The sequence below is a fragment of the Nilaparvata lugens genome, chromosome 6 (genome assembly GCF_014356525.2).
Source record: "Nilaparvata lugens isolate BPH chromosome 6, ASM1435652v1, whole genome shotgun sequence".
Classification (NCBI taxonomy): domain Eukaryota; kingdom Metazoa; phylum Arthropoda; class Insecta; order Hemiptera; family Delphacidae; genus Nilaparvata; species Nilaparvata lugens.
Genome location: NC_052509.1, coordinates 61738827 through 61883005, shown reverse-complemented (window position 1 = coordinate 61883005; position 144179 = coordinate 61738827). Strand labels below are relative to the sequence as shown.

Below are 144179 nucleotides of genomic sequence, written 5' to 3'. Positions count from 1 at the left end.
TATTGAACTGTATATGATATGAAAAAGCAGTTTGTAATATAATAACTATAGATAATAATCATATTGTTATGCATCTACATAAATTGGCGGAGCTTTGGACATATCAATGTCCATTCTTCGGAAAGAATATTAAAAATATCCTCCCCACTACTCTACCAAAACGTTAATTTCGCTATTTAAACTAAGGATTTATTTATTAATGGAAATATTGTAAAAGTTTTAATCATATGAATATTAAAGAGAAAAAAAACAGAAAATTGATAGAGTAAAATAATTATATAGGTAGATAAGATCAAATAATTGATTAATAAAATGAGTAGGCTGAAAGTAGATCAGGGTTATAAACTTTCAGTAATATACAGCATTATGCAGTGGATAATTGAAATAACATGAGTTTATATAATATATATATATATATAATATATATATATACAATTCGTTCTATAACATGTTTAAAGGTTTGTATTTTGGGATGGGTGGGGGATGGATGTCATGTGATCGTTCTAGGGCTGGACAGTTTCAGTCATTTGTTCCAAAAGATGTTTTTTTAAAGTTAGGATGAAGCTCGCTCGGCTCTCGATGGCCTGATAGAAACAGGAAGTGCATTCCATGCACGACAGGCACTGACTAAGAAGGATTTTGTGAAAATAGTAGTTCGATGATTGGGTATCCTTAAAGTACTTTCTCCGGTTCTAGTATGTGAAGCATCTATCCTCCTACCTTCAGAGACAAATTTGAAATCATCTTTAAAATAGTTCGGATTACCGTATATCAAGATATCTCTAACAAGCTTGACTATTCGAAAAAGCCTCTGATCGGGAAGCTTTAATGTTGAACTAGCAATGTGGGCTGGGGTGTATGATCATGGCGTTGGAGAGAGTAGACGAAACGTAGACAATAATTTGGCAACGCTGTAGTTTATCATTCAGAGTGACTTGCATATCGTAAGAACAGAATTACAATACATTAAATGTGGGAAGATGAGAGATTGAACCAATAATAATTTAATGTTTCTAGGGAGGATATCGTGCATTTTCTTCAATGCATGCATGGCTGAGAATACCTTTTTACAAGTTTTGTTCACTTGTTCTGACCAGTCAAGAGTATTATTCATAATAATGCCTAAATTTTTAACTGAGCTACAGTAAGGAATGTCATTACCGTCTACACTAATTTTGTGAATCGATTCAAGGTCAATATTGTTTATAAGACGAGAATATCCAATTATAATGGGTTGTGTTTTGATGGGATTAAGCTTAAGGCCATTTTTCTTTGTCCATTCCACTATCGAATTGATATCCTGATTCATTATTCCAACTGTTTCATTAATTTTTGTTATGGGACAGCTTAAATAGATTTGAAGGTCGTCTGCATAAGTATGGAAACTGGAGAATTTGATAATGGAAGAAAGGTCATTAGCATACAAAGTGAAGAGGAGAGGGCCTAAAATTGAACCTTGTGGTACTCCATGCATAACGTTTTTCCAAGTTGACTTTTTGTCACCGACAGATACACATTGTTTCCTACCTAATAGATAGGATTTAAACCAAACTAACGAGTTGTGACTGAAACCAAGAATAGCCAACTTATTCAGAAGGACTGTATGATCAACAGTATCGAATGCTTTAGAAAAATCAAATAGGGTGAGGATGGTGCATTTTCTTTGGTCCATAGCTAACCTTATATCATCAGTGACACGAAGCAGAGCTGTCTCAGTTGAATGGAATTTTCTAAAGCCTGATTGAAAGTTATGAAGCTTACTATTGTTGTCTAGAAATTTTACAACTTGAGCATGAATGAGTCTTTCTAGCACTTTGGACAATGCAGGTACTGATTGGTCTAAAATCCTCAACTTTATTGGGTGATGGAACTTTATTTAGAGGGCGAACCAGAGCAAACTTCCAGTTTTCAGGGAAAATGCCTTCTTCAAGTGACTTGTTGAAAATGTATGTAATGGTTGGTAAAACAGCAAATAACATCTTCTTGATAAATTTAATAGGAATTTTGTCTACACCCATAGCATTACTATGAATAAGTTGAATTGCTCTGAAAGTGTCTTCTTCTGAGATTGGATGGAAATGAAATTGATCAGTGATTGGTAAATCTAAGTTTGTAACCTGCTCTTCAAGATCATCATGTGATTAGCAATGACAACTTCGTCGCGTTGGTTAGAGTGTGAAACGAAATGGTCATTTATATTATTCAATGGTAAGTCAATTTGTGGATTCGATTTCTCTTTGCCAAGCCCGAATTCTTTTATTCCCTGCCAAAGTGATTTAGAGTCTTGTCTATTGTTTGTCATAAACGAATTCAAGTACCTAATCTTTGAGTTCCGTAATTCCTGTTTAACCCTATTTCTAAGGCTCCTATACTCTATCAAACTGTCCAAGTCAAATGTCTTTTTAAATTTTCTATGTGCTTTGTCTCTACGTCCCATCATCTTAAGTATGTCTTCAGTCATCCACGGTACTCGTCGTTTTCTATTAATCCTCCTTGTCACATAAGGTGCATGTTTGTCATACAAAGTCAAAGTCCAATTCTCGAAAGTCTTGACCATGTCATCAACTGAGGGTAATGCTTCAATTTGATGCCATGGAGTCTGAGCCACATCAGTCAGGAAGGCGGCTTCATCAAAGTTTTTGAAGTCTCTATAAGTGATAATTTTCTGTTCTGGCTTGGGTATCTTATGGGAAAGTACACAGTAGATCAAATCATGTCTAGAAATAGCTGGGACTGAGATTTGGCCTGCTTGAACAACCTCATTGGGATCACTAACAATGAGAAGGTCAATGAGTGTGTCTGATTCATTAGTATGATGAGTTGGATCGAGAGGTAAAATAGTCATGTTTAGGCATTGGAAAATTGTAGTCAGTTGAAAGTAGTCAAAGTTACGATTTGTCATGTTCAAGTCGGTGTTCATATCCCCCATAACTAGTATACGGTTATAACAAGGCATAAGAGAAAGCAAGGCACTTTCGAAATCTGTGAAATGACCTATTTTTGGTGGGCGATAACAGATACCAACGAGTAATTATCAGTACTAGATAAGGATAATTCAAGTAGCATAAACTCTGGTCTGGAACAATACTCTTGTTTAGATGTGATTAAAACTTTTGTTTTGATACCTTCTTTCACATAAATTGCTACACCCCCACAAGCTTTATTTAATCTATCATTCCGGAAAAGATTATATCCAGGCAATGCAACAAAATTGATGAGATACTAGGCTTCAAAAATGATTCGAAATTCCGATTATATTGAAGTCCTGAAAACGGAAGATTGCTCTGAGTTCATCAATGTGGCAACTGAGGGATTGTACGTAAGGTGAGCAGCCTTGAAAAGTTTTTTGAAAGAGTGGAGCTTATTTGCTAGAAACATACCTGCGTCATTATTACTATTATTGAAATAATCATACCTACTTGAGGGCGAGCGAGCTGACGTGTCAGTGAGAGGCATCATGGAAGCAGCAGACCAATCGTGAACCGACCTCAGAACGACACATGACGGGGGAAATGGGGATGAAACTGAAAAAGAGAAGAAAAAGCCAACAGAAAAACGAAAAATCTTGAAGAAAGTTATCAATTGAGAAAAGATACATAATACAACTGATAATGAATAATATCCCTTAAAATTGAAGAGGAATAGTATGATTCAATGTGGGAAAGAATCGAATATTATATGGATAAATATAAGGATATTATAATATAATATGGATACTAGTAGAAGGTAATCAGATAGAAAGAGAAAAGGTAGGAAGGTAAATAGATATAGAAAGAGAAATAAACATTTGAACATGCTGGATAGCTAGTGAAAAAATCACAGGGAAAATAATGATAACAATGGGGAAGAAAAGAAGAGAAAGAAGGAATGTGCACAAATTGAGAAGAACTTATGAAACTGAACTATAGAATAAGAAATAGAACATCGTATTGTGATCTTGAATTAATCAAGGAGAGAAGAAGAAGAAGAAAAGAAGAAGGAAAGAAAAAGAAAGAGAAGAAGAAGAAGAAGACGAAGAAGAAGAAGAATAGAAAAGAATAATAATCATCATCGCAAACAACAATATTCAAGTAATCATTATAAATATAAGATCAAGAAGAGAAATTAGAAAGAAAAATAAGAAGTAGAGGAGACGATGGAGAAAGTGCTAGATTATTTTAGATGAGTTTTAAATAGGATTGAACGGTGATGTGTGAAAAATATTATATAGTATTAGAAGTATAATTAACTATTGGGAGTTGCAATAACAATGAAAGTAGTAAATTGAGAACTGTAATATTTTAGTGATGAATGTCTAAGATAACATTAAATGAAACACAGCCCCTATATAAGCATATGAACAGACTACCCACCCCTCCGTTCTATCAATAATTCTTCACACATTTGCTTCTATTGCTCGAGCTGTGGCAACAGTAGGAGATATCATTATGTACACCTAATATAGAAGAGATTACTATCTTTACCTATAGATTACATCCATATCTATAACGTATGTTAATCATCCAATTTATTTGAAATTCAGCATTTCGAAAATTATTAATTGTGGAAATAATTTTGGTAAGAGATGTAATAATTATTAGTAAGAATAGAGATAATGATTCTCTAAGTACCCTCTGGAGTATAGTAGTTGATGCATTGAACGTAGTTTTGGGAATTAATATCAAGATAAATTATTAATCAGTATTAAAAAAATGTGGATCTCCTTAGTTTAAAATAATTGCCTCATACATAATCATAAATAGCAGTGGAAAGATTCATTTATAGAACAGAAAGCCAGCTCATGAAAAATGCCAAGGTATATCTATTGTGAAATGTTTTAATACGAATTTCCTATTTTTGTAGTGAAGGGCACCTTAGTAATCGAATCCTGAAATGATTTAATTTACCTTTATTTTTTGAAGGTCGGTCATCCTCTCGACTGTGTGGACCCTCTTGAGAGATAGAGAGGGATGAAGAATGTGTGTGTGAGAGGAGGAGTAAGAGTGAATGAGGGAGGAAAAGGGAGAATAACATAGAGCTACCGAAAGAGAAAGATTGAACATAGAGAGAAAGAGAATAGAATGGACATGAGGGGAGGAGCATTTGGTAAGGGGTAGTGATGTCAAGGGTGGACTTGCATACACATTCACAAATTGGCGTAACAATAACTCTTGTTTTTATTGTGTTTTTCATCGAGATCCCGTCTTCATAACGAATGTTTGTTAGCGATATGTTTTAATTGACAGGTTATGTACTGATTCGTATAACATGAACTCTTTAAAGAGGGGAGGGTTGTCTTGTACTCGAACTTGTGGGGTTTATCTGAGCTTATTTTCAAAAAGTGGATATTATATTTGCTTCAATAATATTATCATATGCAAACATAGATACACATACAACACACTAACAAGTATTCAAGAATTCCCAGCATCAGAACTAAAAAAAAAATCTGGTGTGGCGCACTCACACAACTTTCCTTGCCGTTATGAAAATTGATCACTGACGCTAGTGTACCCGCGCATCTCAAGTCTACTATTCAAATTTTTGAGCCAGCTTGTGACAGGGCAATAACACTGGAGACACACATGAGGTCTGCTATCTCTTCATAGTGAATGATTTATTAGAATCAACAATAATTTGCAATTGAATAATCACATTTTCTCGAATTTAAAGCTTATTTTCAATTTTAGGTGAAAATGTTACTGAACATTAATTGTAGAGATTTTCATGCTCAATCTACTCCACTTGATTTTTTCTGTTTCAATTGTATCTGAAGCCTGATAATTGGGAATCTATCTGCATTGATGGGGCGGAGCTCCTGAAATTTTTACAAATATGGGACTTGTGGCAGTTGATAGAGCTTATCGATGATTATTTTAGGTATGAATTTGATCAAAATCGTTGGAGCCGTTTCCGAGAAAATCACGAAAAACCCTGTTTTTGACATCATTTTCGTCATTTTAGCCGCCATCTTGAATTGCATTTGATCGAAATTGTTCGTGTCGGATCCTTATAGTGAAAGGACCTTACGTTCCAAATTTCAAGTCATTCCTTTAACTGGGAGATGAGATATCGTGTACACAGACGCACATACACTCATACAAACACACACACACACATACATACAGACCAATACCCAAAAACCACTTTTTTGGATTCAGGGGACCTTGAAACGTATAGAAATTTAGAAATTGGGGTACCTTAATTTTTTTCGGAAAGCAATACTTTATGATAATTGGGCAAGGAAAGTAAAAAAAGCTTTCGCTATAGGTTTGGAACCAATCTTAAGCTGTGACTTATCTCATTCATCATAATCATCATTTTCATCATCATCATCATCATCTCATCATCATCATCATCATCATCATCATCATCATCATCATCATCATCATCATCATTTTCATCATCATCATCATCATCATCATCATCATCATCATCATCATCATCATCATCATTATTATTTCGAATGTAGGATCTTGAAGCTTATGTGTTGTTCATCACCGTTAGCAAATATGCGTATTGTAATCATATCAAGACACTTTTGTCCATTAAGGAGTTTGAGAAATGCTGATAAGCAGTTGAGCCCTTATTGAACTCGAATTTGATAACTTCTTCAACTGACATTTATTTATTTCGTTTTTGAACTATTTTCGAGTTCAAAAATGGATTATTAACTTGCAGTTCGTCATGGATTGTGAAATAGATGAGTTCATTTATTTATTTCATTGACTTCCGTGGAATAGTTATTTGTGCAACTAGTGCGCAAAGTGACCGTTTGCTGCACCGAAAGAAAAGGAATGGCTTCTTGAGTGCAGCAGAGCAACTGTAAATTTTTCCTACAGTTACCATTGAATATGGAAAGTGGGTAATTATGGGTAAAATGATGGCTGAAATCCATCAAATGTTTGTGTGTGTGTGATGCTGTTATTAATAACAACCTTAATTCATTTAAAAATTAATAATCCAATTGAAGTTGAAAATTCTCAGCCAAAGTTCTCATTTTTATTCATTCAAGAATCAAAAAAAATACAGATAGAACAAAAAATTCACATTCAAAATACACGCCAACAGCTGATTGGAATAGCTGCCAGATGGCTGAACCAACAAGCGCGCGACCTAGCGGGAAGAATCGTACCTAAGTTTGTTTCATCCAGCTAAAAACTACAGAAACAGGATTCAGAAATTTAGACTTTTGCTCAAATTACCGGGAAAAATGCTCAAAGTAAACTGAAAAATATTTATAAAAATAACATAGACAACAGAGAATATTTATTGTAGTATTCTTATGTTTTTTTTTTATCTATATGAATATCGAACGGTAATCATTTAACCTCAAAATTCGAATTTTATAATGTATATTTGCCACTTTTCTCATTGCTTGCAGTTGAAATAATAATCATCAATAGAAAAGAACTATTATTTATTATTAAATGATAAGAATTCTTAAACGATGATTATTTAATTATTATTTAGATGAACATATTCTTGTTTTGGGTTTCTAGATTGGGATTTTATCATGAATGTAGGGTACGGTAGCCATTGAAATGATTCTTATCTAAATCTAACCACAGTAATTTTTACCAACTTAATTTTTGTTTTCGTGCACTAATCCTCCATATAACCCACCAACTATTTTGTGTTGCCATGTTGCAAATCTGGAGTGCAGGAAAAATTTTTCCCGCACTAGAGCGGAAAAGTGATTCTTTGCGTTCTGTAATCAGTGCAGGAATGGTCACTTTTCAAGGTAACTGTAGGAAAAAGTTTTTTATCTACGGTATTGTATCTAAATCGTTTTATCTAATTATAAATCAGTTAACTGTTACAGTAGTTGGAAGTTTAATAGCATATAAAACAAGTATCATTATTGAGAGAGATGTCTGTTTCATTGATGTTTTCAACAAAACTAATTCTTCATCATCTCAAAGTCAACATACCAATTTCAGTCACAAAACATTTCAAATCACTTTTTTCGCTTGAAACGCAAACTATAATTATCTCGAGGAAAGCGAGCGAATTCCCTTGGATGTGAGGCAGCGTCTTAGCTCCCTGAATACGTCAAGTAATTACACAACGGCGTCTCCTGATTAGATTGTGACGTCATTGAGCCAATTTGTGAACATAATGTACAAGTGTGCCTGTCTTCACCTCCCCACCCCTACACCCTGCATCAATTTATAATGATATGCAATATCGAACCCCTTGCTAGGGTATTCCATACGGGGAGGGAACCGATCAAAAGACGCTGGCAAGATTTTTGCAGCAACCCATTATGCCTGCAAACAGCACCCAATGATAGTATACAGTATACAGTATATACAGCTATATACTATCCTTGCAAAGTACCGGCAATTGTTGAAAATTTCACGAGAAGGGTCTGATCTGCATGTACACAAAACGACTGCTCCCCATTTGAGCATGTATTGTGTACGACTTTTATTAGCATATGTGCGCAAATGGAAAGTCGGAGTATTGTGTTACAATGGGACTATATCTATTCGACTTCCAAGTGATGAAATCTGAGACGTTCTGAATAGTTAGTTTTTGAAAAAGGATTCACATTTGATTGGCACTTCGGTTCATTGAAAGCTTCCTATTCTGATACTAGTCAATGTAAAAAGATTGTTCTATCATTCAATTTTTCTCTTAAGAGCAATATCTCATATACAGTTCATGCAATCAAATAATGTTGGTTGTTTAATTGGTAACGGATTGTTGGAATCCCAGCTTCATGAATCCATTCGAATAATATTCTAAATTTGAGAATTTTAATTTCCTCACACAATAATCATGTTCGAAGCTAATAATTGAATGAGCGAAGCGAATTCTATGTTTCAAGTCAATCGGCGTTTGTCTGTTTGTTTGTTTGTACCGCAGTTACAGTCGCAGTTATGGTCCGATTTGAATGAATTTGGTATACAAGTACTTTAAAACAAGGCGCAGAAACGTATGCATTCAAAATTTCTTAATCCATCCCCGTTTTAAGATGGTGGCACTTTATTCGGAAATTTTACCCTAAAAATCAACCTAACTTTTCAATACTCTATCAGATCAGGTTCAAATTGGGCTCATTCTTCTCAGCTCTTCGAAGCGGTATTATTTCATGTATCACATGTTGAAAATTTTCTAATTTTTGGCATTCGATTTTTTTACAAGTTCCAAACCAAGTTTCAGATTTTTTATCTTTTCAACCGTGCTTCCAAGCTCAAAATTGTAGAGGACCTTTATTCTTCAGCGCTCCAAGGTGGTCTTATTTCATGTATCACATGTACAACATTTCAAAAAATTATAATTCGTTAATTCCCCCCCCCCATCAAAAAGTCCCAAATTTCAAGTTTCAGATTTCTTATCTCTTATTTCTTTTCATGCATCCTAGCTCAAAAGTGTGAAGAACTTCTATTTCTCAGCGTCCTCCACCGATAGATCCTATTGAATTTATATCATTATACTCTAAATCCAATTTGTATGTGTGTTTGTGTGTGTGAATAGGCGGGCGTGTGTCAATAGTGATTTTAGTGAGTGTAGCGAATTCTACTGTTCTCTGAACCTTAGACCAGTTATAGAATAGACACGGCTCATTGTATATTCATACTGAAAGTCGATGAAGCCAACATCTACAGCCAAATCCGCCCATCTTGACGTCACAGCAATTGCGTCACGCATCGTAAAGAAATTATAGAAAACTTTTTTGAGTTTTTGTGTAAGTGAACACCACAAACACTTACACAAAAACTCAAAAAAGTTTTTTATAATTTCTTTACGATGCGTGACGCAATTGCTGTGACGTCAAGATGGGCGGATTTGGCTGTAGATGATGGCTTCATCGACTTTCAGTATGAATATACAATGAGCCGTGTCTATTCTATAACTGGTCTAAGATTCAGAGAACAGTAGAATTCGCTACACTCACTAAAATCACTATTGACACACGCCCGCCTATTCACACACAAACACACATACAAATTGGATTTAGAGTATGATGATATAAATGCAATAGGATCGGTGGAGGACGCTGAGAAATAGAAGTTCTTCCCACTTTTGAGCTAGGATGCATGAAAAGAAATAAAGATAAGAAAATCTGAAACTTGAAATTTGGGACTTTTTAATGGGGGGGGGGGGAATTAACGAATTATAATTTTTGAAATGTTGTACATGTGATATATGAAATAAGACCATCTCGGAGCGCTGAAGAATAAAGGTCCTCTACAATTTTGAGCTTGGAAGCACGGTTGAAAAGATAAAAAATCTGAAACTTGGATTGGAACTTGTGAAAAAAATCGAATTCCAAAAATTAGAAAATTTTCAACATGTGATACATGAAATAATACCGCTTCGAAGAGCTGAGAAGAATGAGCCCAATTTGAACCTGATCTGATAGAGTATTGAAAAGTTAGGTTGATTTTTAGGGTAAAATTTCCGAATAAAGTGTCACCATCTTAAAACGGGGATGGATTAAGAAATTTTGAATGCATACGTTTCTGCGCCTTGTTTCAAAGTACTTGTATACCAAATTTCATTCAAATCGGACCATAACTGCGACTGTAACTGCGGTACAAACAAACAAACAGACAAACGCCGATTGACTTGAAACATAGAATTCGCTTCGCTCATTCAATTATTAGCTTCGAACATGATTATTGTGTGAGGAAATTAAAATTCTCAAATTTAGATTATTATTTGAATGAATTCATGAAGCTGGGATTCCAACAATCCGTTACCAATTATACAACCAACATTATTTGATTGCATGAACTGTATATGAGATATTGCTCTTAAGAGAAAAATTTGAATGATAGAACAATCTTTTTACATTGACTAGTATCAGAATAGGAAGCTTTCAATGAACCGAAGTGCCAATCAAATGTGAATCCTTTCTCAAAACTAACTATTCAGAACGTCTCAGATTTCATCACTTGGAAGTCGAATAGACACAGAAGCATTGTAACACGATATTCCGACTTTCGATTCGCGCACATATGCTAATAAAAGTCGTACACAATACATGCCCAAATGGGGAGCAGTCGTTTTGTGTACATGCAGATCAGACCCTTCTCGTGAAATTTTCAACAATTGCCGGTGCTGTATGCAGGCATAATGGGTTGCTGCAAAAATCTTGCCAGCGTCTTTTGATCGGTTCCCTCCCCGTATGGAATACCCTAGCAAGGGGTTCGATATTGCATATCATTATAAATTGATGCAGGGTGTAGGGGTGGGGAGGTGAAGACAGGCACACTTGTACATTATGTTCACAAATTGGCTCAATGACGTCACAATCTAATCAGGAGACGCCGTTGTGTAATTACTTGACGTATTCAGGGAGCTAAGATGCTGCCTCACATCCAAGGGAATTCGCTCGCTTTCCCCGAGATAATTGTAGTTTATCTCGAGGAAAGCGAGCGAATTCCCTTGGATGTGAGGCAGCATCTTAGCTCCCTGAATACGTCAAGTAATTACACAACGGCGTCTCCTGATTAGATTGTGACGTCATTGAGCCAATTTGTGAACATAATGTACAAGTGTGCCTGTCTTCACCTCCCCACCCCTACACCCTGCATCAATTTATAATGATATGCAATATCGAACCCCTTGCTAGGGTATTCCATACGGGGAGGGAACCGATCAAAAGACGCTGGCAAGATTTTGCAGCAACCCATTATGCCTGCATACAGCACCGGCAATTGTTGAAAATTTCACGAGAAGGGTCTGATGTGCATGTACACAAAACGACTGCTCCCCATTGTAGGTATGTTCAGTTGGCCCTTTAGAGGCGCACTAAGAAATCTTTTGGCAGTATTTTAACTCTAAGGGTTGTTTTAAGGGTTTAAAGTTCGTCTTCTTGCATGTATATTCTTCTTCTCCCAATCTCTTAATTATAATTGAAATTTCCATATCATATGTTACTATAGAACTATAATCTAGATAGAGTACCTCTTCGAAACAGTTGTTAACTGGCAACTAAATTAATAATTTTGTCAGGTTGGCATTAAGTTGAGTTGACTGTTAGGTTGGCACCAAGTTGAAGATTTAAATGCATTTATCGCGGAAAAATTGATTGGGCACTGCTACTTCAATCCTGGGAATATTATATTACTAGCCGTCAGGCTCGCTTCGCTCGCCATATCCGTTTAGCCAGACGTTTAGTCTGGACCCCCGACTAGATTGTCCTAACATATGATAAAAATACTCAAATGAAAAATGCAGGCGAGCGAAGCGAGCTGATCTCATTCTTGGACGATCCAGTCGGGGGTCCAGGGGGCGGAGCCCCCTGGCTAGACGGATATGGCGAGCGAAGCGAGCCTGACGGCTAGTTATTACTAATTATAAAATTGAAATAGAGGTTATTAGATTATACTGATGCTTATGATGATAGCGATGTTATAGAGTTTGATTATCTCAATGTTATTAGTTTATACATTTTTCTTTATTATGAACTGAATGTGAGGCGGAACAGGCAATAGCCTAGTCCCTGTTTGGAGATTGATTGATTGATTGATTGATTGATTGATTGAGTACTTTATTTATGTAGATTACAATATACTGGCTTATACACTTGTATACAATAGCTTACAATACAGCAAAGTTATAGATGAATTTACATAATATAGACTAAGAAAATAACTATTGAACTGTATATATATGAAAAAGCAATTTGTAATATAATAACTATAATAATAATCATATTGTTATGCATCTACATAAATTGGCGGAGCTTTGGACATATCAATGTCCATTCTTTGGGAAGAATATTAAAAATATCCTCCCACTAACTCTCTACCAAATCTAACTCTCTACCAAGGAGAAGTGGAACATACTATAATACTATTCTGAGTACGGCCAACTTCAAAATTAGGACCTACAATTAGAGAAATTACAATGGAAGATTCAATCAAAAGCAGCTTTAATCATATACTCATGAGAATCTCTAAATGCAAATTATAAAAAATCTGGTGTGGCGCACTCACACAACTATCCTTGCCGTTATGAAAATTGATCACCTGACGCTAGTGTTCCCGCGCATCTCAAGTCTACTTATAAACACAGTTCTGAGCCAGCTGGTGACAGGACAATAACGCTGGATACACACGAGATCTGCTATCTCTTCATAGTGAATGATTCAATAGAATCAATAGTTGCCAACAGTCTGCAATTGAAAAATAACATTTTCTCAAATTTCAAGCTAATTATCAATTTAGGTGAAAGTGTTACTGGACATCAATTGAAGAGATTTTCATGCTCAATCTTTTCCACTCGAAATTTTTCGTTTAAATTATATCTGAGACCTGATAATTGGAAATCCAAAATCAAACTTTGCATAGATGGGGCGGAGCTCTCGAAATTTTTACAGATATGGGACTTGTGGAGGTTGATAGAACTTATCAATGACTATTCTAGGTATGAATTTGATCGAAATCGTTGGAGCCGTTTCCGAGAAAATCACGAAAACCCCTGTTTTTGACAACATTTTCGCCATTTTAGCCGCCATCTTGAATTGCATTTGATCGAAATTGTTCGTGTCGGATCCTTATAGTGAAAGGACCTTAAGTTCCAAATTTCAAGTCATTCCGTTGATTGGGAGATGAGATATCGTGTACACAGACGCACATACACTCATACACACACACACACACACACACACACACACACAACACACACACACACACACACGCACACACACACATACAGACCAATACCCAAAAACCACTTTTTCGGACTCAGGGACCTTGAAACGTATAGAAATTTAGAAATTGGGGTACCTTAATTTTTTTCGGAAAGCAATACTTTCCTTACCTATGGTAATAGGGCAAGGAAAGTAAAATTGAAATAGAGGTTATTAGATTATAGTGATGCTTATGATGATAGCGATGTTATAAAGTTTGATTATATCAATGTTATTAGTTTATACATTGTTTTTATTATAAACTGAATGTGAGGCGGAACAGGCAATAGCCTAGTCCCTGTTTGGAGGAGGAGAACTCTACTTATAATACTATTCTGAGAACGGCCAACTTCAAAATTAGGACCTACAATTAGAGAGATCACAATGGAAGATTCAATTAAAAGAAGCTTGAATCATATACTCATGAGAATCTCTAAATGCAAATTATAAATACCCACTTCAGAATGACGTCAATGTAAACAGTGTACCAGGATAGACATTTAAACGAGATGAATACTCGTGTCTTTTTACAACGATTTTATTCATCCGATTGAAATGGGAACGATTAGTACTGACACCGATTGGTGATTATATTGACGATGGTTCTAAAGATGATAATTGAATAGGATACGAGGTGCCACTTGATACAAGACCCACTGCACACACTCACACATACACACGGTCACTGCAAACTCACACTCATAATATAGGGCCATTGCACACTCACACATACACACACAGGGCCACCAACAATGAGAACATGTCAAGCATGTGTGAGCCACACTCACGCTACATGTGATGCCTGTACAACAACTGAGACACTTGATAGAGACACGTGTCTTGACCAAACACACGTGATACACACGTGAACAGGCCGGAAGTTATTTGTCTGCGTGATTAGGAACCGTGCAAAGAGAGAGAACTGGTAAAAAAGGGGACGGAAGACAAAGACAGCGGAAAAGAAAAGGGGTCAATTTTCTTAGTGGCCAGTAGCTGCCCCTCCCTCTACCACGGTAAACCCCTATTGATAACTGGTTTGACGGACAGGAAACCACTCCAGGGCAAAAACTCAATGAAATAACCCTTTCACATCACGTGAACAGAATAAAAAACCAATTGTTCAATATTCTACCCTCAATCTTTATCATTTTTCGAAATAAATCAGGTTTTTTAGTGGGTCGCCCTTGTTGAAATATTATCTTTCGGGTGTGATTGCTCGTTATTTTTATTGATGATAATTGTTTGTTGAAATGGGTCGTAATCGATTTTTGTAAAATAATCATCTGACCTCCTAGTGCGGGGTACATTTCTCAGTGACTGATACTGAGTTTTTCAGTGTTACTGGTATTTTTATAGATGAAATCGATTGATCATCTTTTGAAATAAATCAAATTTTTTAGTGGGTCACCCTTGTTGAAATATTATCTCTCAGGGGTGATTGCTCGTTATTTTTATTGATGATAATTGTTTGTTGAAATGGGTCGTAATCGATTTTTGTAAAAGAATCATCTAAATTTCTAGTGCAGAGTACATTTCTCAGTGGCTGTACTGAGTTTCTCAGTGTTACTGGTATTTTTTTGATAGATGAAATCGATTGACAATTCCTGTAATATCATTCCAATAATTCAAAAGTGATGGATCATTTCAACTTGAATGAATATTCAACCATGTTCAAGAATTTTTATCTAGAAAACAGATTTGTTCATTAAAATAGTCTATGTTAGTTCATTTCATTTAAAACCACAGATTTGTCTATTAATATTCAAAAGTGATGGATCATTTCAACTTGAATGAATATTCAACCATGTTCAAGAATTTTTATCTAGAAAACAGATTTGTTCATTAAAATAGTTTTTGTTAGTTCATTTCATTTAAAACCACAGTTTTGTTTATCAATATTCAAAAGTGATGGACTATTTTTCAACTTGAATGAATATCCAACTATGTTAAAAATTGTTATCTAGACCACAAATTTGTTCATTTTATAGTATATGTTCATAGTCTATGTTAGAACCTGAAGGCTCCTCACGAAAAAGTCCTAACAGTTCATTGAAAAATCTCCTTTTGTGCAGCGGTTCCCAACCTGTGTTTTCTGTGGATCTCAGTGTAGTCCATATTAAATTAGAATGATCTCTTTAAAATTTCCAATTTCAACTTAGTTCACATTAATAATTATTAGTTTTGCATTATTTCATATTATTAGCAGACTTCGGAACTGAGACTCACTTAATTTCTTACCAAACTGGAGACAGTATAAATGGATGTAATAAATATGCTTGAGAAGTTGTAGGCCTACATGACCCAGTAGCTTCTGCGATCTAACGGCTGACTCCACAACTAGATCTCGGAGAAAAAGTTCTGACCAATCAGGAAGAAAGTAGGCGGGGCTTGATGTCTTGCGATCTGGTATAGCCACCTCTAATACAAGGCCCCGGCCTACGATATTGCAACGTCGCAGTGTAGGCCTAGAATCTAATACATGATTGGGGAAAAAGATCAGCTGATATTTTTTTAAATCTTTTCCACCAATCATGTATTAGATTCAAGGCCTACACTGCGACGTTGCAATATCGTAGGCCGGGGCCTTGTATTAGAGGTGGCTATGGATCTGAGCAATAGTCCATCAACTAGTAGGTGCTACCTTCTAGTGGCAGAATTTGGAACTACGTCTCGATTAATAATCCCATTTACCTATTATTCTTGGAAGATAAAAAACTATGAAAAATGAATCTTGTTCATGTACATAAGCCGATCACTTATTACAGATTGTATTAAGGGTATGAGTTCACATTTTCATAGATCTAAGTAGATTCGACCACTTAGAAATAAAAGTTATTCATACTCTTGTAAAGCAAGGACTCATAACAGTATTTTATCTATTATTCTATATCAACGCTTCTTAGTTCTAAAGCGCACATAAATGATCATATTATTTTCATTTCAACTTATTTCACTTCATTTCATACATTTATAGTTTTCTTCTACTCAATTCATGATTCATACTTCCAAAGTATACACCTACAATTATAATGATACTTTCCCAATCTCATTCACAATCAATCTTATAACGTTCTTTCCTTTATCCACGCTCCATACTTTTAAACAACACCCGTCGCCCAATATGTCATCTTTGGCAAGGCCTGATGACACTTTTTCCTTTATTTCAATTCATCCACGCTTCATACATCCAAATTACACACCACAACGTCTCTATTCTATTCCTTCTCGGTCACACTTCAATAATCCATTTCTCCACCTCACGACATTTATTTTCATTCTTCCTAGTAATTTATACATTTTTTATACTACTACAACCCAACTCTCAATACCTTATGACACGTTTTCCCTCTCTCACTTTATCCACGCTTCTTACATCCAAATTACATGCCACAACCTGGAATTCTTTCTATTCTTTTGCTCTTCCACACTCCAATTCATTCACTACTCCACCCCCGTTATCTTTCATTTTCTTTCTTTCTAGTTATTCATCCACTTTCTATACTTCCAATCGGACACCACCTTTTACGACACTTTTCCTTTCTCTTACCTTATCCACGCTTCCTACATGCAAATTACGCACCACAACCTGGTATTCTTTTTATTATACTTTTCTTCCACACTCCAATTCATTCACTCTCAACCTGCGTTCTCACCCATTTTCTCCCCTTTCAATTCATTTACTTTTCTCTCTTCATACTTCCACCTGAAACAACACATTATAGCACGTTTCCTCTCTCTCACTTTATCCACGCTTCTTACATGCAAATTACACACAACCTGATATTCTTTTTATTCTCCTTCACACTCCAATTCATTCACTCCTACACCTTATGACACTCTGCCTTTGTCTAACTCCATCCATCTAACTCTACCATTTTTTGGTAGAGAGTTAGTGGGGAGGATATTTTAAATATTCTTTCCGAAGAATGGACATTGATATGTCCAAAGCTCCGCCAATTTATGTAGATGCATAACAATATAATTATCTATAGTTATTATATTACAAATTACTTTTCATATCATATACAGTTCAATAATTATTTTCTTAGTCTATATTATGTAAATTCATCTGTAATTTTGCTGTATTGTAAGCTATTGTATATAAGTGTATGAGCCAGTATATATTGTAATCTACATAAATAAAGTACTCAATCAATCAATCAATCCACGCGGCCATCTTCTAAGGCCAATAATTTGCTCAGCCATCTATGTGTGGAATGAGTCAACCTGGCCAGCCCATTGCAAGACGACCAACCAGTCGGTGCACGGAAACCAAAGAATAGCTAATGAAATTAGGATAGAATAGATAATGAAATTAGGGTTGTAACTTATCGTTCCGTCACGCCCCCGGTTGAAAATGATATTCTTGCTTTGGTAAGACTCAATTTATACTGTCAGCATGGGAAGCAATAACGTTAGATATAAGGAAGAACAGTTTGAAGGAAATCTATAGCGTTTTCACATGGCATCGTGGAGTGGTTTAACGCTTTTTAAACGTTCTGTCTTTGTGGCCGGTTGGCTTCCGCCTCGCTTTAATAATTGAATAACTTTATTTACGTCGCATGGCACGTATTGCGTTGACAATTATTACAGGTTTGGAGAGAAAGGTTTCGAAGTGAGCGGTTCTCGTATAGGGCACAGTGAGATTCACTTATTAACTGTCAGCATTGATTGAATGTAGGTATTGATGTTATTATTGAGAAATTTTGACAGTTCGAAATGAAATTCACTAAAGAAGGGATTGTCAAGTACGAATACTTAGTTCTCAGTGAACTGGGCATCTGTCTATTTTCGTAATGGTGGTCTAGCCTAGTTTACAAATAGTAAGCTATAACCGAGGAAACGTATACATTGTTCAATGTAAACAAACTTACACATTGTAAAGCTGCGTTTAAACCGGAGTTAATAACACAAGTTTTTAAAATTTTTGTTATCAACTGATGTTAATTATTACAAAAGTTAATAACATTATGTTGAGTTGCGTTTACACCGGAGTTGATGAAATGAGTTATTAATAAAAAGTTGTCAACTTGACTAAATCGACAAAAAATTCGCTTGAAAAAAGTTGATAACTCGTGTTTTCAACATAAAATTCCTTGTTATTAACAAGATTCATGTTATCCATCGAGAGTCGGTAACTTATGTTAATAACAGGTTACTATCTTCCCCGCAACCCCCTCGCCCAGCATCGCTACCCTATAAATACAGCCCCTAATAACTACAGCTGCAGATAAAGCTATCAACTCTTGTTGATAACAAAACTAGCAGCGAAAAGAAAATGTTATTAACTTATGTTGGAAACTTTTGTTTTAAACTCTGGTGTAAACGCATTATAGTTTATCTACATTAGACAGATGAAGATCATTATTTTAATGATCACACACATGTTTCAATTCAAATTTAAAGACTATTTTTTGCTTTTTAATCCGGCTGTTATATCATATGAATAGTCTCGTTAAATGAAATTATATGGAAGTCAATTATATTGATAACAAGATGTTGTTAATAAGAAGGAATTTTCTGTTAGAAACATGAGTTATTAACTTTTGTCAAGAAAAATTTTTGACGATTCAGTCAAGTTAATAACTTTTTGTTAATAACTCGTGTTATTAACTCCGGTGTCAAGACAGCTTAAGATTGTTAATTCTATGGCTAGAGTGAGATTTATTTTAATCAGTCAGTATTCATTATACACATGCATTTAATATGAATTAAAGGGAGGACAACAATTGTCCTTCTATTCTCGATTATATGTCATTATCGTAATTCTGAAATCAAGGGCGTAATTCTGAAATTTCAATTTTATATAATAAGAGAGAGTTTGTTCGCATCAAAACATGTCAACTTGTGGATTCCATACCGGAAAAACGGGATTGATTTAGATCTTCAAATTTTGCACATAGACTCTAAAAATATCAATCTCGTGCACCTAGAAGCCCAAATTCCAATTTTCCTTCTAGATTTTTTTTAGAATCAATGTTCAAATTTGATTCATGACATGAGACATGACTACCTACCATTATGTTTATATAGAATTATAATCTAGAGAGACTACCTAACTCTTCGAAACAGATGGTTGAAATTGACAATTAAATTAATAACCAGTCCAATTTTGTCAGGTTGGCATTAAGTTGAGGAAGGTTTCTAAACAAGATTTGGGTTCTGTCACCTTATAATGTTAGTACCAAGTTGAAGAACTTATCTATACTATAATGAAACTACATTTGGACTGTTGTATAAATTATAATTGGAACCGTTTTGGGCTTATAAGCCTGTGCTACTTTTCTGTAAGTTGTGTAATTCTGAATAATTGAATGAAGGAAAGAACTGGCTTATTCACGTACGGGATAGGGAAAGTTTGACGCATCATCACGTCTAAGCTACGGAACTGATTAACTTGAAATTTTGCAACTAGAATCTTAATTAACCGAGGATGGTTCTAGACCTAATTAAAACTCTCCAAGATTCCACTCGGTCAATATTTCAGTTTATCAAGATTTAAAAGAGACCCTTGCGGAGCACGGGTTACCTTCTAGTGTTCAATAATTTCCATTGAGCCTTCAATTTTTTTATATTTGTAACATTTTATTGTGTTTCATTTGTTTCGTAATTCTTTGTAATTTTGTTTTGTCTTGTTTTGTGTGTTTTTAATAAATTGAAAAAAAATTTATTCAAAAATGCTCATCCGAATATGAACTACCTAACGCACGCTCTTTCCGATCACTTTGCCGAAATAAATATCAATTGAAGAAAGGACATCATTATCAAAACGATGTCTGTATTTTTCAATATCAACTCCATTGAGCCTTCAATTTTCTCCAATAATGTTCTTCCGAATATGTACTACCTTAAGCACGTTTCTCTCCGATCACTCTAGCGACATTACCGAAATAAATATCAATTAAAGAAGGACAACAATGGTCGGCATAAGAGAGTAAATCAAATGTTCAATTAAATTTTCATAGGGAGGGGCTGCCCGCCAACTGGCAAGGGGTAACTGGCAGGGTTAGCTGGAGGGGGTAGCCCGGAATGGCGGCGAATCTGGGGGTGTACCCACGCATGCGCAGAAGCCGACAATTCGCGGGGGTTGTAGTTTGAGAAGCACCCCATGTCACAGTGTTCACTCTGTGCTCCCGACCGTATGTCCAACTCCGGAATGTCCTAGTTTAGCATGGATCTAATGATGTATACCTCCGAGAAAATGATCTCGTCGTACGCGTCGGAGAAGGTGAAGTCACCTCTGCCCATCTCGGCCCCGGGTCCCTGCTTTCCGGGTCGCTACTCGCCCACCTACCGGGCCCCCGACCCCATGCGACGCTGTATGCCCAACGCTTCCGTAAGTACCCTTACCGTAACTCAACTCATTTACCATCGCCAATTATTCCCGTCTTTAAGTGGTTGTTGTTATTCTTGTAACCCTTACTTAATCACTTGACCCCCTGATTACCAAGAAAATAAGACAGCCTAGGTGCTAAGGGAAAACATAGTTGATTTGTCAACAATTCAATAGAAGATCTCAATATCATAATTACCGTAAAGAGACTGGCAATTTATGAGTGATCGTTTTTTCGTTCCCTTGAAACCCTTACTTAATCACTTGAACCCCAGTTTCCGAAGAAAATAAGACAGCCTAAGGGAAAACTTAGTTCGTAGATTTGTCAACAATTTGATACAAGATATTGATATCAGAGAAGAGATGTCAATTTATTATCATCTATGTATAGGTGCTTGTTGTTATTCTGTTGTTACTGTTAACCCTTACTAAATCACTTGAACCCCTGTTTCCGAAGAAAACGAGACAACCCAGGTGGTGAGGAAAAACATGGTTGATTTGTCAAAATTTGATACAATACCTTGGTATTAGTAACGAAAAGTCAATTTATTATTATTTGTAATTCCTATATTTTTTGTCTCTACTATCTATGAGTTGTTATACTCGAAACACTTACCAAATCACTTGATCCCCTTATTACGGAGAAAATCAGACAGCCTGGGTGCTAAAGGAAAACATGGTTAATCTATCAACAATTACAAGATCTTGATATTAGTATTAAACTATCAATTGATCATTGTCTATTCATGAGTGCCTGTTTGTTGTTATTATTGAAATCCTTTCTTAATCACTCGAACCCCTGATTGCATAGAAAATAAGACAGGTTAGGTGAGAAAGGAAATCGATATGTCAACAATTTAAAACAAGATCAAAATTTCTCTAGTATCGAACTGTTAATTTATCATTGTCTATCTATGACTGATTGTATATATTCTCGAAACCCCTACTTAATCACTTGATCCCCTGATTACGGAGAAAATAAGACAGCCTGGATTCTAAGGAAAAACATGGTTGATTTGTCAACAAATTAATAGAAGATCTCAATATTATATGTACCGTTGAGAGACTGTTCATTTGATATTGTCTATCTATGAGTGCTTGTTTCTATTCTCGAAACTCTCACTGCACACCTGATCAACTATAAAAATGTTAATCAGACTAGTTGCTTGGATAAAAACATAGTCAACAATCTGTGAAATTTGAATAACAACTAAATAAATGATTAAGATTCAATACAACATCTTGATATTAGTAAAGATCTGTCAATTTATTATTGCCCATCTATGACTGCTCGTTTTTATTCTCAAAATCCTCACTTAACAAATTGAGTCCTCAATTACGAAGAAAATAAGAAAGCCTAGGTCTACTCGCTAAGGAGAAAACATAATTGATTCGTCAACAATCTAATAAAAGATATCAATATTATAAAAAGACTGATAATTTATCAATGTCTATATCTATGAGTGTTTGTTGATATTTTTGAACCCTTCATTTTATCCCCGACTCATCACAAATATGTAATTAAGACTAGATGCTTAGAGAAAAAAGACAGTTGATTTGTCAACAATGTGATACAAGATCTCAGAATTATTAGAGATGACTGTCAATCTTTTATTGTCTATGAATCCTTGTTAATTTAAAAACTCTTATCTCATCCCCTGATCCATTTCGAAAACCTTATTTTGCTTTGTTGGTGGAAGAGAATAATAGTTTATTCATCAGCAATATAATACAAGATTTAATTATTATTAGTAATGAATTATTCTTATACATTACTGGCATATTACTATCAATTTATGAAAGTCTGTTGTTATTTCCAGTTTGTCCCTAAGCTGTAGAAAGGGAAAATGATTTAACATATAATACCATAACTCGATATTACTGATGCACCGCACATTCATGATTGTTAATCCAAAGTCTAAGTGATTTTATTTCAATTAATTTGAAACCATTTAAATAAGACTCAACCCCCACACTGTGATATGAGCAATCTCCTTAGAGAAAACATATTTAGTTGTTTTTCATAATATAATAGAAAACTGAATATAATAAATTGCTTATTAAAAATATGATTTATCTATAAGAGTGATAACCGACTATCTTTTAACAGAGGTTTATTTTGAAACCGTAATTTTAGATAGACATCTTCAATTTAATCTTGATCAATGTAACAGTGGACAGGAAGTGATGAGGCATTATTGTAACATATACAATTAGCAGGTGCTGAGAAGAAGCAAAAACTTTTATTTTCTAACAAAATTTATTTATTTATTTATCATTTACAATCAACTCAAGGACAAAGAAACAGACTACAGTCCAAAACTTCTTTTCATCCCAATTTCATAAAATAAATTGTCCGAATAAAGGTTATGTGCGAATTTCCAATTCTTCACTAATTTCCACATTAAAACAAAACACAAACACTTGTAACAATTAATTTTGAATTTAGAAAGATTGAGATGTGATTATATTCGATGTGATAGCTCATTTATTGGAACGTTAACTATTTGGAAATGCTTTGCCTTCTTCGATCATTCATGTCTAGCCGATAATAATTATGATATTTAAATTTGTTAAGGAAATTCAGCATGCATTTATCGATGCAACGTGATTGGAAAAAATACTTCGAAAATTTATTGATATTTCTATTTCACTGTCAGTATTGTTGAAAAACAAGTATCTCAACTGGATACATCCTCCATCCAAATGGTTAGAAAAGGTTTTCTGAAATACTAAAAGATTTTGAGTGTTTAAGTAATAACAAGCTAGGATGATTCCTAATCCGGTATTTGCTTGTACTGTAGACTATAGATACAGAAAATACGGAATAGAAAATATAGATACGGAATAGAAAACATTCTTAGAAATATTGTAGAATGATTGGAATTCTTATAACTCAGTAGATTGGAGATCTGAGTACATTTACGTTGAAGCTCACTACCATAGATGAAATGGAAATCAATCTGTGACACTACCAATAACGAGATATAATACGAAATACAATACTGTAGGATGTCTCATTCTGTAATATTATAATCCCGTTTATTTAGCATTGCAAGCCTCATATTCCTGAAGAAATTAGCAGGATGCTGAATCATGATTGATGTTTATCAATGCACAGATGGAAATAAATTGGAAATATTGCATGTGTTCAAATGCTAGTTAAAGAATAATTATCATTGAACGAAAATCCCAATTAAATCACCCCAAAGACTTCTGCTATTGCAAAAAACGCATTAAATTGGAGTTTTCGTTTAATAATGAACTTTATTCTTTCTAAAATGAAACGTTGTTATTCAATTCAATATAAAATGAATTTTATAAGATTGAATGTAGTTCTTTCATGATTGTATTGGAATATTTTTTGGAAAACATAAATAAATCTAATGAGAACACTATTTCGACCTTGAACGTTATCGGCAATAGAAGTGATGGAGTCGTAATTGTGTAGGTCTACGCTATTCATGAATAAGAAATGAACTATTAAGATCTATTATTTTATTGTGGACGAGTAGCTTTCTACTACGAGTAGATTACTACGAGTAGCCCACAATTGAATAGAAAGCATCCCTACAGATTTGATTAAACATTTATTGACCGTTTAGGTAAATAGCATGTAACTAGATTATAATTATTTTGTATTACATTTCATGTTACTTTACAACTGATTTGAGTAGGCTCACTAGGAATAAAATCTGAGTCATTCCCAAAATAATTGACTAGTCAACCATGAATATAATTTAATTTGTATAGATCTATTCAGATTCAATTAATTGACGATGAGAGATGAATCTAGATTTCAAGAAGTGTTCGAGATTCTTCTCAAACTTCTCAAAATTGAAGTTTTGGGATTGAGAATTCAAGCTGTGCATTTTTTAATTATTCTAAATTTCAGTGAAAAATTGACAAATCCTTAAACCCCTTTCACATGAGGTCACAGGATAAAACTAGACTAAAAAAAATTATAATATGTTAATAGTTATTGCGTATTCAGTTATCATTGTTACAAAAACTTTTATAAATTGTGATCGTAGAAAAATCAATATATATTATCATAGTTTCAGTATAGTGGGCTATTCCATTCACATAAGTCTCCAGCAACCATCTCTATTCATAAGTCCGTGAAATTTCTTGGATAAAAAATAGCTCGATAATATGGATGAGTAACAAAGTTGATAGTTGAATAATTGAATTCGGTAGTGAACAATGTAACAGTTGCAATAATAAGGACGAAAAATAAGTGGTAAAATGAACCGATTCAATGAGAAAATTATTGCTGGGATTACATTCAAACCACAATATGAATAAAATAAGTTGCATTTTTGACTTATCCATTTCAATTTTCGTTTTCGATATAATCTATAATGTTATAGACTCTTTGTATCTGCGGTTAATCAGATACAAACAATTATATCCTAGTACCTACGATTGTCAAGCTTCCAGAGCTTTTCAAACAGCAAGTCTCAAAATTATCGAATAATATAAATTTCAAATAAGTTTTGTTCATTCTTGTTCTCTTTGAATAAAGATGAAGATAATCCGAAAATCCGATTACCGAGAAAAGCAATTTATTTATATTTGTAGTAAATTTCATATATTGTATTTCTCAATATTATGTACATTTTATTGATAAGATTGTTTCTTTGTATATTAATGAAGATAAAATTTATTACTATTATTATAATCAGGAAATATTTTTTGTTCTGTTTACAGGGCGAAGGATGGCCGCACAATATGAAGATAGAGGTGAGTAACTAAAATAATTTAATTTAAGAGAATTTAACTTATGCCGTATAATGATAATAATGCACGAGAGAGATTATCTATACAGTTCATACATATCAAAATTATGTTCCTATCGAGATCTGAACTTAACTTGATCTATGTTTACACGTTGAAACTTGAATCAAATAAATGAGATATTTGTATTTACTCTACTAAAGTCAAACGGTCTTACAATGCATGATAACTATTGAATCATCGAGTTCCAAGGACTATGCAGGTTTCTTGGAGAAATTTTCGGAAACATTATTTTCGATTAACTTTGTTTTCGTATTTGAGGTACATGTTTAGTCCCAAATATTGATAGAATAATGAATCAATTTTATATATCATATTAAAGTCCCAAATATTGATAGAATAATGAATCAATTTTATAAATCACGTATGTTATCTGACTTCCCTCATTATTCAAAGAAATCAAAGAATATTGATTCACCATAATACAGAGTGTCCCTCGAAGAGTTTTACACGTTTAATTTTATATTACGTACCCATTCATGCACCGAACTTTTTCAAATATTACACAGTCTACAAAGTAGTTTCTTGAAACATTCTGGGGAAATTTCAGCTCCCTAACCTTCGTAGAAACAAAATGGCGGCCTATTGAAAATTTTACCAATTCATTAAAATTTTCGATATGCGGCCATTTTGTTTCTACGAAGGTTAGGAAGTTGATATTTTCACAGAATATGTTTGAAACCTACTTGTCAACTGTGTAAAATTTAAGAAGTTCGGTGCATGAGTGGGCACGTAATATAAAATTAAACGTGTAAACCTTTTCGTGGGAAAATGTGTCAAAATGTGTGACACGGTATAAAATACTTGTTGAAAATCATAATCAGTGGCTTCTCTGAAACTTAGAAGTAACGAAGTAACAAAATAAAACCATAGAGAAACAATAGCATAAGTAGATATCCCATGGTATAGGGCGTTTATGTCGCAACTTTTACTGTTATCTCAAGCTGATAGTCCACGTAACTCTTCCCCGTGAAGCTTTATGACGATGGTTGTCTCTCATATTGTGCCGTTCATACACTCTTACCCGATCAAAACAGTAAAAATCGACAGTAATTGAAAGTAATCGGCTTGAGATAACAGTAAAAGTTGCGACATAAACGCCCTATACCATGGGATATCTACTTACGCTATTGTTTCTCTATGATAAAACCAACCCAATGAGACCGTAAAATGATTGCATGCTGCTTTAACAAAAGTTCATTTGATAATAATATTATCTATTTGAAAATTTCATGATGTAATTTATTTTACACAAAATAAATCGCTAATACTAGACGATAAACAATGAGAAAATATAGGTGCTTTTGAGCAGCGGAAATTTCTGAAACCTCTGATATCAGTCCACTATTTTGAATTGATGTTTGGGTTGAGCCATCAGCGAGCTAGACACGTCATAATGTGCTAAATATAATACTGAAAGCATGGAGAACGATTAGGCTGGAATGTCAGACGCGGATTAACAATTCAGGAGCCAAATTCGGGGCTCAAAGCATTGGCAAACTATACATGGCAGCGACGCCATTGCTTTTATTGAGAAGAGAGATCTTTCTCGACCCCTTTCTGTCATTGTCTCTCTCCCATCCCTCGTCTCTGTCGTCGGTGAACACGGTTTTTCCATCAACGTGTCTGACGACAAATTATCGTCGTTCAAATATCGCTTGCGACAATATTTGAGCGACAGGTTGAGTCAAGACCATAGTGGAGTTATGGCTAGGATCCATGCAGGAAACGAACTTGATTGTTAGAAAGTTGTACGAGAATGAGTTATGATTCTACTGAATTTCTTAGAGTTACAATTTTCTCTTGTTACAAGTTCGGTATTGAAACGAGAACTTTATTTGTTATAGTAACATATTTGATGAATTAAAGAAGGAATGTATTATTCTAAAGACAAATTCAATCAATGAAGCTAACTCAACTAGATAATCAAGATAGGCTCAAAATATTAACCTTCTATATGCAAAAATTCTGATCTTAAAAATTGATTATTACTAGACCTATTCAATCAAAGATATACTATACATTTACATAGGAAATATGGTGTTGCTCACTCACACAACTTTCCTTGCCGTTATGAAAATTGATCACCTGACGCTAGTGTTCCCGCGAATCTCAAGTCTTCTATTCAAAGATTTGAGCCAGCTGGTGACAGGAAAATAACGCTGGAGACACACGAAGTCTGCTATCTCTTCATAGTGAATCATTTAATAGAATCAACAGTTGCCAACAGTTTGCAGTTGGATAATCACATTTTCTCGAATTTCGAGCTTATTTTTAATTTTAGGTGAAAATGTTACTGAAAATTAATTGTAGAGATTCTCATGTTCAATCTTTTCCACTATAATTTTTTTGTTTAAATTGTATCTGAAGCCTGACAATTGAGAATCTAAAATCAAACTTTGCATAGATGGGGCGGAGTTCCTGAGATTTTTACATATATGGGACTTGTGGCAGTTGATAGAGCTTATCGATGACCATTGTAGGTGTAACTTTAATCAAAATCATTGAAGCCGTTTTCGAGAAAATCGCGAAAACCCTGTTTTTGACAACATTTTCGCCATTCTAGTCGCCATCTTGAATCGCATTTGATCGAAATTGTTCGTGTCGTATCCTCATATTGTAAGGACCCTAAGTTCCAAATTTCAAGTCATTCCGTTAATTGGGAGATGAGATATCGTGTACACAGACGCACATACACTCATACAGACCATACCCAAAAACCAGTTTTTTGGACTCAGGGGACCTTGAAACGTATAGAAATTTAGAAATTGGGGTACCTTATTTTTTTCGGAAAGCAATACTTTCCTTACCTATGGTAATAGGGCATGGAAAGTAAAAGACAAATACCACATGAAAGCTTTCATTGACGGATTTGGATGATGTGTTGGGCAGTAGGCTATATAATAATATTATTGGATAATTCACTAACACTGAAAATAACTATTTTAATCAACAAAACAAAAAGAATGTCTAAGAATTGAGATAATTTAGTGCTCCAGTGATACTTTGAGATTAATTTTGCTTTATACGTATTTCAATGATCTAAAGCCTATCTGCATACCTGCTATGATCTTATGGTAATCACACTGAAATATAGGCTTATTAAGTTATAGTTGATTATACAGAAATCTTGGACTTTTATTCAAAAATGGCTGAAATCATTCTGTTCTTCAATTTCCTTGAAACGTTATTCAGTTCTTTGCAATCTCATTTCAAACTATTCTTCTACGAATTCAAAATTGTTTCAATGAGCTTTAATGAATAATGAATAAAATGTTTATTCCCAAAAAAAACTAAAACTACAACATCAATTACACAAAATATTAGATAAATTACAATATTACATACAATAGTTAGTTACAAAAATTCTTATAATGTGTCCTCTACTTGTTTAGATTTTTCTGTGTGGAAATTAACCTACTCCACTATGGCGTACCATGTTCTAGAGTAGGTTTTGTTAGTTTTTTTCGTGCGTATTATTAACTAGTTAGTGTTTAGTAAGTCATTAGGTGGTTAGTTGTTGTTTGAAATAATGTTTTCTATGTTCTGTCTTCCTTTATATTGTACTTAAAAGTAGCAGCAGATAATGTAATCGAGAAAACAGCAATATTGAGGTGATTGTCGACATTTGGAGCATTCAAATCCAGGAACCAATGAGAGGCGGTTCGAGATGGAGCAAGGCTACAATTGGCTGAAATTCATGACTGAACGGGGAGGAGCTTCAGTAGGCGTGCCCAGTGCCTAGTCATACATTTCAGCCAATCACAGTAGCTCTATAGAATTCAGACTTTAGAAATCAACATTGGATATCAGACTTGAATGAAATACTAATTTCACTAGAAGGTATCCCATTAAGTGCCATTTGCATAGTTTAGTTTCAAACGAAATTTCATTTCCAACTTCATTAAAAGTTGAAATCAAGTCTCGTTCGTTATTAAGTGTTAATTTTGAGTTTAAGCCACCAATTGATTAAATTTAGTTTAAGCTTTGTCTGTTTTATTTATTCATATGGCTTTTATCGGCAGAGAGATCCTTTCGGATGTTCTGCCTCGCCGCATTACCCAATGTCATTTCCTATCAACACTCAAGTTTGAAGGTTATGTTCTGGGTTCTTCATGTTTTCTCACTGAAAATTTGCAGTCTCACTTCCTGAGTTTCTATTTTATAAAGTTCAAAATTAAGAAAACTCATTTCTAAACACAAATTCACATTTAGAAAGCAAACAAATATAAAAATTTGATGTAAATATTGAAGCTGATAATTCCACATTACAAATTTTTCTATGGCAACATTAGTACCTACATTAGCTTTGTCCGTGAAAACGGCATTTACTGTGATAGTAACAATTACCATATCAATTGAATAATGGTATATTATTGTGGATCATTTCAAAATGTTGGAGAAATAATAATAATAATAATAATTTATTCGACCAAAAACAAACATTCTACAAACAAATTGAAATAAAATAACATAACTGGTGTAGCAAACACCCACGCATGCACAATACATGTTTATCATCATAGTCTAAATGAAGCCCCAAAGGTAATCCTGTGTGGGGCCTTTTCTTCGTATATTTAATCACAATGGGAGGTGATCAAACAAAAAATAGAAAAAAAGAAAGAAGGAATATATAGAGTCTTACATTAATAGTATACACAATATTAAGAAACTACAAAATTTCAAAAAAGAATGAAGAGAAAAAAAATTGAAACTAAAATAATAAATCATATTGCAATTTAAACAGTTCTCTGTGCGGGCAGCACATTCCAAATGATAATTATCTATTCTTCAGTCAACAGATGAAGCCATGCAAAATATAAGTGCTATGACACAATATAATTACATAAATAATTCAAATTCCCAACCATACAAAAACTAAATGAAACATGAAAAACAAAATATGAACTTTCGAGCATGAAAACCTTCATAAAAACAACTGCGTATCATCAATCGCAACAATGAATTTTTTTAATCTGGCCTTTACTATTTGGCTATATTGACTCTCCTGTAAGTCAGGTTGCAAGGCATTGTAAAGCTTACCACCTACATATCTAAAAAATCTTCTGTTATGCTCAAGCCTAGGTCTATGTAATTGAACTCTATTTCTATAGCGTACATTATAATTAGCGATATGGGTTTGTGTTGTCAATTGACTTTTATTTTTGAAAGTATCCAAAACTGCTTTAAACAAAAAGGAATATGTGACTGGTTATACAAATTAATATAGGAAATATATACTGAGGACACTTTCTTAAGAGTATATCCAATAAATTATAATAACTAGAAGCTTATAAAGCTTCCATCGTTTATCGTCCATTGCTGGACTATAAATTTCCCCAGCTCAAGTAAACTTCTAGTCGAATATTCAACACGATAGACTAATTATATTCCCTAGAATTCATAATAATAAAACACAATTATTATACTAGACATATTCAATTTTGACTGAGTCCGTCTCAAAACATGAGATAGCGGCTAAATGTTGGCAGCAAGCTACGAGCCTCGTAGTTCCGAGGGCTTAGTGTTCTGAGGAAGTGCACTCTGTTTATCGATCACTAGTTTACATTGGCACGTCGAGGAGGCTCCTTGAATTTGGGGGTGGGGGAAGGGGTCACAAGGGGGGTTGGGGGGTTGGTTTGGTCAAGCACTTCACTATAAATACACAATTACCCCACAAGCGACTCAGCTTCCTTGTCTAGTAAATCAGTCATTCAACTATATTGTGGTGTGTGGCCTCTATACATGCTCTATACACACTGGTGTCCATTCAAACATGTGCTGACCGGACAATGCAGCACACCTGGACACGGAATCTGACAATTTGTACAACAACATGTAGAGTGGATTCTGTTGAATTATCGTGAATATCGTGAATTACATGTGAATAATGAAAGTAATAATAATTACATTATGATAGTAATCAACACAGCTGTTCTTCTAGTGGAGAAGATTGTTTTAATTTTCGGAACAAAATATTTCAAATAAATATTAATTTTACAGTTTTGAGTAGAAGGAATTTTGTTATCAATTCGGATCTTAATCTTTCTAAATTCAAAAAAATCTGGTGTGGCGCACTCACACAACTTTCCTTGTCGTTATGAGAATTGATCACCTGACGCTAGTGTTCCCGCGCATCTCAAATCAACTATTCAAAGATTTAAGCCAGCTGGTGACAGGGCAATAACGCTGGAGACACACATGAGGTCTGCTATCTCTTCATAGTGAATGATTTAATAGAATCAACAATAATTTGCAATTGAATAATCACATTTTCTCGAATTTATAGCTTATTTTCAATTTTAGGTGAAAATGTTACTGAACATTAATTGTAGATTAATTGTATTCTTATAATGTTTTTCTTATTGTGAATTTTATCATAATTGCAATACTTGTTATAGTGATCAAGGTTTCAGGATCAACTTCTGGAAAGCATATATTGTTTGAGAAAGAGAGATTGGAAGTGAGAAAGGTGAAGATAATATAGATTATGTGATTAAAACGTTGTAATCTATTGAGTATAATTTATGTATAGGGTATACTTACACATTCAATGTAGGTGTGGAAAGAGCAAAGGATCAAAGGAAAGGAGATTCTTTGCGGATTTGTATTTCATGTAAAAAATATTGCCGATAAAAAAATCCAGTAGGGTCTTCACAAATGGAAAGGCGCATGGCAAAGATAATAAGAAAATAAAACAATAGATAATAGAGAAAGACGCATGTAAAAAGGTGATATATCATTGTTGAAGTTTTATAGAAGAATAGATTTGCATTTCCAGTACATTTTTGGTAAATGATTCTTCGATCATTTGTTTTCTTGGATATTATTAATCATAATACAAAGTTGGAGAACATGATTATAGTTCCCATTTTTTCATGTTACATTTCAACACCTACGTTAAGAAGTATAACATGAAAAAGTATTAGTCAATTCCGCTTCATAGAATTTATAATGAGGATATAAAATCGGGTACTGTACTAGTAATTGAATAGAATTTGAATTCGATTGTGATTGAAATGTGAATTCATTTATTCATCCATAAGTGAAACATCACGTTCCATCATAATTATATTGAGAGTGGAAATCAGGTGAACCTTCAATATTAATCTTCCATACTCAGATTATACTATTTGAGTCTCTTTTACCTACTCACTCCACATCACAATTGTCTGTCCAAAAATATTTCAAAAAAACGGAAATATAGCTAAGAAACGGTTCATAGAAGGAGTTCAGAAAGGATGAGACCAAGTCAACAAATCAGTGGATAGAGAAGATTTGAAAGCAAAACTTCGGAAAAAGGAGCATAGAAGAGAAAAAGGAATGGGAAAAGAAAACAGTAGAAGTGGAATTGGAATGGCGCAGTGCATGAATTTGAGTCGGTCCCTTCACTGTGGTGATGTGGTTACTTTTCAGGGGCAAGTGGGGGCAGAACAACCCCTTTTTGAGTCGGGAGGGGGGTAGAAGAGGATACAGTCGGCCCTCACCCCCCAGGGGACCCATGGGGTTATATTTGGCGCAGAAAAATAAAATTGCCATTCACGCACACTGACTCTAAACAACCCACTAAGGTCGGGGGGGAGGGCAGTCCCCCCTAGCACATTTCACACGTCCGAAAAACATTTCGGGGAGACCCAATGCAATCTAGCTGGAATAACGCTCAAGTGCCTGACTCTCATGTGGTGGACCAAGTCAAGTTTTCAACCGAAAGTCCTGACAGACTGCAGTGCGAAATTTGTCTGAAGAAAATTAAATGGGGAAATTTTTGAGGTGGGTTGTCTGGTTGCAACCTTGACCTTTAGTTGACTATTGAAGTTGTGTGATAATGAAGGTCAAATTTGAAAATGTCAGGTTTTTCTCGAATTATGATCATGGGAGATTCCGTTTTATTATTGTAGGCGGTGCAACGGTTGTATTCTTAGTCTATTTCTTCCATTAATTATCTTTTCCATGTATTGTCGTTATTTCATGAGGAGAGCTTGTGATTTGACTCACAGCATGATCAGGATTCAATCATAAAGGATCAAGAAATTAATCGAAGATGAATTGATAAATTCAATTTATTATTCGTTTTATTATTGTAGGCGGTGCAACGGTTGTATTCTTAGTCTATTTCTTCCATTAATTATCTTTTCCATGTATTGTCGTTATTTCATGAAGAGAGCTTGTGATTTGACTCACAGCTTAATCAGGATTCAATCATCAAGGATCAAGAAATTAATCGAAGATAAATTGATAAATTCGCATAGCCTACTAATTTGTTCGTAGAGATAAACGAATTTCTGTCCAGGAGATTCGTAGATTATAATATCGTGTTGATATTATCGTAGAATATGATATCATGTGTGTATATAGCTAAGATGAACGTGATATTTTTGAGCTCAAAATTTCACTGGTTTTATTCTTTATTTTGTGAATTTAAAGTTTGTTTCGAATGCTTTTACAAAAGTTTTACTATCAATCTATCCAAGTTCAAAATTGTTTGTTTTATTCTAATCTATATTCTCAAATTGTGATTTGGTGTAGAAAATTGGATTGGACATATCCTATGTATAATAGGACAATTTGAAACTAAATTAGGAAATTGAAAAAGTTTTTGGCAATAGCCTGTTTTTTTCCGATCATTGTATTGTTTGTTCTAACCTAATAAATAAATATCTCATACCCTGGTTTGTCCTCTGAAAGAAGTCTTCAAAAATTGTTAAGAAAATATAAAATTATCAGTCAACGGAAATTTTCAAGGCTATCCAGGAAAAAATTGAAGTTTACATTGTTTACACCAATCGAAAATATTCTACGATCCAAAATACTGTTCTCATAGACTGTGACATTCAAGAATAAAATAATCTGAGAGGCACGAGAAATGTATTACTAAAATATGAAAATGACAGATCTCAATAGAACAAGAGTTTGTGAACATGATAAACTCTGAAATATTCCTAGTTGAAACGGGAATCAAATGGCTCGATAATATTCTATACCAAAATCAATAATTTTCTGTACTGTCTGATCGATTCCAGATAACTCTCTTAGATACTTCATTTTTTTCATCATTTTCCTCACCTTTGATAATTCCTCAGAATTATTAATTTGATTATTATCGAAGGAGAAATATCTACTGTTTCTGCTCTTCCACAAATGCTGGTATATCTCTCTCCACAAACAAATCAAGAAGTTTTTGTTTAAGGAAGAACCAAATTGATAACAGCTCTCCAAGTACTCTACAAAGCAACACCATAGTCTATATTAAAATCTGCATTTGATTTGATACGATTAAATTTTTGAAGCGATTTTATCAACAAAATCACTTGAAAATTTCCATACAACGATTATTACTCATCGATAATGTTTCAAGAACGTTTCACAATGGGCCCGTTCTGTGTACATGGAATGTGGTAAATCGTCCGATTAACAATTTACCAAGTAAAAAGTTCCACGTTCCATGGGAGGAATTTTGACAGATTCTGTTCCAGAATCCTGTTCCAGCTCCAACTTTCTGCCCTACAATCGAAGTGTGGTAAATTGTCCGACCTGGTACATTTCCAACAGGTTCCAACTATCTGAGCTCTCATTGGTCGATTATTGTAGTCTGCTTGCTTTTCTGCGCACGCGCTGATAGTTTGTTTACCATAGCATAGCATAGAATACATAACCAACAATATGATGTTTGATAACCATTCATTAAATGAATTTTTCTCGATAGAAAATTTGAGAGTAATAGAATAGAAGAAATTTACACTTTTCTAGACGGTAGGTTTGTAAAACAGCCTTTCTTCATTCACGCAGCTAGTAAACGACATATTTTAGTGTAAATCAACTTTATAAATCAACTTTGGTGCGCGCCAAAAGCTTGAACCAAAGATTTTGAAATGGCGTTCCATGGTAACATTTTGCACTAGTCACTTGATGGAACAGTGTATGATTGGAAGTGGAACAATTTACTGTACACTGAACGTACTCAATGACAAGCGAGCTTACTGGAGACGATAGTTGAAACGATGTTAACAATAGAATCGCTCGAAATTCTCCATATACGGTTATTCCCAATTGATAATGTTCTCGAAAACGTTTTACAATGACAAGCAAGCTTACTGCAGACGCTAGTTGAAACGATGTTATCAATAGAATCACTCGAAATTCTCCATTATAAGGTTATTCCCAATTGATAATGTTCTCGAAAACATTTTAGTGAAATTTTTTGGTGAAATTTGACAATATCTTTGTTTTCTTATAGGTGATCTAAAACGTTTTACAATGACAAGCTAGCTTACTGGAGACGCTAGTTGAAACGATGTTATCAATAGAATCGCTCGAAATTCTCCATTTACGGTTATTCCACATCGATAATGTTTTAAGAACGTTTCACAATGACAAGCAAGCTTATTGGAGACGCTAGTTGAAACGATGTTATCAATAGAATCGCTCGAAATTCTCCATATACGGTTATTCCCAATTGATAATGTTCTCGAAAACGTTTTACAATGACAAGCGATCTTACTGGAGACGCTATTTGAAACCATGTTATCAATAGAATCGCTCGAAATTCTCCATATACGGTTATTCCCAATTGATAATGTTCTCGAAAACGTTTTACAATGACAAACGAGCTTACTGGAGACGCTATTTGAAACGATGTTATCAATAGAATCGCTCGAAATTCTCCATATACGGTTACTCCCAATTGATAATGTTCACGAAAACGTTTCACAATGACAAGCAAGCTTACTGGAGACGCTAGTTGAAACGATGCTATCAATAGAATCGCTCGAAATTCTCCATATACGGTTATTCCCAATTGATAATGTTCTCGAAAACGTTTCACAATGACAAGCAAGCTTACTGGAGATGCTAGTTGAAACGATGTTATCAATAGAATCGCTCGAAATTCTCCATATACGGTTATTCCCAATTGATAATGTTCTCGAAAACGTTTTACAATGACAAACGAGCTTACTGGAGACGCTAGTTGAAACGATGTTATCAATAGAATCACTCGAAATTCTCCATATACGGTTATTCCCAATTGATAATGTTCTCGAAAACGTTTCACAATGACAAGCGATCTTACTGGGACGCTATTTTAAATGATGTTTTCAATAGAATCGCTCGAAATTCTCCGTATACGGTTATTCCCAATTGATAATGTTCTCGAAAACGTTTTACAATGACAAACGAGCGTACTGGAGAAGTAAATCTCATAAAGAATAAGAAGAATGAAGACGCCAAGGAGTACTTAGGAGTCTGAGGGGCGACGGCGGTTACCTTAAGTCGTAAAAACGTTTCCTAATGCATTCCGACCTAAGACAAATCCCCCTTATTAAGGGAGACTTAATGCTATTCAATCTCCTTCATCCGGAGAATTTTAGGTAACGCTCAGGCCGAGAAGTAAGTAGCAAACTGCTTCTCGGAAGAGAGAAGTCGTTGGAGTAGGAGAGAAGAAGAAAAAATATCTGCTGCTTCTGCTCTTCCGCACAAACGCTGGTATGTCTCTCTAAATGCATTCTTCTTTTTCTTCTTCTTCTTCTTCTTCTTCTTCTTCTTCTTCTTCTTCTTCTTCTTCCTCTTCCTCTTCCTCTTCCTCTTCCTCTTCTTCTTCATCAACTACTAATTCTTCTTCTTCTACTACAACTTCTTCTTCTTCTTCTTCATCTCCGTCTTCTCTCTAAATGCATTAGTCTCTGTATTTCGCTCATGTCTGCTCCATATAAACATAAGGAGTATTACAGATTTAGTAGATGGCTCTTACAGGAAGACTGCTCCAAATACATAAATGATTCTATATTTTTTGAATCTAAGAAGTCACGGGTATTAAGTAAGTAGTTGGAAAAAATCAGACCATCACTCTTTGTGGTTGTGTGTCGTTTCAGTACGCTGAAAAAAATAAGTTTCATCCATGAGTGAAAATAAGTTTTGAAACAAGTTCTCTGTATCAAAAAATTGTTCGATTGAGGTGTTCCGAGCAATGGAATATTAGTTCGCTATTTGACATACAGTCAAATTTGATCAGGAGCTAGATAATCTGGTTGTTTAAAGTCGGATTGTAACGCTTGTAAGCCTGGTTTTCACTAGTAAAACTTCTCTTAAAATTACCAAAATTATACCAATTTACAAGAAGGGCAAGCATGATGATATTGCCAACTATAGACCTATTGCTTTGGTCCCTATACTGTCACTAAGTCTACTAATGAAAACCAGGCTTTACGCATTATAATAAAAGCTATCACATCTTCATGTAAACCTAGATGGTGGATATGGGTCTTAATTGACCGAGCGAAGTGAGGTCTAAGATTCAAGTGGACGGTTTGGCATTTCTCTTAATGTTTAAATGTTTGAATGTTTATATGTTTTTATGTTGAGCATTTCCGGCGAAACGCGGTAATAGATTTTCACTTTCTGTGTAGTTAAGAAGTTGATATTGAGGTAATTATTCATATTGAATGAAAAAAACTAAGAAGTTGTCAAAAAAGTGATAAACTGGTTTATCAGAGATTGACAATGGTGTAATAACCGAAACCGGTCTTTCTAATTATCAATAAATCAGTGGTTTTTTGACAACTTCTTAGTCTTTTTCATTCAACAGTAATAGATTTTCATGAAATTTGACAGGTATGTTCCTTTTTCAATTGCGCGTCGACGTATATACAAGGTTTTTGGAAATTTTGCATTTCAAGGATAATATAAAAGGAAAAAGGAGCCTCCTTCATACGCCAATATTGGAGTGAAAATCAGACTATAGAATTATTCATCATAAATCAGCTGACAAGTGATTACACAGATGTGTGGAGAAGCCAGTCTATTGCTGTATTTCCATAAGGTCTATAGTTTCAATCAGGTACTTGTGGATGAGAATACTGCGTGAGGTCTACTGTTCACAGAACTACTAGTACATTTCCAATATCTTAGTTATTTCAGTATAATCGTAGTTCCCTCTAAAACTCGGTGTAAGAGCTACCACACCAACCAATCAACATCCAGCTCTCAAAACCACTTGAAAGTTTGATGACTAGCACCGCTCACAAATCGGGAGCTCGCTCATCCCTTATCAGATATGCCATCTTGATCGCATTACCACTACAGCTAACCCATCCCAACTATCTAGCAAGCTTTTCCGATTGATGGCTGCGAAACGAACGAACGATCGCTTTTCGTGCGGTTGTCGTTAATATGATTCGTTCGGTTTATTATCGAAATACTACTAAAAGCGAGCGCTTTTTCGGTGAGCGACTATAAAAAGCGAGCCTATAAATTTTTCGAGTTGCGCGTGCGTGAGGTGGGTTGTTGGATGTGGTGGTTGGATGATAGTCGGGCAGTTAGCGGCATCCATAATTACGTTACTCGGTCCGCAACTGTGTTACGCCTGAAACTTCATTTAGACCGCGTGTTATTGCAGCTTCCCCCGTCCCCCACTAGAGTACACCACCTCTGTGCTTGACCATGTACCTTCTGAGCGCCCCCACCCCTGAATACCCCCCTGACGTCATCATCAAGGGACCAAACCAACCTGAATCCCCATCACAACGTCGTTTTCTATATATATATAGCTACACACCCCAAACCTCTATATAGCTTACATGCAAACCTTCCACCAATATAGATATAGCTTATCGGTCCAAACCTCCATCGATACAGATATAGCTTACATGCAAACCTTACACCACTATAGATACCACTATAGATATAGCTCATCAATTTAGCTTCACTAAAACAGATATAGCTAACATGCAAAGCTTACAACACCATAGATATAGCTTACATGCAAAGCTTTCACCAGTATAGATATAGCTTATCAAACCAAACCTCCATCGATACAGATATAGCTTACATGCAAAGCTTACACCACTATAGATATAGCTTATCAATTCAAAGCTCCATCGATACAGATATAGCTTACATGCAAACTTTACACTACTATAGATATAGCTTATCAAACCAAACCTCCATCGATACAGATATAGCTTACATGCAAAGCTTACCACTATAGATATAGATTATAAATTTAAAGCTCCATCGATACAGATATAGCTGACATGCAAAGGTTACACCACTATAGATATAGCTTATCAATTCAAACCTCCATCGATACAGATATAGCTTGAATGCAAATAAGCTTCCACCCTTATAGATGTAGCTCACTAGCAAACCTTCCAACTATATCTTCTTCTCCTTCTTCACGTGCCTGCTCCGTTTCGGATGTTGGCGATCATAATGGCTATCCTGATTTTGTCGACGGCGCTACGGAACAGCTCTGCAGATGACTGGTGAAACCATAGCCCCAGATTTGCCAGCCATGAAATTCTCCTTCTGCCAGGTCCCCTTTTTCCGTTGATTTTTCCTTGAAGGATCTCTTGCAGAAGTCTGTATCTTGAGCTATTCCTCATAATGTGGCCGAGGTATTGGAGTTTTCTACTTTTAATGGTATTCAGGAGCTCCGGTTCTTTATTCTCCTGAGAACCTCTTGATTAGTAACTTTTCCAACTATATGGGGCCTAAATATTACTTTAAAATGCTACATAGATATTTCTTGTAGTGAATAAAGAATCCCTATATATTTTTATAGCATATATCTATAGAAGAACTCCTATACATATATTACGTAGCTATACTGCATCTCCATAAGTTCACATATTTCACATGAAGATAAAGATATGAGTGAAATGTATAAACAAAATCATTTCTATATAAAGAAAAATAAAAATCTCAGTACCTTTTTGAAATATTTTATCAGAACATGTTTCGGACATTGATGCCATTTTGGGTAAATGGGTACTGACATTTTTCTTTTTTTTATATTTATATTACAAGTAGCCCTAAACAGAAAAGAGATCTGTTCTGTAGTATATATTCTATGAAACAACCTCCTATACATATACCACATTTATATATAGATATGAACCTATATTTACGTTAACCTATTATTTTACTTAAATATACAAATATGAATGCAATGCATAAGCAAATTTTCCTATAAGTATAGTACGTATATTGCTGTGCAGATGAAGCTCACTCACAGACGTTGTATCCAGTATAAATTATTATAACATAAATCTGAGTACCCGAAACTTGTCGTGACAATAGCTATTTATGTATTTAGAGCGTAATGCGCGATTTTATCGCCCGCGCAAAACAGTTATCACGCGACGCGAAGCGGAGCGTGATAATTTTGCAAGAGCGATAAAGAAGCATTACGCGCGAATTACATAAAAAATTTTTTCTACAACTGCCCAAACCTGTTAAATTACTTATATCGGCGGAGTTACAATTACCGACTTTTTAGGTTGAGATCTGACCTTTTGGCGAGCTGCTTACCATCAGCTGATTGGCGAGCGTAAAGAAACTCTTCTGCGCAAGCGCGAATGATTTGCGAGCGTAAAGAAAATTTACTGCGCATGCGCGGATGGTTGGCGAGCGAAAAAGTAGATTCTCCTCAGAAATAAGCTGTTTTACGAGGAGAATTGAGTATGTAAATTCTTTTTTTACGCGCAGTTGTAGAAAAAATAATTATTTAAAAAGGGGAATCAGATTTATATTTTTATTTATATTAAAACCTAGTCCTAAAGTTGTAACCAGTGTATAGTATACCTCACATACGAACTTATCAGTATATCTCACTCATATGAAGGTATAGCTCATATATGTATAGTATATAGGTATATCTCACTCATGGTTCTTCTCTCTACGTTACTCTCAAGCGATATAGATATAACTCATATTCTCGACAGTAGTTAGCCGGCTGCCACATCTCATGGACCAGTGAGCATATCCTCATCTACCCCGTAAACATGTCTCTATGTACACACACACATACATACTCGGGTAACACACACTCGCACACACATGAGCTACAAATTTGAGTGGCTGCAAAGAAGTGAAGCCGTCCACTCTCAGTAGCCTATCAGAGTTTGCAAAATTTTGCGTTGTTTATGTTTGCATGAGTGCATGTATGCACACACACACACATACACACACGAACGCAAACTGGCGACGAAATTTGCTATCATCGTTTTCATTCACTTTGAGTGTCAGCGTCGGTTCAATGGGAAGCAATGATGTGGTTTAAGAGCAATACTGACATTTTCTGGTGAATTCATAATATTATATAGAGCGGTTGGTGTACGCTGTGTGTGGACAGTTTTCAAACAAGTGGTGTTTGTTTGCGTGGTGCTGGTTTAGTATAATAAATATATGGTTTGATGGTATTTATTACAATTTCAAATTGGGGGCAGTTTGTGGGTATTTGTTGTTTGTAAGCTGTGGGAGGGTGGGAAAGAAGGAGGAGGAGTTGTTTTTATGGGATCAATGTCCATGTGAAAAGCATGTTTTGGTATATTTGTTATGTATTTAAGGTATATACTCGGACTGTAATTTTTTGGGATCATTATGATAAGTATCAACAGAACCTCATTAAGACTATTTTTATCAAAATAAGGGAGAGAAACTGTTTTGGGTTTATCCTGATGATTCTATTCCAATCATTAATTTGATGCTGTCATTGTGGAATGAAGTAAATGAATAATTAGGTGAATAAAGGTGTTTAGGCCTATATAGGGGAACCTCTCTATAACCAGGGGTGCCCTCCCAAGCCAATGGACGAGCGTAGCACTCCAGTCCATACCATAAATATTGAAAAATAGTGATTCTGCTGTCGATTCCACTTTGTCAACGAACTGCAGTTTCGTGCGTTGTAACCAACAAATATAGATCTGCTCAGGTGGATCTTCTAGATTAAATCTAGAATATGAACTCAATTTCAAATCTATATGGATTCACCAGTACAGATGAATATGTGTTGGTTTTAAAACAGAAAATATTTGTATTATTTTCTAAAATGGTAAATAAATTGAATTAAAACTGCAGCCCTGCAAGATGATTGATAAATTGGAATTTCACAGCAAAATCGTTGTTTTTCAAGAGCGTTTTAATTTTGTTAGTAAGTTTGAACTCATTTTAAACGACCAAACTAAAAAATGAATGAATTGATAGAACGTTTAATTAATGGATTAATCTATTCAGGAACAACATAACCAAGTGGCAATGAACATGTACAATGGACAATGAACAATTTACAAGTACAGCAAATCATTACGAGAAGAGGAAATGCAGGAGTCGAAGAGTCAAATAAAAACTCTGAAAAGTAGAATGCTACTTCAATCAAATTAAGTGAAGAAGATTGGCCAAAAAAGTAGGAAGCATTAAAAACAATGGAACGAAGTTTTCAACAAAAAACACTTAATATGGCAATATTTCAGAGTTATGAGATACGATTCTCATTCTGACGAGCACTTGCTGACTACCGTCAATCAAACAAGGCATTAGCAGAGGTGATTCATATTGTCGTAGTTAATTTGAAGTTGGACTAGATTTATTAATTAGGGTTGTTGTTGCTGTGCAGTTATGAATTAATTAATAGATGGAAGACGTTGGGGAAGATGATGTAGAGGGGAGGAGGTGGGGTAGCGAACAACATTAATCTTCTTGTGCCTCTCTCACTCACAACATCTCTCTTACTCTCTCCCTCTCCTTCTCGTACCCCAACTTGGCAGCCCCCTCTGAGACTGGAATCCGGGTGCTTTGAGTTTCCTCTTCATAACTCGGAACTTGCAGCTGAAGTATTATTCCGCCATCGCGAACGAGGAAGGAAGAACAGTGAAACTCTGTTTTTGCTTCCTAATTTTCATTCCTGGAGGGATTAATATAATTGTTTGTAACATTCAATTCATTTCACAAAGACGAATTCTCCGACGCTGTAAACTTTTCTTGGATAAGGATCTTTAAAGTGGAACTATTTTCATTTTAAGAATTGGGAATTGATGACTTACGTCTTATGACAATGAGAAAACTGATGAACGTGAAATGTATTTACTAAAACTGGTATATTTACAAGTGAACTGATATTATAGGCTATAGGCTATTTGTCTTCGGAAAATCAGTTTAGTCTTTATTCATCCATTCATCAATTCATTTATACAATAATTACATTATCAAAATGATAGGGAGAGGAAAAATAAGGTAACCTTGTGCTATTCCTCTCCCAAATTTAGATAACACATTGTCCGAAATGAGTCTTGTAGTTCTTCAATTCACAAAATATTTAGTCCTCAAATTTTTTCACAAAGTATTTTTTATTTAGTAGTCTTTACAATCTCGAGCAGTGATAACCATAATCATTATTAAAAAGTGAAAAGCGAACTCACGTTTTTTTTATTTATTTAAGATTGTATTATTATAACTTTTGAAATGACTCAACAAGCTTGTGCCAAGAACTGTTCTCATTTGAATTCATAAAACAACCCAAATCTAGGTTGTGTACTATGGCACATTCTCAAAGATTTATAATACGAAAAAAACAAGAGACAAATTTCCAATTTAAAAATGATATTGTAATAATTATTGCATTATCGATAGCTTTTAATTCTTATTATAAGGGATTAAGTAACAAACTGTTACTTGTAATACTACAAACTCTATAGGCAACCCTGCCTTATTCACAAATGAATAAGCTACAAATACCAAATAAGACTAATAATTAACAAGTAATCTCACATCATTGAATTATTCAGAGATTTATTCCGTCTAGTAGGATTATCATAAGTTGAGCAAATTAGACTATTTTTTGCAATATTATTCCACAATATATAACTTATTCCTGTTATAAAGTTCTCTTAAAATTATTAATTCGAGAGATAAATCAATTCTTACCTTTACCTTAATCGATTCTTACCGTTGTGTACTTTTATTTAATGAGTTTTAATGGCTTCTCCACCACCGACTATATTTTCTGTCATCATCAATCTTGTGATGTTGAAAACCTCCGTTTAATACTGTAGTTCGTGGTGGGAGAAGAATTCAAGACATCAATATCATAGGATGGATATAGAACTCTGATCACTAGCATTTTTTTCCTGTAGCAAAACTTGCTAAAGTAATCGCATGTAGAACTTATATTGTTCATAATTATTGATTAATTGGTTGAATACCACAGTTAGTAAACTACCAAGAATTTCAAGACTTCAACACCAGTCTGTAGTTCACGAAATAAAATCGATATTGAACCTCAGATCTCCCCACTAACAGTATTCCCTGTCATCAACTCCCCTTCCAGAAACGCTCCGATACGCGATAGACTTGAAACCATAAATTTTATGGGCCGTCCTTTTATTTCTCTGCCACAAAAGTAGTCGTTTCCCAAATTTATGACATCTGATGTTATTTGACATCATCGTATTTCCTGTGAATATTCACAATGTTGAGAAATTGACGAGTCAAGTTTTACCGGAGGTTACCATAGAGATAAAAGATCTGGTGTGGCGCACTCACACAACTTTCCTTGCAGTTATGAAAATTGATCACCTGACGCTAGTGTTCCCGCGCATCTCAAGTCTACTATTCAAAGATTTGAGCCAGCTGGTGACAGGGCAATAACGCTGGAGACACACATGAGGTCTGGCTATCTCTTCATAGTGAATGATTCAATAGAATCAACAATAATTTGCAATTGAATAATCACATTTTCTCGAATTTAAAGCTTATTTTCAATTTTAGATAAAAATGTTACTGAACATTAATTGTAGAGATTGTCATGCTCAATCTACTCCACTTGAATTTTTTTGTTCCAATTGTATCTGAAGCCTGATAATTGGAAATCTATCTGCATTGATGGGGCGGAGCTCCTGAAGTTTTTACAGATATGGGACTTGTGGCAGTTGATAGAGCTTATCGATGACTATTTTAGATATGAATTTAATCAAAATCGTTGGAGCCGTTTCCGAGAAAATCACGAAAAACCCTGTTTTTGACAACATTTTCACCATTTTAGCCGCCATCTTGAATTGCATTTGATCGAAATTGTTCGTGTCGGATCCTTATAGTGAAAGGACCTTGAAACGTATAGAAATTTAGAAATTGGGGTACCTTAATTTTTTTTCGGATAGCAATACTTTCCTTACCTATGGTAATAGGGCAAGGAAAGTAAAAAGGAAATATGTTGGAAAGAGAACAGAGTTGACAGAGGTGGAAATATGGATAATACACAGTATATAGATACTTGAAAATGGCATTAGTAGCTGAAATATGTCATGACGAAATAATTTAAAAAGGATACTCAGATTTATATTTTTACTAGCCGTCAGGCTCGCTTCGCTCGCCATATCCGTCTAGCCAGGGGGCTCCGCCCCCTGGACCCCCGACTGGATCGTCCAAGAATGAGATCAGCAGGCTCGCTTCGCTCGCCTGCATTTTTTCATTTTTATCATATTATTATATTAGGACAATCCAGTCAGGGGTCCAGACTAAACGTCTGGCTAAACAGATATGGCGAGCGAAGCGAGCCTGACGGCTAGTAATATAATATTCCCAGGATTGAAGTAGCAGTGCCCAGTCAATTTTTCCGCGATAAATGCATTTAAATCTTCAACTTGGTGCCAACCTAACAAAATCAATCCAACTTAATGCCAACCTGACAAAATTATTAATTTAGTTGCCAGTTAACAACTGTTTCGAAGAGGTACTCTATCTAGATTATAGTTCTATAGTAACATATGATATGGAAATTTCAATTCTAATTAAGAGATTGGGAGAAGAAGAATATACATGCTAAAAGACGAACTTTAAACCCTTGAAAACAACCCTTAGAGTTGAAATATTGCCAAAAGATTTCTTAGTGCGCCTCTAAAGGGCCAACTGAACATACCTACCAAATAAGAACATTTTTTGGTCCGGTAGATTTTTAGTTATGCGAGTGAGTGAGTGAGTGAGTGAGTGAGTGAGTGCCATTTCGCTTTTATATATATATAGATTTATAGACTACACAGTTCATGAAGCAGTAAATCTCTGCGAAGGGTTGCCTAGGAGTTTATTTTATCGATTGCACATTATAATATATTTCTCTTCTTCTTAGTTAGATGTGAATCTTAGAAGACCACGTTCGCTTTGAAAAATTTCAATAGCATACTATTTTCTTCAAATTAATAAAATAATGGTAACAGTTTCAAATTTGACCAAATTTAAATGAAACAACGATAATGAAGTGTTAATAATGGGTCACAATGGTTCAAAGTGAACGCAAGCTTTCTATTGGCGGAGCTCCTCGCAGCATAGAGTCATTCTATTGGTTGCCTGTGATTGGTTGAGGTGGAGCTATGACAATGACGTCAGGTGATTGGCTGACTGCGATAATAAGAGCTGTATGGCAAGAGAGTTAGGGAGTCACTGAGTTTTGTCTATGATGCAATAGAAAGGATAGTATAATTCATAGAATCGTATAGAACAAATCATTCCTATTCATTGGTCCTAGTAGAACAAATCTGCATACATTCAGTTATTTGGTTTTCAGATATCAACAGTAATGGTTTTACTGCAATCTCATCTTATTGAGTTCCAGTATCTCAGATAAATTTTAACTTTCATGGGTAGCTGATTTTAGAACTTATCCTTTACCATTACGAGCTACCAATTTGAAAACTGTCGGACTAGAGCCAGTAGCACAAAAGCCGGTTAAATTTTAACCGTGATTTATTCCACTAGAAACAATCGGAGAAGGCATTTTTGAAAAGACGGCTACTCTGATTGGTTCTTGTGGAATTAACCAGGGTTGAAATTTAATCGGCGTTTGTGCAACCGGCACAAAGTAGTGAAGCGTTTTCATGTGACAACTGGAGATTGAACTTCGTTGTATCCAGTGATACTTATTAGATATTATAGTAGCTCATGCACTAGAACCCTTTACTTACAATAACTGAGAGTTAAAATATGTTAGGGAGATTCAACCAGTGATTATAGAATATCTCAAAGTCGATCCTCTACCTACAGTGACTCATTAGATCCAGTAACTGACTATAGTGAGGTCCACGTTATAATGGCAGTGTTTGATTAGCAGTGGTATTGTTATCCTTGTCTACCATTCAACAAAGCGAATAGTTCCATCTCTTTCTCGCATTGTTCTGTTGCCAGATCGTCTTTTAACAATGTAGAATTAATAATTAATTAACAAAATATTTCATCTAAGTTGTATAATTTCATTATTAAATTATTTAAAAATATAATTTACTGCTTAATAAGATATAATTGATTATTTTAAACGAGAATGGACCGTTAATATTACATCAATAAACCGGTATCAGTTAGCCTCCATGGAAGGCATTGACAAGACAGAGGATCGGCAACGTTGTTCTCCTATCTTTTAGGAGTGTTGTGTGGCAGTGAGGACCTGGTGTCCTCACTTCGCCCTTAATAAAGGCAATTAATCAATCAATGTTTCTCCACTGCCATTTCAACGTGAACCTCACTATAGATTCCTGTACTTAGTAATCGAGAATTGGAACTTATTATCTAATTAACAACTAATTTTATAATTTCTGGAGGTATATTCTCTACTTTCAGTGACTCATTAGATCTAGTAACTGACTACCAACAATCCTCCACTGATCATCGCTCGCCGAAAATTGCAGACTCAGCAGTTTGAGGTTATGTCGACGCGTTCCCGCCAGCAAAACAGGGCGCCAACATTATTTCGGGGCCGACAATTAATATGAGTAACGACCACGGCCATTGTTATTACGTTGTTAACGACCGTGATAAATCTAGGAGGCGGTGAATTAGGGGTTAGTTATGGGTTGCGCGGGTTCAACCCGGGTTGTGAAGGGTTGGGATGCGCCCGGTTCACAGCGGTGCCGTAAATACGGTAACGAGACCATCAGTCACTTGGAGTCATGAATTACGTCTCAAGTCGGCTCGGGACCTTTTGACTTCCACTGCTCACCGCAGTTTGCTCATATTCTACCTGTGTTATATTCTATGTTCTGTTGAGTACATCCAGTAAACTCTATACCATGGTGAGGTGACAGTGGAGAAAAATAGGAGAACAACGTAGCCGATCCTCTGTCTTATCAATGCCTTCCATAGATGGTTGCTGATACAGGTTTATCCTATTATATTAAGCGAGCAATTTCTGTAATCATATATCTGGTTATTTATGTTTAACGGATCTGTGGCGAATCATATGATTGCTACCTGTGATGTTTTCAACTGGTATAGTTTGTTTATCACTTATAACAGTTTTATTTGATTTATTTTTTTTGAATGATGAATTAATTTTAATGTTGGAATGACAAAATTGAACTCTGGATAAATATTGAAATAAAAATGTTACAAGTGATAAACAAACCATACCAGTTGAAAACATCACAGGTGGCAATCATATGATTCGCCACAGATCTAACGATTTTCACGAAATTTGGAACATGGTAAGTTTATATTATGGTAGGTTTATGATATGAAGATTCGATTGCACTGGGTCACATCCTTGGGAAAACTTGCTGAACGACATTAAAAGGATAAATCATCCTTGGCTGAAACAGCTGTAGATAGTAAAAAAGAGAGTGAGCGAGTGAGTATGTGAGAAATCAAAATATCGCATCCCCGGAATTCATAATATGACGTATAGCCAGCTGTGAAATATAAACATGATCATTTTAGAGAATTGTGTTCTGTTTATCAATAAATAAGAATAACGAGCGGAGCTGATGTAGGCCTAATATCAACTGTTCATTCTCGTTTAGAATAATCAATTATATTCTATCAAGCAAGAAATTATATTTCTCAATTATTTCATAATGGATTTTCATGATCAAGATGAAATATTTTGTTAATTAATTATCAATTCTAATCTGCCGAAAAACCTTCGGGTTTGGCAGGACCCTCAATTATTCGAATTGCGAATAAAAGTTTTGATTTTGATTTGATTTAATTCTACATTGTTAAAAGACGATCTGGCAACAGAGCAAAGCGAGAAAGAGATAGCGCTATCTGCTTTGTTGAATGATAGAAAAGGATAGCAATACAATTGCTAATCAAACACTGCCATTATAAAGTGCACCTCACTATAGGTATCTTTATGCTATAGTGAGGTCCACGTTATAATGACAGTATTTGATAAACTTTGATGTTGCTATCCTTGTCTATCATTCGACAAAGCAGCTAGTACTATCCTTTTCTAGCTCCGCAACGATGCCAAGTCTGCTTTTGTTTTTTCATTAGATTAAGTGGACGATAATGTAATGAGCTATAGGAAGTCTTAGCCATTAATAATCGTTGACGAATCCATCAATCTAAGCGGGATTAGAACGATTGCAGGCACCAACTTATCATCTTGCAACTAGCAGACTCCACAGAAGGACACAAACCAAGAGAATATTGATGCCCAACTGGAAAGTGAGTGAACCGTGTTACATCTCAATGTGTCAGCGGTGGAGGTGTGACACACTGTCAGCATCCGTTCAATGGGGTGCTTTGATAGGTATGATATGAGGAATTCTGACAGTTCGAATTGAATCTCACCAGAGCGTGAAATTGGAACGGGTGTAATGCAGGGATCCATTCTGGGCCCAAGCCTGTTCGGTCTGTCCAGTCAAACGCTTTATCAAAGTAGATGCGGTGTGTCGGGCAGCGACAGTTGCTATGATGTGGTAGAGGTCTTAGCAAGGTGATAATATAGAATTCTATTCCAACCGATAGAAGAGACAAGGATCATGAGGCGCAGACAATGCCGGACGGTGACAAATGGGTCGGTCACTCATTCCTTTGTCCTTAGCATCCTTCCATGTCCACCTTTATCCTTCTAATAATGATGATTATTGTGCCATCTTGTGCTGGATTGGAGGGACATCTCCCCTGGGAACACGGTCATGTGTCAGTTATTTACAGCCCTCTCAATGCATTGCATAGTCGAGTCCCATGATTTGTCTTCTATCGCCCGGAGTAGGCCTACATTATCGAAAATGAACACGAGTGAGAGGTTGGGGGTGTGACGGACGCAACTAACATAATGAGTAAAAGCGATTGTTGTATGGACGTGTCCAGTTCGTAGTGGACATGTTTTGATGAATTATCTCGTAGATGTCCGCCAGCCACTATGTTCATTCAATCCATAACTTGGTGTCCCCGCGTTTCATTTGTAAATGGTCTCCTCCGCTACTGTATTCAATCTATAACTGTATCTGTATACGGCTCCAGTTTATAGTCATTTATCACTGTAACGATAGAATAAGCATATAGGGAGTGCTATAACTGCTTCTATAGATTCGTATCACTATAATGATAGAATGAGCATATAGGGAATTCTATGATCGTTTCTATGGATTCCTTGAATTTGTGACATTATACTGTTTCTTCAGAGTCACTGTGACTTCTAATCTATATATAGTGTGTTGTAAATCGTTTTGACATTTTTCAAACAATAATCATACTCAATTATCATGGAAAATTACTAGTACTCTTTTTTTAAATTATCATGGAAAACTACTAGTCCTCTATTTTCAACACTTGAAAGTGAGAACTAGTAATTTCCCATGATAATTGAACATTCAAGTAGCCTTATTATAATATCTCATTGGAAAAAATCCATTCTATTTGAAATTCATATATACTTTGATAATACTATTATTAATCACATATCATATTCATGTAAAAGTATCTTCATTGCATTCTGTCTCAATTCTCTTTGCTCTGGTATTTTACGACGGAAAACTATTTAAATATAATACTTGTAATTGGTGGAACTTGTGTCTATTGGAATTCAATTCGATTTCAATTTATTAAAATCACACAAAACAAGACAAAACAAAATGACAAAGATTTACGAAACAAATAAAACACAATAAAATGTTACAAATATAAAAAATATATTGGAACAGCATGAGAATAAAATCAACAAACTTTTCCAGTTGCTTCAATACTCAGCTTTCATTCATTCTTATACATAAATATACTGTATATTCATAGCTTATTCGTATCATTTTTCTAGTCAATATTCACTGTTTCTGGAACAAACGAGCTTTCAATGGTGCTTGAAAACTTGTTTATATAGATTTGAACTTCTTACCTTTTTTATGTAAATTTATTGCTTCTTGTCATTATGTTATCGTACGTTTTTACAGTTTAAACTAATTCAATTAGTTAAGTCAACTGAAATTGTTAAGCTTTTTGAGTTTAGTGGATTTGTTGAATGTATAAAACTTATTGGTTTTGCTGAACTTGTTGAATGTATTTAAGTTACTCAGTTATTTGAATGTGTGGAATCTATTTAATTTATTGATTAGGAATTACCTTGTACCTTCTAATGTGAGCTTGTTGAATGTTAGAGATTCATAGTAATAATGTTTATTTATTGTAACGTGGGTACTTACATTGTTCGCGGTTGAATGCAAATTTATAATTGGATCTTGTTATTAGTTTGATCTATTGCCAAACACTTTGTTCATGTGGTTTAATTTAGTCATTGTTAGAATTTGTTATACTCAATTCATTTGTATGGTTATACCGTGTACAAATAAAATTATTTATTATATTATTATTATTATTCGTATCATTTTCTGTATCTAGAGAGCCACTGTACTTTCAACTATCTTATTATCAAGAAATAAGATGTAATAAGAGTGAACTGTATCCATGGAGCCTCTGTTATCTCATCTGTATCGTTGAAGGTTCGAATAATATAGTTGTGTTTTCATTCAATCTATATACAGTGAGATTCATTTTAAACTTTCAGAACTCCTTATAAATAATATCAAAGTTTCCTATTCTACCTGAGCTCACAGCTGAAATTGAATCTTACTATGGAAAGCATGTATATTCTTATTCTTTTCAAAATTTAATAAATTATTCCTCATAAATAGCATCAACTCTTTCAATTCAACCAATGCTTGTCACGTTATTCTTTATATAAAATAACGATTAGCCTCCTGCTTGGCATCAGTCGGTAAAGCATGAGATTTAATATAATTAGGGCGTGGTTTTCTAATAGTATTCAGTCTTAAAAAAATCTTGATAGGCCTAGATATGGGCTTCTCCAATAACTCTTGTAATTCAATAATAATAAATATATATATATAAATGATACTTATACTATAGAGATGAGGAATATAAAATAAATTGCACACCATGAAAATTTTACACATATATTGTACAAATAATGCAAAGATCAGTCGAGGCAAAAAATATATATAGAGCGATAAAAAATATAATATAAAAATAGAACAATATTTGAAATCAATAAAAATATCACAGGCTAACTTTATATTCTAGATTTATGGCACGAATCATTACCATGTGCCTTTATCTTGAAATCATATGCATTCTTTGGCATGTAGCTGTGACATGTACTTGCTAATACTTGTCGGCTTGGATAATTCAATCATAAATATGTGCTCTAAGATCAGCTTGATAAATTAGCCACTAATAATCCAAATATATCTATATATTAAAATCTCTAGTATTTAGTAGATTTATTTGTATCGAATATATATTTTTATCTCAGGGTGCAAGATTCGGCACCTGACGGAATAGGTAGAGCCATTCATCTAGTGAATTAGAACTATGATAAATTATCGCAAATTGTATTGCAAAAAATTAAATATTGTATGCATACGTTTGATAGCCTAGATTTCGTACTTCTTTGATTAAATAGAAATTTCTAAAATATTGATCTATATATTTTTCTTTCAATTAAATACCTTTAATACTAATTTTTACTTGCGCAAGTATTACTCTTATTAATTTCTTAATTTATAATAACCCTTTCGGCGAGCTAGCTTTGATCATCAGATTATTTCGAAGCACTAGGGCGCCCATCACTAAATTCAAATTTAAATCACTCACGTGTCGAAAATCTTCTTGTAAGCCGCCGATGTCGATCCAACTCCATGTGGTCCGGGAATATGGTAGCCGGAATCGTCTCCTCCAGGGGTTATAAATTTAATAAAAATGAAAAATGACTTCTGCTTCACAATAGCATCACGAAGTCTTTTAAGAAATTTAATAATTTACTTTAACTTTAATTTTTACAAAATTATTAATAAGGTACTTCGCTCTAAAATATTTGGGGTCCTCTTATGGTGGCATCTGGCTGGCGAGTGCTGGTTCTTCCTTCTCAAGTTTTACAGATCCTCTTTCCGACTTTCAAATTAGCATAAAATTTAAATATCTCAATCCTCCGCCATTAAATTCAAATAGATCTTACAAAAAATGCCAAGATATTGCTTAGATTATATGATTAATAATTTCTTTGCATTCGAGCCATATTGATAACATAGATTACACAAATTTTTACACGAAATCTACTACAATTATATAAATATATATAAATATTTTTGAATCGGCCTACAGTTGCCGCCTATTAACTGCCGTTTTACTATTGGTGCATGCAAATTTTATTAGGTATTCATGCGCCTGGTAACTCTTATTTCCTGAATACATTAAATTATTTTTATTTGGTTTTTTATTTATGCTCTTTGCATGCTAGTTAATATTATATATATTAATATTAATTCCATGCTAACTAATAATTAGCCACGTGGACGGGTGTTTTTTCACATTGCACACCGTCTGATTGCAATAAAGCTCTGCCAAGGGGTTTTGGTCAGATTCTACGTTCTTCGGTTTGATCGATCTCTAGGTCACCGATCTGTGAATACATCTATCTAACCTCAATCTTCAAATATTTTATAAATAATATATTTATGAGTAGTAAACTTTCTTCAAATCCTTTTTAAGTTCTTGTACCATTTAGCCAGAACAAGCTGATGCTATCTTATCTTGATTATTATCTGCTTGGCGATATTAGCCAATTACTTTATTTTTAGACCTATTACTATTTCTGTTAGGGCTTTTCATCTACCCAGATTTAAGATGTTACACACGCCCCTGGGTTTGAATTCAAAATATTTGAGAATCACAATGTTTTTAATGAAAACCCACCCTTCAAATACACTGATATACACTATACTTTATTTATAAATTATACTCTCCTACTTCTATCACATTTCGCAGTCATATTTGCTGCATCTCCTTTATACCTTTATCAAAAACAATAACAAATTCTCCTCCTCAACACACATAAAAATATCATAAATATAAACTTCTAAACGCACTCCTCCTGACACCATTTACAACACAGTAATTTTTGAATTCGCCGCTTGCAGGGCTGCCAACTTAACTACACACATTTCATAATTCTCATAAATGATTCCTTTTAGACAATAATTTCGATTCATAAACTTCTGGGCTTATATCTTATAGTATTTCTTAGGTCTTAATATAAATAATTTTCTATACATCAGGTACAATACTTTCTTTTGCTAATGGCTCTTTGGTTTTGGTAATTGGTATTCACTTTAAATCTTTTCAGGTAACAAACGTGGCATAATTAAAAGTAATAAATATAAAAACATATAAATAAATATCGACATTAATAAATATAATAAATAACAATAATAAATAACTCTTTGGGTACAGTAATTCTTTTTATAAACATATGTTCAACAGATATTACATTCATTTGATTTGGGTGGCTTTGGTCAGCTGTTCGCTGTTCTACAATTCATAGTGTTTCATGTTACATCAGAATTTGCTATCGACTTTCATAACTAACCTAACTGCTCGATTTTTTCTCTTAAAAAGGTATTTTATAAATAATATATTTATGAGTAGTAAACTTTCTTCAAATCCTTTTTAAGTTCTTGTACCATTTAGCCAGAACAAGCTGATGCTATCTTATCTTGATTATTATCTGCTTGGCGATATTAGCCAATTACTTTATTTTTAGACCTATTATTATTTCTGTTAGGGCTTTTTATCTACCCAAATTTGATACCTTTACACACGCCCCTGGGTTTGAATTCAAAATATTTGAGAATCACAATGTTTTTAATGAAAACCCACCCTTCAAATACACTGATATACACTATACTTTATTTATAAATTATACTCTCCTACTTCTATCACATTTCGCAGTCATATTTGCTGCATCTCCTTTATACCTTTATCAAAAACAATAACAAATTCTCCTCCTCAACACACATAAAAATATCATAAATATAAACTTCTAAACGCACTCCTCCTGACACCATTTACAACACAGTAATTTTTGAATTCGCCGCTTGCAGGGCTGCCAACTTAACTACACACATTTCATAATTCTCATAAATGATTCCTTTTAGACAATAATTTCGATTCATAAACTTCTGGGCTTATATCTTATAGTATTTCTTAGGTCTTAATATAAATAATTTTCTATACATCAGGTACAATACTTTCTTTTGCTAATGGCTCTTTGGTTTTGGTAATTGGTATTCACTTTAAATCTTTTCAGGTAACAAACGTGGCATAATTAAAAGTAATAAATATAAAAACATATAAATAAATATCGACATTAATAAATATAATAAATAACAATAATAAATAACTCTTTGGGTACAGTAATTCTTTTTATAAACATATGTTCAACAGATATTACATTCATTTGATTTGGGTGGCTTTGGTCAGCTGTTCGCTGTTCTACAATTCATAGTGTTTCATGTTACATCAGAATTTGCTATCGACTTTCATAACTAACCTAACTGCTCGATTTTTTCTCTTAAAAAGGTAATTAACAAATTTTAATTTTATTATCCCCGCTTGTGTCCTTTTTTATCTGATGTATATAATTTAATTACATATTTAAAAATTGTTCTTTTCCTTATTGCAGGCTTCTAACGGCTGGAAGGAATTAAAACATTGGATTGTTGCCACGAGGTCCTATACCAATTTTAAATTTATTAAGGAAGGTTAGTAATTGGCTTGATAGTGTTGTTTTCCTTTGACTTCTTATCATATTTATTTGAAATTCGATGATATTTCATGTAGAATTGTTGTGGTTTGCCCGTATCTTTAGGCTTTCTCCGGGCCTTACGATGCATGCTCCTCTCCCGAATGCCGTCCTCCTCGTCCTGATGTCGGCCGGGTGTCCTCGGGCGCCTCCGTCTCCGGGCCTTACGGTGGTCGCTCCTCTTGTCCTGGATGCCGTCCTGCCTGGTGTCATCCTCTTGTTCCTCCATCCTGGGTTCCTTGGGATGCCTTGGTGGTGTCGAATGATGCGCGGGTGCGGTGGCGGTCTCTTGATGTGCGGGCTGCTCTACCTGCGGTGATGGATCGTCGGCGGGTTGCTCTTCAGTGGAGAACAAGAAACTTAATAGAGGTTGATGCCTGCGGCTGGTTTTAATTGCATTTTTGGCGGCGGTTTTTTGTGGTTGGATATTGGGGTTATCATATAGTCCTGATTTATTAGCTGTAGTTTTCTGTATATCTGGTGGCGGGTCGTTGGGTGTTGGGTTCCGGGTTTTTTGTTGATTCAAACCTATTGCATGTGCTAGTGTATAGTTTGTACTTACTTGTTGAGGTGGTGGTTTATAATTTCTGTTGTAACTGTTTTGTGTATTATTATTATGTGAGTTTAATCGATCACGGCCATCATAGTGATTCCTACGATTGCTCTGCTGGGCATAGTGGTTGGTTGTACGATTTTGAAATTTTTCATTATTCCAATTACCATTTTGCCTGTGCTCATAGCGGCGTTCAAATTGGGGAGCAGATCGGTAGCGATCATATGATACCGGTTCATAATTTTGGCTGTTATGCGGATTAAATTTTGAATTATGCTGATTTGATGCGTATCTCTGGTCTGAGCGGTGGGTTGATATTGCCATTGCAGACTGTATGCCATATAAATGATTAATCAGCTGCTTACAATCAGTAATGGGTTGTGTGGCGAGTGCCATTCTAACTTGATACGGTAGCTTCTTTAAAATAATGCTTGCTAACGCCGATTCATTAATGGGCTCGCTCAATTGAGAATTTTTAAACTGTAGGGCAGTGACGAAAGTGGTACATGCACCGTCTAATTTAGGGTTGAAATCGCATGATATGATGTCCGCTAGCACGTCCAACTGTTTACTTCTGCTCCAATACTGTTCCAGGAAGACAGCGACAAACTCATCCAATGATGTAAACTCATGGGCTCTACTCCGAAAAAACATCAGGGGTTCGCCAATCAATAAATTAGTCAAACGGAGACGCCAAAAATTCCAAGAGGTAGGTGCAAGAGTTTGTACTAATTTTATCTGATCAATGAATGGTTGAGGTTGCAAATGGCGATCAGTGTTATCAAATTTTCCTAGTCCTTGTAATATACTATGTACGTTGAGGTTGTCTGTTTGAATTCCTTGAGGTTGTTGTTGAATATGATTTTCCAATGCTATTATTTTTTCCTGTGTTATCTGCCATTGACTATCATGTGTAATTTTATTTGCGTTTATTTCTTGATTTAGTTGAGTCAGAGTGGATTTCTGAATTAGTAGAGTTCCATTTAAAGCTTTACAGGTTTCAGTGTTTTGATTGATGCTACCTTGCAGTTGGTTCATTTTTGTGGACATATTAATCTGTTTGTTTTGTATTTCTTTAATATTGTTAATATTTTTGTCAACTGTAGTTGTTAAGTTTTGATTGGCAACGGTAATTTGTTTGTGGATTTCTTGGTGGCAATCGGCCTTAATGTTATTTGTTATATCCTGAATAGGTGTAGTGATTTGTGTATTTAAGTTGTCTATCCTTTCATTGAGTTCACATGTAACCGTATCTAACCTTTCCGATAATCCTGCCGTAACTTTATCTTGACTTTCTTTTTGTAGGGTTATCATTGCTTTTAACTCTTCCCTATGACTCTCTACTTTAGTTTCAATATTATCCAACCGTTGTTCTACTGATTTTATAGCGCCTGTGGTCTCTTTCATGCCCTGTTCCACTGTCTGTTTATTTTCCTCTTTTACTGTAGCAATCTCCTTTTTAATTTCCTGCATCATACTATCCATTGTTTTTTGTAACATAATGTTGAAAGTGCTACTCGTTTGTTCCATTATTACCTTTTGAAGCGGATCTAGTTCTGTGGTTGAAAACATACTCTGTTTGCCCAGGTGTGACTCGGCCTCCGGCGATGCGGGTTCTGCAGACTGCTCCTCGCCCCCTTCAAAATTGATCTCTACTATCCGTTGATTCAATGGTGTGTCAGCGGCGTCGATTCGAGTGGAGGATAGAGGTTGCAGACCTGGTGGATCGAAAATTATCGACCCGACGCTTCCTGGTTCCCTTTCTCGTGGCGTATTGGCATCTACCGTGGTGGGGTTTGATGTGCTCGGAGTCGACAAAGTGGGATCTGTGCAACCGCCGTACATATATGAAACTTCAGAGTTTGCGGGAGTGTGATTCATTATGTCAAATGTGATAAATGCTAATTAAACAGTGATAAAAATGATAAGCGAAAATGCTTAAAAAAGAGACACAACCGGGACTTACAGTGAACAGTGATGTGTAATGTGTTTGGATACTCTTACAACCAGGTATTTATACTTAAGTTTTTTACAATGCTCTAGCGCCCTCAATGTTTTGTTGATTTATTCTTGGCTAGTTTACAGGCTGCGACTTATTTTCCAACCGGCTTAAACACCTAATATATTTTTGACTAGAAAGTAATAGCAGTTTAGGCTTATAAAATATAATCTCTCTCTATAAACATGTAATTTTTCACAGTACTAATAATATAAAATTTTCTTTAAAACATATAATTTCTCTCTATTTAAAGCTCTTGTTTCCCCAAAAAGTAATACAAATATTCCTTCGCCAGTTTTCCTCACAACTCGTATAAGTTATCTATAATTTTCACTATGGTTATTGACCTAATTTCAAGTAATTATTCAATGAGCTTGGCTCTCATCATCAGTCCCACGTTGGCACGACATGTATTTATGTCACGTTATTCTTTATATAAAATAACGATTAGCCTCCTGCTTGGCATCAGTCGGTAAAGCATGAGATTTAATATAATTAGGGCGTGGTTTTCTAATAGTATTCAGTCTTAAAAAATCTTGATAGGCCTAGATATGGGCTTCTCCAATAACTCTTGTAATTCAATAATAATAAATATATATATATAAATGATACTTATACTATAGAGATGAGGAATATAAAATAAATTGCACACCATGAAAATTTTACACATATATTGTACAAATAATGCAAAGATCAGTCGAGGCAAAAAATATATATAGAGCGATAAAAAATATAATATAAAAATAGAACAATATTTGAAATCAATAAAAATATCACAGGCTAACTTTATATTCTAGATTTATGGCACGAATCATTACCATGTGCCTTTATCTTGAAATCATATGCAATCTTTGGCATGTAGCTGTGACATGTACTTGCTAATACTTGTCGGCTTGGATAATTCAATCATAAATATGTGCTCTAAGATCAGCTTGATAAATTAGCCACTAATAATCCAAATATATCTATATATTAAAATCTCTAGTATTTTGTTGATTTATTCTTGGCTAGTTTACAGGCTGCGACTTATTTTCCAACCGGCTTAAACACCTAATATATTTTTGACTAGAAAGTAATAGCAGTTTAGGCTTATAAAATATAATCTCTCTCTATAAACATGTAATTTTTCACAGTACTAATAATATAAAATTTTCTTTAAAACATATAATTTCTCTCTATTTAAAGCTCTTGTTTCCCCAAAAAGTAATACAAATATTCCTTCGCCAGTTTTCCTCACAACTCGTATAAGTTATCTATAATTTTCACTATGGTTATTGACCTAATTTCAAGTAATTATTCAATGAGCTTGGCTCTCATCATCAGTCCCACGTTGGCACGACATGTATTTATGTCACGTTATTCTTTATATAAAATAACGATTAGCCTCCTGCTTGGCATCAGTCGGTAAAGCATGAGATTTAATATAATTAGGGCGTGGTTTTCTAATAGTATTCAGTCTTAAAAAATCTTGATAGGCCTAGATATGGGCTTCTCCAATAACTCTTGTAATTCAATAATAATAAATATATATATATAAATGATACTTATACTATAGAGATGAGGAATATAAAATAAATTGCACACCATGAAAATTTTACACATATATTGTACAAATAATGCAAAGATCAGTCGAGGCAAAAAATATATATAGAGCGATAAAAAATATAATATAAAAATAGAACAATATTTGAAATCAATAAAAATATCACAGGCTAACTTTATATTCTAGATTTATGGCACGAATCATTACCATGTGCCTTTATCTTGAAATCATATGCAATCTTTGGCATGTAGCTGTGACATGTACTTGCTAATACTTGTCGGCTTGGATAATTCAATCATAAATATGTGCTCTAAGATCAGCTTGATAAATTAGCCACTAATAATCCAAATATATCTATATATTAAAATCTCTAGTATTTAGTAGATTTATTTGTATCGAATATATATTTTTATCTCAGGGTGCAAGATTCGGCACCTGACGGAATAGGTAGAGCCATTCATCTAGTGAATTAGAACTATGATAAATTATCGCAAATTGTATTGCAAAAATTAAATATTGTATGCATACGTTTGATAGCCTAGATTTCGTACTTCTTTGATTAAATAGAAATTTCTAAAATATTGATCTATATATTTTTCTTTCAATTAGATACCTTTAATACTAATTTTTACTTGCGCAAGTATTACTCTTATTAATTTCTTAATTTATAATAACCCTTTCGGCGAGCTAGCTTTGATCATCAGATTATTTCGAAGCACTAGGGCGCCCATCACTAAATTCAAATTTAAATCACTCACGTGTCGAAAATCTTCTTGTAAGCCGCCGATGTCGATCCAACTCCATGCGGTCCGGGAATATGGTAGCCGGAATCGTCTCCTCCAGGGGTTATAAATTTAATAAAAAATGAAAAATGACTTCTGCTTCACAATAGCATCACGAAGTCTTTTAAGAAATTAATAATTTACTTTAACTTTAATTTTTACAAAATTATTAATAAGGTACTTCGCTCTAAAATATTTGGGGTCCTCTTATGGTGGCATCTGGCTGGCGAGTGCTGGTTCTTCCTTCTCAAGTTTTACAGATCCTCTTTCCGACTTTCAAATTAGCATAAAATTTAAATATCTCAATCCTCCGCCATTAAATTCAAATAGATCTTACAAAAAATGCCAAAATATTGCTTAGATTATATGATTAATAATTTCTTTGCATTCGAGCCATATTGATAACATAGATTACACAAATTTTTACACGAAATCTACTACAATTATATAAATATATATAAATATTTTTGAATCGGCCTACAGTTGCCGCCTATTAACTGCCGTTTTACTATTGGTGCATGCAAATTTTATTAGGTATTCATGCGCCTGGTAACTCTTATTTCCTGAATACATTAAATTATTTTTATTTGGTTTTTTATTTATGCTCTTTGCATGCTAGTTAATATTATATATATTAATATTAATTCCATGCTAACTAATAATTAGCCACGTGGACGGGTGTTTTCTCACATTGCACACCGTCTGATTGCAATAAAGCTCTGCCAAGGGGTTTTGGTCAGATTCTACGTTCTTCGGTTTGATCGATCTCTAGGTCACCGTTCTATGAATCAATAAAGAATTTCATTTCAATTTTTTTAATTAATTTGAGGACCAGTTTCCGAGCTTGAGATTTAGCCAAGTTCTAGACTTTTCAACTCTAGGTTTTTGAATAGTAAGCTTATCTTATATTAGATGTATTTCTATACATTATTTAATATTATTACTTTCAAACATTATTATATTTAACTATATTTCTCGATAAATAATCGTCCAAGATGAAACATTATCTTTAAAGTAGGGGAGGGGATGCAGCTTTCATTCAAACTTTCAACTGAATTGTTCCTGGTGATGGGATGACTGAGCCAAAAAGTCACGCCTCGCCCCTGATTACACTGTAAGCTTCGAATGAGAAATACTGACTGGTTCAAATGAATCTCACACTACAATAATGTTGTCAATCACGTCGCTAGCTGTTTCACATAAATCATTGTCATCTCGCAAACTGACGATGCATTGTGGGTGCAAATTATTGTTTTCTCTATGATGAAACAATGGTGTTATTGGTGCAACAATGCAAGTGGGCTCACAATGAGATATTGACAATGATATCCCGAATTTATTGGCCTGAATGGTGGAATTATTCAACGTAATCTCAAATATTATCATTGAAATGATGAAAGGCGGTGTGCTTTTCATAGTTTGATACTGAATAATTTGATGTTTGACATGTCGAGAGTTACATGTACCAGACAAGAGTAGAGTGTCTACAAATTTAATCAAATATTTGATGGTCTCAACATGGTTCTAATAGGGTATCAAACCTTCGATGAAAGTTGGTCAGATATCAATGATCTGATCTATAAGCATACATCATGATTTGATTGTGTAAGGCTAGTCGCATATTAATGCTATCTTTTCTTTGACATGGTTACATGTACCAGACAAAATTAGTAGGAATACAAATTTAATAAAATATTCGATAGTCTCAACATGGGTTTAGTAGGGATTCAAATTAGTAGATTAGCAACATGATAACATGAGCTTAAGCAACATGATAACAACATTTTTTAAATTTGAATTTTTTAAACTTTGTTATCATGGCTATTCTGTTGCTTAAGCCGCCATTTTGTCACACCGTTGAGTGGGAGGAGACTGTCTAGCTGGGCCAATGGCAGGCGTTCATGCCCTTGACCAATAGCAGTACTCGCCTACTAGTATAAATTCTGCTGCTCTTGTATTTAGTTCTAGTTTATCAGAGATTGACAATGGTGTAATAACCGCAAACCGGTCTTTCTATGTATCAATAAATCTGTGGTTTTTGACAATTTCATAGTCTTTTTCATTCAATATGAATAATTACCACAATATCAACTCAACAAACTAAAAATAGATACAAGAGCAGCAGAATTTATACTACTAGGCGAGTACTGCTATTCGTCAAGGGCATGAACGCCTGCCATTGGCCCAGCTAGACAGTCTCCTCCCAATCAATGGTGTGACAAAATGGCGGCTTAAGCAACATGATAACAACATTTTTTAAATTTAAATTTTCTAAATTTTGTTATCATGGCGATTCTGTTGCTTAACCGCCGTTTTGTCACACCGTTGAGTGGGAGGAGACTGTCTAGCTGGGCCAATGGCAGGCGTTCATGCCCTTGACCAATAGCAGTACTCGCCTACTAGTATAAACTCTGCTGCTCTTGTATTTAGTTTTAGTTTATCAGAGATTGACAATGGTGTAATAACCGCAAACCGGTCTTTCTATGTATCAATAAATCTGTGGTTTTTGACAATTTCTTAGTCTTTTTCATTTAATATGAATAATAATTACCACAATATCAACTTCTCAACTACACAAAAAGTAAATATTATATGTTTTGATTGTATTGTTATTGTATTTTGTTGTTTTTGTGTAATTTGTGTCAAATTGAATAAAATTGTTGATCATAGTATAATGTTCACATCAATTTTCCTAGAATACAAATTGAAAACTAGGTATCAATATAGGTAGGTAGCTAGACTGACCTCACGTCCTGTCATAGTATGAGTATTGCTCAATGGCCCCTAACAAACGACATTCATTTTTTTGTGAAAATATCAGAGACCACACAAATGCGGTTAGCGTGATCGATGTAAGGATTGTCCTAACTAGAAAACGCGTACTCTCCTCATAGCAGGTTAGCATGTTGCCTGTTTTAATGTTGTTGCCTCAAATTCCCCAAGGAAGAGACCTCCTCTGCTCTATAGTGTTACCTGACTAAACTGGCAGTATTCCTTACAATTGTTACCCATAGAAACAATACTGACAGTATCAAGTGAATAGCTCTATAGTGCTACCTGACTTCAAAGTGGCAGCATTCCTACAAATAGCTTCCCATTCAAATAATGGTGACAGTTTAAAGTGAATAGCTGGGCAAGGACACCGACCTGCCAAGGTGCTAGATAGGGTACAGGCTACGCAGTGGCGACCTAATTAATTTGCTGCTAATGACCTTCATGCTGATACGACGATGACCTCTGCACTTATCGGATTAGGCTCACGTGTTAGCTGAGTTATGACTGCCTGAATAAAGTTTTATTTGTCAGTTTTCAAACCCTTGAATGGAGTTCGGAATGTATAAAATGGAAACATAAATGAAACTGAAAGAAGGCACAACCTTCTCGGTTATGCCAAAATTGAATGGCTTAGTTTTGTTTCCTTATTTCCTTGAATAATTAATTATGCATATGAAATGTTTTTTTGATTTTTTTTTTGTTTTTTATTCTTAGCTTTGTTAAATGAAGGCCTTTTTCATTCATATTCATTCATTCAAAGAATGATTGCAACAACAAGAGTTTATAGGAAGTCAAGTTTTTGTGGTGTCTCAATTTTAGGAAAATTCGTCACGATATTTGTAGAAAATCGACCGTATTCCTGAAAACTTCACAATTTTGGAAAATTCAACGATTTGCTCATCTACTTTTGTATAAATTATATTAGTATTATATTTTGTTATATTTGATCATCTACTTTGTCATTTGTACAAATGATATTACTTTGATTCTAGTGTTCATCTAGTTTCTTGAACATAAAATAAAACCGTTACACTTTCCAGAATATTGTGAAAGTTTTCAGGAATGTGGTGACATTTTTACAAATTTTGTAAAAGGGCTGAACAAGTTAGGGAAGATAGTGGGGGAGGATTACATGACACTCTCACCACTCACCAATTGCCAGATTAGGTAAAGATAAATTTATTAGATATATCAAATTTTGTAAAAATGCCACCACATTCCTGAAAACTTCACAATATTTTGGAAAGTGTAACGGTTCAATTTTATGTTCAAGAAACTAGATGAACACTAGAATCAAAGTCAATATTAGGCTATACTGAGAACTTGAATTAACTCAGATTTTTAAATGTTATAATAGGAACAGACTTGAGTACCATGCTTTGATACACGTCTTGCAGAATAAATAAAATGGAAAATATTAATATAACTGCGGTCCAATCAAGCAGTAGAACTCACTTTATAAACAGTTAGTCGCTACTTGGATTGAATATGGAATTCTTGCTTACTTTTTGTGTAGTTGAGAAGTTGATATTGTGGTAATTATTCATATTGAATGAAAAAGACTAAGAAATTGTCAAAAAAAACCACTGATTTATTGATAATAAGAAAGACCGGTTTCGGTTATTACACCATTGTCAATCTCTGATAAATCTCTGATAAACAGAGTTTATCAGAGATTGACAATGGTGTAATAAGAAAGACCGGTTTCGGTTATTACACCATTGTCAATCTCTGATAAACTCTGTTAATAAACTCTGTTAATAAACTCTGTTAATAAACTCTGTTTATCAGAGATTGACAATGGTGTAATAACCGAAACCGGTCTTTCTTATTATCAATAAATCAGTGGTTTTTTTGACAATTTCTTAGTCTTTTTCATCCAATTCTTGCTTAACTCAAACTGTTCAATCTCAAACCAAAATGTTCTGTGTACTGTTCATGCAAAACATGTAATTTTCATTTTGTTAAAGATCAAATATGTACATGTATTGTTATGCCAAGTGGATTCAAACGAATTGAACGAAAAAAACCTTTAAATCACTTGAATACAAAACCATAAAATCGTAGATCTTTTATATGATTGATTTTATAGAAACATGAAACCTATATTCCAGTAGACATAACAACCATCACAAACCTCTTCCTTCTGGACCTTAGATTCCATCCCATAGTGTAAAGTACAAAAATCTTTCAACCGAGTAGGGCAACCAATTTTTCAAAATATGTGAACTTGGCCGATGTTTACATGTGCGCTGAGAAGGGTAGCGCGATGTGTCCAGCACCTGTCCTTTTCACATGCCGAAGACGTGAGGTGGTTGAGGGTTGTTTGAGGAAGGTGGGGGGAAGGGTTGAGGGTTACTGATGGCTGGAGGGGGTGTGAGGGGTAGAATGGCTGACACAAGTCGATAAAGCATACACTTGAGACCTTAGGAAACATCACATCACCTCAAACGCCTCAACTCGACACTTTTTCTCCTCCACAGTAAAGGCTGGCTCAATACTTTATCTACTGATGCTATCAGAACAGGGAATTCAATAAGGAATTAAGATTGTTTTCCGGTAATTCTTCAAAATTATATTTTTAATATGTGAATATTTCCTTTTTTAGTTATAATAATGTGAAATATTTCTTCTATGTTTAGTTTTGAATCATCTAAATTTGAAAATCTACATTGTGAAAATACTTGAGGACTGAAAATTTTGTAAATTGAAGAACTACAAGACTTGACCTATTCCGGACTATGTGTAACCTCACCTAAATTTGGGAGAGGGATAGCAGAAGGTTGCCTTATTTTTCCACTTCCTATCATTTTGATAATGTACTTATTGTATAAATGAATCAATAGTTTCCTAATTCAAGCAATGATTATGAGCTACTGGACAGCTGATTTAGAATTGATTATTACATTAGTCATCAAAGGAATTTCAATAATCATTATCCAATTCAAGCAATGATTATGAACCACTGAACAGCTGATTTGGGATTGGCTATTACAGTATTTCATTACAGGAAATTCAATAGTTGATTCAAGCAATGATTATGAACTACTGGACAGCTGATTTAGGATTGATTATTACAGTAGTCCATTAATGTTGGAGATGATGATTAGATAGATAATTCTTTTTAAGATGTATTTCATTATCTTCTAGAATATCACCTTCTCAGTCATTCATATTTCCCAATGAACGCAGCAACTTTGAAATAATTAAAAGCTGATCAATATCGAAACCCAGGTGCATAAGAGCCTGTTGAATTTTTGTCCTGTTTATATGCTACGAGAGCCAATCAAAAAATACTTTTTTGAATGAAGGCTTTGGTCCTGGTGGCATTTTATCACAATTAAGAATTAATGGGCTTCTGTGCAACTGAGCCTGAGAAATGAAATAGTTTTTGTGATGGAATTCAAGAATATATTCATCCATATACAGATTGAGAATGTAATAAACATTAAGTCCTATAGTTTCCCAATAGCAACGCAATGGTTATGAACTATCAAACAAATGAAATAGTTTGTACGTCTATATTGATTGAAGTTCAGGATTGGAAGTTAAGGTTTGAAGCTCTCCAATGTGAAAATTGAGGGTATAATCAATTTTCTCATTAATATTGATGCCACTTTGATACGGAAATATAAAAGGTTGTGTTGAAAAAAGAGTGGTATCAAATCTATGATAAATTTCGAACTATATTTTAGAGGTGCGTATTTCTTACTATTTACGAATATAATTTATATCTGTAAAATAATATACAGAATAAATTAAATTCAGATAGAATATACTAATAGAGTCAAGACCAACAATCCGGATCTGATAACAGAAGAATTTCATTCAGTTTTTCCGACTCACTAGAGAAATAATCTCGTGCAGCTTTTCTTGTGCGGAGAGAAAAGTCCGCTCCAAGTTGCAAAAAAGACGGTAGTGACAAATCTCTGAAACTGCGGAAACAGAACCGGAAAAAATGAAACGGAGTGAGAGAGAGCGAAAGAAGAAGAAGAAGAAGAAGAAGAAGAAGAAGAAGGAGAAGAAGAAGAAGAAGAAGAAGAAGAGAAGAAGAAGAAGAAGTAGTAGTAGTAGTAGTAGAGGAAGAAGAAGAGAAAAAGGAAAAGAAAAATAAGAAAAATAAGAAGGAGAAGAAGAAGGAAAAGGAGGAAGGATAAGGAAGAGAAGGATGAGTGAGAAGAGGGTTAATGAGCGAGACTACTCTCTAATATGATTGAAGAGGAGAAAATCGGAAAAGAAGACTTCCCATGAATAATTTCGTAGCGCATTAAGCTCTCAGTGAGACGTCTCTTCTACTTCCCCTTTTCCCTCACACACTCTCTCTCTCACTCCTCTCTCTTTCTCGCCTGTCTGATGCTACTCTGGCAAGATTCCTTCCCACCCTTTCAACCATATCTTCCATTCATTCATTGTCATCACTCAGTCACGTGATTTTTCTAATGCTGTGATAGTTTACCGAACCTAATCTGATTTTAATACTTTACAAATACAATAGAATCTGTGTAATTTCCAGTACTAAACCAATGGGTATCTTAATTGTATCCTGGATTCTCCTTTGTTTGAATTATGAAATTTGAGGATTTTTTAAAAGTTGTCAAAACAGCTGTTCTACAAATAAAATATCGACGTGTGTTCTTTTGAATAAACTGCTCTACCCACCTACCTCAAGTACGAGAAGGAGGTTACAAAGTGAATTTCCCAAGAATGTGGTGGACCCCCTGTTAGTTTCTCAGGGAGGAGACTCATGCTAGTTGATAGAGCTGATATATACCTATACAGGGTATGAATTTGAAAAAAATCGGTCAAGTCATTTTTGAGAAAATCGTGAAAACATGGTTTTTTAGTAATTATCCACCATTTTGCTCAAGAATATTACGGAGCTCCGGCAATTTTCCCAGAAATGAGATATGAATTTTAAATTTGAATTAGAAATAGGGTATAAATTTGAAGAAAATCGTACTCGAGAGCCGTTTTCGAGAAATCCGTGAAAATCATGGTTTTTTAGTCATTATACACCATTTTTTCCGCCATTTGGATTGAATTTTATGGTATAAGGACCTTAAGTTTCAAATTTCAACACAGACACACACACCCACCCACCCACACACACACACACACACACACACACACACACACACACACACACACACACACACACACACAAATCATGTTATTGGACTCAGGGGACCTTGAAACGTATAAAAAACATGAAATTAGGGTACCTTAAATTTTTTTGGAAAGCAATACTCTCCTTACCTAATAGGGCAAGGAAAGTAAAAATGTATCTAAATTATCCGAAAGCGCCCCACAGAGAGTACTAGATGTAATAACTAATATTCAAAAATTAGACTGTATTTTCGTTAAAAATAGTTCAAAAACGGATAAGTTTTTAGTTTATTTAGGTATTTTTAATGAGAAAAAGATAGATCTCAACATTATCAATCAAAAATTTTATTCAAATCAACACAATGGCCCATATGAATAAAACCAGAGCAAATGCTCATGAGCAAGAGCATGGAGCATAAGGTTTTGCTCATGAGCAAAAGGTAGAAGCCAAAGCATTTGCTCATTTTCATATGAATAAGCTTTACCTTACACTCTTACCTTATGCTCCTGAACACTGGAGCAAATGCTCACGTACTTTAAAGATTTTTCATCAGCTGATTCGCTTTTGTAGCCTTACTTTGTATTTATAGCTCACGGAAGCGCTAAATATGCAAGTAGGGTGCACCACTTGTGTTTGCGTCGTCTGCTCTGTTTTCTATTTATGAATAGAGTTTTAGGTTAGTTGAGTTTAGGATTTTGAAATAATAGCGTGAAAAAATGTCATCTCTATAATAATCTTCAGCATATTCTTATAATATAAATAGCCTTCTTATAATCGTCTACACTCTCATCTTCTTAAATGCCTATTTCCTATTTTGATGGCTATCTTTATAACAAGTAGCTATCTTTTGTATTTATTCTTTTTAGGGGATAATGGTGATATATATCATGGTTGAATCTAAAAAGAATTTTTTAGTTCTCAACTATTGGTTGTGATCGTATCTGGTATAGTTTCCTCTTCCTCATACGAATTGGTTGAGCCATTTTACTATGAGCAAAAGGTGATAAGCTGCTCTATACTAGACTCACCTTTTTTGAAGCATTTGCTTCAAAAGTTGAGCAAATGCTCTAGTTTACTCATACAATTTTGAGCAAAAGCTTTTACTTTTGAACAAATGCTCAAACTATTTTTTTGATGAGCATGAGCAAAAGGTTTTGCTCATGTTTATTCATAGAAAATGAAGCAAATGCTCCATATTTTAGAAGTATTAGAAAATGCTCAACTTTATTCATATGGCCCATTATAACATAAACGAAATCAAAACACAATGTGCTGAAAAGGAAGAAAGGAGGAAAAATACCTAGCCAACTATGGTTTCCCATGTAATAGGCAGGTAGAGGGTATGAAATTAAGGAATGAAGGGTGAAGAGGAGGAGAAAAGGGAAGTATTGGAGAAGAAAGTTAGGAAAAAGGGAAAAAATTGTAAGCGAGTCCACTTTCAACAAATGTATCTAAAAGAATTGGCCCTGCAAACAGTAGTTTGAGCAGAAATCCCGGGATTATGTAGCTTTATGCCGATATTGGGTAAGAGACGAATTTCACTTGAAGTTATTTCAACGCGTTAAAGATGTGAAATAATTAGGAACATTGGAAAACGTTCAAGAGCGTGACGTGAAATTACAATGGGGTGAAGTACATACATCTGAAAGAATTGGCCCTGCAAACAGTAGTTTGAGCAGAAATTCCGAGATTATGAACCTTTATGCCGATATTGGGTAAAATGACGAATTTCACTTGAAGTTATTTCAACGCATTAAATAATTAGGAACATTGAAAAGCCTACAAAAGCATGAACGTGAAATTACAATGTTGGAGTTGATACATTTTGTATGATATACATCATATATTCTATTATATAATATCCAAATAGCAATAATAACAGGAATATGATAAGTATGAAAAATTTTAAAACATGCATTGATGATTTACAGGTTATGAAAACAGAAAGAAGCTGGTTTGAGAATGAGGTGAGGATAACATTCGAAACCATTTCTAAGCTCTCCAGCTTTATTTTAGTTTCATGCTTTATTGAATGAATAAATCAGAGCTGTTGGTTTTTTTGAAGATAGAATGGAATGATATTTTTTCTTGAAGCATCAGCATGCTATTTGTGCTACCGTTATTGCTTTGTATGATCATGTCTTGATATTTAGTGCTTTGATGCTTTGAGTTGTATAGAAAAATTACCAAGTTCTTTTGGAGAAGGTCTTATTCCATTTTCGAGTAACAATGCATGTTTGAAATGGTTTTAAGTGAAGGTATGTTGAAAATTAGAAGTTTTTTCGCATGTATGGGGATGGCTATCATGAAGTAATTATCCCATTATATTTTCAATGGGTGAATCTACTAAATATCGCATTATAACGCTTCTTAGAATTTCCACAAGGAGTTTTAGTAACATGATTGTAATTTACCAACCGTTTCAGTTGTAGATGTTGACTAGTTCTCCACGGATCCTTGAATAAGTCAATAAGACATGGGAAAGGAATGACTGAAAATGTCCATAAATCCACTAGTTCTTCACAGATCCTTGATTACATGAGACATGCTGAAGTATGGAATGACTGGAAATGTCTTTAAATATTCTCAAAGATATTCTGGATATAACTGAATTACTTATAGAAAACCAAAATCTATTAGTTGAGCTCCCTCATTATTACATGTTTCATGATTTCAAAGCTATTTTAATTCAAATTATTGAATTTGAAATGAATATTCTAAAATATATCTTGGATATAATTGAGTGACTTATAAAAAACCAAAACTAATTATTTGAACTTCCCTATTATTACATGTTCCTGATTTCAAAGCTATTTTAATTGAAATTGATATCGGGGCACCGAGCTTCCCTCGTTATTTTTATTTTTTTGATAAGCAGAACACAATTCTCTAAAATGATCGTGTTCATATTTTACAGCTCTATTCTCCATAGAATCACTCGCTCACTTTTTACTATCCACAGACGACGAAAGTCTCAGCGGTTTCAGCCAAGGATGAATTATCCTTTTAATGTCGTTCAGCGAGTTTTCCCAAGGATGAGACCTAGTGCAATCGAATTTTTATACCATAAACCTACCATGTTGCAAATCTCATGGAAGTCGTTAGAGCCGATTTCGAGATCCGTTGAGCATAAATAGCCAGATATAAATATACAGAAATTGCTCCCTTAATATAATAGGATAGTATCGAATTATTGATTCGAGCTAGTTTAAATAATATGGAAGAGTTAAAAAAAAATAGAAATTTAAAATTTCGCTCATCTCCTCATTTGTAAATATCATGTAGTATTCTAATTAACAGCACTCAATTTTTCCGAACACCAACTGGAATGGATCTACCAATCTACAATCATTTTCGAGAAAACTACACAAATAATTTACTTAAACCTAAACCACAATACATTGTTATTTACAGTTGAGAATAACTGAGATATTGCAATTATTGCTATTGAATTAATAATAATTATTATTATCAAACGAAAATCCAAATTAAATGCTGCAATTCACCCCGAAGACTTTTGCTACTGCAAATATTGACAACAGGGTGAACAGCTAGATGGAAATTCGATGAGCGCTACTGTTCAAAAATTATTTGTCAGCCCGGGAAATAATTTTTGAATAGTAGCATTCATCGATTTTCCATCTGGTTGTTCACCCTGTTGTCAATATTTGCTGTAGCAGAAGTCTTCGGGGTGAATTGCAGCATTTCATTTGGATTTTGGTTCAATAATAATAATTACATTGTAATTTCCTAACCTCAATACTTTTTTCTAAATCCAGTAAGTAGATAGAAGAAGATAGATTCAACGATGAAGAGTAAGAGTTCAAGGACAAAACGCAGGATTGGAGCTCGAAGCATAAGTGAACAGAAAGAGTTCAAGTCCAATGAGAGAGATAAAGCTCTAACGATAAAGAGAAAAGCAAAAGATTATCGGCAAATTATCATCAGTCCCCAATTGAGAGGACCCTCAGTTCGATTCCCGGCATGTGCTCAAAGGCTAAAGCCTCCACCATTCATATGCATGCCATCCCATCCATTAGGCCCTAATCGACCATGTAATTCGAAACTGACCAATGGTATCAGATTGCCAAAGAAAGCTGGATTCGGTCCAGTCTTTGAGAGCCACTGGCCCTAATTTTCAACTCATCTGTTGCTAAACTACACAGAGACGGAGTGCATAAAAGATCCTTCTCTGTGCAATCTGTCAGCATTGGTTGAATAGGAAATTTTGATGTTATTAATAAGGAATGCTGACAGATTTAAGTGGAACTCTGTTTAGTTGAACCTTGCTCGTTCATTATTTGATCTTCATTTCAACAGTTGTCAGTATCCCAAGCATGTTTCAAACTCGAGGCTTGAGGTTGGGGAAAAATTATTTTTTCCTACAGTTACGTTGAAAAGTGGCCATTGCTGCACTGATTACAGAACGCAAAGAATCACTTTTCCGCTCTAGTGCGGGAAAAGTTTTCCGCACTCCAGATTTTCAACATGGCAATGCAAAATAGTTAGTAGGTTATATGGAGCACCAGTGCAGCAAAATCAAAATTAAGTTGGTAACAGTGACTGTGGTGCACGTTATAAGAGTCTTGAGGTGGTGGACAACAGTGGATGACAGCAGTTGACAGCCACCCCCCCCCCCCCGCCATTCAAATACACATACTACATTCTATTTTATTTATTAATAATACAATTACACAGATATACATTTGATGCATTTCAGGCAATTTTACCCATAATTACCCATTTTTTCATATTCAATGGTAACTGTAGGAAAAACTTAATGTGAAATACGTGCGCAAAGTTCCTCTGCTGCACTCAAGAAACCATTCCGCCCGAGCCGTAGGCGAGGGCGTAAACGTTTCTTTTGGTGCAGCAAACTGTCACTTTGCGCACTAGTTGCACAAATAACTATTATATTCAAATGTCAATTTAAATTTCCGTTGGGTTTACTGGTGGAGGATAAGACAACACTAGTTTCCTAGATTAATATCAACACACAATAATCACAACAAAAACTTTTTCCAAAAACTAAGTTCATGAATTTTATATAAATATGAAAATGAACTTTATTCTGCCTTTGAGTAATACAACAGTTAAATGCAATCATCGTTTTAGAATTTTACTAGCAGCAATTTTTCATCGAAATATACATTTCATAATATAGAGGTAAGAGTTGTTAAATTAAATAAATTACAATTATTATTTGCGGCCATTGCGGTACAATGATAAGAAATTTATAAGAAAATATTGTTCACAGAGAACGAAACATATATTTTATCATAATAAAGCACGTTTATTCCTTGAGATTCTTATGAATTACATTCAAAGTTCACAGAAGCTGATAGTCCAAGAGCTTGCTTTATAATGGAGTAGTCAATTTGAAATCATATTGAATGAAAAAGACTAAGAAATTGCCAAAAGCCACTGATTTATTGATAATTAGAATGACCGGTATCGGCTATTACACCATTGCCGTTTATTGCCATTAAACAGTTTATCAGAGTTAAACAGTTAAACAGTTTATGAATAATTACCACAATATCAACTTCTCAACTACACAAAAAGTGAAAATTTGAAATCAGTAAACTTATTTTCAAATTGAATTGATGACTGATAATGTATTGTTTTCTTAGAAGTAATACTATATTGTTCAAGTGGATGCTGTTCGACACAGGACTGGGTGCTTCATCACACTCTAAAAGATTACTCTCAATAATATGAAGTTAAACTTTAGGGAACTCCCATCTTTCTTGTTCCGTCCACATAGAATGTTCAAAAAGAATAAGAAACCGCCATTGTTTATTTATTTATTTATTTACAATATCACATCGGAAGCAACAGGTAATGACCCAAATATGTTTCCTTAACACAACAATAAGTACAGTATACAATTCAATCAAAACAAAAAAATATATACTAAAACTAACGTTTGAAAAGAAAGAAAATAATACTTAGAAAACTACTTCTTAAACATTCCTTAATAGAGTTGATGGTGAAAATGAATATATGAAGTGATGAAGGAGAGGTGCTATCAATAAAGATGATGAGAGAGCATGCAGTCTCATATGAATGATAGGATGAGGGTGATAATGATAACTGCTAGCAAAATCTTTGAAAATAGGGGTAAGTAAGAATAGAATGAGTTTGAACATTGTATTATGTTTTGTAGAATGTTTTGTTATAACATTTATATTAACAGTTTATTGTAGAAGTGGCTTGCTTATCTGAGCCAATGGCAGTTCCTCACATTTTGATAGGCCATTCCATCTACCAATCATATCGCTGTCTCAAACTCATTTATTCTGTTGTTGTGTACTCTGATTCTGTTTTACCAGTGGTTGATAATGATGTGACGATTGAACCCGGTCTCTCGTTATTTCAATTATTGTGTTCTGGCAGGTCCAACTTTCTTATTCAAATGGATCACTAGACATTGGATAGAAACAATTTTCTTTGGCGCAAAATAATGGAATACATGGAGAACAGGATGAGAAACCTTGGGAAACCAAGTATGAGATGGAGAAAATAAGATGAGACTTCACTAGCTTAGAGAAGAACGGATAGAGATTGATTGATTGGGTACTTTATTTATGTAGGTCTAGATTACAATATATACTGGCTTACACACTTATATACAATAGCTTACAATACAGCAAAATTATAGATGAATTTACATAATATAGACTAAGAAGATAATTATTGAACTGTATATGATATGAAAAAGCAATTTGTAATATAATAATTATATTGTTATGCATCTAAGTAAAGAGAGAAGTATGGAGAAAATAATTGTAATGAATTATGTCTGAAGTAATAAAAAAGGGTAACGAACATGATATGTAATAACATACCAATTATTGTAACTACATTGATTCAAAGGTAAGCTTTCTGTGCTCAAACTAAGAGATCAAGTAATATAAGTGAGCAGATTTGAAAGTGGAAACACACACTATTTTAAGCTTTTACAACAACTAGTGATAGTATAAGTGAATAGTTGTAGAAAGTGATGAGTGAGGAAATAAGGCAGTATATGTTGTAGCACAACAATATTGTCACTAAAACAACATACCGGCCGCCCAAATCCGCTATACTATCCCATCGTCCTTGAAAGCTTTACAGGGAATAATGCCGAAACAACGGCAGCGACTCTGAAAACCCAAGGGAATACTTCAAAAAGCTTAGCGTTGCAGTTCCATGTGCATTGGGGTTTGACAGCGGGTTTATCCCATGGCTTACTGGGATGTCCCACGTTGTCAAAGAGACAAGGCATACGGTGACTGACTATTATATAGGGAATCCATTATCAAAATGAAAGGTTCTTCTCTTCTGTCACCGTTTCGAAATCGGATATCCAACTTATCCGAAAACCGTAAAAGCCGAGAGCCAGCTGTTAGCCTACTCATGGCTGTAAGTTTGTCATGTTCCCCGAATATTCTCAAAGTTTTATTCGAATTGGAAATTGATGGGCTTAAATATTCCCGTATTTGAAAATAATAAAATAATAATAATATCGAGTGACCTGGCTGGCTCAGGTCTGGTGTCAGAGTTTTCAGGTCGCAACTGATCAATTTCAGAGCCTCTGACATGACCTAACGACTGCTTTTTAGCCAGCCGGGACCGACGGCTTAACGTTTCCATCCGAAACACGGGAGTGGCCTGAGATAAATATTTTGCCCGGCCCGGGATTTGAACCCGGGCCTCTGAATCATAAAGCCAGCCAGCATCTGATCCACTCGACTATTTAGAAATAATTATATTGATGGTTTTCTTTTTTGTTTTTTTTTTTGAGGCTAGAAGGTGATGTAATCTTGAGGCATTCTGTTATAAATCACTCAAAATCAAATATCTTAAAACAATATTAGGACACCAGAATACGAGGGAAGTGATACTGGTTGTTAATAAAGGTATAATCATAGAGAAACAATAGCATAAGTAGATATCCCATGGTATAGGGCGTTTATGTCGCAATTTTTACTGTTATCCCAAGCCGATTACTGTCGATTATTGTTGATTTTTACTGTTTTGACCGGGTAAGAGTGTATGAACGGCACAATATGAGAGACTACCAGCGTCATAAAGCTTCACGGGTAAGAACTACGTGGGCTATCGGCTTGAGATAACAGTAAAAGTTGCGACATAAATGCCCTATGCCATGGGATATCTACTTATGCTATTGTTCCTCTATTGTAATATCCTCTAACCTTGAGCCATTCAGCAATAGTTCTTTTAAAAATGTTCAGCGGCAACAATCAAATGGATAAGGGCAGCTTGTTATACAGTTTACATTGTAGATAACTGTGGCTTTTCAACGTTTTGAATAACAGTAAAAGTTGCGACATAAATGCCCTATGCCATGGGATATCTACTTATGCTATTGCTTCTCTATGGTATAATTTAGTTATAGAGGTGGAAATTGTCATATTGTATAAATAAATTTATTTTATAGTATTTCCTATCCATTTCTACAAGGCTACTTTACTGGTTTTTATCAAATCACTAGTATCCTTCAGGGCAAAACAATATAAGGCGTTTTTTTAGGCGTTCCCAGACGAGTCGGCAGCTCATGAAGCTCTCCGATTGGCTGATTGGGTTGGCGTTCGGGGATCAGCTGATAATCAACCAATCGTAAAGCTTTCTGCTGGTCTCGTCATTATTTTTTGAAGACATGGCCGGTTTCAGTCAAGCCATATGATGGCGGTTTAGGTTTATGCAATTATCAAGTCTTCAAATCTTCCAAGTAGCAGATATTTGAGCTAGTAGTGATTCCTGATTAATCATGATGTGGGAAACTCATTATCGCTACGGAAATTAAAAGAAGGGAAAGTGGTAACAATCTTATCAAAAAATGACTCCAACACAAAAAACAACGGAATCGGTGATTGGTAATGGAAGGCCTATGTGTTTTAATGGAGACTTCTAATGAATTACTTTCTTATCAATGATGAAAATATGTGAAGGCTTCAAGAAATATTAGGACAGGTTAGAAAGTCATTCACCATTAAATCATCATACGTGACGTCTTTATCAGTTTTCCTTTCCTTTATCAGCTCTTCACGAATTCAAAATTCCATTGTATTCTATCTGGTTTATAAATTACTTCAATTATTTATCGATTGTTCTACGAATTCTGGATTTCAGTCTTCACTTACTTCCAATCAAATACTGATTACTGGATAGTCAATTTTCCAATGAATGAATATTCCAATGGTATTATTATTCATCATAGTTTATGATATTTATTTATTTATACGTGGATACAATAACAAATCATATAAATATGATTGAGAAGGAACAACAGGCTTGGCCCAAAACTATTCCATTCCCAAATTTTGATTACATGTCCAAAAAATAGGTTATGTTTCTTCAGTAAGGAGTTCAAGCTCAACTTCCGTCCAAAAATAAATAAGAGATGCAAATTTTAAATTTAGAAAAATTAAAACATTATATTGTATCAATGTTTTTTATAAATCGTTTTACAAAACCCAATTCTCAATACGCATAATCCAGTGTTCACAAATGATGATCACACTGAATTTATGAAGACGATAAAACCAACTACTCAATAATCCCGTTCAAAAACAACGTTCCCACCCCAGAAACAACCAACCAATTACCCAGACAAACATAAAATTATATAATTGAATTACAAGTGCATCAACTTAGGAAATAGCGCATCTCCCATGTTCACAACCCAACCTGAGCATGCTATAAAGTACACGTGTCAAGTCACGTGGCCGACACGTGTCAAGTCACGTGAGTACACGTGTCCTCTCGGTAGCCACAACATAGGAATTCATAGGGGAGGATCGAACATGACCCATCTTCCTTACAACTATTTCTTAATTATTTTCCACTCCCCAGAATTATTACAAGTTGTTACTATCTCACGCTGTGCAGTTATATACATATCATTGAATGCGTGAGTGTATATGTTATATAAGTGGGACACATCTTTGAACCCCTCCACATAATTCCAACCCTATACCACTCACTCTACCAACACAACGACAAGTGGAGCCCTATACACACACGCTAATTTCATTACATTGTTACATACGTGTGACACGTACGATTAACATACGCGTAGGGGCATGCGTGCACGCATGGAATAATTACTGAATCGATTTGTTGTTTGTATGTGGGGAGGGATTGACAATTGAGTTAAGATTGCTTGTTTTCTAGAGTATTGTATTATCTTGTGTCATATAAGTAGTGTTTTGAAAGTGGCATCACATGATTAGTTGAAATTGTTGATGGTGAGACATGGCATGCGAAATAATCATTTTGCTCTGTTGAAACAAATATAATAAAAATGCACGATCCATACATAGGCTTTATGAATTGTGAATGTCTTACTATCGTATTTTAATATAACTTTAAAGTGAAAAACACTCACATTCTTTGGTGTGGGGACGACCGTTTCGTGCTGGTGTTGCACATTCTCAAGCCAAACAGAAACTGTAACTTTGGTGTATGTAGTTGTATTTATTTTTGATTGGTAAATGTAAATATGTAGAAACGAGTATAGAATACTTTATTATTCTAGAAGAGAAAATATTTAAGCCATTGTGATAAATGAGATGTTTGATACTTGATGCCCATTATGGTAAACAAATTAATGAAACCTTGCATAATAAGGGTTTATTATGCAAGAAGTTTTAAGTTTTATGATAAAATCGGGAGAGTTACATTCTTTACTCTCAATGTATCAATTAGGGTTTATTCTATACTTCAATGAATTACATTGTGTATTCTCTCATTAGAACGCAATGAATAAAGATAGTCCAATTAATTTGAACAATATATGACACCACAAAGCTTTAAATTTCAAAGAGATATTCATTTGGATTGATTGTGGTAATAAAACAATTGAACATGATTTTCTTGGACAGAAGGATTCAAATGCTATTCTATTTATTCTAATGGATTACATTGTGTATTCTCTCATTAGAACGCAATGAATAAAGATAGTCCAATTAATTTGAACAATATATGACACCACAAAGCTTTAAATTTCAAAGAGATATTCATTTGGATTGATTGTGGTAATAAAACAATTGAACATGATTTTCTTGGACAGAAGGATTCAAATGCTGTAGATAACAACAACATTTCTTGAAATGACAGTGAAATTCATTTTGTTGACTCATTCAAATTATTCTTGTATGATTCATGAGGCACATGTTAGATTATGATTTCCTTCTCATTCATTCTTCCGCATGATGGACACGTTAAGCCGTCGGTCCCGGCTGCCTAAAAAGCAGTCGTTAGGTCATGTCAGAGGCCCTGAAATTGATGAGTTGCGATCTGAATACTCTGACACCAGACCTGAGCCAGCCAGGTCACTCGATATTATTATTATTATTATTATTATTAATATTATTATTATTATTATTATTATTATTATTATTATTATTATTATTATTATATTATTATTATTATTATTATTATTATTTTTATTATTATTCCGCATCAAATCATACTTGAAGATTACAAATCATGATCATCTACATTTTTCTGCAATCAGACATGGAGCTCATCATGTAACTCTTCTGAACACGAAATGAACAATTATTCTCTTTTGAGAAAAGGATGATGAGATAAAACCTCCTTTGAAGGGATCCAAGAAACGTGAGCAAGCACCTCGAATTACGAAAATTGCTGGAAGTTGCAAAGTTGTCAAGTTGCAGGGGTGGAGAAGAAACCTATTTTCCCCAGGTGCAAAACAAAAACAAATGGAGAATTAGAACGGAAGGAGGAATAACAAAGCTGAAGGAGGAATGGGATAAGACGTCAGTTGATCTTTTATAAATGTTGATGATGAATTAAACAATAATATCTAATAAGAAGGCAACGAAGAACGCAATTTCTGGAATTAATTCGCCATTCCTTCCGAGCTAAAAGTGAAAACAGACTGGAGGGTGATGAATAATGAGAATAATAAAAGTAATTTTCTATCTCGTCTTAGCCTCTTTTGTTTTGTTCAACTTTAGAACACACTTTTCTCTCTCACTCTCTCTCTCTGTCAATCTTTACGGAACTTCAGTCTTATTCTCTCTCTTCCCTGCTTACCCTTTCTGTAACTTCTCATCACTCAGTTCTTCCTCCATTTCAGTTTTGTAATTAGAATTTTCCTTTTCTTCTTGTTCAACCTTTTCATCTATTTTTTCCTCGTATGTTTCCTCTTGATATCTAAATTCCTTCATCTTGCTATTCTGACCTCGATTTTTCCTCCATCATTTTCACTTTCGCTATCAATTTTTCCTCATTTTCCATTTTTCTCTTCATGTTTAGTCCATCTTCTTTTTCTTCTTCTCACTTCTCCACCAGCTTCCTCATAGCCATAATTTTGTTTGATATCCTTCTTCCCGTTCTCTCTTTATTATTTGTTGAGTTTGTTCTAAAACTGATGTAAACAATAAAACATGATTTGATTTGATTTGGATATCAACACAGCCTTTGCAGAAAATTCAGTATTCGTGTTGAGATTTATGTTTCAATTCATTGCATCCTTTTATCAAATGTTCAACATAGGCTATCACATTCAAAATCTGCATTAACATTAACATGAGAGCTCAACACTGCATTATGTCCAATACTGTCTTACACCACAATCAATCAGTTAGCAGTATTTTCTATAAGTTCTGTAACTATATGTTACCTTTGTACAGTTAAATTACTGCAGCTATTTGAAAAAAATGATATGTAACCAATTGTTCACAAGGAGTTTTCCACATTGAAATCCATAGGTGAAATGAGAACTTGAACATCTGAGCATAAGAAGGGGTCAGTAGCGATCTGACCTGTCAGACAGTGGCGATCTGTCGGTGGGCTCTACTGATATCATCTCAGTAAAAAATGCAACATAATTATAATCGTGTTCTATTGCAATTCCACTATATTCCGATTATAATAACTTCCGAATTGTTGAAACACGTATAAGATAAAAATCACAATATATTCAAACTCGACAAATATGGAAAAATATAGTAAAGATCGCTAATAACAGTAGGCTGAACTATTAATATTATTTATCGATGAAGACATTTGAACGTGGTCCACTAAACATAATACAGTGTAGATAGTGGAGAATCAACAATTTAAACAATACTCCTTCAATAATCCTAATATTACAACAATAGTCCTTCAATAATCCTACAATTATTACAATACTCCTCCAATAATCCTAGAACTACAACAATACTTCTTCAAATTTTCCTACAATCACAACCATACTCCTTCAATACTTCAACAATTTCAACTCCTTTAATACTTCTACAATTACAACAATACTCTTCCAATTACAACAATTTCCTTCCCATTGAGACTGAATCCTCTCCAATCGATACTACACAGTGAATAATAAACCAATACTACACAGTTTGATTAATAAAAATATAATTATTATTCAACGAAAATCCTAAATAAATGCTGCAAATCACCCCGAAGACTCCTGCTACTGCAGACATTGACAACAGGGTTAACAGCTAGATGGAAATTCGATGAGAACTACTATCCAAAAATTAGTTGCCAGCCCGGGAATCGAACCCGGTACCTCCCAATTGCTAGTCGGGCGTCATCTTACGACCGTTCTGTCACTGTTTCCAAGCTCGATTAGAAGCATAGACTACCTAATAGACTACAAGGCCTCCACTCAACCCATAATCAACCACGTCATCTATACGTAACCTTGTCAACCTTAAGGTGCGTACAGATATACGTGCCGCGAACATGCGCAATTCACTTTTAATAAGCTGACTATATCCGTATTTTTAAAGAAACGGTAAGATACAGGTATAAAAAACTTGGCATCAGCTGATTAAAAGTGAATTGCTCATGTTCGCGGCGCGTAAATCTGTACGCACCTTTAATTTACCTTGTAAACTATAAACACATTCATAGCCGCTCCACCCATACGCCAGGTGTAGCCAGAGAGTATAGAATATAGGATGTAACTATACTCTATATAGGATTCTATACTCTATACTCTACCCTATATAGAGTATACTCTACATAGGGATTCTATACTCTATATAGGATTCTATACTCTAGAATATAGAGTATAGTTACATTCTATATTTTATACTCTCTGGGCGTAGTAAAAGCAGCAAGACAAGTCAATCGTTGTTATCTCGTTTTCTCGCGTAGTGTAGTGGTGGTTATCACATTATTATCGTAGTAGTAACGTAGTGTAGTACGTTGCCATTCAAGAAAATCTAATAACAGTTACGTCATTCAAGTTTTACAATTGCCTTACACCCCTCTGCCGCGTAGTCTACATCGGGCTGACGCAAATTCGAAACATGTTGAATGAATTCAGGTGAATGGGATTGGCGCCGCGCCGCGTACAAAAATCACATCAATTACGAAATTGGCGTCGGTTGGTCTACTACGGTGGTTGTGTTTGTTACTACTGCAACACAATCTCTACTACATTTACAACGGCCACTATTCGATTCGGACCGCGGCGCTGAATTATTTGTTTGGCCTTGATGTTGTTAGGAATGTGGGTCAATCACACTGAAACCAATGGTTGATTGGATGAATAATTATGATAGGCCTATCCAGCAATAGAATAAGTGAATAGTTGTCCTTTGATTATTTATTTATTTCATTTACAATACAAATCATAATTATAAAAAATATAATATGATTGGGAGAAGACAACAGGCATAGCCCAAAACTGTCTTCTCCCAAATTTTTGCAAACAAAAGTTTCAAAAAAGAATAAGGTTAAGATTCCACTTTCTGATCGATTTCTGGATGGATATGGCTTACTAAGGAATGATGACGAATTCCTGATTGAGCATAACTTATTGATTGTATTATCTTAGGATGTGGTCTAATATATCTTCCAACTGTAACACAGGTATTAGAATCTAAGTATACTGGTTATTATTTAGAGAGTGAACTCACTCAGAAGTTTAAATCTCTGCTTGGTCCTAGCGACAGCATCGATTATAATCAAACTCAACTGCATTTGATTACCGAGTTGGATTCAATTTTAATTTACCACATCCCCACCCACAGCATTAGTTTGGAAGTTTCAGTCCCTACTTCGGCTACCTTTGTAGACCGTCAACCTATCAATTTAACAAATCATTTTATCAAATCAATCTCGTCTATATTTACTCTGCCTAGATCCTCTGAAGTCAGTGCCATCTATGCTTTCGCAAGACGGATGAAAATCAACCTAACCTATAACTACGAAGTACAGTTTCATAACCTCAAATTTTCCAACTACTTATTTGGTTTTTTAGTTCATTTACTCCAGTTACTAGTTATGTTCATGCCCCTCCACGGAGCAGTACGTGACACATGGCGGACTAATGACGGACTATTGTGTAGAACAATTTTGTTTTTTTTTAGATGGATACAGACTTACGCGCCACGAAGACGCGGATTCCACATCTGCTGAATATATCTGTAGACAAGAATACAATATCTTTATTTGCCATAGAATAAAACAAGGTTACAAAAGGCATCGTCAGTTTAACAATGTATTTCCATTTTAAAAATAATTAAGTCAATTTGTCACATTAATTTATAAAATCATTACAATTAAGATACTCATCTGTTGAGTAATATCATAGAGAAACAATAGCGTAAGAAGATATCCCATTGTGTAGGGCGTTTATGTCGCAACTTTTACTGTTATCTCAAGCCGATTACCATAGATTATTGTCGATTTTTACTGTTTTGACCGGGTGAGAGTGTATGAACGGCACAATATGAGAGACTACCAGCATCACATAGCTCTACAGGAAAGAACTACGTGAACTATTAGCTTGAGATAGCAGTAAAAGTTACGACATAAATGGCCTATACCATGGGATATCTACTTATGCTATTGTTCCTCTATGGTAATATCCTCTAGCCTTGAGCCATCCAGCAATAGTTCTTTTAAAAATATTCAGCGGCAACAATCGTATGGATAAAGACAGCTTGTTATACAGTTTACATTGTAGATAACTGTGGCTTTTCAACGTTTTGCTTAATCTAACACTCTGTGTTACCAAGTCATATCTATCTCTCGTATAAAATGTATGAATAATATCATTGGAAGTGAACTGATTTGAATTTTCCTTGACATAAATTTCAAGGCCTGTAATCGTACAGGAACAGTAGAGTACAGATATAATAAGCGTAGTATCGACTGATGAAAAGAGAAATGCACGTGTTCGTGGTGCTCAAGTCTGTACGCAGCTTAACATGTAGTCATAGATTGTTGTGTCATCACAGCGAAATTTATTGAGGTTGGGTTTGCATCTTCGATTTTTTGTTGGTAATTTTTTGTTCTCTACTCAATTTGCTGTCTTATCACAGCCACATTTTTTGAGACTAGTTTTTTCTTAGATTGTTTGTTGTTTATTTTTCTTTACTACTCTGTCTGAGGTTATTGTTTGTATGATTGTTTGTTTATTTTTCCTCCACTACTCTATCAGAGGTTAATTATTTTGTATCATTATAAATTATATTGTATATGAACTTAGATATTTTATACTATTAGCTGTTTATTTCATGTTGAAAGCCTCTCGCTGATGACAAAGCATGTCTGATGAACATGTTGTTCCATACATGCAAGCACACATGCATGTTCATCATGCATGTCCTGTCGCTAGTGGGCCAGCCAAAGTTTTTTCAAAACTGAATGAATTCAATCAAGTTGGTCGAAAACAGAGAAATAATACTGTTGGCATTATTTTGATTATTTTGATATCATGATTATTTTGAAATCGATAGATAGATAACTAAAGGAGAAGAATTAGAGATCATAGGTAGGAAGAAAGAAGCACAGAAGAATATAATGAGACAAATCAAATTAAATCAAATTTTATTCACTCGAAATTCATACAAAATATTAACAAAAGTATAACACGACAAGTTACAAGTGAACAAGATACAGTACCACTCACAAAAAGTACAGTATGTTACTGGACTTTGTCCGCGAATAGGAGTCAGATACAAAGTGTTATAAGTAAGATTATTCAATTCATAACTTGATATACTTGGAGATTTAGTAGGAGGAGGAGTTAGGAAGATGAAAGATTTAGAAATTTAAGTATGATGTAATGAAGATGAAATGAAGATGATTGAATATGGTTGAGTTATAGCAGAGAAAACTCCTATAATATTGTAATTATTATATATATTATAATATTGATAGATAGATAACTCCTATAATATTGTAATTATATATATAATATTGTAATTCTGTGGCTATAGTTAAGTTGACATAACTTGGAGCATAAAGTTAAGAAATATTTCTGTCATCTCTGCTTGGAGGAAAGCAACAAAAAAACATATAACGAGCAAAAAGAATAAGAATATAAGAACAAGAATATAGTCTAGAATAGAACTTTATTTGCAGTTTTAAAATATAACATAATGAAATGAAAATGATACAATTGAAACTTTAACAATTTGAAAGAAAACAAATGAAAATAATAGTCTCACAGTATTTTCCTCACTCTCATTGCACACAAAGTAAAAAAGTTCTTCGAGCTTAGCCGAAACCGTCAGCTGATAAGAATATAAAGAACAAAAAGAGAACGAAGAAAAGCAATGGCGGCAAACAAGCAGGAAAGATTGGTCAGAGTCTAATTGGGAGCTGTGAACAGGTGAAGGAACGATCCTGAGAGATGCAATTGTGTCCGAGAAGAAGAAAGAGAAGAAGTTCTCCATTTTCATGCGTAAGAAAGGACCAATAAGAGAAAGGGCAAAACGACCGCAGCGTAGGGTCTAGTCTTCGAGACGAGAAAAATGAAACTCCCCCTGGCGGGCCCCTGACCAATAAGCAACTCTGCCGCATCTTGTTTCTTCCGGTGCACTCTCTCAAACTCTCTTTCTCTCACTGACTGTCTGTCTCTTTCTGCCACCCGCAGTCTTGAGAGACGCCTGAACTGCTTTCATTTCATTCGCCCCCTCACACGCAAGCCACAGCAGACTTGCGGTCTTCTCTTATCTGATTATAGATCTGGCGTGATGACGTCCGAACAACTTCGATTCGAGCGTGGGAGGAATCAGAGAGTTCAGCTAAACTCCAGCTTTTCTCAAGTTTTCATTTATTTTTCTCTCTTACTCACATAGGCTACTCGTGGCTTGAAAGTTATTATCGTTGATTCTAAATACAATATACGTTCTAGTTCAGCGATTGAATTATTGAACCAGCGTAAGCAAGTTCCCAATTTTGAGTCAAGACCGAAATCACTGGGGAGTTTGAAAAATCAAAGAGTTTAAAAAACTCCAGCTTTTTTCTAGTTTTCATTTCTCTTTCTCTCTTACTCACATGGGCTACTCGTGGCTTGAAGTTATTATCGTTGATTCTAAGTTCAATCAACGTTCTAGTTCCAGTTCTAGTTCAGCGATTGAATTATTGACAAGCGTAAGCAAGTTCCTACTTTTGACTCAAGGCCAAAATCACTTGAGAGAATTCATTTACCGGAGACTCACTAGTTGTATTCCTTGTTAAATGGGAGCATTGGCACGCAGTTTATGGGCCGGTTTCCGAGCTCGGGATTTGGTTAAGTTCTGGACTTTATACAGCTGGAGTCAGAAAATAGGCTTTCCGAAACGGGGTGTAGTCACAATCTTTAAAACAATCTGTATTTTCTCATTTATATAATTGGAAACGTTTTTCATTGACGAAATTAAACATTCCTAAATAAATCAGAATAGCAGAAACTTTATACTATTTTCTCATCAATTTTCTTGTTATTCGAAATTATTCAAACGTGACTATGACAATGACGATGACGACAACTACGCCCCGTTTCGAAAAGCCAATTTTTTGACTCCAGCTGTCTAGAACCATAGAGAAACAATAGTGTAAGTAGATATCCCATGGTATAGGGAATTTATGTCGCAACTTATATATATCTCACTATAGTTGAAGTGGATTGAAGGCTTCTTGGGAATTCACAAATCGAATAATAGGCTGCTAGTTCAAGCTATAGTTTAAATAAAAAATAATGAATAATTGATGAATTAGTATGTGATTCATGACTTTGAGTCAGAGTCGATTGACGTTTCTCGCAATAGACGACTTTTCTCACTTAATTTGATTTGAATTGGATCACTCTCTTTCCTCATCAATGATTTAGAATTAATCTTTCAAATTCAAATTCTCATATTGGATTTTACCATAGAGAAACAATAGCGTAAGTAGATATCCCATGGTATTGGGAATTTATGTCGCAGCTTTAACTGTTATCTCAAGCCGAATACTGTCGATTATTGTCAATTTTCACTGTTTTGCTGGGGTGATAGTGTATGAACGGCAAAATTTGAGAGACTACCAGCGTCACACAGCTGCATAGGAAAGAACTACTTGAATTATCGGCTTGGGATAACAGTAAAAGTTGCGACATAAACGCCCTATACCATGAGATATCTACTTATGCTATCGTTTCTCTATGCTAGAACTTAGCCAAATCCCGAGCTCTGTAACCGGCCCCAGGGGTGCCTACCCCCTAATGGTCCATCTCGCAAAATTCCCCCCCAAAATTCTCAATATTTGGTATACATTTAGGTACTTAAAAACTGTATATTGAAAAATCCCCCCTATTTTCCCTAGTTTTTTTCAAAAATCCCCCCCAAAATTCAGCCTCATGTCGCAACTTGCGACATAAAAACATGCTGTGGCACCCCTGACCGGCCGTAAGAGAGAACACAAATCAACTTTCAAGTTATTTATCATTTTCAAAAACAAATATTCCAGCAATATTAATTTTAATTTTCAATATTATTCACACCTCTCAACTAGCACTATAATTCATAAAACAATATATATAACGTACTATAATTCATTCATGGTCGACAAACTCCAGTTGAACGAACTCAGTGACTAGTATACCAATACAGTAGCTATACTATATTTGTATACATTCATAAAATATTATCATAGAGAAACAATAGCATAAGTAGATATCCCATGGCATAGGGCGTTTATGTCGCAACTTTTACTGTTATCTCAAGCCGATAGCCCACGTAGTTCTTTCCCCGTGAAGCTTTATGACGCTGGTAGTCTCTCATATTGTGCCGTTCATACACTCTTACCCGGTCAAAACAGTAAAAATCAACAATAATCGACAGTAATCGGCTTGGGATAACAGTAAAAGTTGCGACATAAACCCCCTATACCATGGGATATCTACTTACGCTATTGTTTCTCTATGGTATTATCTACACCTCAGCCAATCTGGAAAACTCTCTATTTCAAATATAGGTAGAATTTAAAGGTTACCAATCACTATTCGTAAATCAAGATTCATCTGTTTGAAAAATTTGTTTTTGATTGCTTCAAGTTGTCTACAAAAGATTAATTATCGAGGATAGGATACATCATCATCCATTTCACTGTTTTCTTTAGTGAGGTCCACGTTATAATGGCTGTGTTTGTTTAGCAATGGTATTGCTATCCTTGTCTATCATTCAACAAAGCGGATAGCGCTATCTCTTTCTCGCTTTGCTCTGTTGCCAGATCTTTTAACAATGAAGAATTTATAATTAATCTTAATTTATAATTAATGTAAATTCATCATGAAATAATTTAAAAATATAATCTCTTGCTTAATAATATTCAATTGATATTTTGAACGAAAATGAACAGTTAATATTACATCAATGTCTATAGAAGGCATTGACAAGACAGAGGATCGGCAACGTTGTTCTGCTATCTTTCTCCACTGCCATTGTAACAAGGACCTCACTATTTGAATGTTTCCGATATTAAATATTCATACTGTTGATTATTTTCCATAAACAAAAAGAAAGTCAATCAACGGAATATATTTCGGTTTATTGAACCCACAAGTTTAGATTCCTTGTTTTATGATTTCTCCTGAACTAGATTTCTAACTAAGTGAATAAGGTCAAATCGATAAAAATAAATATTCATATTGTTGATTATTTTCCATAAACAAAAAGAAAGTCAATCAACGGAATATATTTTGGTTTATTGAACCCACAAGTTTAGATTTCTTGTTTCATTATTTCTCCTGAACTAGATTTCTAACTAAGTGAATAAGGTCAAATCGATAAAAATAAATATTCATATTGTTGATTATTTCCCATAAACAAAAAGAAAGTCTATCAACGGAATATATTTCGGTTTATTGAACCCACAAGATTAGATTTCTTGTTTCATGATTTCTCCTGAACTAGATTTCTATCTAAGTGAATAAGGTCAAATCGATAAAATTAATTTCTATTATGATGGTTTGCAGTGTGTAGGCCTACTACGTCACTCTTTAAACTGAGGCTTGATAGAGCATGCACGCTTCATAGGAACAGAGATAGGGTTCTAACGAAAAAACTCATGTGGCTAGAGTGTTTGAACTAATTGATATGAGACAGCTATACATGCAAAGGGAACTTGGTGGACCCCACAGGAATAAAAATATCATTTCCCGATTAATTTTTTTAATGCATCCACTCTTTCGCGCCCTGCTCTAATGCCACGCTCATTTTTAGCTGGATACTAATTCTACTAATAACGTTATAAAAACATGACACTTCTTCACAATCACTCTCTCTCTCTCATTTCCAACCTCTCTCTCGCTCCACCTATACTCCTCGGTCACACCCTCTCTTACTACCTACATCCGTCTGTCACTCTTTTTTTCCAACACACTTCTTTTCACGGGGGCGATTTTAAAAAATTCCAAAAGAGGGATTTTTGTCTGTACTCTGTATTTCCACTCATTCTCATGAACTGGTTATTAGTCTGACATAAGTGACTGGGAATTGTGGAGAAATGATAAATTAGCTTCCTTTTTATTCCATATTTTTCAAAGTATGATGGGAGAGTGGGAAATGTGAGAAGAATTTCCTAATGTGGAGTGATTCGGAGGTTGATTAGATTATTCAGATGGTTTCCTGGAAGTATTAACGAACCATTATTGGGTTATTCAAATTTCGAGATGAATTCAGTAGGCTCGATTTTTGAATTGATATTAGGGTTGATGCTGATGGAGATTTCAGTTAATAATAACTTGACTTTGTTAGTGTTCTGTATATATTGGAAAGATAGCTTTTTCTATTGTTTCAGGTCTGTGTATGCGTATGAGTATGAGTTTGCTGATAAACTCGCGTCTGAACTATACATTTTTGTGTTATGTTCTATACTTATAGCTCTATTCCCATCTAGATTGTCTTATCAGGAATGTCTCTAGATGCAATTATCTTATTAGAAATCCTGTTCTTTATTAAATTGTATTATGTTATATAATTATAGCTCTATTCGCATCTAGTCTCTTCTGCATAGTAATCTAAATTTTTGTACTCTCATTCTACTTTTGCTACTTTTCTGTATCTTGATTTACACGTCATATTGTTCATTTCATGCAAAAGCGTCTGTAGAAACTTTATATAATTGGCAATAATAATAATAATAATAATAATAATAATAATAATAATAATTTTATTTCTCAATAAGCATTCATTACAAACACAACATTTCTACTAGAAATAATTATTCTATTGAGAAGACACTCCCGAGAAAAATTCTATTTCGGGAGTTGCCATCAAAGTCCATTTGTATAATTTATTTGATGCAATCAATTAAAAATAAATTAACTTAAACCATGAAATGTAAATATTCTAACAAAAGAGCTTGCAGTCGGAATTTTTACAAATGTTATTAATATTTTAATAAAAATGAAAGTGAATGATGGAGACAGAACTACCTTATGTCTAATAGAATATTGTAGTGTAAAACTAGAAGTTTTTTTTCAAGAGAATATGAAGAATGAGGTTATGACAATGAACATTAATCTATGTTGAAAATGAAAAGAAAGAGATGAATGATGAAAAGCGGCTTTGCCAGTTATTGTCAAAAACAAAAGCAAGTGTAAGATCATTAGATAGATCGTTATCTCAACTGATTTTATTTGTTCTTAATCAGGTTCTCAATCTAGTCAAATTCAATGGAAAATTGGAAATCATTGGAATGTATCAGTTGAAAGGTATATTATTAAGGTCTGTCTCAATCTCATACTAGGCTAACTAATCATAACTCAATCAGAGGTAATTCATGATTGTCTTATATTATGGTGATATTTGAAATGATTCCCATCAAACTGTATTGGAATAGATAAAATTGGGTCAGAATTTCCTGAAAAATATACTGTAGTAACAAGACTTGGAACAATATTTCCTGTAATTCTCCAGCTTCAAAATTAACTGTACGTCGACGTGGAGCTTCAACAAAGAGAATGTCTAATTATAAGGGGAAGAATTGCAGTAACAGCCTGAATCTAATCAGCTATTCCTTTGGGTAATGATTTTTGATTTTGCTCCGGGCTGGCTGGATGCATTCATCCTCCTTTTCATAACTAATTACTTCACTTGTGCAAGACGTGCGACCTGCTAATGGAAAGGAACAAGCGCGTCTTTGTAGTAATTAAAGTCAGATTCACTTTACACTGTCAGTATTAATTGAATGGGTGCATTGATGAATGTTATTTTGAAGGAATAGTTTAGAGTGTCAAAGAGTGAATCTCAATAATAGAGGTATCCTGTAGAATTATCAGTTTTGAATGAAAAAGACTGAGAAATTGTAAAAAAATTCTTCAGTTTCAAAAGCCTGGACAATTTGAAAAAAGAGTCACTATTTTGGATAATTCATGAAAATTCATTCAGAAAACATAAAATGAGGAGTTTTTTTTCAAAACTCAACATCTCCACTTTTTGTTCAAATTGAGTTTTTGAATGTTTCATAATCTTCAAACTGATATCTTGCTGTCAAGGTATCGTTTTTGTACCAAAAGTGAACATATCCAATGCTATAAATGCTTAAAAATGTACTTTTCTCACAAAACTCAACATCTCCTTTCCACAGTAATCATTCACAGAATATTTATCAAAAATGAAACATCTCCTGCTTAATGCCATACAACGAATCTAGTATTTTTTCAAAAGTGAACATGTCCACTTGAAGCTATGTTTATCAATACTTCATCATATGATTTTCAAAATTCACGGCACGTTTCCGCCATTTTTTCTCTCGAATTGAATAGAATATATTTTTACAGTTGTAATGTTGGCAATGACGTGCATCAAAGTACACAGCCATCTGTGTAGGACTGTCTATATAGAGACAGTCACTATTATAGAGACTGCCTAATAATAAAGAGAAAAGTTGAATGAAGAGAATCTGTTGGTCGTGTTTTAAGATTTTAAAGAGCCATCATTATCTAATCACCTAAAATTCGTATTCTTATAGTTTGTTAGTGCAAAATCGCACTGTAACAAGCACCAGAGGTACTTGCTTCAATGCTTTCTAAATATAAGTTAATCAATTTTTCAAAAGCATGTGGTTCAAGGGATTGGAAGATGAGGTGATATGATTTGTCATATCATGCTCGCTCAAATATAAGTTAACTAGCCGTCAGGCTCGCTTCGCTCGCCATATCCGTCTAACCAGGGGGCAGAGCCCCCTGGACCCCCGACTGGATCGACCAAGAATGAAATCAGCAGGCTCGCTTCGCTCGCCTGCATTTTTCATTTGAGCATTTTTATCATATGTTAGTCGGGGGCCAGACTAAACGTCTGGCTAAACGGATATGGCGAGCGAAGCGAGCCTGACGGCTAGTAATATAATATTCCCAGGATTGAAGTAGCAGTGCCCAATCAATTTTTCCGCGATAAATGCATTTAAATCTTCAACTTGGTGCCAACCTAACAAAAGTCAACTCAACTTAATGCCAACCTGACAAAATTATTAATTTAGTTGCCAGTTAACAACTGTTTCGAAGAGGTACTCTATCTAGATTATAGTTCTATAGTAACATATGATATGGGAATTTCAATTATAATTAAGAGATTGGAAGAAGAAGAATATACATGCTAAAAGACGAACTTTAAACCCTTAAAAACAACCCTTAGAGTTGAAATATTGCCAAAATATTTCTTAGTGCGCCTCTAAAGGGCCAACTGAACATACCTACCAAAAATTTGAACGTTTTTGGTCCGGTAGATTTTTAGTACTGCGAGTGAGTGAGTGAGTGAGTGAGTCAGTCAGTCAGTCAGTGAGTGAGTGCCATTTCGCTTTTATATATATAGATAAATTTTTCAAAAGCAAGTGGTTCAAGGGATTGAAACATGAGGTGATATGATATATGTCATATCAAACTCGTTCAAATGGTAATAAATTGTATAGGACTAAATAGCACTTGTCATGCAAACGTTACCTTCAAATACTTGAAGTTACTACTACTACTACTACTTGGAGTTCAATTACCACTTGATCAGTTATTACTTTCCTTTCTATACTTATTGAATATTTCATTTCTCCTCTATGAGATTACGATCTTATGAAGATTTGATAATACTGTCCCATATTATACCATTTGGAGAATTTCTTTGTGGAATCAGCATAAACATAGAGTAGTTTGTAGTACTCCAGTTGCACTAAATTAGTGAGTACTTCAATGAATTTCAAATTAAATGATATTCCCAAATACATGCTATACTAGTAGTTCTGTGAACAGTAGACCTCGCGCTCAGTAAGTTACATTGACCTATTGTTATGTTTTCTCAAAAATTAATAATAATTTATCAATTTAAAATGTCTAGAAAAAATCCTAAAGAAACATACAGCTTTCTGTCCTATCTTACCGTGACGTGTCGTCCTGGAATATGAGTGTGAGCGCTGTTATCAGGTCTGGCTGCAACACTGTCTACAACGTTGATGGAAAGATACATTTTCAAGATGTTTGATGTTTTCGAACGGGTAGTATTATAGTCCACTAGACAGCTGATTTATGATGAATAATTAATTCTAAAGTATGATGTTTTTGAACGGGTAGTATTATAGTCAACTGTCTACTAACGTTGATGGAAAGATACATTTTCAAGATGCTCGATGTTTTTGAACGGGTAGTATTATAGTCCACTAGACAGCTGATTTATGATGAATAATTCTATAGTCTGATTTTTACTCTAATATTGGCGTATGAAGGAGGCTCCTTTTTCCTTTTGTATTATCCTTAAAATGCAAAATTTCAAAAAACCGTATGTATACGTCGACGCGAAATTCAAAAAGGAACATACCTGTCAAATTTCATGAAAATCTATTGCTGCGTTTCGCTGTAAACATGAATATAAACAAAAATATAAACATGAAGAGAAATAAAAACCGTCGACTTGAATCTTAGACCTCACTTCGCTCGGTCAAAAATGATTCCAGGAAAAATTCTGGAAAGAAACTAATTCCTGTAAGCGGAATGATATTTTCAAATTCCAGCCCTGGTTGTTCTATTTGAAGAATAAACATAAATCACCAACATAACTCACTTCTTTCATTTCAAATCTTGAATATTATATTCTCAAACTTACATAATCAGCGAAGTATCTTAAGGTGTGTACAGACTTTCGCTCTGCTCCGCAATCGAACGTCACTCGAGCAGATCGATTGATGATCGACCGGGGAGCAAGAGTGGAACGCGAGAAGAGCTAACATCTCCCGTAACGTTCATGATCGGAGCGATTGCGGAGCATGCGTGGAGTGAGTGCGGGTCGTGCGTATTGGAGGCGCCTATATCTGTACGCACCTTTATACAGCTGAAGTCCGTTTCTCGCCTCACGAACTCAAACACCAGCTTAAAATAATCACAGAAAAATACTTTCAGAATTCATGTAGTAAGTAAAATACTCACACTCATAAAAATAAATATTATCCTAGTAGAATAATATTCCAAAACGCTAGCTCTGAAATAATTCGAAAACACTACCTCCCTCTCACTTGTTTATTGACACTCATACAGGAAGCCACCCTTCAAACACACACGTTCCGAGTCAATCTCATAAGCTGCGAGCACATAAAAATCAGCTTTATCTATATTGAAGGGTAAGGTGGATAGGATCGGTGCGGTTGTAGTTTGGTGCAAATGGGATGGAAGACGATTGAGAGTGTCGATTTTTCAAACAATATTTTTTGGGAGGGTGACGCTTATTGAAGGCAGGAGTGGAGTGGTTTCAGGAAGGGAGGACAAGTGTATGCTATAAGGTGGGTAGGGCTGGTTCCAGTGAATTGAATGGGGGAGACTTCTGATGCCAGCCACGTCAGGTTATGTAGATTAACAACAAATAGAGCAGTGAGGACCTGTAGATTATTATTGCACCTGTATACTGAGTATTGGACCTATATATTGTGTGTATATAGTGTGTATATAGTGTGTATATAGTGTGTATATAGTGTGTATATAGTGTGTATATAGTGTGTAAAGTATTAACGTTCTAGTGAAGACTACTCTAACTAATCAAGGAATAAAAATTCGAAGTACTTGAATTTTTATATTTTCTGATGAGTGTGTATAGTGTATTGTGTATTTTGTGTATATTGTAATTACAAGGCTGTTTTGGGTGTAATGCCTGTAGTCTTCCTTGTTTTTGTAATTGACCGAGCGAAGTGAGGTCTACGATTCAAGTCGACGGTTTGGCATTTCTCTTAATGTTTAAATGTTTATATGTTGCGCATTTACGGCAAAACGCGGTAATAGATTTTCATGAAATTTGACAGGTAAATTGAAATAATTCGAATAATCCTTTTTAAATTGCGCGTCGACGTATATACAAGGTTTTTTGGAAATTTTGCATTTCAAGGATAAGGGAAAAGGAGCCTCCTTCATACGTCAATATTAGAGTAAAAATCAGACTATAGAATTATTCATAATGAATCAGCTGACAAGTGATTACACAGATGTGTGGAGAAGCCTGTATTGCTGTATTTCCATATAAGGTCTATAGTTTCAATCAGGTACTTGTGGATGAGAATACTGCGTGAGGTCTACTGTTCACAGAACTACTAGTAAATGAATGGATAAATTATATATTGGAAGTGTGTATATTGGACCTGTATTTGTGAAGACCTTCACTTAGAGAGACAAATCGAATCGGATCTAGACTGCCTAGAGTATATTATTAGAATTGTAGACCTGCAGATCTGGACTATCAAGAGTAGAATTTTAGGCCCAAATTCACCAGAAACAAAAACTAGGGTTGAGCGGCAGTTGGTTCTAAGTCAAATGATTTGAATTCATAATTAGTTTTGTAAAATGATTTTTTGTTTATTTAGGATTGACTGGCGCTCAAACTAGGTTTTCGTCTTGGTGAATTCGGTCCTTAGAGTGAATTATTACATTAGATTTAATTATTTATTATATTATTTAATTATTATTAAAAATAATTAGAATTAATTATTACATTAATTATATACATTAGACATGTAGACTAGCAGATTTAGACTGTCAAGAATGGAATCATTAGACCTGAAAACCTGCAGATCCATACCATCCAGAGTGATATTTTTAGACAAGATTCTCCGTGTACGTTCCTCTCAAATGGTAATCTTGGAGAAAATTTCACATCATACTCCATAAAAGTGAATGAATGATTCACTTGAATATTGTGTAATATATTACAATCATATGGGTGAGTTCTGGAATGGAATCCATTCTTGAGGAAAGAAAATGATACAATTCAAATGAAATAATGTAGAAAAATCGAGAGAAACTTATCGAACTTGGCTTGAGTCGATAACTATGCATAATCACATCATAACAATTCATTTCAATTCGTTTATTTCCACTTGGCATACAATACATGTACATATTTATATTTGATATTCAACAAAATAAGAATCACATTTTCACAAAAACAGTACAAAGAACATATTGATTGAGTGGAATTCCCCCCAGTAAGACTATGCGTCTGAGATTGGGGCACAGTTCCTGCAAGCAGTATTATTCAATAAGTAGTTATAATTATGGTATTATATTTACTATAAATTACAATATGTGTAATTAAAATTACACAACTAAGATTCCGATAACAGTAGGGTGAATTATAAGTGATAACATAATATAGTGTTGGGTGTAGCTTGATATCTAGAGTGGGAGAGCAAGAGGACCCAAAAACCGGAGGTAATTTATTGTTTTATAAGCCTCTATTATGTTTTGAAACTCTAAATAGATGAACGTAAGGTATGAGTGTATAAATGAATTTAGCATTTCGAAATATTAATGTATAAAGTTATTCCCCAATGCATTTACTCTTCCTAGGTGTAAGGTGAGTGAATTAGCCTCTCAGCTCCAATCCAGCCTATGCTGAAGAGCCATTTCATCAACAAGCTTTTAAAAATCACATTGCTGCTGCTCTCGGCCTCCCTCACAATATCTGGAACATTCCTGTATAAAATCTGAGCTAAATAGTATGGTGATTTGAGTTCAGTTCCGTGTATCAATCTAGGTATATAATATCCATGGTTGTTCCTATGTCGTGTTTGATAATTATGTTCGATATTGATGAATAGATCTGCTTTATGTTTCCTAATATAACTGAGTAATGTTTTGATGTATAGTTGTCTGATGTTGAGCACAGGGACAACAATGCATTCAGCATCATAATTATGATAGAATCTACCATCATAACCATGCATCACTTACTGAATTCATCAATAACGATTCATTGTTTGATTCAACTCTAGTCAGAACTAGCAGCCTATTATTGGGTTTGGGTTAGGTTAGGTTAGGTTAGGTTAGGTTAGGTTAGGTTAGGTTAGGTTAGGTTAGGTTAGGTTACGTTAGGTTAGGTTAGGTTAGGTTAGGTTAGGTTAGGTTAGGTTAGGTTAGTTACTGAATTTCTGAATTTAATTTCTGAATTTCCAAGAAGCCTTCAATCCACCTCAGTAAAGTTAAGCTGCGTTTACAGAAAAGTTATTAACAAAATGTTAATAACTTGATCCTCATAGATCCTATTAGATTGGACATAAATTATCATACACAATATGATGAATATATGTGTTTATCAACTTCCGTTCAATCTAATAGAATCTATGAGGATTAAGATATTAACATTTTGTTAATTACTTTGGTGCAAACCCAGCTATTATAGTGAGATTCATTTTGAAGTCAGCATCCTTTATAAGTAAGCTCAATTCATCCCATTCAACCAACCAAAGAACACAATTGAAAGTGAATCTCTCTATAGCAATATCACTCTAGTCTCGTAATTTTCCCCAGTATTTATTTATCCATCCTTTTATAGAAAATAGATGCAAATCAGATGCAAACAACAGGCATTCGCCTAAGACTGTTTTTATCCTTGATTTAAGGCTGTGCAAAGGCTAAACATAAACTTTCTACTGGTAATATTTTTCAAAGTTTTTCGATTCGTATATCATCAAGCTATCAAAATGAAAAAGTTTTCTCAGGAAAACATTTTTTTCCGATCATTACTTTTTGAGATATGAGCGCCTGAAGTTTAAATTTTTGGGACAGAACATTTCAAATTCAGTAAGAGATAAATCCATGAGATTCAGAGGATACATTCTTCATGCTATTATTGATCTAGTTGAACAGAAATTTTCTGAAAATATAGATTTTAAATAAAGTTATTCAATTTACCAAAAATGACTTTGAATAACTCAACAAAGAATTATTTTTGATAATTTTTAGTGAATTTGATAACTTTCTCAAAAATGGATATTTTCAGGAAATTTTTCTACTAGATCAACAATACCATAAAGAATCAATCCTCTAAATCTCTTGGATTTATCTCTCACTGAATTCGAAATGTTCTGTCCCAAAAATTTAAACTTCAGGCGCTCATATCTCGAAAAGTAATGATCGGAAAAGAATGTTTTCCTGAGAAAGCTTTTTAAATTTGATAGCTTGATGATATACGAATAGAAAATCTTTGGAAAATATCACTATTAGAAAGTTTATTTTTAGGCTTTGTACAGCCTTAAAATAAACAGTCCAGAGGTTATGTAGAGAGCATGAAATCAACCTTTGTATTTCATCTATTGGTCTATTCAAACTAATGCTACGCAATCATTTTACCAGCACTCATCCTCCTCACAACAGTTCTCGACAACAAAATTTCACATCCACTTAATACATTATTGTAATTATTCTACAATCAATCCCCCATTACAACCATATTGGTAGTAGTTGCTCAGCATTAGCGGCCTTTCACAACTGCGATAAAATCGAACCACTCATCCCTGGCTTGTCAGTAGTGGATTTTAACACGATACGAGATCAAAAGAGCGAATTTAAATAAGACGACAGAGTAATCCGTTTAAGTTTTGACATTGACAAGATTTCAAGTCTTCTTGCTAAGTTCCCCTGTCAAAACTGCCGCTTCTATCATCCTGGGGAGGGGCTCCCTACTAGACTGCCACTTGCCGAATTTTCAAACTCTCTCACACACACACACTCTCTCTTTCTCTCTCATCGCTCCCCTTCCAGCGTCATCCTCACCAACATTGAGGGAGCACCTCTTCTGAAACCATCCTTTGATCGCTATTATACTCTAAATTGACACAAGCTGTCATGGGGTGGTGAGTGACAGTAGTCACTTACTGCGCATGCGCTTAATGAGATGAAGATGACGTCAGTGAGTATAGAATGTGAAAGTGCGTACAGATTTACGCGCCGCGAACATGAGCAATTCACTTTTAATCAGCTGATGCCAAGCTTTTTATATCTGTATCTTACCGTTTCTGTAAAAATACAGATGTAGGCAGCTGATTAAAAGTGAATTGCTAATGTTCGCGGCGCTTATATCTGTACGCACCTTAACATTGAGTAATATGTAACATAGAATGTCACATTCTATACTCACTCGATATCGCCGATGATTTCAATTCAAAGTATCAGTTGTATCTTGGAGAAACAAAGTGTAGGGTCAAATTGCATTGATTGATATGAAACTTAGTAACTACGGCAATAATATTGAAAAGTCACCAATCAAATGAGTGTAACGCAAAATATAATATACTTTGACAATGGACGAACAGAAAATAGTTATTTGTGTAACTAGTGCGCAAAGTGACAGTTTGCTGCACTGAAAGAAACGTTTACCGGAATGGTTTCTTGAGTGCAGCAGAGGAACTTTGCGCACGTATTTCACATTAAATTTTTCCGACAGTTACCATTGAATATGAAAAGTGGGTAATTATGGGTAAAATTCCCTGAATTTGCCATGTTGCAAATCTGGAGTGCAGAAAAAAATTTTCCCGCACTAGAGCGGAAAAGTGATTCTTTGTGTTTTGTAACCAGTGCAGGAATGGCTACTTTTCAAGGTCACTGTAGGAAAAATAAATTATATACTGATCTATTTTTCTATTGTTGAACCGAGTGTGTTCAACAAAACTGAATCAAATTTGAAATTTGAATCAAAATAAATTAGATACCGCTGTAATTTTTCTATGCTTGAACCGAGCGGGTTTACAGGAGTTTAAAATTTGAATCAGAATAAATTAGATACTATGAAGCTTATAAAAAAAAAATTAGCTATGTTTTCTATGGTACAACCGAGCGTGTTTATTGGAGTTTAGAATTAAAATGAATTAGATACCGCTATTTTTTCTATGGTTGAACCGAGCATGTTCACAGGAGTTTGAAATCTGGATCAAGGACTTTGGAATGAAAAATAAAAACAATATAAAAACAATATAAAAACTTCTAGTACTCTTAACTTTGAAATATTTTAACGACTAGTTTCGTTTCCACCAACGTTAAAATATTTTAAAGTTTCTAATTGAAGGGTACTAAAAGTTTTTATTTGAATCAAGTATCCCACATATAAACGAAGTAAATTTACTTTGGAATGAATATCTCGGTTGAGACTCCGGTTTCATTAATTGATAATTCAATAAATAAGAACAATATAAAAAATTTTAGTACCTTTTTATTAGAACTTTAAAATATTTTAACGCCTAGTTTCGTTTTCACCCAACGTTGAATTATTTTAATGTTTTCAATGAAAGGGTACTAAAAGTTTTTATTTGAATCAAGTAGCCGACATATAAGCGAAGTAAATTTACTTTGGGATGAATATCTCGGTTAAGACTCTGGTTTCATTAATTGATATTTGAAGATGAATTACTTTGCGACGAGAATACAATATTTGAAATTGGATAAAACTCTTGAGATTCTATCAGTTGAAATTCCAGCAGCTTTGCATAGATTACTTTCAATCGCAGTTTGAGAAGATTAATGCCGTACCTTTCCTGGTCTTCTCATAATTCTATTCTGGTTTTACCAGAATGAATTGAGCTTCCTTAATTCTTGGAATTTGCTTTCTCAGTTTTCTCGTGATTATAACAAAGTTATCATAACTAAGCCTCTCATTGAATCACTTCTCACACTCATTGAACTTCCTTATGGAATTATTTTAAATCAAATAATTTTGATTGATTTAGTGATTGACTCTTGATTGGTCTTTGATGATGCATCTTTATTTATCATACTTCGTTCATTTTTTGATCGTTAAATTTTCTCAACATTTCCCAATAATTCGAGCAGCATTACAGCTTCATGTACTGACATCACACTTACCTGTCAAGTAACTTCATTGATTGATTGATTGATTGAGTACTTTATTTATGTAGATTACAATATATACTGGCTTATACACTTATATACAATAACTTACAATACAGCAAAATTATAGATGAATTTACATAATATAGACTAAGAAAATAATTATTGAACTGTATATGATATGAGAAAGCTATTTGTAATATAATAACTATAGATAATAATCATATTGTTATGCATCTACATAAATTGGCGGAGCTTTGGACACATCAATGTCCATTCTTCGGAAAGAATATTAAAAATATCCTCCCCACTAACTCTCTACCAAAACGTTAATTTCGTTATTTAAACTAAGGATTTATTTATTAATGGAAATATTGTAAAAGTTTTAATCAATATGAATATTAAAGAGAAAAAAAAACAGAAAATTGATAAAGTAGAATAATTATATAGGTAGATAAGATCAAATAATTGATTAATAAAATGAAGTAGGCTGAAAGTAGATCAGGGTTATCAACTTTCAGTAATATACAGCAGTATGCAGTGGATAATTGAAATAACATGGAGAGATAATAACATTCATTGGAGAGAGATAGAACGATCTTATTTTCCTCGTTCCTATATTGTGATCACGCTATTAAAAAGTTGAGAGAGTAGAGATTAATAAGTGGGATGAGTGAATGAAAAACATTGTGATAAACTACTGAACAATATGGAATGGGTTGGTTACAACCCTCAAAACTAAATTTCGATTATTTTTCATTTTCACAGAGAAGCACATCATTGACATGATTGGGAGAAAAGAAATAAGGATACCTTGTACTTTTTCTCTCCCGAATTTATTTCCGACTAGCAGGTAACCCGTGCCACGCAAGAGTCTGATTTCAAACTTTACAAACTGGAAATTCGACTATTGAAACCTTGAAGAAATTAAAATAGGCCTATAACCAAATTTTGTAATTTGAGAATACATATGCAAAATTTCCAATTAATCAGTGCGAGAGACTAATTATTGAAAACTTGACAAACTGTAAGTTTGACTACTACTGAAATCTTAAATAAATTAAAATAGGCCTATAACCATCCTCGCTCAATTAAGAATCTATATGAAAACTTTCAAGTCAATATTAGTCAAGTAGTTCAGCCGTGAGGATGAGTGATTAGTAATTTCCTATCCCGCACGTTTATGAGCCAATTATTTCCTTCATTATATTATAGATTGATCTTATAACCTATTGATGTTTTTATCAACTTCCAATAAAAAAAAATCTGGTGTGGCGCACTCACACAACTTTCCTTGCCGTTATGAAAATTGATCACCTGACGCTAGTGTATCCGCGCATCTCAAGTCTACTCAAAGATCTGAGCCAGCTGGTGACAGGACAATAACGCTGTAGAAACACGAGGTCTGCTATCTCTACATAGTGAATGATTTAATAGAATCAACAGTTGCCAACAGTTTGCAATTAAATAATAATATTTTCTCGAATTTTTAGCTTATTCTCAATTTTAGGTGAAAATGCTACTGAACATTAATTGTAGAGATTTTCATGCTCAATCGGATTTTTTGTTTAAATTATATCTGAAGCCTGATAATTGGTAGTCTAAAATCAAACTTTGCATCGATGGGGTGGAGCTCCTGAAATTTTTACAGGTATGAGACTTGTGGCAGAGCTTTCCAATCACTATTTTAGGTATAAATTTAATCAAAACCGTTGGAGCCGTTTTCGAGAAAATCGCGAAAACCCCTGTTTTTGACAACATTTTCGCCATTTTAGCCGCCATCTTGAATTGCATTTGATCGAAATTGTTCGAGTCGGATCCTTATAGTGTAAGGACCTTAAGTTCAAAATTTCAAGTCATTCCGTTAATTGGGAGATGAGATATCGTGTACACAGACGCACATACACTCATACACACACACACACACACACACCACACACACACACACACACACACACACACACACACACACACACACACACCACACACACCACACACACACACACCACACACACACACCACACACACACACACACCACACACACACACACACACACACACACACACACACCACCACACAACACACACACCACACACACACACACACACACACACACTACAGACCAATACCAAAAAACCACTTTTTTGGACTCAGGGGACCTTGAAACGTATAGAAATTTGGAAATTTGGGTACCTTAATTTTTTTCTGAAAGCAATACTTTCCTTACCTATGGTAATAGGGCAAGGAAAGTAAAAATTGAAAGATAACCAGAATCTTTAGATTGTTTCACAGATAGCGAGCGACCGTCTCGAAATTTCGCTGATGTTTCGGATGTTTATTGAAAATAATCATGATTTCAAAGTGTCGTTCATGAAGTTGCAGTTGATGATTGGCAGCATTGACATTTCTGTATTTTTTGGTTGCAGAGTCGAATCCTGGATGATGCCTCCTCAATAGTCTGCAACAGTTGGTCTCAAAGACACAATGTCCGACACAATAATGTAGGTTCAGCTCACAATAACCTCATAATATCCTATTTGAAAAGCATGATACATTGTATACCTCTGATAATCTTCTGTGAAATTTCAACGATTGTGTATGCTGTACTATGTGAACTTGTTTGTAGGTTTTGCTCGGCAGTTCAATCTATTTTGGAATGTGGATAAAATATGATTCCAATTCAAAAGAAAAATCTGGTGTGGTGCACTCACACAACTTTCCTTGCTCATATTTGAAACTACGATCAGACTTCTGTATATGTGTATATATAATTGTTTTCAGAGAACTTTTTATTTGTGTGAATTGTGAAATTCGATGAATTTTTTAGTCGTCATTTTCTTAAAGTCGTTAAAACAGCTGTTCTACAGATGAAATATCTCGACTATGTGTTCTTTTTATGAACTGCGCTACCTACCTACCTCATGCACGAGAAGGAGGTTACTAGTCTAAGTCTATTTCTCAAGGATGGGGTGGACCCCCCATTGGTTTCCCAGAAAGGAGACTCATGCCAGTTGATAGAGCTGATAAATAACTATACAGGGTATGAATTTGGAAAAAATCGGTCAAGTTATTTTTGTGAAAATCGTGAAAAACATGGTTTTTTAGTAATCATCCACCATTTTTCTTAAGAATATTAAGGAGCCCCTGCAATTTACCCAGAAATGAGACTCATGTCAGTTGATAAGGCTTATGAATAGCTATCCATGATATAAATTTGAAGAAAATCCTTAGAGCCATTTTCGAGAAAACCGTGAAAAACATGGTTTTTTAGTAATTATCCGCCATTTTTGTCAAGCTCCTGCAATTTTCCCAGAAATAAGACTCATGTCAGTTGATAGGGCATATAAATAGCTATCCATGATATGAATTTGAAGAAAATCGTTAGAGCCGTTTTCGAGAAAACCGTGAAAAACATGGTTTTTTAGTAATTATCCGCCATTTTTCCCGCCATCTTGAATTGAATTTTATTGAATTTCTTATTGTCGGATCCTCATGGTAGAAGGACCTTAAGTTTAAAATTTCAAGTCAATCGGTTAATTAGGAATGGAGTTATGGTGTTCACAGACTTTAGGAGAAGGAGAAAAAAGTGTATAAGTGAGTGAGAATCATCTACAAAACAATCCGAGTAGGAAGAACAAGAAGGATAGAAAATGAGGAGGTCCTTGATGAATGAAACTTGAAAGTGAAAGGACCTGCGACAAGCAGTTTGAGAGATCAATTCTTCGATTGCAGGAGTTTGCAACCTGCACAGACGGAAGGACAGATAGAGCACAAGATACGTCTAAGGTGGATCACGGTGAAGAAGATGAGGGGGAAGAAGAAGAAGAAGAAGAAGAAGAAGAAGAAGAAGAAGAAGAAGAAGAAGAAGAAGAAGAGGAAGGAGAAGAACAAGAAGAAGAAGAAGAAGATGATGATGATGATGATGATGATGATTGAGAAGAAGAAGATTGTGGAGGAGGACGAAGATGAAGGGGTAGGATGATGATTACGATTAAGGAGAGGAGGAAGAGGACGAGGAAGATAAGGATGAAGTTGAAGAGTACAACAGCCGTCATTAACGGTTGGTAGGCCTGCCCCAGCGTCAGCGTCACACGTTTCTCATGCCGATGATGACGATCATGACGATGATGATGATAACAACCACGTGGTGGATTGACGCCACTGATGATAATGACGCGGCTGATGATTCTAAAGCTTCATATATTATTCAGCGAGCTATGGGCGGTTTTAAAGCTTCCCGCCTAACCGATCTCCCCTCACCTCCTCTTCATCACCTCCCCTCCATTGCCACTAAGTATTCGCCGCTTCATCGGGACTCTATCACTCTATCCAAATATCTTTGTCTTACTTCAGCTCACTCTCCGTCTTGCTCCCTCTCGGGCGCCTTTTAATTCGAATTTCGAACCCACTTTAACCGGCACTGCAAGTATAGACACACAGTAGTATGTGGAGTCTGTAAGTGTGAGTGAATATGTCTGTTGTGTATTAGTGTGTACAAGAGTATTTGGAGTCAGAATGTGTGAGTAAATGTGTGTGTGTGTGTGTGTGTGTGTGTGTGTGTGTTGTGTGTGTGTGTGTGTATTAGTGTGTACAAGAGTATTTGCAGCCAGTATGTGTGAGTAATGTGTGTGTATCTGTAAATGTGTAGTATAGACACACAAGTGGTGTACAGGAGTATGTATGTGTGAGTAAATCTGTCAGTGTATTAGTGTATACTTGTAAGTGTGTATGTGACGAGTGTGTCCGTGTGATATGTGTCCGTGTGTGAGAGTGGTAGAGTGAGTATGTCTTCGTGAGAGTGGTTAGAGAGTATGTGAATTCATGCATTTGAAGGCATCTGTGTGTGAGCGTATTCGTAAATATGTATTTGTGTGTGTGAGTAATTTTGTGTCCCTGATTTGCGTGTGAGAGTGTGAGGATACGCGAAACCAGTTAAATACCATGGATGATGGATATTAGGAGTAGATAATTAGGATAGGGAGAGCTGGATTGAAAGAGTGTAGAGATGAAGGGGTTTGTGAATGAGTAAAGGTGCGTACAGATGTACGCGCCGCGAACATGAGCAATTCGTTTTAATCAGCTGATGCCAAGCTTTTTACTTTCCTTGCCCTATTACCATAGGTAAGGAAAGTATTGCTTTCCGAAAAAATCTGGTGTGGCGCACTCACACCACTTTCCTTGCCGTTATGAAAATTGATCACCTGACGCTAGTGTTCCCGCGCATCACATCTCTACTATTCAAAGATTTGAGCCAGCTGGTGACAGGGCAATAACGCTGGAGACACACATGAGGTCTACTATCTCTTCATAGTGAATTATTTAATAGAATCAACAATAATTTGCAATTGAATAATCACATTTTCTCGAATCTAAAGCTTATTTGATCAAAATCGATGGAGCCGTTTCCGAGAAAATCACGAAAAACCCTGTTTTTGACAACATTTTCGCCATTTTAGCCGCCATCTTGAATTGCATTTGATCGAAATTGTTCGTGTCGGATCCTTATAGTGAAAGGACCTTAAGTTCCAAATTTCAAGTCATTCCGTTAATTGGGAGATGAGATATCGTGTAGACAGACGCACATACACTCATACACACACACACACACACACACACACACACACACACACACCACACACACACACACACTGAAAACTGGACAACAGATCAACTAGATCACTACAATCATTCACACATATTGCATCATATTCAATTGTTGCAAAATATCATTATTTTCCTCATTCATGAGTGAAGCAAAAAAAGGGGAAAACAACATTATTTTCATTCGCGACTGGAACAAATACATTCGCTTGCAGCATGCAGTCATGACAAGGCAAGGAAGGACCCTGCAGTCAGGCTTTAGATGCAGTGGCAGAGTCTTTTCACGGGGTGGAAGCGTCTCATAAATATTGCAACCAGTCAAGACCATTCTACCCCCACCCTTACTCAACTACCCTCTCACCCTTGAACTCCTTTTTCCAGTAAGAGGGAGAGCCACAACTCCCCCCACCCCCTGGAGATCTTTCCTATTTCCGTATACACACTCTAAAGAGATTCAGTATATCCTGTCAGCATTGGTAGAATGGGGATCATTGATGATGTGTGTGTGAAGGACTGACAGTAAGGAGTGAAACTCACAAGAGCATCATCATCCCCTCCCCTCGCAAACAGCCATCCCTCCAGGCCATTCATCCAAGTTTGCTTACTACTTTGTGTATGTGTATGTGTATGTGTATGTGTATGTGTGTGAGTGTGAGTGGGGATGCAGCGTACAATTCTTTCTTTTTCTTATCTTCTGCTTCAAGGGGACAATGACGCCTATCAGATCGAAGATGTATCTTTTCAATGCTGTACTCATTTTGTAAGAATGGAAAAACTAGGATGATATTTTGAGAAATGAGATGGAGAATGATATGGTGCACTTGCAGTCTGATGCACTTGTGGTCAATGCATGGATGCAGTTCCAATGCAATGAGTTTGTTGTAAAGCTCCTCCAATCTTGAAACTTTGATATCATAAGAAACGAGGTAACGTATGATATGGTGCAATTTTAACTGCCCTTTATGGATCTGATACACTTGTATTAGATGCATGGATGCAGTTTCAATGCAATGATTATATTGTAAAGCTTCAACAATCTTGAAACAGTTTTAGATCTTAATTTAATCTCATTAGTGGTCAAATTCATTAGAAATGTTATGATAATTGTTAGATAAATGTTGGAAAAACACAAATATGTTGTCAAATTCTACACACAATTCTAAACTGTGTAGAATTTGACAATATATGTGTGTTTTTATTTCATTAAGGAACGGTTCTACAACATTGAAAGTGACTCAGTCGAAGAAATTTTATGTTTGTATATTGAGAGAATGAAACGAAAACAATAGGAAAATAAAGTTTCTCATATAAAAAGATTGTAAAGGAATTTACATCGGGGAAACGGGTGGAGCGTCTAGCAGAATATAGTTACAGATGAGAATATGATGATTTCTTGTTTGTGGGATTCCATAGACTTATTTCATAGATAATTAGTTCTATGGAGGGGCTTCATTGATTCTATTTCTCAGATAGTTGGCATTCATGAAAACATTTTGGAGAACAAATGTGTGTATGGCTACAAAAATAATCTGTCCAATATAATTGTATTCACACTTTTTAATTAAGATTCCTCCACAACTTTACAAGATTCCTTCACGAGTTATAACTGCCTTGAATCGCCTTGCTATACTGGATAATTATTTCATTTTTAAGACCAATCAATCCATATAAATCTTCTCAAACATCGAATCAATTATAACAAAAGACAGGTCAAGTCGAAAAAATAATAGATGTAGCGCCAAATGGAAGCAATGGGAGGTGCACAAGAATATCAAATTCTGATCAAAATATGGACATGGAATAAGATGATTCCCATAACAATGGATGTTTTTTTGAGAATTTTCAATTGCAGGAAATTATGATGTGAGAATTGTTGAGAAGGGAAATGGGATATGATGAGAAAATTATTACGAGATTAGTATTCTGGCAATTTTTTAGTTACTCCAAATACTGATTTATATTAGAATATAGAAGTAGATCGTTATAATTCTAGAAGTAGCGTTACAATCGGTAAATGGATAATATTAAATTGGATTTTGAATCATTGGAAAAATGTTAATATGTTTATGAAGAAGTTTTCTGAATATATTTTATTGTGTTGTATACTATTTCTTTGTAATTGTAATTGTTTGATTAAAAAAATGAATTTAAATTTGAATATATGTTATTCTGAAGAGTAAAAATGACAAAAAGTAAGCAATAAAAGCAAAGTCAGGAAGTCTTCCCAACCTGCTGAACGCAGTCGAAGGGCACGAATGGTAAGCTCTCACCGGATAATGAAATCACTTTAAATATTGCTGCCGTTTAAAAGTCAGAATGAGATTTGTAAGTGACTACAAGATCCTTCACTGTCAATCTCGATCAAGTAAAACGTCACTCGCGAAAAAAAAAGCTGAAGAAAGTACAGGAGGAGATCTGAAAGAGGGTTCACAGAAGAAAGCTGAGGGTGGATCTTATGGAAATAAGAGAGAGTGAGATAGAGAGAGAAGGAGTGAGACGACTCTAGGGGTTGAAAGATGAGGGAGAGAATGCACACACGCAAGGAGTAGCTACAAGAATAAAATGGAAACTGCAGGGGAGGAACCTAGTATTCATAAAGGGGACCTCTTATTGTACATTTCCCATGTACTACATGACCCCTCCATATGTAAAATCTTGGCTGAAATGTCTTGTTGGTTCAAGATGGAATAGGCTCGCATAAACATACACATACATCTCCCTCTAAGTTTCTCTCTCTCTCTCTCTCTGCCTCTTTTCAACTCACCTCCCGACATTTGTCTCCGCTGAAAGCCCTTCCAAGGAGACCCTTACAAGAAGGGTGACAGTCTAACTCAGGCAGCTCCTTAGGGTTGGAAAGCTCTTAGGCTTATTTTTTGCAACCCTTATCATAATTTTCATCATCCTCAGATGCCACCCGTGAATGGTTCTGTATAAAACAAAATGGTTCACAATCTGCTCCATCTTTATTTCGATATGGTGGAATGGATGTAGGGTGTTATTATATGGAGCATAGAAAAAAGTAGCATAAGAAGATAATGGTATATACACTGATTTGAAATTTCAAAATTCTTGAGCTTGACACATCAGTAGTCACGCTATTGAACTGAGAGAATGATACTACATCCAATATTATTTATTCAATTTATTTAATTATTATACCATATTAAACCCGATTTAATATTGTACAGGGCGTTCATGATCCAAATTTCATTGTTAACTCAAGCCGATAGTCTTAGTAGCTATTTTTCGTGAAGCTATGTGACACTGGTAGTCTCTCGCTGGTAGTTTCTTTCACTCTCACCCGGCCAAAACAGTAAGAATAAACAGCAGTCTACAGTAACCGGCTTGAATTTTTATTTATTTATTTATTTATTTATATTTTTTACAAAGAAACACTGATTGGGAGAGAAAAACTAAGGATACTCCTTGTACTATCTCTCTCCCAAATTTAGATAACATTTTAAAAGTCCAAAATAGGGTTATGATTTCACTTTACTAAATTCGTAACATAAACTACCGAAACGTGCCTATACCATGAGATATCCTCTTGTGCTACCTTTTCTCCATGGTATCATCATAAATGATACAGTATCACCACAAAATGATACAGTATCATCTCAACTTGATACACAACATCATGGGATATTTTCTTATGCTACCTTTTCTCCATGGTATCATCATAAATGATACAGTATCACCACAAAATGATACAGTATCATCTCAACTTGATACACAACACCTGGGATATCTTCTTATGCCATATTTTCTCTATGTCTGGAGGTACTCTTGTTAGTGTACCCAGAGAGTGTCAATGTAGGGAGATAAAAGAAAAAATTCATCATTGTTAATTTTTTTATTGGAAAATGAATTTCTTTCTTTCTTGTATACTGGTAGCCTACTAAATTTGGGATTTTCAGAAGGGTTGCGTCATTGGTCTTGAGTGTTTTACTCCTGGTAAAATAATAATGCATCATGTCCAATTGTTCTATCCCGTTTAAACCTCTCTCTCCCATACTCTACCGTCTACCTTCATTGTATTATCATTCATTCCATCATCATCACCTAGGCTTAAAATACTTCTAGGAAGTTGCCTTTGTAAAAAAATAAATAAATAAAAAAATAAATCATCAAACAAGAACAATCTCATAAACAAGCTTCCTCTGACATAACGTAAAATATGTTGTGATTGATTCACAAGAAAAAAACCGCTCATCACCAACACTGATTTGAAATTTCATCATTTTCGATTTTTATACATGCAAAGTAGTCACGCTATTGAACTTAAAGAAAGTACTATATTTGAGAAAGGAGGATACTTAATTTAGGCATGACACAAAAATCAGTTCATCATTGTCACCAAGTAGCTCAGATTGCCTCATTCAAAAAATCAACCAATTCTATTTCTGAATCGAAACGGAGCAGTGGATCATTATGCAACATAATTAATGTGGTGGAAGCAGGACAGACGCAACGCGAAAAAAGAATAAGGCTAGTTGAAGGAGGGGTTAGCAGTGGCGAGAATGGGGGGAGTGAGGAAGAGAGAGATAGAGAAAGAAAGAGTGAGAGGTAGTGAGGGGGAGTGACGGAAGATGCGGAATGACGAAGATGCAGACACAAGTATTTAAAGGTGGATGGTTGTTAGAAGGAGAGAGAAGTAGTGAAGGTTTATTTAGGGTAGGTATGTTTAGAAAAGAAAAATATGCAGCGTGAAGAAGGAAAAGGAAGAAGAAGAAGAAGAAGAAGAAGAAGAAGTAGTTGGAAAAAACAAAAACAACAATAATAATAAAAAGAAGAGCAAAAATAAGAAAAAGAAGAAAAAGAAGAATAAGAGGAAAAATAATAGCAATAATGATCATAGAAAATAAGAGAAAGGACGAGAACCAGAAATATAAAGGAGTAAGAGAGGAGGAGGAAGTGAATGAAGAAGAGATGGAATGAAGAAGAAAAAAGAAAATGAAGAAGCAGAAGAAGAAGAACAGAAAGGGAAAGAAAGAGCAGAAAAGGATAGACACAACGCGATAGAATGTGAAAGACGGAGAGAGAAGTGATGATTAAGATAAAATGTGAAAGACGGAGAGAGAAGTGATGATTAAAGGGGAGCAATTAAGTGGGAATAAAGGACACACCGAAAAGAGATTGGTGGATAGAATGGTAAGTGGAAGAGAAATAACGAAGGAAGTGAACGAAGAAAGAATATCTTGAAGAAAAAGATGAAAGAGAAAATCTTGAAGAAGGAGAAGAAGAAGAAGAAGGATATAAATAATAATAACAATGATATGAGAAAAATGATAAAAATGAAAGGAAGAAAGAAAACAGGAAGTGAACAAACAAGATGAAGGAGAGAAAGTGAATGAAGAAGTGAATGAAGAATGAATAGAAGGAGAATTGGAAGAAGAAAAAGGATGAAGAAGAGGAAGAAGAGAAAGAAGAAGAACAACAAAAATATGGAAAAAGAAGAAGAGGAAATAAAGTACATTAAAAACCAAGAGGAATTTAGAAACGATTAATTACAAGAACACTACCAGTTGATGATGATGCAATAAAATAGTATAGCAGGAAAAAGTGCGACGAATTGAGAAAGTGGCATCATACCGTGTGGTCTGTTTTATAGCCATGGGCAGTATCGATTCATGTCCAGGGATGGGTATTTTTGGGGATGAAGGGGAGCCTCCCCGGGGGTGCAGGGGGTAAGGGGGGACCAATGCATGCCTAGCCTGTTGACCAAGTCGATAGCTTCCACTTGGCCAGTGGTCTGGGTTTGGTGGACCCTCTTCAATACATCACTCAATTGCTGCTGTGCTGCCACTGTATTTATGTGTACACAGCTGTGCAACTTTGCATTCAACTTGCCTCCTTGCTTGCAATGTGACTTGCCACAAAGTTAACACTGTGCAGCAGGGTTTGTGATGATAATACACAGCTGTGCAACTTTGCATTCAACTTGCAATGTCACTTGCCACAAGGTTAACACTGAACAGCATGGGTTTGTGATGATAATACACAGCTGTGCAACTTTGCATTCAACTTGCCTCTTTGCTTGCAATGTGACTTGCCACAAAGTTAACACTGTACAGCAAGGGTTTGTGATGATAATACACAGCTGTGCAACTTTGCATTCAACTTGCCTCCTTGCTTGCAATGTGACTTGCCACAAAGTTAACACTATGCAGCAAGGGTTTGTGATGATAATACACAGCTGTGCAACTTTGTATTCAACTTGCAATGTCACTTGCCACAAAGTTAACACTGAACAGCATGGGTTTGTGATGATAATACACATCTGTGCAACTTTGCATTCAACCTGCCTCCTTGCTTGCAATGTGACTTGCCACAAAGTTAACACTGTACAGCAAGGGTTTGTGATGATAATACACAGCTGTGCAGCTTTGCATTCAACTTGCCTCCTTGCTTGCAATGTGACTTGCCACAAAGTTAACACAATGCAGCGAGGGTTTGTGATGATAATACACAGCTGTGCAGCTTTGCATTCAACTTGCCTCCTTGCTTGCAATGTGATTTGCCACAAAGTTAACACTGTGCAGCAAGGGTCAGTGATTATAATATTATCTATAATAAGGTATATCAAGCAAATAAATTTTTAATTAAGTGATTATTAATTGAACTCATTTTGACTAACTAGTAATAGGGCCGTTTGCAAAGTGAAAGCTTAAACTAGATTCAATCAGCTATTGGCTTGAACTCAAAATGAATCACTTCATAACAAATGATACTTGATATAGATTTGAATCCAGTTTAAGATGAAATTTAGTTTAATCTGACACTGTGCAAACGGCTCTTGAACAGTTACAGTTTAAACTAAATTCAATTTAAACTGGATTAAATCTGTATCAAGTCTCGTTTGTTATAATGTGTTTCATTTTGAGTATGTACCACCAGCTGATTTAATGTCGTTTAAGCTTTGACTGTGCAATCGGCCCTTAATGTCATAAGTATTACTGCCCCCAGTAGAGTCTAAAGCTCTAGAGATTGACGCTGTAATACTAGTAGTTATGTGAACAGTAGACCTCACGCAGTATTCTCATCCACCAGTACCTGATTGAAACTATAGACCTTATGGAAATACAGCAATAGACTGGCTTCTCCACACATCTGTGTAATCACTTGTCAGCTGATTTATGATGAATAATTCTATAGTCTGATTTCCACTCTAGTATGAAGGAGGCTCCTTTTTCCTTTTATATTATCCTTGAAATGCAAAATTTCCAAAAACCTTGTATATACGTCGACGCGCAATTAAAAAGGAACATACCTGTCGAATTTCATGAAAATCTATTACCGCGTTTCGCCGTAAATGCGCAACATATAAACATATAAACATTAAGAGAAATGCCTAACCGTCGAATTGAATCTTAGACCTCACTTCGCTCGGTCAATTAGCACCAGATTAAGATATTCTCAGAATTAGAATTTAAATAATAGTTTTCTAGTTATTGACGTTTTTCAAAAATATTGGAAAATCTATAAGAATCAAAAACTAAACTCAATAGAAGAAAATTTTACTAGTCATCTGTTGTTGCAAATCTCATGTATCTATTGTCTCATGAAGAATCTATTGTCTACGGCTGTTAATCATTTTCTGTATTCTATAAAAAGCGATGGAAATATTCATAAGAGTAGTGCATCATTTAGACTCTATAATGTGAATTACACTAGAGCCAAGTTTCTACGTTTGTCATTTGAAATATAAGAGGCTCTCTATTAGAAATACTCATTTGAATGCATTTATTGCAAACCAAAATACAGTACCATGAGAGGAAAAATATATAGCATTCTATATTGTAGAAGCAGGAACAATAATGATTGGAAGAAGATTTATCAGAGATTGACAATGTGTAATAACCGAAACCGCTGTAATATCAAAAAACCACTGATTTATTGATAATAGAGAGACCGGTTTCGGTTATTACACCATTGTCAAACTCTGATAAAGATCTCTGATCAGAGAATGGTGTAATAACCGAAACCGGTCTCTCTAATTATCAATAAATCAGTGGTTTTTTGATACTACAGCGGTAGAGTCTATCAGAGATTGACAATGGTGTAATAATCGAAACCGGTCTCTCTAATTATTATCAATAAATCAGTGGTTTTTTGACAATTTAATAGTCTTTTTCATTCAATATGAATAATTACCACAATATCAACTTCTCAACTACACAAAAAGTGACATTGAATTCTCCAAGGATCCTATTCTGTATTATAGTATAGGCTATGTAAAGCCAGCTACACATCTATTATCGTAGCCTACGTACGATTTTCGCCTTCATTTTATATCTTAGATTAAACAAGATATAGACTAAATCAAGGTACCTAGAATACATTGTACTCTAGGTACATTGGATTGAACAGCTTATGTGTATCAAGTTCCGTTTAATCTGGTAGAATTCATAAGGACGGCAAAATATCGTACGAACAAAAATCGATGTGTGTGTGTGTGTGCGGGGCTCAACAGGCCTAAGTTACTATACTATCTATATATAAAAGCGAAATGGCACTCACTCACTGACTGACTGACTCACTCACTCACTCACTCGCAGAACTAAAAATCTATTGGACCAAAAACGTTCAAATTTTGTAGGTTCAGTTGGCCCTTTAGAGGCGCACTAAGAAATCTTTTGGCGATATTTTAACTCTAAGGGTAGTTTTTAAGGATTTAAAGTTATTTTAGTATGTATACTCTTCTTATTCCAATATCTTAAAATTATAATTGAAATGTCCATACCATTTGTTAATATAGAACTATAATCTAGAGAGAGTACCTCTTCGAAACAGTTGTTCTGGTAACTAAATTAAAATTTTTGTCAGGTTGGCATTAAGTTGAGTTGACTTTGTTGGGTTGGCACCAAGTTGAAGATTGAAATGCATTTATCCAGGACCTCCTAAATACCAATCTATCCAGTTAGCCAAAATTAGCATTTTCTCAGCTTCTCTGCGTTTCCTCATATTTTTCAATAATTGATGGAAATATATTAAAAAAAAATCAGTACACAGGTTTAGCTGAGGTGGGAGAATTTTGTTCGCCAAAGATACGCCGATATAGTAACAGGTGTTTTTCGAGATCAAATTGACATAATACGTTCAAATTCGGTACAGAGATTCCGCTGAGTTCTACATGCAGACGAGCGAAGCGAGCCCGCTGATCTCATTTTCGGACGATCCAGTCGGGGGTCCAGGGGGCGGAGCCCCCTTGCTTGACGGATATGGCGAGCGAAGCAAGCCTGATGGCTAGTAATTTATAAAATTGTCCATGCTTCTTGTTGTAACTTCCGAATGGAATTGTGCCGGGCACTGTCTTTAATTCAGGCCTTTTCCCAAGTTATAATAGTAAATTTAATACGCAATAGACTAGAGCCATTATTGTAAGTGAGTTAGCGAAATAAATTATTTTCTCTCTCTATTATGAACGGCCATGACTTCGAGTTTCCCATGATAGATATTTAAAATTGTGGCTCCGAGTCGTCGAGAATGTAGATTATGGAATTATCTCTAAAACTTAGCCTTCTTGTCGCGACATAAAATGCGATAAGTTGGAAAACAGCAAGCATTGAAATTATAACAAACTACCGATTTGGCAGTTACTATTTGGTCCAAAGGCTGTAGAAGCCACGCGACGATTGGTCAAATTGATTCCATTCGCCCAATAGGAGACCTGTTTCTAAATACAGTAGTGGGGATTCCCGAGTCGAGAGACCAGATTACGTTCCGGAAGACACTTTGCTAGGAGCACTACGAGAGTAAAGATGTAGTCACTATGTTTCGCCCTTTTTGGGCAGGTTTACAAGTTTTTTTCATTAGTTAATGTAGGAGCTAGTTTTATTTTTTATTAATGTTTAAATTTACTAGTCGTGCCATGTCCTGAAAGGTTTAATTGTGTTTCTTCATCATGTACGAATAATTGTTTCTTCAAATAACCGCTAAGCGGTTCATGTGTGTCCCCAAACCAACTTCTTGTACTACCACCCCTTTGGTTCCGCAACTTTATGTAACACCGCTTCAAGACACCCGTTCAGACGACAGGTCTAGGGACGTGAGAGGACGTCGCCGTCAAGCCAAATTCAACCGGTAAAAGCTCACCGCCAAAAACAAGGTACTGTAACCCCGACGATAAAGCAACGTACAAACCAACGAAAGTGCAGTGTAGTGAAACAAAGGTTCATTCGAGAATGTCAATAAAAGGTGGGGATTCAAAATTATTATGAAATGGGTTATATGGGTTACTATCGACGAAATTTGGGTTCAACGGGTTTTTCTTTCTTGAGTAATTCATGTTGAAATTGATTGGTTATTTTATGACTGATCTTGTTTGGTTTTGTGACGTATTGCTATCTAAACGGGGATAGTAATGCGCCCCCGAATCAGATGAAGAATGTCAACAAAGTAACATGATATTGTTGTTTCTGTTGTTCGATTTTAGTTGCCAATGTTTATTGAAACTGTTTGTATTTTTCAATTATTTCAATTGTAGTGTTATTCTATAGTATAAACCTATTAAATCAGGCATGGCAAGATTAATTGAAGTTTTCTTGACTCTAGCCCGTTCACCTGCATGAATTAGGTATAGACTCAGGTATTTTCTAAATGTGTCGGCCTATTTCTAAATTCTAAATTTTATTCAAAATTATCTTATCTATTATCTTCTTTGGCACAGAATACATTCTTATTTATGTATTCTATCATCACATTCTTATCTACATTTCTATTCAAACTATTGTATAATTGTGGATGATATAATCTGTTTTTCATTATTTTATATAACTTCCTTTACACGTATTAAGATGCTATTAAACATAACTTATCATACACATGATGAACATTTATGTGTATGTCAAGTTCCGTTCAATCTAATAGAATTTATAAGGATTGAGTTATTAACATTTTGTTACTAACTTTGGTGTGAACCCAACTTTAGTTGTTTGTGTAAAGTGTTTGTATCTTCTAGATAATTCTGAATGATACGATATGGGTGAGTAATTAAGGACTTGAATATCTATTCAAAACTGTTTTGCAAATGGTGGAAGCTTCCCCGTATTTTGTAGAAAATTTAGCACTCAGCTCCTGAGTGGGAGTAATCAACTGGCGGTGAATTTGGGGTCTTTTGTTCGGTTTAGGGACCCCTCGATTGTGCTTCGCGGCGATTGGCCAGCTATCGGCGGTTCGAATCTGGTTAATTATAATTATTGATCAAGTGCGATTTGCCAGTTATAGTTGAAATTGCGCAATTTCAACAATCACTTGGCAATCGTGCTCGACCAAAATTGAATCTGGTCGGCCATTATTCTTTGCAAAGAGCTTAGTCGACTCTGAGCTTTGACGGGGAGAACGCTTCTAATTGAGCGCGATTGACTTATAGAGGTGCGTACAGATTTACGCGCCGCGAACATGAGCAATTCACTTTTAATCAGCTGATGCCAAGCTTTTTATATCTATATCTTACCGTTTCTGTAAGAATATAGATATAATCACCTGATTAAAAGTGAATTGCTCATGTTCGCGGCGCGTATATCTGTACGCACCTTAGGAATCAATGAAAGGTATTCGATGGTAGAGTTCTCAATAGATATTCATGTTCATTAGTTCTTCAAGCCTATACTGCTTGTGATAAAAAGTTATAATATTTTTTATAATTAATTCATACAATAAGTATATCATCAAAATGATAGGGAGAGAAAAAATAAGGTAACCTTGTCCTATTCCTCTCACAAATTTAGATAAGGTTATATGAGGTATTTTTTTCAAATTCAAATTAATGGCACTACCGGCAAAGAACAAGTTAATTTTAGTTTTGTAGAATCTAGAGAACATCTGAAATGTGTGGAGTGATCCGTGGTCTAGTGGATAGAGTGCTTGCCTAGCAGCATAGAGATCCCGGGTTCAAACCCTCTCATTACCAAAAAGTTTTTTAACCAGATCACTCCCGTGTTATCGGATGGGCACATTAAACTGTCGGTCCCGGCTGAAGTATGACAGTCGTAAGGCCCATTGACGGCTCAAAATTATATATTCAGGCGGTGGGATCTTCCCGCAAGGGACTCCCCACCAACAAAAGCCATACGAATTTACTTTTTATCTGAAATCTTTGATTGAAAATTCACAAAATTTCGACAAGATATGAGTTTTGAAGTTGATAAAGTGTGTTACATCGGAAATAATGATAAAGAGGAATTGAAGGACAAGAGACGGAATTATGAGAGTTACCTTTAACGATTTAAAACAAATCAATATCAATATTATCAACAACAATGAGTCAGAACTAGTAGGGCACAGATGAAATATTGTGAGTGTGTTGATTCAAGAAAAGCTATTAAAAATAGTAGAAATAAAGTATCTATCTAGTTGAATTGAAATAATTCATGCTTCTTCCAAAATAGGAACAATATGAACATAGAGGATTCATTGTAACAAATTTTAAAAATCTGGTGTGGCGCACTTACACAACTTTTCTTGCCGTTATGAAAATAGATCACCTGACGCTAGTGTTCCCGCGCATCTCAAGTCTAATATTCAAAGATTTGAGCCAGCTGGTGACAGAGCAATAACGCTGGAGACACACATGAGGTCTGCTATCTCTTCATAGAGAATGATTTAATAGAATCAACTATAATTTGCAATTGAATAATCACATTTTATCGAATTTAAAGCTTATTTTCAACTTTAGGTGAAAATGTTACTGAACATTAATTTTAGAGATTTTTATGCTCAATCTACTCCACTTGATTTTTTTTGTTTCAATTGTATCTGAAGCCTGATAATTTGGAATCTATCTGCATTGATGGGGCGGAGCTCCTGAAATTTTCACAGATATGGGACTTGTGGCAGTTGATAGAGCTTATCGATGACTATTTTAGGTATGAATTTGATTAAAATCGTTGGAGCCGTTTTTGAGAAAATCACGAAAAACCCTGTTTTTGACAACATTTTCGCCATTTTAGCCGCCATCTTGAATTGCATATGATCGAAATTGTACGTGTCGGATCCTTATAGTGAAAGGACCTTAAGTTCCAAATTTCAAGTCATTCCGTCAACTGGGAGATGAGATATCGTGTACACAGACGCACATTCACTCATACACACACACACACATACAGACCAATACCCAAAAACCACTTTTTCGGACTCAGGGGACCTTGAAACGTATAGAAATTTAAAAAATTGGGGTACCTCAAATTTTTTTCGGAAAGCAATACTTTCCTTACCTATGGTAATAGGGCAAGGAAAGTAAAAATGATATAACTTCAAAATAAACTGTTAACATGTGAATAAGAATAGAAAACTAAGTAATCTAAGCCAGTACATGTTATGACTGAACAATTTTAAAAAGGGTACTTGGATTTCTATTTTTATTATTCAAAAGTAGTCCTATAGGAAAAAAGACAAATTGTTAACATTATGATCCGCGAAAGCAATAATTTCCATAGTCTCTTCTTGTGTAGTTGAGAAGTTGATATTGTGGTAGTTATTCATATTGAATAAAAGAGACTAAGAAGCCGTATTGGCTGTGAATTTTTCGTCTTTTGAAGCTTTAATATAATAAGATTTCTATAGTAATTTGAAAACTCTTCCATCGTAGTAATGCTCTAACCACTAACAAGAGATTCCAGTTATCACACTTTTAACTCTAGTTATGTACTGTTTATTCTAGTAACGGTAGCCTCAATGAATATAGGTACTGTACTTTGAGAGCGTATTTCAGATCTCTAGAAACCATCTGGCCATTATAGTTGAGCATACAAATAATGAATGAGAAAAATCAGACCTAGAAAACTACACACACTTCTTGTGTCAATGCCACCCAAGGACAGCTGCTAGAATTTTAAATGGAAGTGCTTCTTTCAAAGCACAACACTGACCTATCTCACTAAGTTTTTAGTAAACCTAGATGACTTATCAGCTCCATCATGAAGTTGGTTCAGCATGTGAGAGATGTAAGCTGAACAAATGCTACTCTAAAATGTGAAACATATCTGTATCATAAGGGGAGAATCAATCCAGACTCTATTCTTATGAGCGGTGCTGTTGAAAAACAATAATCTATGTGAGATAACATTATGGGAGGCGACTCTCATTTATTATTCTCATAGTAGATGTGTTCATCTAACACATTTTGTGTCACGTAAGGTGTCGGATTCATTCATGAATGAGAAGTCCATCCATTTATGAATGGGAACTTCAACAGCCACTACTGATACATCTAAAGTGTCCGAACACAGAATACTATCCACAACTCTCAATAGCAACATAAAAAGTTTATAAGCTTTCAAAGTGTGACAAGTCTCATGAGAGAGTGTTACATACTAGATAACTATCTCATTCTCTATTGAAACATACCATGGTAAAGGTGTTGGAGCATCTAGATTGTCCGTAGGTTGGAGACTATGAAAAGTTGATAAGTTTCAAATGTGTCACCAAGTCCTACATTGTTTCATATCAGATAACTATCTTGTTAATCCCAAACCATGATTTTGAATGGTAAAGGTGTTGTTAGTGACAGGGTTAGACCCAAGTACCAGGATTGTCCACAGAGTCATGAAAAGTTGATAAGTTGTCAGACGTGTTGCTAAGTGTTGGAGATTGTGGAATAATGGTGAAGATAACATGATCCAAAACTGCAGTGTGAAGTGCAACACCAAAGGTGTCAACAGAATTGCTATTATTAATGCAATGGTTCAAAATGCAGTTCTCCGAGATCTGCGATAAGACTACTGTGGATCTCACTTCATTGTGTCAGTGTTACTTAGGAATAACATCAATTGAAACCATCCAAGAAATACTGACAGTGGAAGGTGAATATCAGTGGGGTGCCCTTCAAATTGCAACTGAACCCTTCCATCCAGAACTCAGTTCAACGATTTATTGTTTCGGCGTTGACACTTCAAAAATAAGCTGCCTACCCTTCTCTAGTGGGTCAACCCTTTTCTGTTCTCGATACAGTGTTTACTTGTTTACTTTCGACACAAAGAACCGATCTGTGGAATAGTGCACTAGATATTGGAGTGCTCTCGAACGGGATGACGTGAAAGGAGTCTCGAAGGCCTGATGGTACTTGGCGTGACATCAGGCTGGCGAGATGGGAGAATGGACCATTATACTGAGATCGTCAACAATGATAGGACATCGGTTGTTAATGAGGACGGTTGAGAAGATTATCATAGAGGCTGTGATCTGTATGAGGGTACACAAATGGACAATTTGAACAATGTATTGTATAGAATATGAGAAATGAAGAATGAATAGAACAATGAAGAAATGAGAAATTGGAAATACTTTGAGAGAAATTGATGTGAAGATAAGTCTTGTTCAGATTTGAAAAATTTGTAATAACTGAATGTTGATGATGTAATACGAAAGAGTACATTTGAATGATAATTACAACAGCCACTACTGATACATCTAAAGTGTCGGAACACAATACTAGCCACAACTCTCAATAGCAACATGAAAAGTTTATAAGGTTTCAAAGTGTGACAAGTCTCATGAGAGAGTGTTACATACTAGATAACTATCTCATTCTCTATTGAAACATACCATTGTAAAGGTGTTGGAGCATCTAGATTGAAGACCGTAGGTTGGAGACTATGAAAAGTTGATAAGTTTAAATGTGTCACCAAGTCCTACATTGTTTCATATCAGATCTTGTTAATCCCAAACCATGATTTTCAATGGTAAAGGTGTTGTTGGTGACAGGGTTAGACCCAAGTACCAGGATTGTCCACAGAGGCATGAAAAGTTGATAAGTTGTCAGTCGTGTTGCTAAGTGTTGGAGATTGTGGAATAATGGTGAAGATAACATGATCCAGAACTGCAGTGTGAAGTGCAACACCAAAGGTGGGTCTAACCCAAGTACCAGGATTGTCCACAGAGTCATGAAAAGTTTATAAGTTGTCAGACGTGTTGCTAAGTGTTGGAGATTGTGGAATAATGGTGAAGATAACATGATCCAAAACTGCAGTGTGAAGTGCAACACCAAAGGTGTCAACAGAATTGCTATTATTAATGCAATGGTTCAAACTGCAGTTCTCCGAGATCTGCGATAAGACTACTGTGAGACCCACTTCACAGTGTCAGTGTTACTTAGGAATAACATCAATTGAAACCATCCAAGAAATACTGACAGTGGAAGGTGAATATCAGTGGAGTGCCCTTCAAATTGCAACTGAACCCTTCCATCCAGAACTCAGCACAACGATTTATTGTTTCGGCGTTGACACTTCAAAAATAAGCAGCCCACCCTTCTCTAGTGGGTCAACCCTTTTCTGTCTTCGATACAGTGTTTACTTGTTTACTTTCGACACAAAGAACCGATCTGCGGAATAGTGCACTAGATATTGGAGTGCTCTCGAACGGGATGACGTGAAAGGAGTCTCGAAGGCCCGATGGTACTTGGCCTGACATCAGGCTGGCGAGATGGGGGAATGGACCATTATAGTAAGATTGGCAACAATGATAGGACATCGGTTGTTAATGAGGACGGTTGAGGAGATTATCATAGAGGCTGTGATCTGTATGAGGGTACACAGATAGACGATTTCAACAATGTATTGTTTAAAATATGGAAATGGAAAATAAAACAGAGAAAATTGAGAAATGATTAATGAAAATACTTTGAGAAGAATTGATGTGAAGATAAATCTTGTTTAGATTTGGGAAATCTGTTCGATCTGAATAAACAAACATTTAATTGGAAATACTTTGAGAGAATTTAATATGTGGAGATAAATCTTGTTTAAATTGGAAAATCTGTTTTATCTGAATGATAAAATATGAGAAATGAAGAATGAATAATATAATTGAGGAATGATAAATTGGAAATACTTTGAGAGAATTCAATTTGAAGATGAATCTTGTAAAGGCTTGGAAGATTTGTTATATCTGAGTGTTGATGGTTGAATGCTTGAGAAGACATTTAAAAATGTCGATTTCAGATGATAAAATGGTGTTATATTTCATAACAATGCACAGGAAACTACTTGATGAAAATAAAAACTAAGAATATAATGAGAAGGCGTTTGAAAAAAAATACTTGATTCTGTGATAATTTGAGAATGAAATAGGATGACACTCTATTTCAATCATGAAGTTTATAACTGACAGATGTATGATATTCACAGAAATTTTGGTGTGCATAATTCCTATTATAAATTTAAATATCTGCTGTATGCTAAGTTAACGTAGGGTTAAAGAGGATTATGAAACAAAGATATATGTCCTCTATATTGGTGAAAAATGTTGAATTCGATGAACTATTTTCAATTTGAGAAACGTACTTCTGTCTGATTTCCCCTGACATTCATTGATCTTATGACACAAATGAAGGAAAATGAAGCATATCCTCAATGTGTACTTCAATAATATTGAGCAAGAAAATAATCCATAAATAACAATATCTATAGATCGATATTTGATACAACTATGTTTAAACTCAATTAAAACAATGGGTTTGATGATAGAGTTGATGAATTATAATATTGATATAATTTTATTCATTGAAGAATATTATGATAATAACCATAATTAATCGCTATAGCTAACAATCTGTTTTCAAAGATCAAGTTGATTACTTTATCCTTCTCAAACCACAAACATTTTTATTCTAAATAAAGAACAGACTCCTCTCCACACACATTGGCTCAAACCTTCGTGGATGAGATACATGTTAATTTTTCTTTTCTTTTCACTTTAGTATCATAATGATTATTATGTTTTTATTGTACAATACTTATTTTGATCATGTGCGATAGATTACAAACTATGAGTGTACATGTTGATTCATTTGAAGTTGTACTAACTGTGAAGTATATTCAATTGTGTATTTATTTCACGCAATAATAATCTTGTTTGTTTCATGTTTTTAAGAAACTTTTCTTATTAATCCATCCAAATTTAAAATTGTTTGTTTTATTCTAATTTATATTTAAGATTGTGATTTGGTGTAGAAATTTGAATGGACATAACCTATAATATTTGGACAATTTAAAACTAAATTAGGAAATTGAAGAAGTTTTAGACAATAGCCTGTTTTTTCTTTTCCGATTCTTGTATTTTTTGCTAACCTTATAAATAAATAAATAAATGAATGAATGAATTTGAATTTGATTCACGGATCTCTCTGAATAAGTAGCCGATTAAAAACGTTTCAACTTTCAAGGACTCCACAAAAATACGGTACGCTTCTCCCAAACCTTCATAATCCATTTTTGGACAATAATTTCTATGGTGAGATTCACTACAAACTGACAGCATTCCTCATAAACAACACAAACTCTAACCCCATTCAACCAACGCTGACAGCTTTAAGCAGCTTTAAGCTTACAGTATCACTGTATAGCGCACCCAATTTTCCAGCACTTTATTTCGACGCCAAAAACTTTGCAACAGCTCTGGTGCACTTCAGCAATTACTCCACATTTCTTCAAAGTTCTTGTCAAAGTTAAACATGTCTGGCTTGTTCATCGGCAGCTATTTGCGACATAAATTGTAGGCTCCACTTCCAACAAGACGACAATGGTCTAGTTTTAATAGGCTGGCGGTCAGCTATAGAAGGAGCGGAAAGACAAGTAGTAATAAGGTTCACGAAAAGCTGTTGGGTGGGGGGGGGAGCCAATAATTCTGAGGAGGGTAAGTGGGTGGCGGGTGGGAGGAAAGACCACATCCCCGTGGAGGAGTCTCAAGCTTTGTGTCCGTCTCTACAGAAAATCGGGGGATGAATTATTAACACGAGTCTCGTAGGCTGCGGTGGACTATAGTCGGGTACCGTCCGAGTTTTGTTGTCTCGATTTTGTTGTTAACGATTTTCTTGCGTGACTGATACTACCGAAACCCATCTCCAACCCCCTACCATTTTCCCGGACTATTTTTGTCACGGAGAAGAGAGTCGCTTGTTTTTCTTTTTCTTCTTCTAGTTCTACTAACTCGTGGCCGGCAGATAGAAGATAATAATTTCGGGCCTCTTTTCTTTTTTCTCCGCCCTAACTACTGCTCAATTGTCGTCGTTCAAGTCTCCTAACTACCCCGAGTTGTCGTAACAACCGGTATTGTCGCGTCGGATTATCGACGCAATCCTATCCGATAGCCCGATCAGTTTCCCGGAAGAGCCCCTCGCGGTAAGAGTGGTTAACGGTCAAGGTGTAAGATTCGAAAAATATTCGTGGTCAATTTTCGCGGAGAGCGTTGTGAGGTTCAGAAAAATAGTGGGGAGCTTCAGAAACAAGTGTATGATTACACTTGAGGTGAGGAGACTCTAAGGAATGTTAGATCTGTAAATCTTCAAACATAAAATATACATTAGGGGTACACGACTGGTGGAAGCTGATACCTGTGAGATTCTAGTGGAGATAGTGTAAGATTGGATTATAGCTAAGGATGTTGGTGAAAAACTGTGTGATTTTGAAAAACGTGTGGGATTAGTGGAGATTAGTCTTGGATATAAAAGAAAAAAAGTGTAGTATACAATAGGGAGTGGCTGGATAAAGTAGCTGTTAGATTTTAAAAAAGTGGAGAATAAAATCTTGCTGTCCGCATGGAAATGGTAGCTGGACAAACTCTGATGAAATTGGAAAAAGTAAGCAAATTTGGAATATCTATTATGACTGATTCGTCTCATTTCAAGATCATAATACAGTAATCAAATTTTCAAAATAATAGATTTACATTGTAGTACTCTAATAGAAAGAAAAGATCAAGTATCTGAGTTTGACAGTATGGAGACATTACTTACGAGTTAGCTTCAAGATGTAGTCGAATATTAATCTCGAGTTCCATACCCAGGATGCCAAATTCTTTTATGAATAGAACCTCTTTAAAATCGGGAAAAATATTCATGCTGGATTAAAAATAGTTTTTTGTGTAGTTGAGAAGTTGATATTGTGGTAATTATTCATATTGAATGAAAAAGACTAAGAAATTGTCAAAAAACCACTGATTTATTGATAATTAGAAAGACCGGTTTCGGTTATTACACCATTGTCAATCTATACTTGAAACTTACTTGTGTAATCTACTTGTGTAATAAACTTACCTACTTGTGTAATCATATTACACAATGGTGTAATAACCGAAGCCGGTCTTTCTAATTATCAATAATCAGTGGTTTTTTGACAATTTCTTAGTCTTTTTCATTCAATATTAAAAATAGTTTCTAGAACTGAATTCTGTTTCGAGTGATCTATTTCTTTGTAAAATCTACAAACACCAAGGCTTGTTGCTAAATTTTCTAAATATTCATAGAGCGATCCAGTTTTCGTCCTAAATGTAAAATGTGTTTAACAATGATTCCAATGGAGGTAGGAAGGAGTTGATAAACACCTAGTGAGAGTTTCTTGTAACTTTAAACTCCAACATATTCCACAACGATATGACTACGATTTGAAACTGTAGTCACAAGGATTCGTTTATTTTGAATTGGAATTTGGTTATTAATTCTAGAACCTTTCAATAGTAGAATATCCACTATATCAGAGCTCCACTCATTATTAGCTCTACATCTAAATAAAGTAATGTTCATTAGATTTAACTAACTATTCTGAAACTGTAGTAATGTGAATTCGTTTCTTTTGAATTGGAATTTGGCTATTAATTCTAGAACCTTTCAATAGTAGAATATCTACTATATTAGAACTACATCTATTATGAGCTCTACATCTAAATAAAGTAATGTTAATTAGATTCAACTAACTATTCTAAACTCATCACTTTATTTAGAGAGATGACAGTTCTAATTAAGAGAGATGACATTATCTAATTAGAAATAGCTTGAAAGTCTCATGAACAGAGACGTTCGAAGCTCGATGTAAAACTAACGGTTATGACACAAATTTGATTCTGATTCAATACTAATGATATAGTCTAGGTCATTATGTTAGTGAAAGTGACATAACCAACATTTTGATTTGGACAGTATAGTATAAATTGGAAATGGGACAGTTTTGGGCATGAGCCTGTTGTGCCTTTCCTCATGTTAAGTATTTGTACACAATTAATAACTAAATATAAATTACTAAAGAATTTAGGGAAATTGGACTGAGAACTCATTGACTTATATTAGATTTTGTTGCAAGACAGGATGTTGCGAATCAAGAAATTCAACAGATAATGTTGCAAATCACGAAGCCCGACATGCAACGAGGTGCTGAGTGTTTTGACGGCGACCACAGATTCCTTATCAGTTATTTATTATGTTATTAATGGGCTTGCCCTCTATATAGGGTAAGTGACTCGTTTTTGTGAATTATTCAGTGATAAACAAGTCTAACCTTCATTGATACTGCATGAGCCACCACTCAGTTTTACGCGTGGCTATAGACGCTCATCAGACTTCACCGCTCTCTAAACTATTGAGTGTCCCACACTTATTTCATCTGGTTTTGAGATTAAATTGATACTGAAATACTTTCAAATTCAAATTTATTTATTCAAGTAAGTCACAATACATTCTGGTCTATACACGAATCTACAATAAATTAGTACAACAGCTTAATATCAACAAATTTCACATAATTATGAAAACTTATTAATCACGATGAAGATTGAATGGAACATTAGAATATTGATAATATTATTGTAATGTAACTACATAAATCAGCGGTGTTTGAACAATGAATAAAAGATAACAGTGATACTCAGTCACAGACATAAATAATCGATTTCTCTTCAAATTCGGATGGCTTACGCGATTTATGAACGCATTTTGAACTTACGCGATTTACATTTAATAATTTTATTGTATCGTGAGAGATGTGGTGGTATTCCTACATAATTTAGAGAAAAGGACGTTGATGTTGCCAATACCTCTCACTATATTTTTTTGTTCAAAATGAATTTATGTTACAGAACCAGCTTTCATGGTACATTAGAACAATATTATTGAATGAAAAAGACTAAGAAATTGTCAAAAAACACTGATTTATTGATAATTAGAAGACCGGTTTCGGTTATTACAATTATTGACAATTTCTTAGTCTTTTTCATTCAATATGAATAATTACCACAATATCAACTTCTCAACTACACAACAAGAACAAAATTAGCTCAGGTGAGGATGTGGTAGGTGTTATCATGAAACCTGGCTCTGTAATGTAAATTAATTTTTGAACTTATGTAAATTAATTATTTATTATTAATTAAATTAATTGATTATTTTGAATTAATGTAAATTAATTTTACCACTAATTGACAACATCAACGTCTTTTTCTTTCAATTTTCTCTACTTGTTGATCTCATCTTTCATCGAAATAACTGATTTATTTATTTCGACCAAAAAAGTTTAAATGTTTTATACAGATTAGAATATTTCCGCCTGTTAATTCTGTTGTAACTCGTTATTCGAATGTAATCTCGGGGTAACGCTCCTCTGAAACTCGACACAACCTGAATTTTCCTTCACTATTTCCTTCAAATTCGAGCGATGAACTGATTTATTACTCTAGATGGAATAGTGAGTAGATTTATTCATCTACTATTATGTAGCTATATGGATGGATTCTTCAAAAATGGGTGAACTCACTCATCTGTTATCTATAATATTAGATATATCCAATAATTGCGTCATTTCTTCTACTGTCATGTAACTTTATGTATGGATTCTTCAAAGATGGTTTTGTGAACTCACTCTTCTATAATATTATTCAATAATTACGGCGCTTTTGGAAGATGGCTTCACCTTACTCTATGGACGCGATAGAATTTGAAAATAATAAGAATCTCAAACTTAATGAGTTTGATGATGATAATGATAAGTATACTCGTATGATATTTAGACATTCAATGACAATCGCAATATGATTCAATGACATAATAATAATATTTATTTCAAGTAGAAAGTACAATAAGGATGCAAACTTAACTCTCAAATTGTTCAGGAGAGACTGAACCAGGTAAAAAATGAAAAAAGCACCATTTTTGTCAAAATTCTGTTTGAAGCACAAATTCTCTGTATGATGTCTCGAAACATATACAGAAAATGAGTGCATCATTTCCAGAAATATAATGTGCATTATTCGCAGTGGATTAGACACCAGTGAATTATATGAATTATATTATTATACTAAATAAATTATATTATTATACTAAATAAATTATATTATTATACTAAATAAATTATATTATTATCACACACCACAGTGAATTATCTATGCATTTCATGATTATAGGCTGTAATTTGTAAGCTGTAAGTTGATTGGCAGAAATTTCTACTCAATTTCTGGATGTCACGGTAGGTGGGGCTTAAAGTAAGCAAAGTAGGAATCTTGTTTTCGGTAGAAGCAATACAATATTAATTATGTATCAGACGGGAGCAGTTTGGACACACGATATAGTGCGGTAAACACTGCTGAGGGGTCAAGGGGGTTCCTAGATGGAAATTGGGGGGTACAGGGGGGTTCAGGGGAGGGTTTAAAGGGGGTATAATACTGACCAAGCATTCCGCAAACTTGCCAAGCCACGACATTCAACGTACAGCACACACAGTGGCTCGTAACACAAACCGAGAGAAGAAAAACTTAATGAAATATTCACTGGAAATAACAACAAACAACGCTAGCTAATCAGACTGGACACGGAAGTTGAAATGTGGTTCTCGTTTCCAAGACTGGCCGGTTTTTTGTCTGTTCATCGAAGACGTTTCACTTTCTTTCAATGTTATGGAGAGGCTTTGGGGTGGGACCTTCCCCAAAGGGACTCCCCACCAACAAAAGCCATACGAATTTACTTTTTAGTGGACAAGGACTGCCCTAACCTCAAACTACAAACTGAAAACTACAAACTGAAAACTACTACAATAACTCCTATCAGATACAAATAAACAAGACTTCTGTTCCTCCTTATTCATATTAATAGCCGAAATGAATGCTATTAAAACATTCACAATAATTTTCTAAAGATTTTACCACGAATGCCAACAATACTGGAAATCCTGTTGTGAGACTCAATATCCACTTGGATAGTTTCATTGTATCCACTTTATGGAATTTTCAAAAAAACTTATTACTTTTCCAACCTCTTATCAATTTGATTCAAGAACCAAGCATGCTCTAATTCAATGAATGGAATACTGGAACATTGAACATGAAACATTGTACACTATTTCCTTCTGTTTGGATTCACTAACTAATAAAAATCTAATTCATCATTTTTGGATTCCATCAAAAATCACGATTAGTATAGATTAACATACTAATTAATAGACTAACACTGACCAGGAGGATTTTTTTGGGAGCTTGAAGTTGAAAGTTACTCACTTTTACGACGAGATTTTTTGTTCTTTGTGATCCTTTACTTCATGATTCTACTTTACTTTAAACTCCACTTATTACTTCACTTTTACTTTGATTTTTACATCATTTCTTTCTTAACTCTTTACTGCTTCACTCTGCTTTTATTTTGACCCCTATTTTGATGTTATATTCTGTGAATGAGTTGTGAAAGTCAATTCCAATAGTTAGCCTCATGAATTATCAAAAAATGAAAATGGTTTCCCCTTTTTCAACATTTGGAAGAATTTCCTAATAATTATTATCGAAACAAGCTTCTTGGATATCTCTTTTCTGTATAGGGCTACTTTTATAGAAATAGATAAAAAAATAAAAATTTTAGTACCCTTTTGGAAATATTTAATCACAACATGTTTCAAGACATTGATATCACTTGAAAATGGCATCAATGTCCGAAACATGTGATTAAATATTTCAAAAAAGGTGCTAAGATTTTTGTTTTTCTTTCTAAGCTTCTTGGAACCTGAATCAATTCTGTTAAAGCTTCGTCACGTCAACGAAATTTTATGGAGGTCATTTTTTCATATTCTATTCATTTTAAACTTCCACAATTTATATTTATTCTAGAAATTTTAATTAATTTGTGTGTTTTCTGTTCCAGGGTGACCTATTCACAGGCCTAAATGACGGCCTGCTGAGTAGAGCCGAGGCTCTGGCCGCCGTGGACATGGGCAAGCACCAGCCGGGGAGTGGGGGAGGACCCACACCCACCCTGCCACAGCTCAAACACGACATGATGTACCACCCTGGTATGGGCGCGCCCCATCCTGGACCCCCGAACGCCAGACCTCATCAGGTAGGCACAGACCCACTCATTTCGTTTGTTAACATCATACCGTATTATGCAAAAGTAAGAGTAGAAACAAATTATGTGATTTGATGAATAATTTTACATCATTATGTTCCTGTAGAAACAAATTTTTTTTATTCAATCATTAAAAATTACACAACTTACATAAAATTGCCACAGTCTCAAGCCCAAAACGGTTCCATTTCTAATTTATAAAACTGTCCAAATGTAGCTAGGTTATGTGTCACTTCAACATTTTTCAATTACAAACTCCAATCTATAATCCAGAATAAGAAAAAAACATTTCAAAAGTAAAAAATACTTCCAGAATGGATTGAATTAATTATAAACAATTAAATAAGTCTAATAAGAAACTTTGAAATTTTGAGATCGAAAAGACAAAATCACTATTATTTAGAACTTCAATAACCTGCTCTAGAACATGGGTTTCCCATAGTTGAGTAGGTTAACTTCCGGAAAAATGTAGTTTATTTATATTTGTAGTAAATTTCATATACTGTATTTTTTTGAGTATTATGTACATTTTATTGATTAAATATTTGTATATTATTGGAAATGAATAATTTATTTGTATTGTAATAGTTTTGTGGGAGGTTGATGGATGATTTGAGGATAACTTGATGAAATCAAGTTACAAAATGGATTATTGATCATAATTATGAATGATTGATCAACTGTATATTATTTTAGGTTTTATCAATAGTTCCTCAAATCCATCCTGCCAACACATATCAAATCAATATCATTGAATACTTTTAATATAGACTATTATAAGTTATAGTTATTATAGAGTTATTATAATTTTTTCCAGCAATCAGATTTTCAACTTAATTATGAGTGTAATGCTAGTTCGCCTCCATGGTGCGAGCACATTGGGTAACGCTAAATGGACTAGCAAATAATGGCGGTCAGACAAACTTATGTTCTCCTGACCGAAAACTACACAACATCTCAAAGAATTTGGAAATATACAGTGTATTTCTAGGCATTTGAGACTCATGAGCTATATATTTGTTGTGTATCTGCCATACTCTAAATAAATATAAACTACATTGACTCTTGAATTTGGGTATAAATTGAACTAAGAGTGATTAAGCGATATAGAAATAAAATTTGGATTTTGATGGTATGAGAACGTAGGGTATTCAGCAAAGTTCAACTCTGTTCAATAACTGTTCATTTATCGTGAAAGTTATCCATTTGTAAACTTGTTTCTTCTTCTTTGAAGCTCTCAAGATGTGATCCACAATTAATATATCAACAACAAATTTGAGGTACAGCATTAACTCAAGAGAGTGGCACATCTCTTCAAATCGTGTTAACCATTTATAGATTATGTGTCAATTATTAATAGGTAGATATGACCATGTAATCGGCTAGAAACGGCTCTCCATACCTTGCCACCGTGGCAGATAAATAGTAATTTTGGGCCATTCTCCAACATTTGGGGATGGAAAAGAGGGCATTTGGGCGTTGATACGACTCCCTGGGGCACTCCAAGACAAATGAAGCCTCCGCCAAAGACTGAACAAGGAAGGAGACTCTACACCACCACTAGATCTAGGAGCGAAGCCTATCTATAGGATGGTAAAATATATAGGTAGTGATATTTACTTGAAACTTTCAGCCTTCCTCAACATGAATGCTCCCCATGCTGACAGTTATAGGTGAATCACACTGACATCAGTGTTGTCCTGCCTTAAATTGTAGTCTTCCATCCTTCAAATGACCACTTTAGAGCTGGCAGCAATGTCAATGAGGGGATTCGAGTGCCTCACTGCCTCTAATGATGAAATATGCGGCCTGTGGGAGTCAACGGTCTGCTGTGAATCATGTCCCCTCCAACTCCTCCCCCCCATCACGCACCTACAAACGAAAATCGGCCCAAACCCTCTGTCAATAGAGCGCTTGTTTGTACCCTCCCTCTCACCATAGACATGCTATTGACATGCAAACTGAAAACTGTCTTTGATGGGAGACCAATGACGCAAGATGTTGAAGGAATTCGAATAATACCTTTTCATTTTATTTTAATTGCGGGATAAATATGTTTTGACATCGAGCTATATTCATTGAATTCTCAATATGTATTGTGAAACTAACATACTGTCTTCAGTATGTTTTCGGCCGTAGTATAGACTATAGACTCTCGGTAGCTACTTGAGATCCAATCATCCAAATCATCAAAATTTAAAAAGTATCAGTTACTCAACCCTTCATACGAAACAATGACTCTCATTTAAAAATGAATGAATTATTTCTTTATTCATATCCTTCTTATTCATCTAGTACAATTTGATAACTCCTTGCTCAGAGACAATCATTCAAGAAGAGCACGTCCTTTATGTAGTCTATTATGTTACTTGTTTTTTATTGCTTCAAATTGAAAGAAAATATACTTATCCTTTTCAATAGCTATGCCCGTTTCAAAGGTGAAGATGATCTGGGAAAATCTGGAAAAAATAGGTAGCATCCTTGAAAAATATACCATTATACACTAATATAATATAGTATAATGGTATGGCATGATAGTATAATGGTATATCATTATACCATTAGTTCTAACCAAGGTCTCTAGAAAGATTCTCCAAAGTTCCTCAGCTGTATTCTCCAAATCATTTTTTTTTTGGCAAATAAAATTCATTCATTCATTCAAAATCGCTAACAAGTACTCGTGTACCGTTCAACGAAGATTTTCTAATCATGAGTTGTAAGTTGTAATGGAACGATTCTCACTCAGCCGTCGCCTGAGTATAAAACCCATTTAAAATACTTCTACTGAGCCTGAAATAGTTATTTGTGCAACTAGTGCGCAAAGTGACAGTTTGCTGCACCGAAAGAAACGTTTACGCCCGAGCCGTAGGCGAGGGCGGAATGGTTTCTTGAGTGCAGCAGAGGAACTTTGCGCACGTATTTCACATTAAGTTTTTCCTACAGTTACCATTGAATATGAAAAGTGGGTAATTATGGGTAAAATTGCCTGAAATCCATCAAATGTTTTTCTGTGTAATTTTATTATTGATAAAAATCTTAATTTATTGTCAAATTGAATAAAAATGTTGTCCTTGGTTATAATATATAATAGTAATAATTAGCGCGTTGTGCTTCGTTGCACCTCTGCTCACTATAGCAGCCACAGCAGTCACTGTTACCAACTTCATTTTGATTTTGCTGCACTGTTGCTCCATATAACCTACTAAGTATTTTGCGTTGCCATGTTGCAAATCTGGAGTGCAGAAAAATTTTTCCCGCACTAGAGCGGAAAAGTGATTCTTTGCGTTCTGTAATCAGTGCAGCAATGGCCACTTTTCAACGTAACTGTAGGAAAAGAATACTGATACTGATAGTTCTTAGAGGTTTTCTAGGAACCTTGATCTTACCCACACTCCGAATAATTGTTCCTTCTAGGCTTTTCTTCCACTCGTTTTCTCCAGCTACAGTCATGGTCTCACGAGTTGATCCATGAACCGATTGACCTCTTCTCCACTGCCATTATAACGACGACCTCACTATAATAACTATTACTACTAACTTTACTCGTGTATTTCTTTATAACTGCATTGCATCAAGTCTACTTGATTCAATGTAGTAGTTTGTAATTTCAAATAATGTGTTTGTTGTAGATGAGTCATCACCACGGCATGGAAGGCCTAGAGATGCTTGACCCGATCTCATCTTCGGCAATGACCACCCTGACACCAATGGGCGACGGTGGCGCATCCCACGGTCCCCAACTGCACTACGGCCCCGCAATGAACACCATGATGACGTCACACCACCACCACCATCACCACACGTCACCACTGACCGGCCACGGGCCGCCGGGTCACCACCATCCGCACGCACCCCACCACCCCACCATAGTCCAGCATCCCGACTCGGACACCGACCCGCGCGAACTCGAGGCGTTCGCCGAACGGTTCAAGCAGCGACGCATCAAGCTGGGCGTCACGCAGGCTGATGTCGGAAAGGTAACAATGACAAACGAGTCGCTTTACACCAGAAATTGATTGTTCAATTGAAAATTTAGTTGTTACTTGAAGGTAAATTCAAGTAGAAAATTCCGTTTACTTCAAATGAAAAGTTAGATGTTCAGAGTCGATTATTAGGCTGATAAAGTCTTTGTCACGCAGACTAAAGTCGGAAAGGTAACAAGACAAACGAGTCGCTTTACACCAGAAAATGGTTGTTCAAATAAAAATTTTGTTGTAACTTGATGGTAAATTCAAGTAGAAAATTCTGTTCACTTCAATTGAAAAGATAGATGTTTAGAGTCGATTATTAGGTTGATAAAGTCTTTGTCACGCAGGCTGATGTGATGTCAGAAAGGTAACAGAGACAAAAGAGTTGCTTCACACTAGAGCACATCAGAGATTAGTTGTTAAAATTAAAATTTAGTTGTAAATTTAATGTAGGAAATTCAGTTTACTTCAAATGAGAAGTTATATGTCTGGAGTCGATTAGTATGTTGATCGCAAGTCATTAGTATGTTGATTGGTTTTATAAACGAATTATTTATTTATTCATGTACAAATACAATCCAGATAAAAACAACAGGCATTCTCCCAAAGCTGCCCTAAACCTTCATTTGGAATACACAGTCTAGAGATTATCTAAAAATAATAACTTGATTCGCACAACATTTTGGGCTCAAAAAATGTATCTTGAAATTATGATGAAATACTAAATTTTTTTGGTAGAGATGATGCCTCCATGATCTTTAGGCTTGTGCGTGTGTTTTGTGGATTTCACAATTGAATCATTATGAACTGCTTATTTGCTGAGGATGATTCTCACATGAGCTCTGGGCTTGTGTGTGGGTTTCACAATAGAATTATGATGTACCGATGAACGTTTTTAGTAACCCAAGAAGTGCAAGTCCAAATTTTGAAAAAAAAATCCAAGAAGGATTATATTCCAGAACTTTTCAACACAGATACTTCGGATCTTGTCAAAATAGTGACAAGAAATTTGAAATATAGGTTCATAACATAGTAAATATTATTTATGAACATTCTGTACTTTTTAATATAGATATTTTCGATCTCAAAGTTATGACAATATATTTTTAATCTATAATGTTGATACTGTCAATACTAATGTATGTTGAATGGAAATTGCAAGGCTCGAATCCAGGAGTTAGGGATCAGTTCCAGCTCAAATCAGTTTAAGGGAGTTTTGATTCGTCAGCACTTTTCAACACAAATATTTTCGATCTAGGCTTGGGTTTCACTATCGAAGTATGATGTACTACTGAACGTGTTTTGGAGTCCTAGAACGTTCAAGTCCACATCTTGTTTGAAAATAAGATCTCGAAATAATGACCTTCATCTCTTCTCTCCATTCATTAAATCAATATTAAAAATCTTTGTATTATCATTCATCTCCTTATCATCACCTAGGCTTCTAGAAAGTATTCTAGAAGCTCCTAGTATAGACTTCACCTATACTTCTAGAAAGTTGCTTTTGTAAATAGATAAATTATATGACAGGAATTTTGCAATTCAGAATCTTTATCATTATGTAAATTATTGCACGTTTCGATTCCACCTGCGACAGAGTATTCCAATAAACGATTGTAGAATCTTTGCTATGCGCAGGCGCTTGCCAACCTGAAGTTGCCTGGGGTAGGCGCACTGTCGCAGTCGACGATTTGTCGCTTCGAGTCGCTGACATTGTCGCACAACAACATGATTGCGCTCAAGCCCATTCTGCAGGCCTGGCTCGAAGAGGCTGAGGCACAGGCCAAGAACAAGCGACGCGACCCGGATGCGCCCAGCGTCTTGCCTGCTGGTCAGTTCAACAAATCATAATCATTTCCAATTCCAGTATATTATTTAATTTTTGTCAATTTCAAGTTAGTTGCTAATATTTATAATATTAGTTCTAATATTTGTAAATTTCATATTAGTTGCTAGAAGTGGTTTTCCTGGTGAGAACTACCTATCTTATTCAACCATTATTATGTTGGAAAAAATGTCTTATTAGTCTTTTTTGACGAGGTTGCAATATATTTGAAAACAAATCTAGTATGTCATTATTGTTCTATTAGTATTTACGTTTTCAAAATTTATCTACAGTGTAGTGGTTGGACTCTTAGAAATCAGTTTTCTCGTTGTTATAGTTCTTGAGCTTCTTCTTCTCATTCTCTTCACTATCTCCTTCTTCTTTTCCTCTTCCTCCTCCTCCTCCTCCTCCTCCTCCTCCTCCTCCTCCTCCTCCTCCTCCTCCAGCACCTTCTCCTCCATCAACACCTGCTTATCCTTCTTCTCGATCCTTATAATTCTCTATCTCCATCTCCTTCTTCACTCCTGCTTCTCCTTCTGCTCCTCCTTCTTTTTTTTCTTCTTCTTCTTCTCCATCTTCTTCTCTTTTCTTCTTCTCTTCTATTTATAATGATGACTTTTTTCAAAAATGTTCTTCCACTCCTGCTTCTCCTTCTACTCCTTCTTTTTTTTCTTCTTCATCTTCTTCTTCTTCTCCATCTTCTTCTCTTCACTTCTTTTCTTCTTCTCTTCTTTTTATAATGATGACCTTTCTTAAAAATGTTCTTCCACTCCTGCTTCTCCTTCTACTCCTCCTTTTTCTCTTCTTCTTTCTTCTTCTTCTTCTTCTTCTTCTTCTTATTTTTCTTCTTTTTCACAAATTACCTTCTCCTCCATCTTAACAATTCTCTCCCCTTTCTCATAATCTTCTCCTTTTTTTCATTCATCCTGTACTCATTTTTCTTCTAATATGATTGATAATTCCAAATCAGAATGAACAGTTGATATTACATTACATATACTGGTGTCATATATCCTCTACAGAAGGCGAAGGCAAAGTGGAGAATCGGAAACACTGTTCTTCTATATTTCTCCACTGCCACTAACGTGAACCTCACTATGATAACAATCTTCAAGTTTATTTTATCATGATGTGACTTCATTCATGTAAATTTCACGAAGCAGACAGAAAGCAAGCAATATCAAGATCCCCTAACAAATAAACAATATGCATTACGCAATGCATGTAATTTTCATGTTGCATACGAGCCAAATTCGCATACAATATCAAGTTTCACAAATCATTGAATATGACAGTTAATATACAGTAGTATAATACAGTGAGTAGGTTTTTGATTTTGTATTCAAATTTTTTAAATAAGTGCAATATTTTCTTAAGTTTTCAATTTATTGTGTAATATAAGTTTAAAATCAACCTTCAAAATTCAAAATTTTAAATCATCACTCATGGACCAAAAATCAAGTGACGAAGCAGTGTGAGATTACATAACCTTATCTTTTGGACAACATTAACATTTTATTAAAATTTTTGGAGAGAAATAGTACAGGCTCAGCCTAGTTTTTCCTCCAATGTCATAATTGTATCATGATTATAGTATTTTATACAATAAATGGAATGAATGATATACTATATATACAGTTGTATATAATGAGTCTCATTATAACAGTAAAATTTCGTTAGAGGAAGATGTGGCATCAGAGAAAAACTCAAACAATGTAAAGTTTCACAAATCAGTATAAATGTATTTCATAATTATAAATATTATATAATTATTTCCATGTTTCAGGCGAGAAAAAACGCAAACGCACCTCAATAGCGGCGCCGGAAAAACGCTCGCTGGAAGCGTACTTTGCGGTTCAGCCGCGACCGTCGGGCGAGAAAATCGCGGCGATCGCCGAAAAACTCGACCTGAAAAAGAACGTGGTGCGCGTCTGGTTCTGCAATCAGCGTCAAAAACAGAAACGCATGAAGTTCGCGGCGCAGCACTGACAGATGACGTTCTCCTAAGTGGATTTCTAGACTTTTCTCAGCTCTTTGGAGACGAATTCTGAAGAGTTTTAAGACTCTACACAGTCGGCAGTATCCTGAGACTCAGGTAAAATGAGGTGGACTCGTGTGTTGCTGTGTAGTGCTGAACATTGACCAAGTCAGAATATTCTAGTGCTAACTTGACTGTTCAATTTTTGTTTTTGGAGTTTTGCCATTAATGTTTTCCCTCATTCTGGTGAGAAAATTTTCAGAATGAAACATATTTTCATTCTGAAAATTTATATACGGAGCATCTACTAACGCCATCTTATACTTCAAACTAGAAAGTGTGATTCCATAATCAAAATGATTCAAGTGAAATTTTTGAATGTATTGGTTTTGGAAGAAACAATAGAGTTTTTGAATTTGAATTGAATTTGAATAATGACATTATTCTTGAATAATGAGTCTCAAAGCTTCAAATCATAAATTGAAAAAATTGTTTCAAGCTTCCTAGGAGAAGTTTGAGGCTTTCTGGTTAAAAACGACTTATAATTCAAATAAGACAATTTTGTTCCAATCAATAATTACATACAATTTTAAATGAAGAGCATAGTATGCGAAGAAAACATGTAGAAATACAGGAGTCATAGAAATAGAAAGAAAATCTTAGAAAATCTTAGAAATCTTAGTAGGTACCCTTTTTGAAATATTTAATCACAGCATGTTTCGGACATTGATGCCATTTTCAAGTGATATGGAGTAAATACATTTTTCTTTCTATTTCTATAAAAGTAGGCCTATACAGAAAAGAGATAAATACAGGAGTCAACCTAGCCTGAACAGAGATGATTTGAATTGGAATAGAATTGTTTAAGCTGAATACGATTTTGATCGTAACATAAAATATTTAAAATTAGTGAATTTAATAAAAATACAATTATGGTTGTAATTGAAATAATAATAGATATGGTGTGGTCATGAAAAAAGTTAATTGCTCTATAGTGGGGCTATATGCTTCAGGCAGATTTTCCCCTAAATAAATTGGATTTTCGTTTAATAATAATAATTAACTCCTGGCATTTGAATAATTGAAATATCTCACTAATTTCCATCTGTAGATTCTTCGAAGTGGTTGAAATATTCTTCAAATATATTTTAATTTTGAATTTGATTAGTTTTTACCGATAGGATGATGCTTAAACTCTAGAAATATCTCATAAAGTATTAAAATGGCGAAACTCCGAATCAAAATTTGACCGTCAAAAAGTGAAACAATGTGCAATAATTATTATAAATTACAAAAGACAATACAATGAGAACTACGAGTGGAATAGTCATAAATCGTGCGTGCAAGTGCATCATATTTCATTGATGAATTCAGATTTTTGTCAATGAAAGGGACGTGATTAGACAAGACACTGATTTGTTCGCGTGAGTGTATCTAATGTACATAGTTCTGAATAAATAAGGTAAGTTTTTAAGATAAATATATATCGTCGGAGTACTTTGATTCAAAGTACAACTTGATTACAAACTGTTTTAATTTATTATGAATAGGATAGAGGAATCCCAACCATTCCCTTGTTACCGTTAGAAATCCAACGGAGATATCGGAATAATAGGCTATTGTATATTTATGAAAACTTTTTATAAAACTTCTACATCAGCAATAATATTAAAAATAATATATTTTTCACGACAAATATGTATAAACAAAAATATGATAATTGATAAAAGTGAAATAAAAATTACTTTGCGGCCTGTAAAATCGAAATAGAGTCTTTAAAAACCAGCTTCATCATAATAGTATTATATTTATTAATAGCTAAATAGATTGTAAAATAATAATTGAATACATATCAAAGTCCCAGTACAAGTAACAATTGATCTTCAATAATACAAAATGCCATTACCATATTATTATTGTTGATTTTTTAGTGAATGTATAATTTATTTATTAAACATTGATCTCAGAAAAATGGTATGAATGATGTAAATAAGAGAAATGGAAATATAATTAATTGAATGCAGTTGACAACTTATTGTAGAATCATTCATTGAAAATTAATTCAATACTTTTTTAGAAAATGATTGATATTTTTGGAACTTTTGAGTTTCCCTTCTCTGTAAGAGAAATCATCTATTATCTTTGATGATTCTTCTATAAATTTTTATACGATTGTTTTATTTGAAAGTTGAGAAGTGAAATTTGACGAGATTGAGTGAGAGATTGTCCATTCGTGGAAAAAATGTTCAAACTCAGTTCTTTCATGTTTGAATTCGATTAACAGATTTATATTAAAAAATCTATTACTTTTTTACTAGCATGAGTCTTCAAGTTCAATCACTGCAATGGATCGAAATCTACCTGATCATCGTAAATTATTCCCAAAATTATTCTTATTTGAATGTTATATCCCAGATACACAACTTATTTTAATTGATCATCACCATCTTCATGTTACAAACTATTGAGGATGGCAAATAGTAATCCCATCAATTCCAAGCTATCATAAGGCAAACATAAACTTTTTATTCTAATTGGAAGTGATCAACAATCTATCATCAATCCGCTTACTCTACTCCATCTTCAATATAATATCAGGTTTTGATATTGGCAGCTTGTCACTGTTGTCGCCTACTTTATTTGGCCATCACATTTTATATGTAACAAAGAAACTACTAAATCAACTTGGAGTTGTTCTTGTGTTCATATTGAACAGAATAATCATATTATCATGCAGCTTGTCATGTCTGTACTTTATTTGGCCATCACATATTCATATGTAACAAAGAAACATCTAAAATCAACTTGTAGTTCTTCTTGAACAAAATAAACATATTCATGACATTCATATTTGAGTAGCATAACTTTCAAAAAATTGAGTATTATTTGAGTAATATTACTCAAGTGGCATATTTTACTCAAATTACACCTACAACTCTAGTAATATTACCACAGAACAAGTAGAACATTTTTCTCAAACCACACCTCCAACAAGCACAAAATTACTACTACTTTACTATTTCCAATACTCAAAGACAGTATTCCACTTCCATCTATAACACTCATATTGGCACAGATCTTCATTTGCATTAGTCACTGTACACACTCAATGTAACTCATAGGGTGAGCATTGAATAACCACTACTACAGAGGAAGACTCGCAGTTGCAAATTTGGTGCAGCAGGCAACAAATTGATGACACCGCGTCATAATGCACTCACAGCGT

At 34.8% G+C, this 144179-nt stretch overlaps 1 protein-coding gene across 3 annotated transcripts; it reads left to right on the top strand.

Annotated features, from left to right (window-relative positions):
• The first annotated feature begins 25685 nt into the window (after positions 1 to 25685).
• Positions 25686 to 141296, top strand: LOC111044005 (inhibitory POU protein). Of its 3 annotated transcripts, none has more exons than XM_039431605.1 (7): positions 25686 to 25712; positions 71091 to 71126; positions 104921 to 104995; positions 132979 to 133173; positions 136812 to 137159; positions 138789 to 138981; positions 140762 to 141296. In XM_039431605.1, the coding sequence occupies exons 1-7, from the start codon at positions 25701 to 25703 to the stop codon at positions 140962 to 140964; spliced, it is 1062 nt and encodes a 353-aa protein (XP_039287539.1). In that variant the 5' UTR covers positions 25686 to 25700; the 3' UTR covers positions 140965 to 141296. The 3 variants fall into 3 exon arrangements, with proteins under 3 accessions (XP_039287539.1, XP_039287538.1, XP_039287540.1); XM_039431604.1 differs by having other exon boundaries at positions 138771 to 138981; XM_039431606.1 differs by lacking the exons at positions 25686 to 25712; positions 71091 to 71126; positions 104921 to 104995 and adding an exon at positions 127598 to 127671 and having other exon boundaries at positions 138771 to 138981.
• Positions 141297 to 144179: the final 2883 nt, after the last annotated feature.

Coding starts and splice junctions, on each gene's coding strand:
- LOC111044005 (XM_039431604.1), top strand. Junction 137,160..138,770: donor CGCAGGCTGATGTCGGAAAG/GTAACAATGACA, acceptor AAACGATTGTAG/AATCTTTGCTATGCGCAGGC. Junction 138,982..140,761: donor GCCCAGCGTCTTGCCTGCTG/GTCAGTTCAACA, acceptor TCCATGTTTCAG/GCGAGAAAAAACGCAAACGC.